The sequence below is a fragment of the Larus michahellis genome, chromosome 6 (assembly GCF_964199755.1).
Source record: "Larus michahellis chromosome 6, bLarMic1.1, whole genome shotgun sequence".
Taxonomy (NCBI): domain Eukaryota; kingdom Metazoa; phylum Chordata; class Aves; order Charadriiformes; family Laridae; genus Larus; species Larus michahellis.
In genome coordinates, this window is record NC_133901.1 from 66,902,880 (window position 1) to 67,024,775 (window position 121,896).

General features: G+C 43.4%; 5 protein-coding genes, 1 long non-coding RNA gene and 1 other non-coding gene across 11 annotated transcripts; 3 read left to right on the forward strand and 4 right to left on the reverse strand.

The window, feature by feature from the left end:
* Window positions 1-39,248: 39,248 nt before the first annotated feature.
* On the forward strand, window positions 39,249-40,419 carry NANOS1 (nanos C2HC-type zinc finger 1). Its single transcript, XM_074591374.1, has one exon. The coding sequence runs from the start codon at window positions 39,320-39,322 to the stop codon at window positions 40,097-40,099; it is 780 nt and encodes a 259-aa protein (XP_074447475.1). The 5' UTR covers window positions 39,249-39,319; the 3' UTR covers window positions 40,100-40,419.
* A 6,459-nt stretch (window positions 40,420-46,878) lies between these two features.
* Window positions 46,879-81,353, reverse strand: EIF3A (eukaryotic translation initiation factor 3 subunit A). Of its 2 annotated transcripts, XM_074593013.1 has the most exons (23): window positions 81,185-81,353; window positions 77,198-77,388; window positions 76,865-77,001; window positions 74,352-74,515; window positions 72,823-73,022; window positions 71,600-71,808; window positions 70,436-70,607; window positions 69,536-69,640; window positions 68,637-68,735; window positions 67,830-67,946; window positions 66,620-66,805; window positions 63,509-63,856; window positions 62,861-62,965; window positions 61,006-61,119; window positions 60,598-60,720; window positions 59,480-59,633; window positions 58,272-58,456; window positions 56,438-56,526; window positions 52,170-52,601; window positions 51,679-52,109; window positions 50,142-50,316; window positions 49,526-49,695; window positions 46,879-48,168 (listed from the first exon to the last, which is right to left on the reverse strand). In XM_074593013.1, the coding sequence occupies exons 1-23, from the start codon at window positions 81,231-81,233 to the stop codon at window positions 47,927-47,929; spliced, it is 4,197 nt and encodes a 1,398-aa protein (XP_074449114.1). In that variant the 5' UTR covers window positions 81,234-81,353; the 3' UTR covers window positions 46,879-47,926. The 2 variants fall into 2 exon arrangements, with proteins under 2 accessions (XP_074449114.1, XP_074449113.1); XM_074593012.1 differs by having other exon boundaries at window positions 51,679-52,601.
* LOC141745905 (small nucleolar RNA SNORA19) lies at window positions 68,154-68,286 on the reverse strand. The gene has a single exon (XR_012588160.1). It is a non-coding gene; the product is annotated as a small nucleolar RNA SNORA19 (small nucleolar RNA).
* A 2,663-nt stretch (window positions 81,354-84,016) lies between the features above and the next one.
* On the forward strand, window positions 84,017-94,087 carry DENND10 (DENN domain containing 10). 4 transcript variants are annotated; one of them, XM_074593145.1, is made up of 9 exons: window positions 84,021-84,102; window positions 84,694-84,890; window positions 85,974-86,053; window positions 87,611-87,759; window positions 87,955-88,066; window positions 88,431-88,531; window positions 89,710-89,817; window positions 90,412-90,506; window positions 91,201-94,087. In XM_074593145.1, the coding sequence occupies exons 1-9, from the start codon at window positions 84,057-84,059 to the stop codon at window positions 91,375-91,377; spliced, it is 1,065 nt and encodes a 354-aa protein (XP_074449246.1). In that variant the 5' UTR covers window positions 84,021-84,056; the 3' UTR covers window positions 91,378-94,087. The 4 variants fall into 4 exon arrangements, with proteins under 4 accessions (XP_074449248.1, XP_074449246.1, XP_074449247.1 ...); XM_074593147.1 differs by lacking the exon at window positions 87,611-87,759 and having other exon boundaries at window positions 84,017-84,102; window positions 84,615-84,890; window positions 91,201-93,620; XM_074593146.1 differs by lacking the exon at window positions 87,611-87,759 and having other exon boundaries at window positions 84,027-84,102; window positions 84,674-84,890; window positions 91,201-93,620.
* Window positions 94,088-98,482: 4,395 nt separating this feature from the next.
* On the reverse strand, window positions 98,483-110,623 carry SFXN4 (sideroflexin 4). The gene is made up of 14 exons (XM_074593150.1): window positions 110,345-110,623; window positions 110,196-110,261; window positions 108,684-108,758; window positions 107,886-107,912; window positions 107,742-107,796; window positions 106,915-106,940; window positions 105,498-105,548; window positions 105,347-105,412; window positions 105,163-105,231; window positions 103,784-103,874; window positions 102,033-102,148; window positions 100,959-101,044; window positions 99,781-99,895; window positions 98,483-98,640 (listed from the first exon to the last, which is right to left on the reverse strand). The coding sequence occupies exons 1-14, from the start codon at window positions 110,381-110,383 to the stop codon at window positions 98,563-98,565; spliced, it is 960 nt and encodes a 319-aa protein (XP_074449251.1). The 5' UTR covers window positions 110,384-110,623; the 3' UTR covers window positions 98,483-98,562.
* LOC141745424 (uncharacterized) lies at window positions 98,542-100,324 on the forward strand. The gene is made up of 2 exons (XR_012587747.1): window positions 98,542-98,682; window positions 100,106-100,324. It is a non-coding gene; the product is annotated as an uncharacterized LOC141745424 (long non-coding RNA).
* Window positions 110,624-112,042: 1,419 nt separating the features above from the next.
* PRDX3 (peroxiredoxin 3) lies at window positions 112,043-117,197 on the reverse strand. Its single transcript, XM_074593149.1, has 7 exons — window positions 117,115-117,197; window positions 116,964-117,039; window positions 116,692-116,833; window positions 115,835-115,970; window positions 113,946-114,049; window positions 112,766-112,931; window positions 112,043-112,241 (listed from the first exon to the last, which is right to left on the reverse strand). Exons 1-7 carry the CDS (start codon window positions 117,148-117,150, stop codon window positions 112,188-112,190), a joined length of 714 nt encoding a protein of 237 aa, XP_074449250.1. The 5' UTR covers window positions 117,151-117,197; the 3' UTR covers window positions 112,043-112,187.
* Between the last annotated feature and the right edge of the window lie 4,699 nt (window positions 117,198-121,896).

A 121,896-nucleotide genomic window follows, 5' to 3' on the forward strand; every position in this document is an offset into this window, starting at 1 on the left:
TAAATGAGTCAAGAATGACCAATACATAAAAAATCTGCAGTAGGCGAAGACTTCTGCATTTTCCCTCAGAAAAAAATGGAGAAGATCTCAGAGCACAGAGAAACTAATGGAGTGCATGGAGCGGGAAGGGAGGGTCTGACATCGTGCCCTCAGAGCTGTGGCTCAGACTAATGAATTATCTCTGCTTGGTTAAATCTCTGGCATTACTAATCAGACAAGAAGCATAAAACGGAAAGTTCATTAGCAAGATCATAAAAGAGTCATACTGACAAAGATCATTCGACTTGGCGGTAGGAAGGTCAGTTACAGGAATTGGGAAATCACTTTGTTTAAGGAAAACAGGGTAGACCAAAAGTAACTCAGAGTCCAGAAAAGACCTGCACTGGAGTTGTGTGCAATATTCTGCTTTATTTTTGGAACTTAAGCAGGGAAACATTTCCTTTGACAGTGGATAAACTAGACTTTCTTTAATCAACATCATCCCGGGCTGGGGTAAGCTGGACAATATCAGCTTTCCCCCACGGCTGATTCACTTACCTCCACCCAGACCCAGCCAGCCCACAGCTCCTCTGTAGCAAACGCTTTCAGCACAAGTCACAAGACGGTCTCAGAAGCAGAATTTGCTAATTGTGTCAAACTACGTGTGAAGGGTTTACAATATGGATCACTGCCCACTTGGGATTTAAAAGAGATCACTAAAGTAATTTGAAGACTTCAAGATAATTCAGAAACCCCATTCCCAGGAGTTACTAAATGCTTTGTCCCCTTATTACTACTCCAACCAGGCTACTGGGGGTTGGATTTTTTCTTCATGGGTAGGAGGGAGAGGAGGGGAAGTGGTGGTGGGGTTTTTATTAGAATAATTAGGAAGAAAAAAAGCAGAATGTGTATATTCTCCATCTTCAGTCTATTTTCCTAAAGAAATAAGGAATAATAACATTTTATATGCATCTTTTTCACTTTTGAGGTCACTAGCCTATTTCAACCACATTTGGGAGAGAGGGCAATGGCAAAGAGATTCCTACACATCTCACGAACATGAATTAAGCAGCTAGAAAGGAGGCAAGAAATTATTGCTGCCTCTCAGGAAAACAATACAACCTGTGCTCAGTCATGAATGGACACCGGAGAGAGCTCTGTTAGGAATGCTGCAAAACCAGGAAAAATTACATCTGTGCCTTTTTAAGCCTTGAATAACCCCCACAAAAGACACAGACCTGCAGGAAATTCAGTTGCAGTCCTGATGCATGCAAACAACTTCTAATCTGACACCTCTACCTGGAGATGCTCAGTCAGCTGAAGCAGCCAACTCCCAGTAAGCATTTTTCTTTCCAAAGGAAATGTGCCAGCCAAAATGGACTGAGGCATAGAGGAAATTAAGATGTTTGTGTTTGTTTGTTTCTATACAAGCCAGCAATCAAGAAAAAGCCACTAGCCAAGGTTTTTCTGCTTTATCTTTTCTGCTTCAGCCCCAACACTTTGCTGCTGCTTGGTGGGATAAGGCAAGCCGCGTCCTCACCAAGGGCACAGCTGCATCCTGGCAGCCCCAAGCACTGATCTCCCACACAACAGGAGCTCCTGCACCCCAAAAAACTGTCAATGGGAAACAGAAGAATCTCACCCCCCAAAAAAAGATATTTTGTCCCATTCTGCAATGAAGCCAGCAAGAAAACATTTAAAACACGCAAACACACAACTGTCACTGTAGCCAGGCAAAGGTAAGACATCAAGCACCTTGCCAGATGCCACTCTCCCTATGTGACTGAACAGTGTCCAGTGCCTCTTTTTTTTTCCCCTCAAAAAACCAGCACCCTCCCTACCTTATAAGCAATTGTCATGATCCACATCGTGAAGAAAATAATAAATAAACGTGAACGGTTTCTAAGCACCTTGCTCCATGCAGAATTAACCTGTACAAGATACATTTCGGAGAATGGTCCTGTATGTTTATCCGCATCCAATCTAAATTGCAGTGGGGAAAAGTATCCTGACCACAAAAGAGCTAGACAGTTTTACAGCCTAGGACACATAACACAATAACCATTTAGCCAGATTAAAGCATACTGAGAGCTGCATCAAATATTGTTTAGAGCACATAAAAACTGCTTTAATATTTAAATGTATCCCATGGCTGGGCTCTTTAGATTTGCTAGATTCACTGGGGCTGCACAGCTATTAGCTTCTACATTTCATCTTCAATTCCTCTTCACAGTAGGAGAAACATAAAAATGAGGGTCACTGCTTGGTCATTTCATTACCCCTGGCAGAGAAATGTGCTTTGCACAAATGAGGAAATATTTCAGATGTAGATTGTTGTAATGTTGGTGTGACAAAATAAAACCAGAGTTAAAAAATAATAACGATATTATAATGGTTATTTTGTAGAATAACATTAAAATAATATGCAATGTAGCAACGGTCCCCTTATCAAAGGACCTGGTGTATTTCATTGTCATCATTTAAAAGGTCCATTAGCAAGAGCCCTCGAAATGTATGGCTCAAGGTCACAACCAAACTAAATGAGACTGAGCAGTAGTAATTCAAAAACATTAAACTGTTTATGGTTAGAAGTCCAATAAATAAATCCTCAATGCACACACACACACACAAATCTTAGCGGCAAACTCCTCTACGGATCTCCTTTTATTTCTCCGAAAAGAGAAACTCAGTGAAAGAAATTGATAATCTGCTTAAACCCAGAAATGGATTAGATGAAATGTCACTTTGGGAGATGTGTGACTTCCTGACGCAGACATGGATTAGGCTGCACAAGCTGTTTGGCAATGGGCGCCTTTGCGAGCCAAGCACAAACAGTGCGTTCACCCAAGTCCAGAGGCCCCGACAGACGAAGGGATGGGCAAGACCCAGGCAGCAAACATGGGGTAACACAGGCATGGAGCCCTCTGCTGTCACATTGCCTGGGGACGGCTCATGTTGGGCAAGGGGAGAAGATCAATACAAGTCTCGAGGAGGAGATTAAGTGCAAAAGAAACACAACACAATGTTATTTATTAATCATGACGTATGAGAAGAAAACCAATCATCTTCCTAACCCTTAGCTCTATTTGCACTATCTAAAGCATGACATTTAACCCATATTCTATGTATCTCAATAAAAGGGACTTGATGTTCAGTCATACTCTTCTCCTCCCCAAAAAAAGTCAGGGGAAGGTATGTGCCTCTGCTTTACCAACTGTGAATGAAGATGAGAATATGTTACCACTTTGCAATGACAACACCCAGGAGAATCACTTCTGGCACTGAATGAGAAGTTTTGCTGAAATGAGAAACTTAGCATCACTTACTGCTAGGCTATTCCTCTGCAGACTCTCTGCTCTGGCCCTGAGCTCGTTCTTAGATCCGCACACTGGTCGTTTCACTGGTCTTGGAGGACAAGGACATATGACTTTTGAGGATCATGCCAGGAATTTCTGTGTATAAGAATCACAGAAGTTGGGCATATTCAGTGCAAAGTCACAGAAGTGTGGGAAAAGTCATTTAGGTGGTTTTGATGAGAAATATTTTGGTATATTTAGACACATATACCAAAAGACTCTCCTATGAGCAACAACCTCCGTAATAGTCTCCAACGCAGAGTAGCAGGACCTAAAGACCCAAGCCCAGCTGAATATTAACAAACACAGGAAATCTTTTCCAGTCTTATTGTTTCTGCTGAAAACCATTGTCCTAAATCTCCCAGTTTAACAACTCTCACTTTCATAAGCCTTATAAAAATGCCAGAAATGGAAACAAGATTCACATAACACAAACACAAACACAATCAATCACAGAAACTGATTCTTGAGGAAAAAATGCATAAAGTAGACTCCACTGCCACCTGTAAATGGAATTCAGCTTACAGGTAAGTCACACGTCTTGCTGACAGCATGTTTTATTGATGTCACCATGATCTTGTATTTCATTTCCTAGCTGAGTGTGGATGCGAGAGAAACGGCCTTTGCAAGCAATTGTGTTAACGCTTTGCATCTGTCTGTGCTCAACAGACATTTGAAGGCTGTAAGTGCCTGGAGAGCAGTGGCACACCTCTCTGGAAGTTTAATCCATGACAGGAGCTGAATGCACATCCAACAAATTATAAGTTACATATGAGGAAAAATATTATTCTGTTAGCAGTTAAGTCACAGCCCTGCAATAAGTAAATTGCAAAGAAATACAGCTTTGTCTAATGACTATCAGTTGGCCAAAAAGAGCTCAGGGGTATGTAACACAGGCAGAAATAAAACCCCATGCATCTTGATTTAGATACGTTGAAAGCATTTCCTCTAATATGGCTTTGTAGTTTCCCTAAAATCTTTCATCACGGCAGCCGTCAGCTCCCATGCTTGCAGTAGCACAGCTACCACAGACAAACCCCCTCTGCCTGGTGGGTCACTTAATCGGGGCTCACGTCTTCCCCGAGTACAGGATATGACTCAAAAGTGACATAATGCACATTCATCCCAATTTCACAATAATCCCCTTTCACCACTTGTGGAAATGCTTGGTCAATAAAACGTAATGACATTATTGCAGTAAAGTCATTTTCAAGTTAAGTGCCTGGCTCTCTGTCTCTGGGACCCCACCAATAGTTAGGCTCCATCGTGGCAAATAAACAAAGGCTTCAATTTTGCCTCATGTTTGATTAAAACAGGGATAAAAGCTGGGTTTAATGATCTCATTTACTGAGGACCAATCCAGATTCCATTTAAATCAATGTGAGTTTGTTGCCTCTAAAGGCAGTTAGACTGGACTGGACTCCACAAACCTCTCCTTTCACACACGCTTCTTAAACCCTTCTTTACAGGATTTTTCAAGTCCCTCATGGTGGCAATTTCTCCTTGTGTCCTACACACAACCTACAAGGTTGGTCTCTAAGCAATGCCTGACACCATCTTTTTTTGATGCCTGCTGCATCCTCACTGAGGAAAAGTAAGCTAGCAACTAAATAACAAGCTTTTAAACTAAAAGATTTCTAGGTTGGGATCTGACAGGGCTTCCTGGAGTAAGAGAGGGAAGCACTACTATTTATATTGACGGTCATCAATGTTACTGTCAAAAGCACCAAGCGCCTTTTCATTCCTTACAAAATCTCTGCTACTCATGGCTGGAAGACATCCCTGTGGAATTCCCTCCCCTGTAAAGAAAGAAATAATGCTGAAAATTAATAACCAAGTCCTATCTTGTTGATAGGACTTCACCAAGAAAGGAGGGGAGCAGCAGGAGGTGGTTGCAGGGGAATGAATTCTGCCTTGTCCCAAGGCAGGTTGCTCTGGAAACAGGAAAGAAGTCCCTACTCTCTCAGACAGAGTCCCCAGAACCTCTTACAAGTAACCTTCCAGAAACTTTAACTAAGACTAGATGCAGCACCAGCCCTGGCATGGCCCCAGCCTTTCCATTTCATCCACCCAAATTCACAACCCCTTCAGCAGCCCGAGCAAGCCAGAGATGCCTGAAAGGAAAAAAAGGTAACTGGAGACTCCCATCAACACTCTACATGCATCTGCAAGTTCCAGCTGAGATGTTTAGCAGACACCAACATTCAGTGCTTAAATTGCACTGTGCCACCACAGGCTGCTCACAGTGTGAAAAGACCTAGCACAAGTCTCACAGTATCTAGAGAGCAAGCCATGGACCAGGGCTCCACTTTGCCAGGCACACAAATTTCATGGATATTTCAGGTATTTCTAATATCTCCTGTTCCGTAGGACCAGGTCTCCGTGTTCTTGAAGGATCATTTCTCCCAACACATACACTCCCTTACAGGCAGGGAAAAAAAAAAGGAAAAAATATATATATCATTCTTCATTTATTCTTCTCTCCTCTCTTCAATCCTAACCGCAATAGTGTTGCTCAGATTTGGAAACTTGAGGGGCCCCCATGGAGACAAGGCAATCATTTTTCCATTACGGCAGTGCCAAGCAGCCATCCCGCAGAGCAAGCCGTCCCCTTGCACACCCTGCCCCGCGACCCATGGGGAGACAGGGAACACCACTGAACTTTCCGCTTAACTTTCTGCAATTTATGAAGAGCCCCGAAAGGAGCTCCCAGAGCAGAGCCTCAGGCTGGAACAGAGACAGGTTCTAAAACCCCAGAGCAGGGATGCAGTGACTTAATGACAGTTCAGCCCGTGAATCTAGAATAGCAACTCGTTTATTGTCTGAAGCTGGAATCCACTTTGTGTGATGACAGATAGCTTAGGAGAAGCAGACCTTGCCTGCCAAGTGAACTTCAAAAAGGACAGGGGGAAAGCAAAAATCTGGCTAGAAACCAAATGCTTTGCTAAACCTAGATAACACGCTGTTTACCAACAGCAAACTAGATTAGGAAAAAAAAAAGGGGTTATGCAAATGTTCTTAATTTAATAACTGTGATCAGATATGGCTTTGTTTCTTCCATGTAATTTGTGTAATACAAATATAGTACAAGGGTTCTTTTCCACTATAGGAAATGAGAATTATTAAACATTGCACTGAAAAGCAAAGGAATGTGTTTATTGACATGAAAAATGATCCTGCGGATACAAAAGCTTTTGTATGTTAATTGTTAAATGTCAATGCAATTTAGAAAGTGGTTGCAGAAGGAAAGAATTCCTTTCCAAAACAGAAGTGGCTTTTCCTCATCTACCAGTCTGATTCAAGACTGCATCTTGAAAGTATTTATGGCTGCGTTTTAATCGGTGACACTGGGTCAGTACCCAAAAACATCCTCACTTCATATTGATGTGGTTACTTGCTAGGAGGCATAAAGGAAGTGAAGGATTTCCTCCCAGTTTTATTACTGAATGCTCAAAATGTTTCCTGGGGTAAACAACACTAAAGCCATCTGTTTTTTCCTTTTCTTTTTGGAAACAAAAGGAGAACAACAGTAGCAACCAGTGAATGGAAAACTACAGGTCTAGAGCCACGCAATGAAAAAGACCTTGCTTTGAAAGCGCGGGGGGGGACAACCACACATGTCTTTGGCTGATATATAAATTCAGGAACGTTGGAAATCTTTGAACATGGTGTCACTCGTCTTCTGTCCCACTCCATAAAGGGGAAGAAAAATATAAAATGTGTGATTCAGCTGCCAGCTAGTTAGAAATGCTTCAGTAAATTAAATTTTGGACTGGCAAATGAAGGAGCTTCTTAAATTCTTTAATCACAGCCTGTTGATTTACTTCTCCGGGAGAGAAGAGAAGAGAAGAGAAGAGAAGAGAAGAGAAGAGAAGAGAAGAGAAGAGAAGAGAAGAGAAGAGAAGAGAAGAGAAGAGAAGAGAAGAGAAGAGAAGAGAAGAGAAGAGAAGAGAAGAGAAGAGAAGAGAAGAGAAGAGAAGAGAAGAGAAGAGAAGAGAAGAGAAGAGAAGAGAAGAGAAGAGAAGAGAAGAGAAGAGAAGAGAAGAGAAGAGAAGAGAAGAGAAGAGAAGAGAAGAGAAGAGAAGAGAAGAGAAGAGAAGAGAAGAGAAGAGGAGAACCAAACTTTTGTGGCCCTGATGGAGAAAGACAATTGAAGAAAACTTATCACACAAACATGAGCATATTTGCAGAAGAAAGTGAATACATTTTATCCCAAACCTCTTCTGTGAGGCACGCAAACCCTGCTAGAGAGCAGCCACCAGCAGAGCTAGATTCACTAAATCAAAATAGAGGCCATGTTTCACCAGGACAAAACAGCAGAGCTTGCAGAGCACACTGTGGGGCTCTTTCTCATCGAGCACCACCCAGAGAACCTCTGGTTGTAAAACCTCAAGACAGTTTAACTAATACAAAGGAAAGGTTGATGTGTCATGGGATGACTGCCAAGCTCTCCCTTCCACGTCCAACACCTTTCTCTGCCAAACCATATCCAGCCGTGCTCATGGAGATCTCTCCCTTCCTAAATTCTCTTCTTAAAAGACACCATTTCCACAGCTCTGCAAAACTGGTCCTCGTAGCTATGGACAATCCATGGCTTTCCCAGGAGTATGGTCAGAAGCAGCTCATCTTCATCAGCCCTTATCTAGAAAATCTAAACATAGGATTGACACGGAGGGAGACAAATATAATGAAACCCAACAGGAAAAGGACTCCAGAAAGTAGAAGTGAAACCTAATGGCTAAGTAGAACAGTTTGCTGCCCCACTCCTGCCTGGAGAAACACAGGAAATCATACAGTTAAACCACTCATCTGGCAAGCTGGGCTCATTAATAATGCTTTTATTACAGTTATACAGCAAGGGACAGGGAATGCAGCCTTGCAAGTCTACATGGGAACAAAATGCCTCTCCTGGCACCTCTGCAGTTGTAACCACACAGCTCAGCATACATGTTCCCCTGGCACTGCTGTGGGGCTGCAGTTGCGTTTCTCCGTAAAGCATGGTGAAATTAATGCAGAAAGACCATGCACAACTCTGGCATCTGTACTGTCCTAGAAGAAATTGAAAAACTTGAGAGTATGAAGAAACCTGCCACCAAAATAATTTAAAGGCTGGGGAGGAGGAATTGCTCCAAGTGAGAAATTTGACGGGCAGGATTTGTTTAGCTTATCAAAGAGAAGACTAAGGGTGACTTGATTACAGGGTATTAAGCACCTCCATGGAGAGAAAATACCACTGGCAAAGGGCTTTTTAATTTAGCAGAGAAAGGCTTAACAAGAACCCATGGCTGGAAGCTAAAGCCAGACAACTTCAAATAGAAAATACAGTTCAGATTTTAAACAGTAAGAGCAAACTGGCAAAGGATGTGGTGGATTCCTCAGTCCATCTTGAAAAATGCTGCACAGCTGCCACCATTCATAGCAAGGGCCAGCCCTGCAAGGAGCACTGCTGACACCCTTCCCCTCCACACACAGCAGAGCTCCAGCCGCAGGAGACGCTGTTAAAGAGGGACTTGACCTCCCACACCCGCCTTGCGAAAGAGCCCCTGGCTGTAGCTGTGCTCCCTTCAGTGCAGGGTATCTCGATGAGATATATGGAGCGTGGAATAGTTCCTTCTACAGAAGAGGAAAAAATTGATCGCAACTATTTCATAGATAAATTTGAAGGTCAGCATTCATTAAAGAGAATACAAATTTACTGCAAATGATTTTGACTTTCCACCTGCAGACCAAGATTCAAAGATGATTTAAAGACAGGTTTTTGGCTACTGTTTTGTAAAGCATTTGGTATCCTAGTAATGTTTGGGATTCTTCCTCCTGTCTGACTAATTACTTCTATTTCCTGTTTTCTTTGGAATTGCTACTATGTTCTGCATTGCTGGAATCTGAAATATTGTTTCATGGAACATTATTGTATTTATGCATACCACAAAATCCAGAGATGCTGAATTCCTTTTGGTTCTACTGCTCCAGCTTTTGAAAAGCTATTTCCCATCTCCAACAAATATTAACGGCCTCCCCCCCAAAAAAAAAAAGTAAAAGCATCAAATCTGTACAAAAATGTTTAACCACTAAAACACTACCTATTTTCATTTAAAGCTAAAAGAAAAAAAACAAGTGGCTTCAGTTTTCAAACACAAAATAACATGTTGTTGACAGTATTGAAAAGACCCATTTTGTCACAAAACCAGTTTCTGTTCAATAAACAGTGATGAAAAATTATATTTCTCTACTCACGCTAGCTGCGTCCCTAATTCTGTGCTCCAGCAATTTGGTGAAAAAAAAGCTTTGATGGCCAGTTCACGCGTTCATTTCCTTCAGCTGAAAGAAAAGCTTTGGACTTAAAGCAAAGAACTGGGAAACTACAGTTTTTTCCTAACTCTGCCACAGATCAAAAGACAGGTCCGTTATCACACACGCAATTTCTCTCATACTGAAAAAAATATAATATTCCGTTTCAGGAAATACTGCTTTTTGCTTTAGTGCTTTCATATCTGTAAAGGGAGGCAGGGTCAGCTGATGGGAAGCTAAATGTATTTCAGGTCTTCATTATGTTCTCTCATACAGTAGCTTAAAGACACACAGTTTTTGTGTATAAAAATCTGTGATTCTGCAAGTAAGCTCCCTTGGAAATTCCACTTTTTAGGCACCTCCTTCTCCCCAACCAGTGTCACGCTGTAACCTGCACACATGTGTTTTATAGTCTTTGTCTCCACCTCATATTCAGGAAGGTTCTCTGTTGTCTTGCTTTTGTGTCCTTTTCCCCACACACCACTCCTATTCTCATCGTTAATGGTTGATAAATAGCTAATGAGTGAATTGGACATTAGGACCTCCCTTTCCATCTGGGCTGCACGCTATTTTACAGGCCCTGCTAAATCTTTATTAGATTTGGGTGCAGATTATTGATTTAGGTAGATGAGGTCGTTGTAACCTCATCTTCAAGAGAAAGGAAGCAGGAGAAGCCAAATGTAATTCAGCTGTTATTTTCTGTAGCAGTGCAAGTCAATGGGAGGGAAAAAGTCAAAGCAAAATGAAAAAGCATCCATTAAAAAATGTCATAACTGGACCTTATACCAAATGCAATGCTCTTACAGGCACTTGAAAGCAAAAGACGTGAGACAGGGTATAAGAGTTAAGAGCTTTTCCCAGTTTAGCACTACAGAATAGGTGGTAGGTGCTAGTAAAGAGACAATGTTAATAAAATGCCAGGATGTTTCTAGGGCAAAGTGACATCTATTTATAGAATAAGAACACTTTACCCAAGATATAGTGATGGCTTAATAAAGGACATCTTTTGCTTAAGTTATTTTTACTCCTGTTAAAAGGCTATATGAGCACCTGCAGATATAAAAGCAGAGCTCAGACTTCGTACTAAGCACTTTTGAGCATCCTGTCAGAGGTAACTTAAGCACAGAAATCTCCCAGGAAGTCTGGAATTCAGGGATAGTCCCTCTAAAGACTTCAGCACACTGTCACCACTTATAATCCCATGGATGTGAGCACCAAGAGCATACAGGGGTTCAAAAAGAGACTGCATAAACACATGGAAAAGAAACCTGGAGAGACCTTAGGAGATGAATCGTTGCATAGGTAGGTACAACAGTTGTGTGTTCATCTCTACCTGAAGCCCAGTCCACGCACAGGGAAGCGTGAGCCCAGGTGGAGGATAGCACTAACACAGCTGCTGTGATCCTGGCAATTCAATAGCAGCCATGTGCCTCTTCCTCCTTCTCTTCTCATAGTGATCTCAGGCCAGTCCTGTCCTTCCCAGCTCCACCAGACAGCTCACAGCTGTAAATTCAAAACAGATGTGATTCCAAACTGAGCACCTGCCTCTGAGATAGAGGTGCCAACTGCAGTTCAGCTCCCCCTTGCCCACCCCCACCTGCCTCTTTAGCCCCACCAGCGCCTCTCATCATTCTCTGTTTTGGGGAATGTAACCCAGGGTGGCATATTCCACCAGGCTGCAGAGAATTTAGTCAAGCTCACAAAGGACTTGTGTATTGTGTGCCTAATCTTTGGGCATTTGGGGATTCCCATCCAAAAACCACATACCAAATCACACAAAAGCCATTTTCACCTGGACACAGGGTTGTTGTTCACTCCTAATGCACCGTGACAGGCTGCTGGCTGTTTCCAAATCACAGCTCTTTGATCTCCTCATTCTAAAGGAATATGAAATTCAAGACTGCCAGTTGTATCCAGGGGCTGTCAAGTCGCACCAAGCTCCCTCCCGTTCACATGACACCCAGCTGGTGTTTACCTCTGTAGCCACATTCTGGTGTGAAATTCCAAAATCACCAAGTGCGAGAGCTGCGGGGAGGAGGCTTGTGTTGCTCATGCACGCTGAACTCCAGAAAGACTTTGTCCAGCTTATGGCTGAATCTGCACAAGTCACTCTGTCCAATTTAGCAGATGAATTTGGTTACCTGGAAGAATGCCAGGCTGGCAGCACAGCCCTCTCCCTGCAATGCCACAGCAAAGGCCAACAGGGAGACCTGGCAACTCAGCAGTGCCAGATCCAAATGATTTATTCCTGTGCTTTACCTCATATGACCAAGGGTGTTGTGAGTACCTGTTTACCTCTTGTCCACAAATGACCAGCATTAAACGCTCAACTCATCAGTATGTGATAATAGTCACACAGGATACTCTCTCTCTCTCTGTTTTTGGTAAGAAAAACCATCAGAGAGAACAACATATTCTGTTTTACTGCACCTGCAACCAGCTCCCAACCAGATACTGCAACCTCACAGCCCCCCAGGCACAGGTGCACCTCCGACCCATCTTGTTTTACACCAGCCAGAGAGTCAACAGCCGGGAGACTGATGTGATGCCTGAGGCACCGGAGAAGAACTAGGACAGTCTTCAAATTGTACACATCTCCGGGCACTTTTGCAGTGGATGCGGAGTGCACCCAGACTGGTCTGTTTTGAAACTCACACCAAAAGATCCAAACTATGCTGCAGTCCGCAGCAGAGCAGTAGATGTAATCCTCGCACCCTGGTGCTGAGGGGCCAAAAGTTGGGTATGCTATGGTGCATGTCCTGCCTCAGGGAATCATTCTCCAACAGTGAAATCTGGGACACTCAAAAGAAAATTTGACCGTATTTGTCCAAAATGCAATTAAAAAACTACTGCCACAGGGGCAGAGCATCTCAGCCTTCATTTATGATTTTGTGATTTCACAATTCACTAAAAGGGTCAAGACATCTCTTCACAAAACGGGTTTGAGTGAAAAATTAAGTATTTCTACCTGGTGTGTTTGATGACTAGCCTGTCTCAAGCTCCTACCAGGTGTGAAATAAGAGTATGATTTCTAGTCTTCCTCATCTTCAGAAGACTAGAAAGGTCCTTGAATCAAAACTACAACAGATTATAGCAGTCACCTTTAACACAGCTCAATGTGCATGCCATCCATGCGGCGGGTGCGTGTGAGTTGTATGCCCATATGAATGTTCATTTTCTAGGTAAGAAGATGGGGAGAAGCTGTAAACTGAAAGGTTTTATGTTTGACCCAGTACGGGTTTTTCTGCAAGCTCCAGTCCCCTGCCCAAGCTTAAGCCCAATTCTCTCTCATTGGACTTCGCTGCTGCTACAGCCAGAAATTCCTTTTTGCCTCATTAGCCAGAGCAGTAGCTTGATGTTTTCAGGCTTTGCTAACACTTCCTTCCTTCTCCCCATCCATAATGCTCCATCAGACATCATCATGCTCCAGTGAGAAAATAATGAAGAAAAATGTACATTCAACAGAGTTTTCTGAGACCACTTACTTTCCTAGTCTCTATTTCGCTCTTTGTTAATTCCTGAAACATTTCTGGCAGGCAATATCTACTCTGCAGCATGAAGTAACAGTATTAATATACACTACCCAGATTCCCTGTTTCCTCCTCACCTTGGGATGACAAATATCCTTCCCCGCAACTGATTGGAGGTTACCCATCTTTTCCTTGGCAAAACAAACACTGAGATTTTCCTCACTTTTGTATTTTGCAAATTCTTTGAGAAAGAAATCCTTGCAGATGTTTGCAGAAAAGTTAAGGACCCATAAGAACTAGCACAGTGAGTAGGACACTGTAAGGGCCATGAGAGCATCCTCCCCTCTCCTGGAGGTCTGGCTGCTGACTCAGCGTCAAACAGGTCTGATCCTGATCCTGACCCACCGGCTGACATCCCAGCCTGGCTTCAGGCCATCCCTGTCCCCACAGAGGCGCTGGTGCTCTGGTTTGGGGGCTGTCCCTGGGTGCCCTGCACCCCCAGCCTGCCCTGCTCCCTGGCGGGGGGCAGTGGGACGGATCCTGCCCTGCCCGCTCGGGAAATCCCCACAGCTCCTGGCCCCCAGACAGCTACTAGCCTGCACACTTACCTATAGCTCCTGAGCTCCCACCTCTTCCTTGCTGCTGGAGAGACCTTTGGGGATCTCAGCACCTCAATCCCACCCACTTACATCTGTTTTTACATCTGCTTTTACATCTGGGTCCGAGTCCTGTTCCCCAATTCTTCCCCAGGACAACAGCAGCACTTTCCTGTCTCATGGCACCAAGAGGTTCAACACCGACGTGCTGAGGCACTACTAAGAGAGGGCCCTGCCTCAGACTGTAGTTCTGGTCATGACTCCAGGACCATTTGCACAGACTGAATGGTCTCATTTCCTGTATGTATCACGGTCTCCATAAGTGGTCTCTGTTCAGCTGATTCCATGCTGGTAGCACAGCAAGCACACACCAGAATTGCACTACTAGTAACAACTTCCCATGGAAGGTGCAAAGCTACAGCAATTGCATTAGACATTAGAATACCAACTAAGAACGCAAAGCATGGACACCACCACCAAATCCCAAGTGACACAGATCTGAAAAACCAGTGAGCATACAAGTCAGCAAAAGCTTGAGCCAGGAGCACTTCCTTGTGTGACCAGGCTCCCACAAACATGACCTATGGGAATGCCCTGCAGAGACTTCTCTGGAGCCAACCAGCGCTCCTCAGCAAGCTCATTCAAAGGTAACACTCCTGTCCACAATTGTGCTGATGAATGGTTGCGACGGCTCTTCATGTCCACCTTAAGATGGACTTCCTCTTCAGGATGTCTGGGCCCTCTGTACACTTGGGTGCTTACTTAGCATTATAGCTTTACTTATTTCTCAGAGATTCACCAATAACAGCTTTAGCATCAGTAAATGCCTCTCCCTAGATTGCACAGATGAATCACTAAGAAACCATAAGAAGCCGTCATTGCTAATCCCATGAATTGTTCAGTAATCTTAAGGATTGCTCAAGCCTTCGGTACCATAATCACAAAAAAAAAAGAGACCAGCCTCTCCTCTTGTGTTCCATCTTTTTTTCTCTTCATTTTACCAAGATTTCCCTGTTCCTGGATGGGCAAGCTACAGTGCTCTTTGCAAGTCCCATCCAGTACAAACATACTATAGGACAAAAAAAACTATTTCTAAGAAAAGAAGAAAACCCAATGTCTGTGTCTGCAGAGCAGAAAAAGGAAACGCTGTCCTGGTCCTTGGTGCTCACACTGGCACGTCCCTGCTTCATACGGATACACCTGAACATGTGCATGAACACGGAGCTAAGGGCTCCTCAGGCACTTACCAGCATCCGTGGCAGGGAGCAGCAAGCTACAGAAAGAGACAGAAATTGGTACATCTGACATGCTTGGGAAGATATACACAGTGCAGTTAACCATCAACGTACACAGCTTATTCCCTCCCCAGCACCATTCATCCAGAGAAATCTTTGAGTCACTGCTGCCAAGAAAGCAGTGACATTTCAAAGTAGCCACACACACATTAACCAGCATTTATGTTGGCTCCAAAAGAGTCAACACAAGCTGATCTTACAGCCCCAGACACACCAGGCCTCCTGCTGCCATTTATTTGGCAACAAACAGAGATCAGAGTCTCATGTTCTCATTCCTCACCATTAGGTACCTCAGGTTGGCTCACTGCTTGGCTCAGGCTCAAAACCAATGTCATCTGCAGCAAACATAGAGCTAAATAGTACTTGTGGCCACCTGGTCTGTGGATGCATTATTGGCTCTCGCTCAGAACACAGTGTTTCCTAAAGATTTACAAGCTGGGGTAAATGAGAGGGATTACCACATAACAAACACCAGTAGGTCCTCCTTAATTCAGAAACTGTGCTCTATATTCCTAACCATCAACATCAGACACCTTATCCTTCAACATATAGATAGTTTCCAACCTGTGGCCCAAGGACACCTGGGAATCCTAGGATGATTCTGCAAAGGGTAATTAAGAAAAGTGAGTCTATTGTTAATGGGCTTAAATTAGCTCTATGGGGATCCACATACTCACTGAAAAGTTCTTTAATATGAAAAAGAAAAAGGGCTTATACTGATATTCACTGCACAAGAGAGTTCATTCTCCAAGAAGGACAGAAGTCAGCTAGAGACACCTTCTTGGCCCTAAGCCCCTTTCCCGCAAACAGCACACCCTCCATGTATTGCATCTGTACCCATGCACACTGACCAGCTTAGTATCTGATGACCTCCCGTTATGCTGACCTACCAGATTTTCAGCCTTTTTCTGATGGATCCTTGACCTTTGCCAAAAAACAGAGCACTGAGTTCTGAGTCTGACCCTTAACCCCCATAGCTACACACAGAGCATGCCAACAGAGATGGAAAGACCATCACAGCTGCAGAAATGCCTTTTATGGACCAAGCAGTTGAGCTCTGATGCAACTAGACTGACATGACGCAGAGAGAAGGTCTCCAGGTGTCATCATGCTGGAGGTTGCAGACGGCTAGCACAACACTTCTTCAGGTCCTCAACTCTATATTTGTTTCTTCCTTTACCACACCCAGCTTCACATTGTGTTTTAAACACAATCCCACTTCACCCCTGTCCAAGGGGTCTTCGGCAGCCAAGGGTTGTATTTAACATTTTAGAAGTTCCAAATCCCAACCACAAACTCCTGGAACAAGCTGAGGGACATACTTCCAAGATTGTTTGTACCCAAACACCTACACAATCACCTAGATCCCTGTGGCAATCCTGCTGTCTTTATTACTAGCAGAACAAACCAAAACATCTGTAAGGTGAAATTCTCTTGCACTTTTGACAGCACTGGATATAAGCAGTCCACACGGAGCTGCAGCTGTTATAAAGTAGATGATGACAAGCCTACAGCTCAAATTTGCTGCTGTATTTGTGTAAACAGCAGGGCCCTGGGACCCCGATTCTCTGCAATCTGAATTCCCATCTGAGGCAGGATCTGACCCTGACAGGTGCCCTTTTCCTCCCTGAGCTCCTGGAGTGACTCATTTTCCACTGCTTCACCAGTAACTCTTCCTTTGTGTTTCCCTCTCTGCTGGATCCTGGAGACCATACTCTATCTCCTGATTTACACAAAGAATCCCCGGGTTAAAGTTGCTTTGGGATCCAAGCCACTTTATTCTTTATGTTTAAGAGTGGCAACCATAATGTTGACTGAAGATGAACAGTTTTTAATCAGCAGCATCAATACCTAAAACCGTTAGAAGTCTTCCTATATAAACTCAACCCAAAAGAACTACAAGTAAACAGCAAAAAGTCACTGGACTTAGAAGTAAACAGGAGAAAACTTGTTTTCTAAAAACAATGTTCATAAAATTGAAAACAAACTAACATGGAGACAGCTCCTGTAATACAGTATCACTAATGAAATGCTACAAGGCATTCACTTTGAAGCAAACGCGCATGTCTTCCCACATGCATCCGGTCCCTTCTAAACTTCATTAAAGTCTGGTAAAAAATAAATAAGATAAATATCATTTGCATTTATTATACGAATTAGAAGAGCTTGCCAGATGGGGAGCTCTCCTCCAGCAGGGCTGTTGTTTTCAAAGAGAGAAAAGCACTAGCACTACCCAGCTGTTTGGGGCCTGTGATGTTCCCACTCTTAGAAAACCATCGCCCCTGGCTTCTCCCTGTAATTAGTTAGTGCTAATACCCTTGGTTAGTCTGTGGAAAAGTCACATTCTGAAAGATCACCCTTGCGAACAGCTGTACTCATGAGACAAAACGTCACCACTCCAAGCTGTCAGCCAATTCATCTCCAGCGAAAGTCAACGGGGCCATAAATTGGGAGTTCTTTATCTCAGGACAGCAGACCGAGCGGGGTTTAATTGCTGAGCTATGCTAATGAGCCTTGTTTGTGACACAAGGTGCTTCATGGTGGCTCTGTTTGAAAACATGGCATTGTAACCCCCCTGAGGGCACACACAATCAGCTTAAAAACACAGCCGTCTGGATACAGAAAAGAAATCATGTAACGGACCCTTCAGCATGGCACATTATCAAAGGCATCATTAACAGCTGCTTCATGGAGTGGCAGGAGGCTCTCCTGGGTCAGCTTAGTTCAGTTCGCTCCTATTCTTTCCCCCCTTCTCGTTTTTTTCTAAATCATGAGTTCTGTAAACATCACTGTCAAATCATCTGCAGGGGAACAAAAAGATACTGAGAATTAAGTCTTTCCTAGCAGATAAGGGCTGTGTCTGTTTTTAAAAGGAGCTAAAAAAAAAGGCAAAACAAAACAAAACATGCCCAGGGAAAAGCAAACAGACAAAAGAATAGTGGCAAAAGTCTTTCTTGCTGACTTGTTGAGACAAAACGTACTGCAGCCCAGATTTCACATTTTTCCTTTTGGATTAGGGGCTGCATCAGTGAAGGCAGTATTTTAACATTCACATTTAGGAAAAGAATAGCCCAGGTGGACACAAGGCTACTGGTTTCCTTGTCCTGATATCGGATGCTGTTTCTTTTGCACCATTAACTATGAGGCTTGACACAGAAAGCCCAAGTCACATTTCTGTGGGGAAGGCCAGGGCTCAGCATCTTTAAAAATCAGTAGTACTTAAATGTGGCATTATTATTCTTACCATATTACCCAGAGACGCATGACAGGCATCGCAGACCCCATGTGCTAGACACTCTACAGATATCTATTTCCCCAGTCTCTGCAATCTTTTAACCTGAGGGCCCGACCTTGCATATGCTTACACACTCGAGTAACTACCAGCATCGCATGGCCCTACTGAAATCAACAAAACTGATGAATGGAATGAAATCAGTAATTACCCATGTGCTTAATTATTTGCAGAACTGGGGGCTAAGTGCTTCATTTTTAGCTTTTCACTTGAAAATATTAGTTCTAATCTAGTGTGCCTCGCTTTGCGCTCAATCCCACAAGGAACAGCATGGTCTGGCCTAATTAAGCAAAAGCACTTAGCAAAGTGTTTAACTTTAAGCACATGATCAAACCCATTGACTAAACGTTGTGTTGTTTGGGTTAGCATGCCTGGCCCTTTGCAGGATTGGGACCCTTAAACCCAAGTATTAGGGATAACAACTGCGAGCAGGGACCAGGACAGAACCCTGGAGCTGCCCGAGGCTGCGTGCGCAGGGTTCTGAGCACCCCAGGGCTTCCCTAGCTGCTGCCCAGCAGTGCAGTGAGTGAGCCAGGAGCCCTGGCAGAGCTGGGGATCCACTGATGGGTCCCCGGTTCCCTTCCTGGATGCCAGTCGAGTTTGCCTGTGGAAGAGGGTGCAGAGAGGCAGCGCTGGCATTTAGAGAAGCTGCAAATGTTCTCTGTAATTAACTGACTGAAAGACTTCACGCTCAAAAGCACATCCCTCATTTAACATTGGCCACAACTCCCACTCTGCAGCCGCAGCGCGGTTCAGGGAAAGCAAAGAGGCAGCCGAGCCCTGCTGCAGCATGGGTGTCCCCAGGGACCGGAGGGGAGTGGACCTCCCTCGCTGCCAGACTGAGAGAAGCACAGGACAGGGATGGGGGCTGCAGACAGGGGCTTGCAGGCAGCGCCTCTCTGCACCTCTGTTTCTCTCTCTTTATTTGCCAGGCTGAGGAATTCCTGGGATAGGGCGTGTACATGAGACCCAGCTCTCCCCAGCCTGGGCTGCCTGGGATGAAGCCTCCAATAGTGGCTTGCTTTCAACAAGCACTAATTTTAGGCCCTTTAGGACGCAAAATAATGATAACACCCTCCCTGGAAAAAAAAAAAATCCCCCTGGGCCTGTGTAAAATTAGCAGTGTGCTGACTGTCCCACTTTCACTCCTGCTATGTGGGGCAGCCTGGCTTATTAATACACTGGACTCATTTCAAGATCCTTTGCTTTCCCCCTTGCAAGGGGAGCCCGGGGGCAGCCAGCCTGCTTCTCCCGGCAGTGCTGAGGATGCCCCTGCTCACCCTGATGGCCAGAGCCTCCTGCACACCACCCTGGGAAGGTAGTAGGGGAGGACAAGCCAAGCTAGGCAGAGGTGGAGGCAAGCTGTAGGCTGCCCTGGCTTGCTGCAGGGGAGGAAGAGAAGGGACGCACCCTTTGTTGGCACAAGAGACCCCCTAGCAATGAGTGCTAGAGGGGGAGGACAGTTTGGACTCTCCAAGGGGAAGAAGGTAAGCCACCGGTGCCCTCCACCCTTTAGAGCCCCTGGGAGCAGCCTGGCAAGGCAGCAGGGACTCCAGTGCCGCTTCCTGAGCAAGGAAGGGGCTGTCCCTCTGTCCTACACACAGAGACACAGACACGTATGCCTGGAAACAAAGCACAGTTTAACAGGAAAACTCCTCGAAAGTGGCATCATTACCATAATCCAATATTAGTATAAAATACGGCCTCTACCCAGGAGCTCAGAGGAGATCGGTCCCTTGAGACCTGTTATCTGCCCAGGTGAAAACCTCCTGTAATGACTCCCCAGGGTGAAGGAATTTCAGAGCCGCTGTGAGATTTCTTCCAGTAGGGAATAAAAACCCTGGCGAACCTGCAATGCCCAAGGAGCAACTTGGGGGGAAAAGAAAAGGGAAGGTGACCCCCAAACACATCTACAAGTGATGTGACTGCAGACGTTAGTGCCATTCAAGGAGAGGAAATCTTGCCTAAAAGAACAAAGACCTCAGAAAGAAGCTTTTTCATAACGTCACATACCCTGTTCTTTCACTCCAAACTACAATCTGCTCCAACATTATTTTATCTCCCACTGTTCACAATGAGTGTTGTAAGATTCTGATCCTGACCCAGCTTCCCTGTTAAATACTGATCTAACCTCATCTCAAACAAAGCCTCAGAAAATTAGTACTAGATTTGACTCCAACATGAAACATAACAATGTATGAAAGATGTCATGTAGCTTAAACAAGAGAGGCTGTTAAACTGCCCTTGCCCTGCACAGCTAAGGCCCGAGAGCTAAGCCTAAGCAACAAATTCATTTTAGTAATCAAAAATCTACCGGAACGGCACTGGTTTTCTCTGTGCAGTTTTTTACCCCCATAGGGACATCAAGTTGTTGTGTTACTTTTTTTTTCCTTTTTTTTTTTCACAAGGCACATTATTACATTTAACTGCTTGTGCATGTTTATTAATAGAGCAAAAATGAGCGAACAATGAGCTACCCCGTGGAGGCTGAAAGCCTGCACTGGAGCAATGAATCAGAGGAGCAAATCCATTTAGCAAAATGCTCATTTTAAGACATGTTCCTTTCACACTTGAGTTATTTTCCTCTACACCCCAAACATAATTAGACTCCTAATGACATGACAGTCCTACACCTGTAGCACCGGCTACATTTGAGCTACCCCAGCCCGCCCTCCCCACCCGCCCCAGGCACACCGACAAACAGGCGGTACCCCGGAGCTATGTCTCCTGATGTTGAGCTGCAAGACAAGCAGAGAGCAACCAACATCAGCTCTGCAACATGTTGGGAAGCAATTATCAGTCACTAGAAACCTCTAGAAAAACATCCCTCATTGCAACAAGGCCTGAGTTGGGCTGCAAATGAACCGATGTAAAACGAGCATCATTCAAAGATATTGCTGCCAAGTAGTAGATGGAAGAGGTGAGATACTGAGATGATTCTGGCCCTCTGTTGTGTACCCTGTAACCACAGGCGAGCCTAAGGGCTGCAAAGACCTCCTGGGCCAATGTGAGACAGTTTACGCCTCCTTGCAACTACTCTACAGAGGCATAGGTTGCTATCACCAGTTACCATTCCACTCTGGAGCAGGGAGGAGGCCCCACTGTGCTCAGTGCTGCTGATAAATCCAGTGGAAAGACAGTTGCTGGCATGAAGAAATACACGCATGAATACAGACACAAATGTGTGCACAATTCCCAATGCAGTGGAAAATCAGGTCCCCACAGCTGGCCTTCAAAGGGGAGTCAGAGGAAAGCGAGGCATACCGTGAAGATGTGCTAGCTCAGGGCACCAGAGAGGGAAAACACACGTTGCTTACTTGTTATTGAAAGGAATTTAGTAACACAAGAAATTTTTCATGACCAGCTCATCACTTATCATACCCCCACAGCTTTGGCAGTCACACCTAAACTCCTGCTACCTGGGGACCACAAAGCTCCCTCAAGATACCAAAGGTCAAATGTATTTTAGTCATTTACTATTTCCAAACGGGATTGTTATTTACCAGCTGTCAGTAGCTGTGCATTCAGCAGTTTCAGCTCTCTCTTGGCTTTGCTTAAATAGTTTCTCAGCCAGTGGGAGGCTGCTGCTGGCTTCAGCAGAGCTGGGACAGTCTCTAACGTGGCCATATCCCCCGGCGTACCCCAAGCACCAAACCCCTCTGTTTACGGTATCACAGTTTCTATGTTCACGCAAACAAGATTAGCTGATTTCAGACAGTGTCTAATGAAAGCTGAGCTTTTCTGTGCCAGCATTCGCCTTTCCAGCCTGCAAACCCAAGGCTGGAAGATCAGCCTGGCATTCAGTCTGCAGCATGTGACCATTTAATGAGGGAAGTCTATGAACTGCAGGACTAATGCACACAGGCACAAAAGCAGCTACCCGATGAGACTTGCTTCACCAGAGTGGAAGGATTTTTTTTGCGATTAAGGCCCACAATGGGGAAACAAACCTATTCCTGGCTCTTTCACAGCCCCAGTAGGTGACTATGAACAAATTCTATAACTGTGTTCTACCTGAGGAGTCCCCCACCATGAAAAAGAGATAAAAATGCCCTTTCTCACAGGAGGATGCGGTGGGTTCAGGTATTAGTGGGATGAATGTCACAGTAATGCTTGCAAAATCTAAAGACTAAAATGGAAAAACCCTTGCAGTGCTAGCTTTAAAAGCCTGCATGGAATTGCTGGATTGCAGTGGTCTTTGGGGTCTCTGAGCAGCACCTGCAGCAAATGCCGTTTCATTGCTTCCCTCCACCCTGCTATCCTACCCAACAGCAGTCTGCCTGGAAAACATCAGGAAGGAAAAGCCAGCAAGAACAGCAGCTCTTACAGGCACAGCATGGCTGGATGGCAATAAGCATTTAGTGCCCACGCAAGGCACCAAGGGACAGGCGTTCCTCGATTCTCACCTTCAGTTCCCGCACTGTCCACTGGACTGCGGCTTCTCGTGCAGAAGAGCAAAGGGCAGCTCGTTCCTGAGCAGCCTGTCCCAGCCGCCCTGCTCAGTCCAGGGGTCCCTTCCAACCACTCGGTGGCTCGCATTTCCTTGTGAACCTTGTTAAGTCACAGCTTACTCCATGAGTCTCCAGCAAGGTTGCTGTCTCGAATGACCATGATGAGAGCAAAACTATAGCCTTGGAAGGAGACAGGACACCACAGAGCTCCATGACTCACCCCAGGCTGAGCAGATCAGACCCGGTTTTAATTCTTCCCTCCATCAGACCTCTTGCAAGCACACGTCCATCTTTGACCTCCTTCGACTGGAGGTAGCCCTGGCTGCAACAGGGATGTCCTTGGGCTCTGGCAGCACGCAGGCAGCTGCCAAACCCTTCCAGTCCCATGGAATGAGCAGTGTCAGGCACCACTCAATCCACCAGGTGCTCCTGACAGTTCGTGTCGCCTTTATCTATTTTGCCTCTGAAAGAAATAGTGAAACAACATTTTGTCTCCGCTGTTGCCAGGAGAAAGTCACAAATAAACAAGAGGAGAAAGTGAGTAACTAACTAGAAATCAGTAAAACCAAGACAGCAATCAGGCTGAGGAGATGGCAGCTGGAGTTTGTTTTTTCTCCTTTCTTTCCCTCCTGGTGAGCCATGGGGCTCGCCTCCAACAGCAGCAGGTAAAACACTGCTGGGTGCCTTTTTTTTCCCCCTAAAGAATTTGTCAGCCTTTGACCTCTGCCTTTAGCTGACAGATTTTTGAAAACACACATTTCGGCAATGTCAATATAAAATAAAACAGCAAAGGCCAGGGCTGCCAGGCCTCACTTGGTCCCCACGCTGCCTCACGTTGCCAGGGAAACGGCGAGCGAGTGCGGCCTGCACTGGCCTCAGACATGGCGGCCTCCAGCCCTGCCACCGAACACCCCTGGCTGCCCCACAAACAGCCCCCGCCACCCCACAGACACCCCTGGCCACCATAGCACTGCTAGGAGCCTTCCCACACCGTCCCGCAAAGGCTGCAGGCCATGGCCACCCTGAGGAGATTGGGAGGAGATGCCCTGCCGCAGTGGCCTGGCCTGCCCTGGCCCATGGGTGGACTGCATTACTTCAGTGAAATCAACATAAAATCAGCTTTGTCCAGTCCACATGGTTCCATGATTAGCAGCTCAGCATACCAAGTCTATCCTTTTTTGCAAAAATTTTTGCTGTCCTCCCATCATCCTGATTCTGAAAGATCATCCTGTCTGCTTTGTATTGCTTCAAACTGTATTTATTTTTTCTGGCTTCTTGTCACATCTCTCTTTCCTCCCTTTTTACATGTTATCCCCTGGTTTTCCACAGAACGAGTAAAAGCCAACCCAGATTTTCATATTTCACACACATTTTCTTTTTTCTTTTTTTTTAATGAACCACTGCAGGACTCCCACTCTCCTGGGATTAGCCCTGTTAGATAACTTTTGCTTTTTTTGCAGCCGCAAAACAAAAATATTATGGTTACGTATGAAAATTGGGCTTTCCGTGGGCTGACAGCCACGGGAAGGGAGATGGGCAGAGTCCAGCCATGGTCGCAGCCAGCGCCGCCAATGTGCCAACATGGGCATCCTCTGCATTCTCTGTCTATAGCTACAGCAACTTAATGACAAAGTTATGGTTGCAGAAAATTTGCTTAAATAATGATGGGTTGTTACAGGGTGGCCATCACCTGGAAAGAGCAGAGAGGCACCTGCCCCGGACTGACGTGGTCAGCATGGCTGGACAGGCAGCCAGACCTCACGACTCTGCTCCCGGGCTCGCTTGCAAGGCTCGCCATTCCTCATTCCTAAATGCAGGTTGATTTCTGACCTTAAACTATTTGACGGGCTTCCCTGAAGTATCCATCGTGGTTTCCATGGAATTCTCCTCTTTACAATGAGATAAAAATGTGTCTGATCTCTTCCTAACATGTTAGCAAACAGTGAAGGAAAACAACAGAAGCCTACATGAGAAAATATTTTAGCTGGTTTGCAAAGCCATAATAATCAGTGATACAAAAAAAATCCATATTAAACTTCTTAAAGATCCAACCCACAATCTCTCTTCTCATTATAAAGAATATTTTACAAAGCAAACAACCTCCTTCGAGTAGATGCAGCTATCCGTCACTAGTGAGCAAGGGGTATAAAGCCTGCCCTCAGACAGCATTTCAGGCAGCATTTAATACACTTCCGAAGATTCGTGTGCCATTTGCCACACCATACAGTGAGGATTTCTCCAAAAAGCAGATTAACAATGGGTTGGATTTTTTAAACATCTCTGTCCTGTCTAAAAATCTTGAAATACTGAAAGGATGGTTATATTTTATCTGACGTGAGTCCAAGAGGAATTGGGAAGAGGGGCAGGAATGGAGTGAGACAGTAAGCAACACTGAGGAAACCAATCATCACCACCTGTACAGTCCTGCACAGATTATACAGTTCAATTCTGGATGCATACAGATCCTGAGTGGTGTCACTGGCAAAGTTGGTTCGAGGTAGGTCAAAGACACCATAACTGCATTCACAGGAGTCCCAGAATTTAAGAACAATTAATTCAATTTCTATTTGTTTCATTTCATGTTAACTTTGACCCTCATATATTATTATATTTCAAAGCACGTTGAACATCTTTGAACGCCAATGTTGGGGTGTTTTGTGACATTGCTGAACAACAATACACCAGCTCTGTCTGCTGTCTTTGGTAAAAAAGAAGGGCTCCTGGCACTCGTTAAAACTCGATTAATAAGAAGCAACCCTGTTCTAGGAAGGATTTCACCTCTGTTCTTTGTTTGCAGATGAATGAAAACCTCTCTTATGCCTATTCCCTCTTTTGCAGGCGCTGTCATTTCACCAGCATTCCTCCACAACGCAGCAACGGCCATGATCGAAATAACTATCTAAATGAAACCATCTGGATTCTGCACGGGTGAATTTATGTAGTGAGGTTTTCATGAAAAACAGCACAACATATCTAGAGCCAGGTGAAACTTGGCATGTGTCAGAATAAAATAGTGAATTTTTTAAGATTTCTCACAATATCTGGGAAAAAAAACCCAGAAATATTAAAATGAGCAGTTTTAAATGTTTTATTTCAACAAGACCAAGACAGTCCAGCTTTATAGTTCTGACAGCCATGGTTGCTGAAACAACATCGAGAAGCATTTTGAACTAACCATAAGGTTTTAAAACTGTTGTTCAAATACTGATGAATTCCACGTGTGTGAAACACTTCCATTTCAGTAAAAGCTTACAGGTATACTGTTTTCAAAGGGATTCGCTTTGGTTCCAGTACACATGTAATGTGTATCTAAGCTCTCAGGAGCATCATAAATTTAAAGGAAAATCCAACCAAATCTCAGCACTGTTCATTTTTTATCATCGTTATTTTATAACCTTGCCTAAAATCAGTTCAATAATATTGGCTTTCAGTAGCATGCTCTTTCAATTTTTATAACATCTGGGTGTTAAACTTAGAGGAAAGTTGTTTATTAGTTTAGGAAACAATGGTGTTTATTCACATTATCTTTTTTTTCAAACGGGAAGATCATTCATATTCATCTAGAAAGCTGTAATAATTTAGTACCAGGACAAAGCTGCTGACAAAATCAAGATGATCCCTCTAGAAATTTGAATAGTAGAGGAATCTTCTCACAACTAAACATACTTATGAACAAATATTTTTGCTTTCCTCAGCTGCTCAAACAAAAATCCAAGTGCCCAGAATTGGCGAATTACCAGAAAAATGGTAACAAATGGATAAAATATTTACACAAAAAAGACAAAAAAAAAAAGTAATAAAATACACCTACCTTTCTTACACCAGAGAAATAACGCACAACTAGAGCACGTGGCACACTTCCCTATCGGTGGGAAGTTATGACTGTGATTTTTGCTCTTTTTGCCTGAGTAGTGAGACAAAAAAGTAGAATATGTTGTTGCTATGGCTCTTTGTGTCCAGTTATCTCAATAATTTGATTACGATAAATGAATAAATAAGGATAAAGCTAGCAGGAGTGTTCCCATTAATTTCAGTGGGAGCAGAATGTCATGAGTTTGTCTTTTTAAAGGACTGGGATCCACAGCCATACTGGAAACCTGCATTTACATTTGTGCCTGTGCACTTACATCTGCTAAGTGGCCTATACCATTGATTGTTCTGCCTATTCAGAAAACAGGATTTAAATATTTTAAAATGTGTTTTTCTCCGTGTCTCATCTCTATATTCTTGCCGGCCTCACCTGGCTCTTCTCTTACTTTCAGGTCCTTAACGAAATGGTTTTTCCTGATCTCCTTCCCCAGCAGTACAACAAATTTCCTCATTGCCGGTCTTGCCCGCCGCTAGTATGTCTTTGGTTATCTGCATGCCAGCAACAGCTTGAAACGCAAACATATCCATTTCTCCCTTTGGCACTGACTCTATCTTTGGAAATCTTGCTTTTTCCATGGAGGTTTCATAAACAAAATTCCATGACACGGGATTATACCTTATTTTAGTTAGTCTGCTACTGGAATGGTCCAAAATATCCACCCTTTCATCCTTCCAGCAGCCCGAGGGCTGTAGTGAGGCAACAGTGCCCAAATACAGGGCATGTGTCTACAGCAAGTACATCTTACTGAACGAGCTTGATGTCTTTTAACTGTGAGATGGTGAAGTGTGTTGACTTATGTGCTAACGGTGATGCCACAAAATGCTGCATGACACCCAACCTAGCACACTGCACTGATTGAGAAACTAGAACAGCAGAGAACTAACCTGAGGCACAGCAAGGAACCTGAAAACTGGCTGACAAAGCTCCAAGTGTAACTGTAAACAAGGAATCATCACCCGCTAGTTTCCAAGAAGCTCCACGGTGATCTATTCTCAGCTGTGTAACATCTTTACTGGAAGAAAACATGAAATCATGCTCTAATAAAGTTGCAGATGACACAACGCGGCGGAGTGGTAACGGAGGGGGAGGATTTGTCGCTGCCAGGAGCTGGGCGGTCGCATGGCAGAGGGGAGGCGAGGAAGCCCCATGTGCTTGGTGCGGCCAAGTCAAGTCCCCCCAGCTCCACACTCACAAGAGGCAGGGCTTCATCTTGGGATTCAGAGGGGCTACAACAGATTTGGGGATCACATTGGTTTATCAGCGAAGCACAGGAACAGTCATTACAGATGGGGAGACATTAAGAGCATTGTATTAACGCCTTCCTTGGCACTGTCAGAGCTCCAGCAGCGCCTGGCAGGGCGCCACGTTTGCTCCCGCTGCCTTTCAGGGTGTCAGCCCCTGGCATTGCGGCACAGCCACCAGGCACGAGGGTGGCAGGGCAGCCTCCAGCGAGCCGGCCCTCTGGTGAGCACGGTCCCCGGAGAGCAGGAACGTGCTGTCCCTCCGTCTGGACCGTGGCTCTCGCCCTGCCTTCTCAGGGCCCTGCTGTGATTTAAAAATATCCTTTCCCAGACTCTTAGTAAAGGCACAAATCTTCTGGCTTACAGTTTAACTCCTTGGGCAGCACGTGATACAAATGCCGAAAATGGACCGGCGTAAGAGACCATATAGACACTGAAAACATATAAATACCAAGGGCTTTGCATGGAATTTCAGATCATGTTGTTATTTTAAAAGATAAAGGGAAGGCTGTGCAGGGAAGTATCGCCCTTCGGTATCTACCCACTACAGGCTACTGTCAGGAACAAAATACTGATCTAGATAAACCTTTGGTCTGAACCTATTTTTATGTTCCTACTCAGTCGTACACAGTATGTGAGTGTAGTACTGAAGCAAAGAATGCAAACCTTCCTGTGCTCCTGGCATTACTGGTGTAATTCCTGCTGGAGGGCCGTGTTAAATTTAGAGCTCACAATTCATAAAGGATGTTGACAAGTTGCAGAGAGTTCAGAGAGGAATATGAAGGACAGAAAAACAGCCTTTATAGTTACTGATCCAGGAGCTCAATCTATTCGGTTTACAAAGAGAGGAGGTTACGGTATGGCTTGGCTAAAGTCTATCAATGTTTACAGGGAGAATGAAATTTGGAGATCAGGGTCCTCAATTAGCGTAGGAAAACCTTGACACTGAAAACAGACAAGTTCTGACTGGAAAGATGGGGCACATGTTTAACAGTGCAAATAATGAATTTATTACTGAAGCCAGAGCTGGAGCAGACAGGATGATTCTTCGTTACAGGTTTTTTTGAATAACATTTGGATGTTTTTTTCCTAAAACAACATGCTGAAATTCAAACAAGCACAAACAGAAGCAATCTTGTGACCTGTATCATCACAGGAAACAAACAGTAATGCTCCTTTTTGCTTTTATAACATTGATAGTCTTCTCTCCCTTCTATCAGCAGTCCCGACAGTAATTCCAAGCGTGTAGTGGGTGTGCGTGTAATCCTGATCACAGATCCTCCTGGCAGATCTGGTCTGTGTTTGTGCCAGCACCAAGCAGCTCTCTGGTCTCTCTGCTAATAGTCTCTCACCTGCATGTGCCTCGAACCATAAAATAACATCGTAGTGGTGACACCGGTGCTTCGGCTCCCCACCGCCTGAAGCCAGGAGCAATCGCACCCATGCCACCTCCGCCAGTGCCTCCCTCACCTGTTCCTGGTGCCCGCCAATAGTGGAGAATCCTTTCACGCACCCAGGTCCAAGCAATGTCAACCAGTCCTTAATTATCCGTTCTGTGTTTCCCTAATACCCAACGTCAACCAACCACCCTCACTGTGCTTTAAGCCCATTCCTCTGTGTGCTATCCAACAGGATCATGGAGAACAGATTATTCCCTTCTTTGAAGGCGTTTAAGACCATTTTCATGCCTCACTGCAGTCTCCTCCTGACTCAACAGCACCAATTCTTTCTACCTTTCCTGAGAGGTCACAGCTCTCATTAATTTTGCTGCTGGACTCTCTCCAAGTGCACCTCCTCTTGCTTGATTTGTGACCCCCCCAAACTCGACATGGGGCTGCAGGCGTTACACAAACACACACCAAAATCCCAAGATTCGTCACATGCGTCTGAGAGCAGAACTTCGCCCTCTTTTAATCCCATCTCGTTTATCAGCAATATAACGTTTTGCACATTATCGCCCCAATTATAAAGGCTTGTAGGTGATAATGAGATTCCACTGGATATATTCCAGCAAAGCACATTCTAGGTTTTACTAACTTCATTAACCAAGAAAAGCTGGTTAATGGCTGAAAAGTGCAATGATGCACATAATCATACCAGTTGCTTTGCTACTACAATTATATTATTAAGATGGATCTTTGAGGTACAATTTCCATGTATAATTAGTGGTTTATCCCTTCAGGAAAAAAAAAAAATCAAAAGCACCCAAAGGTTTGAACAAAACAGTTCTTACTGAAAACACAAATGAAGTCATGCTCTCAGGGTCAGGCTCAGAATGGGATTTGTGAGAAAACAGAAGCACAAGAATTTGGAGACTTAACACAGGCTCCCAGGGGACGTGAAATGCCGAAGTGCCAATTGCAATCCACTCACACTGCTGGACACAGAGAGAGACCTGCTCACGGGAGCACCCAATCTCATGTGTCATCCGTGGGCATCCATGCCCACGGCTCCCAGGGGTAAGGAGCACAGGTGGGCAGCAGCCAGCTACACGCCAGCCTCCGTGCAGGAGGGAGCCCATAGTCCAGGGCGTGAGGGAAAGCCTGGGGGGTGGATGGGGTTTGTGTCCCAGCCTAAGCTGTGAGTATGGGCAGGGCATGAGGTGCTGCAATGGGAGAAGGGAGCAGCCGAGGAACGAGGGAGAAGCCCTTTGGAGGCACACGTCATGGTGGAGAGCAGTGAGAGGTGGACGATACCTTCCATGCCTGTGGCCCTAGGCGGGCACTGAGGTAGCTGCCAGTTGCATTGTACATCAAGGGAATCCCCAGCCCCGTGGGACCCTCCTTCTCACCCAACACAAGCCCCAAGCCTCAGAGCAGCAGGACCCAAGAGGCGCAGAGCACTGCAGTCCAAGCCCTGAGCCTCAGAGATCTCCAGGATCCCTCCCCAAACAAAGATGCGCTTGACTTGAGATGTTTACATTGACATTCTGAGGGGCATTCGCCTTCTTGTGCAGCACAAAACACACTGAGAAACAACTCGCTGAGATTGTGTCTCTTTTCCCGTAAGATCAGAGGAGGTCAGGCTCCAAACCCCAATGTCCTCTGTTCAGCAGGAGGATACACCCAATGTCCCCAGACATGTTTGCTGGAAATCTCAGGGTGGAGATGCTGAATCTGTAAGAAGGCCTCCTTTCCCCAAAATCTTAAGTCTTGGAGTTAACAATGACCTCTGAGAAGACAAAAGATCCAAGAATATAGCAGAAGCATAAAACATTTAGATTGATTAAAAAACTGCTCCTGTTGTTTTCGAGTATTCTTCAGTTGTTTCACTATTTTCTCAGTCATCACTGTTCTTCCCAGCAGAGGCAACTTCAATTTCAGATTAAGCAAACAAGCACCGCCAAGCAAGCAGAACAATGAAGAACCCTCTTTTTACTCCTTTTACCAAATAACAAAACAGAAAACAAGAGTGCTGGTTTTCAAGTGCAAGCCTGATTTTTTCGTTTGTTTTTCTCTTACAGTTAAATCATACTTATCAGCTTGACAAAAAATGCAATGACTGTTTTCCACTAGGAATTTTCTTACAAATTTAATCAAGTTATCAGGAGAAATACTATTATCCTCACCATGTGAAATTAATATATCAGGAACTTATCTACTGTCTTGCATGTGTGTATGACATTTATATGGATCAACTAATATATATGTCTTCTTCTTGGTAAAATTTCACACAATAAAAAAATCTTCAGCACTGAATTTGCGGTCGTCTTAAAGTCCTTGATATGGCTGGCTCTGCCTAGGAGCTTAGCAGGAGCCTTTGCTAGATTTAATCAGCCAGGCAGACCTCAGAAATTCTGCTGGAATTCCTGTCACTATTAGAAATATGCACCAGCATTTGCTAGTTCGGGTTCAGAACCGATTCAGAAACTAAAAGCAATAAATCCTCATGCAAGTCTCGAGCTCTCTAAAGTATATCCTGGAGCAGTAATTTTTGGAGAGGAGGAATACATAAAGGAATGTGGAGTGTCTAGCCAAAATTTTATTTGAAATACTCTTTTCAATGAATCCAAAACGGAAAGCCTCTGCTTTTTCCCAAATGCATTGCCTTGGCCTTCCACTTCCATGACCTTGCAGAGGAAACAACAAAGCGTGGGCAGCGCGCGATGCAAGCAGTACGTAAGCTTTTGGCCACTACCTTTAAGTAAGCAGGATTTTCATCCTTGACATCAACTGAACAGGATTTTACCCTGCACTGCAGGTCATCGTAACATCTCTGTGTGCTTTAAAAACTCTGACATCTCCTGAAATCTAACAGAAACTGACAACTTTGAGAAAAAATGCAAGTACCGTAGAAAGGTCTGTAATAGTAAGCAGGTACTTAAGTGTTTGCTGAATTGAGTTTTCACTTATTAAAATGGAGTTAAAAGAAAGCGTGAAACAGCATTACATGCAGGCGAAGCCGACCAACACTTCAAATTTAGATGTGTGAAACCTCCGAAATACCAGACCCTCCAAGAGGCACTGACAGCACAAACCTCTGACACCCAGCTGCTGGGGCAGACTCTGACAGAGGGGCACGATCATAAGCTGCCAGCCATGGTAAGCTCCAAAGATGAAACCCCGGCTGCATCGAAGACCAACGAGTCAGGATTTCAACCTCAGCATTTCAAATCACGCCAGGTCGCAGGCTGGTGTCAGTGGACGCAGTCGCATCGGCTGCGGTCAAGCAGCTCAGTGTGGATCAGAGAACAGCCAGTCCCCATCCTGCCTTGGCCGCTTCAACTTGAGTTTGAGATATCCAGTAATAAAAAAGTCCAAAAATACAGAATTTGATTTCATTTATTGTAAAACTGTAAAATTAACACGTTTTCTGTGCTATTTCAGGTTCACAGGATCTTTACAGAAGAACCTGATTTTCAGTTTCAATGACAGTCTGATTTGCTGGAAGAGGGAAACCTCATTTGACATTTAGAAACAGAAAAGCTTATAGCATTTATTATGCTTCCCTGATGTATTTATAAAACACATAAACACAAATTTTTCTTAAACAAAAAGCCCTTTCACTTTTCATAAAAACTGTTTGATTTTCTCATAAACAGTATATGTGAATTTCTATGCTACTCTGACATTCTTCAACCGTGAGATATTAATGTGAGTGACTGTATCCTCAGGAAAAATATGCTTCTGCTGATAAACATTTGCTTCTTGGCTTGTATTTGTGTTCTGCAGTAGTTTGGATGAGCAAGTCAAAACCCTGGCTGGTCGTCTACGACCTTTGCATTCTCCTTTAAATTCCAGGCATTTGCAAAAGATGATGGAAGAGCTGATAGTGTCTACTGTTTATCAGCCATGATAATTAGAGTGGATACATTTATGACTGTAGAAATAGTCTTGCAATGGATTTTTTTTTTTTAACAGCTACTATTTCCAACACTTTCAGCAGTGCTCTGAATATGAAGATTTAAAAAGGTCTGTGTCCAGAAAACACTTTGCCTCCTGCAAACTAGCTCAGCTTCAGCTGACAAACTCTTCTGGGAGAGAGAAAAATCAGTTTCTCTCCTCTCTGCACTGTCAGCCCCCAAAACACGAAGTCTCTTCTCCTCCTGTTTGCTGTCAGGCCTGGAGAAGACTCAGCTGTCACCTCAGCAGCCCCCATGCATGTCCCCGTGCACGTCTACCACTACGGCCACAGCCAGGCTGATGCTGCCAGACTGCAGTTCAGGCTCTGCTGAAGGCTCAGGTTCCAACCATATGGGATGCAGAAGATGCCATTGGTAGGGATAAAATGAAACAGGGAAAAGGATGACATTTTGCTGGAAAATCAAGCACTCAGTCAAACAGAGCCATATTTCGGTTGCCCATATAACTTTCTGCTGTGATGCACATTACCTATATGATCACTGCTTGGATTCTCCATGCCACCCAAAGCCCAGTTGTACAGTGCCCAGGTTATGAGCTAGCTCTTCGATATTCTACTCCAGGTCTTTCAACTGGGGGCATTTGTCAAAGTCTGCGGTTAAATTGGATTATTCGTTTCTGCAGGGTTTTGTAGGAGCTGGTCTGGGATCACAGTTCCAGTTCTTGCAGCCCAGCTCCTCACTGGAACCTTCAACAGACACTGGAATCTTGAACAGTCATGGAGAACTGGGGAGGTTTTACTGGGTGCCGAGACCTGGGAGCCACCAGTCTCGTTCTGCTTTACTGGGGACCTACAACTGCTTCCTCTGGTTTCACACCCGTGAAATGGGGACCCACATTGTGCCATCTCTTCACCAGGCAATGATGTACTTTCGGAAGCACCTTTATTTTTTCCCCTCAGCTCTTTCCAGTTGTCTGCATCCAAAGAGGCAGAGCAGCAGTTCTTAGAGAGCTGGCTGTGTGCTGCTCTGCACTTTCAATGGCTGAATCAAATTAAAAGACAGCTAAAAATACATGATGTTCCCCACCAGCTCTGTTTGCCCGGGTAAACATTTGCTGGAGTTGCCAGAGGAATGTCATGTAACTCCAAAATGGCCAAAGACAACAGATCCAAACAGTCACTTCTGCCTCCAGCACAGCGAGTGAAAGTTGTGGTCTACACCACGAGAAGTTTGGTACCCTGGTACAGAAACACCTAACGTGTCTGGTTTTGCAGAAATAGCCTGCTGGGCTCAGCACAGATCAGAGGAAGGTGAGACCACCACTGCCTCCTCTGCAATCAAACAGATCTCCAACTCCTTGAAGGATCAGCTGCTTCCACACAACAAAAGCACAAGCACATCTTCAAACAAAGATTCCCAAAACCCAAGTCGTATTTCATGGCTGGCTTTTACTGCCCTAATCCTCCATCCCAGTGTATTTTTTCCAGTAAAAAGGGCTAGAGTCATTTCATTACATTTCTTACCATCCCCCCCTGTGCCAGCTCAAGCCCTCCTTTCCCAAAGCCCGGGACCCACCATGCCCAGAGCCCCCCTGCCTTCCCCACACTAGGGATGTGGAGCAGGGCCTTCCTCCCCAGAGCCCCCCACCAGCATAGCTGCCCCACATGCACGTACAGCACAAGCCCTCGTGCACCTCTCCCTTTCTAAAAGAGACAAACTGGGGAAAGCGGTTAGCCCATGGGCGCATTGAACATCGGTGCTGGAGCCTCTGAGCAGGCTCCAAGCTGGAGCTCTGCTCTCATGACTTGTGTTTGCATCCTCCGCTGAAACCTAACTCGCCCGTGTTAGTCCCACCAGCTGCTTCCAATCTTCTGAACAGAAGGATCGCTCAGTGCTATAAACTTCAGCTTTCCAAACACAAGCATCATCTGTTAAGCCAAAAGCTTTAGATAGGATCCCCAAACACTAGGCTGGGAGTCCAACTAGCACAGGGCATATCTTTCCCATGTCAGCAGACACCTAATGTATTTTTAGTGCTGTCAGAAACAAACCACTCCTTGATATTCCAGAGGGGGGGAAAAAATCATCTAAAAGTGGCGGCGAAGCTAATATTTTAAAAGACCCTTTCGAGAACTCGCCAGCCTCCTGGGGGAGCTTGTCAACATCTCCCACGTTAAATAAAAGTCACTTTAACATCCACAGGGGTTTTAAAGAAAAGCTGGAACATATCAAAGCTGCTGGGATGGCAAGCTTCATAACGTGCACAATACATCAACACTTAACAGACACTAAATCCTCCCCAGCCTCAAGGGAGCTAACAGACCCCGGAGTAAGCTCTTTTTCCTAATGTATCTCTCAAATGAACTGCTAATCTCCTCTCTAAACGTGACAGCTGTCCTGCACGCACTCAAAACCCCCTGTGCTTAAATCCTTGTATCGTTCTTGTTAAACGACTTGTTAAATCATTTTTCCTATAATATGAAGAAAGAAATCTTTCCTACGACCCGATACAAAGACTTCACTGACCCGCTGCTGGCGTGCGCAAGAGCAGGACCACGTTGCTTTGGCCCCATGGGTTTTGGAGGCTTCCTGGGGAGGCAGTGATGCCCAGGGACACGGCACCCGTGGCACGCAGGGGAACGCTGCCCAGACAGGCTCTCCTGGTGGCAGTCAGCAGCCAGACGTGGTTTGGTGACCCCAAGCACCACGGCTCCATCCCTCAGGATCAGGGTGACACGTACACTGGTGTCCACTACCGGGGCTCTATGGCTCCATAGTTTTCATATATAGAGAAATATATAAAGATTCTCAACAAACTCCTGTGGCCCATGGGTGATCCCATACCGGTTCCCCCGAGCAGATTACTTACTCCTGGCAGATCCAGTGGCTTCCTGCGCTTAGATCGCTTAAATCTGTGCCACGGCTTCTCGCTGCTCTGAGGGACTGCAGAAAACTTTCCCCTTCGCTGGGCAGAGTTTGGCCCGTGGTGTTGAATTCACGGTGCCAACAGCTATTTGTCACTTCAGCTCCAGCCGATAGTTCTCCAGGGTTGATGTGCAGCCTTGCCGTGAAAACTCACATAAGACACCACCAAGACACTGTCAAAGTCCTTGCAAGGGTTGCCAAAAGGGTAGTTTGGGATAGAGTCAGAAATAGTCACAACCTCCAGTTGAGGACAAAGCAGTAGTTTTTCATGCAGTTATCAACATTTCAAAGAAAAACATTTTCTAAGAACACCAAAACGCCAATGCTGCATCCTCCCTAGAAGCAGCTGCTTCTCCATTAGCTGTTCAAGACCATATTTTTTGTTTACTGTTTGAAACTGTCTCATGAAAGTCTTTCACTGAGATGTTGACTTGTTCCAATGTCAACAGCAGCGTTCCCTACTCTTGCACTGTGACAAGCCACCCAGCGAGCAAGGTCTGTCGAATTCTGATGCTGCTTGACAGCTCTGCAGAGACCCAACCCCTGAGTCGAGCTGTTGAGTTTTTGCTCAACACCTGGAACGTGAGGAGCCATTTGCAAAAGCCTGGACAGGGAAAGAGGCACAATAAGTTTTGCAGCACACCTTGTACGCTTGGATTGCCGGCGCACGCGAGCTCTGCCAGAGCTGTCGGTCAAGCAGAGGGTGCTGTTACTGCAGTGCTGCTGACAGGTACCTATCCTTCATGGTTTTTTTATAGTGCGGGTATTTTTTATGCTGCTCCATGTTCTTCACCAATCCCTGCATTAGCAGTGAGGGGAACAGGACTGTGTTCCCCTCTGCCTGTGCTACTTTACACTGCTACAGCATGGAGTGATGTGAAATCATTCACTCTCCAAGATATCTAGAGAAGAAGATGAGCCACAACAATTGCCCCAGGATGCGATGCCCCACCACTCTGACTGACCGCCCTGCACCATTCGCCCGTCTGTTACCTCTGCCATTCCCCGCTGGCTCCAGCGCAACCTGCCACACGCACCCCTCCTGAAAATCGGGCCTTCCACCTGTGTTCAGAGAGACGACGTCCCTGTGCCTTACTGGACAGACCCCAAAACGTTCCACTGAAGAGAGAAAGGGCCTGCCACTTAACTGTATCTTGGAGAAGGGCTCTAGGCTGAGCCTGATGCCACACAGCTGTGACACGTTCCATGGTCAGCTGGTGCAGAGCTGTGTCCCACCACAAGCGTGACTCCAGACCAGAATTTCTTTTGCAAATGTTTTCAGTACTGAAAGGAGCCCTGTTTCCAACCAGAGCATTCACACTCTGAAACGCTCTTTCCAGCCAGCTCCGCTCCCTGCAGCCATCCACATTGTTCCTTAGTCCCTGCTACACCCACTTCCCAGCCACTTCACGCCTCTGCAGAAGCGTATCAAGGCCTTGCGGCGCGGGGAGCCGGCCCCTCCGGAGGTATTTCCGATACCTGAGCTTATGAAACCTGCTGATTTCAGCTGCAAACAAACCACATTGCAAAGCTGCTTTACCTGCCAGAGGAGCCCCTGTCAGACCTACAAATCAAGGCCCTGCACAGGGGAGACAGATTTACTACTGACAAAACTCCACCCACCGTGCTCAGCCCAGCAGCTCTTACCAGGGGCTGGAAATTAATAGGATTTTTAATTGCAGCTGCATTTTTCACTCCTCTTGCCCAAATGGAAGAGCATGCATGCGATGCTTCCCGGAGGAGGATCTGGTTTCTAGGGGCAGGAAGGAGGACCTGTGTCTCCCCACCATGGCCCCACATCCTCAACGTGGCAGCTGCTCTGCAAGCACCAGTCAGAGGGGCAAGAGCTGGGCCACCGAAACCTGGACTGATCAGACTCGCCGGGTGGGGGCTGCGGGACACCCGTGCCCATCCTGCTGTGAGGGGTCCCTCGCGTGGCATCCTCCACATGCACCCACCGTACACGATGCGCTCACAGCCAGAGCGTAGGTCAGCCCCCTCCCTTTCTAGGGTTGAGTCTGCCAGAGCGGTTCCACACACACGAGCAGCATTCCGGTGAGCGCACGTACCTCATCTGAGGCCCGATCCAAAACTTTCATTAGCTTTAGATGACAATAACCAAACCCACTTCTTAAGAGGGGTCCAAAGAAGAAATCACCTCTGCCCCATGGAACTTACTAGCACCTATGGGAAGGCACCTGTTGCCCTTAATGAGCTTACTAGGTGCTAATTGCTTTCCATTTTAGGTTGCATATTAGCAAACCTGTTTTAGCCTTGCATGGCTCTGCTGAAGATGGATCTCTGGTGAGAACCCCACCTGCAGGGCTGTATCCAGCTCTGGAGCCCTCAGCACAGGAGAGACATTGACCTGTTGGACGGGTCCAGAGGGGACACAAAGATGATCCGAGGGCTGGAGCAGCTCTGCCGTGAGGACAGGCTGAGAGAGCTGGGGTTGTTCAGCCTGGAGAAGAGAAGGCTCCAGGAAGACCTTATTGCAGCCTTCCAGTACTTACAGATAGCATACAGGAAAAGTGCGGACAGGCTTTTTAGCAGCCCTGTTGTGATAGGACAAGGGATAATGGCTTTAAACTAAAAGAGGGCAGATTTAGACTAGATATAAGGAAGAAATTTTTTACCCTGAGGGTGGTGAAACACTGGCCCAGGTTGCCCAGAGAGGTGGTCGATGCCCCATCCCTGGAAACATTCCAGGTCAGGTTGGACGGGGCTCTGAGCAACCTGATCTAGTTGAAGATGTTCCTGCTCATCGCCGGGGGGGGGGGGGGGGGGGGTTGGACTAGGTGGCCTTTAAAGGTCCCTTCCCACCAAACTACTCTATGGTTCTATGAAGACCCGTCCCAGCCGACGCTTTGCCCGCTCCGAGCGGCACCGCTCGGACCCAGCGGACCTGGGCTGTCCCTCCTCGTGTCCCCCCGGCCCGCTCCGCGTCCCCTCGCCGCTCCCGCTCCCCCCGTCCCCGCACGCTGCGGGGGCTCCGCGGGCCTCGCCCGCCCCCGCCCCTCCTGTCCCGCCCCTCCCGCCAGCCAATGAGCGGCAGGGGGCTCCGGCCGGCGGCCAATGGCAGCGCGGCGGCTCCCCCCCCGCTTCCCGCCACCGCCCCCTATTTGAGGCGCGGCGCGGGGCCGCGCGCGGGCAGAGGCGGGCGCAGCGCGGAGGGAGGGTGGGAGGGGGCGGCTGGCGCAGCCCCGCACCGCACCCGGCGGGGAGCGGGGCGCTCCCGGGCGGCGGCACCCCCATGGAGGCTTTTCCCGGCGGCAAGCTGGAGCAGCACCGGCACCTGCCGGCCGTGGAGTGCCTGCCGGGCGCCCGCTACGGCGGCCGGAGTCACAGCGCCTGCGGGAACGTCTTCAACTCCTGGAACGACTACCTGGGGCTGGCCACCCTCATCACTAAGGCCGTGCGCCCCGGCAAGGGCTTCGGCGCCGAGCCCCCCTCGGTGGTGGTGGCGGCGGCCGTGCCGCCGGCCGAGGAGGAGGAGGAGGAAGAGGAGGAGGAGGAAGAGGCGGCGGGGCCGTACTTCGAGGGCGCGCTGGACTTGCAGGACCTGGACCTGTGCGGGCATCACCACCACCACCACCATCACGGCGAGGGCCTGCTGGAGGAGCGCTTCGCCGACTTCAGCCCGTTCCCCGGGCGCGGCGGTCCCGCCGCCGTGGTCTTCGACTGCTCGGGGGATCACCCGGGCCGGGAGGGCTCGCCCCACGCCTGGGGCGGCGTGGTGGTGGCCGGGCGGCTGCCGACCCACCCGCGGGCCGCCTCCCGCCTGCTCAAACCCGAGCTGCAGGTTTGCGTCTTCTGCCGGAACAACAAGGAGGCGGTGGCCCTCTACACCACCCACATCCTCAAGGGACCCGACGGCCGCGTCCTCTGCCCGGTGCTGCGGCGCTACACCTGCCCCCTCTGCGGTGCCAGCGGCGACAATGCCCACACCATCAAGTACTGTCCCCTCTCCAAAATGCAGGCGGCCAAACAGCTCAAACACGCCCGGACGGCGCTGGGCAAGAAGGGCCGTTAGGCGCCGGGACCCCGGGGGGGCGGCCCCGGCCCCCTCCCGTCTCTTTCCTTTGGGTTTTTGTCTTTGAAGCGGATGGCGGTTGTTTTGTTGTTTTTTTGTTTGTTTGTTTTGGGGTTTTTTGTTGTTCTTTCACACATTAATATATATATATCAAAGGCGGTGACTGGCGAGCGGGAGCGCCGGGCCGGCGGTCGCGCCGCCGATGGCGCCTGGTGCGCGCTGGCCCGCGCGGAGCCCGGCGCCGGGCCGCGGGAATTGCGCAGCTCAGATGCACTGTATTTGTTTATTGTAAGGAAAAAAAAAAAACACCAACAAATATATATATATATGTGATTTTTACGGAAACGGATTTACGGTCGGGGTCTAACCGGGGGGGGATGGGGGGGTTAAAGCAAGCGGCGGGCAGAGAGCGGGGCAGGGGGGTGGCTGGCGGGGGTCCCCGGTGCTGGCAGCGGGGCAGCGCCGCCCGCTCCCGGCTCTGCCTCCCCCCGCGGCGGGGGGGCCGGCTGTGTTGTTCAGCTTGATGCTGCACCGTTGGGGGGGTGCGGGGGGGTGGCGGAGCTGGGCGGGAGTGCTGTCGTCTTGCCTGTTAATAGCACGATGTTTAATTAGCGCACAACACTCCGCGTGTCAGGTCTTAAAGTAAACATCCGAGCAATTTTCTTTGCCCATCTTAAAACGGGGAAGCAAATCGTCATCAAACTTGCACTCGGTTACTGGCTTGGTAATGAACATCTCCTCCCCGAAATCGCAGCATCCTCCCTGGCATGATGGACCAGAGGTGCCGTGCCCCACCGTCACCCTTGAACAATTCCACCAGTGAGCGTGGACGGTCTCGCAGGTCTCCGTGCCTGAGACGCAGGTTTAATACACGGTCTGAGAGGAGAAAGCGTCAATGTGCTTGCTTGAAAACGTAATAATGACCCGGGGGCTGAGGCGCAAACTGAGCCCTCTCTGCTGAAGGAAAGGCAGTAAGTATGGCAGAGAATAAGCTGTGAATGCAGTTTGTGTTTGTGGTGGAGAATGGGGAGGTGATGGGAAGCCTTTGCAGACAAGAGACCTGGGCAAAGCAGAAAGCTGTAATGGTAGCAGAAGAGTGGAAGGGGAGGTGGCATATTTTTAAGAGTTGAGAGAATGTGGCCATAACCCGTTGCAAGATGGGGGGGATCTACCCATGTGGCTAACAAATATCCTTAATAGATTGTAAGATTGATGCTGAAGACCTGAAGCGTAGGTGATGGCAGTTCCTTGGTACCGAGTATCAGTCAGGGCTGATTAGATTGCGTCTAATCCTTAAGAGATCAGGAATCGCTTTTATTGTGACTCAGAGGCAGGACAAGGAACAGCAGCAGGTCTGTAGTTTGCTCTGGAGCTGAAAGGCAGGTGCCCAAGTCCTCGGTGCAGAGAGGGTTACGCTGTAGATGGCTTTACCGACACCTGGGACGTAGAGGGGTGCTCAGTCTGCAAGGGTGGCCCTGCCAAAACCGGGGAGGTGTTGGGAGCCTTGTGCAGGAACTGCTGGGGCATCACTAGGAGGATGAGAAAGGAGATGGGTCCCAGCAGAAAAAGGGAGCTAGGAAAGTGAGGGGTGACGCCTGCTTGCATGGATTCCCTTTGAACAGGGTGGGAGAGGGGGCAGGAGAGCAGGACAGTGGAGAATGGAGTCAAAAGGTGCATGGGGGGAGCTGGGGAGGAGGGCCCAGGGTTGGTTATTCATTGCTGCTGTTGGCTCACAGCTGCAGCAATTAGGAGGGAGAAACTGATTTTGTGTGGAAGTGTTCTCTTAAATCTTCATCACAAGGCTCCAAAGATGATGTCGGGTCTAATTACCAAGTGCAGTGGGGCTTGCATTAAATAACACTTCATAGTGGCTGCTATCCTCGCTCTCCTCATGCTAAGTATCGGTTGCATATTGTCTGTCATTCTGTGGGGCTTGCAGCATGAGCTCCGCTAAGCTCTTAGAGGTTCCACGTGTTTGGTTTTGGGATGCCTGGTCCATGTAGGTTTAGTCTGTATCCACCACACATGAGAATCCAGCTCGAGTGCGATGCCGTGGGAAAAGTTTTCTTCTGTACTTTTGTTACCTCCTTGTGGGAAGTCTGAGGATCAGTACGTACGTTAATGCAGTTGATGGTTGCTGGGCAAGCGAGACAAAAGCAAGATCTTTCTCAGGTGTTTTCCGAGGGGTAATTCTGTCAGGGCTGGCTGCGAGGCGCTCCTGGCAGCGTTTGCGGCGTGCCCACCCCTCCTCCCTCGTCTGTACACGGAGTTACTGTGTAGCCCCAGCCCTATCGCAGCACCTGGAAGCTCATCAAGACGCCAGAAGGTGCCCTGCCTGGCATGGCGCTGACCTTTTGTAGCGCCCGTTCCTTCCCTCTCCCCAGACAAGAGGAAAAGTGCTGCATCCGCGGCCTCTGCTGCTGCCCGTCGCTCCCGGCTCCCCTCTCCTCCTACCCCCGTGCCGGCAGCCTTGCTGAGGAAGGGCCGGGAGCTGCCTGTCGTGGCCACCACACAGCATTAGGCACCTGATGAAAGGCTGGGCAGGTCAGGCGGCGGAACAACAGCTTCAAAAGACCAGTTGGGGTGGGAAAAAGAAACCCCCAAACTATTCCAGAGAGGAGATGAGAAGATTGAGAATCAACGAAAGGCAGCCTGAGAGCAAGGCTCTTCAGTTACTTCACATCATCGTCGAACGGGACAACGTGCCCTTTAAACATTTGCAAGTCAGTGTCTTGCAAAGGCTGAACTTTAAAGGACGTTTTGGGGGGTTTTTTTGAAGCAAGCTGCTGTGATTTCTCGTGCACCAGCACACTCCTTGTGGCACTGAGTAAGCAGAAACGTGCTCATTCTTGGTCACTCTGAAAAGCTTATTACAATAGATGGTGCTTATAGTGTTACTTTGATTCCTAAAATTACTGGAAGCAATTTACATTAGTAGCTTAAATCCTAGGAAGAGCAAATAGCTTAATCTGAAAGCAGCCCAGGTTGGAAGCTGTTACGTGCTCCTCAGAAGAGGTCTAAGAAAAGCCTGATATTATTTTCGTTTATTCTACAGGCATCTGCAAATCAAAAGACTACGGCCACTCATTTAAACTAAATATTTTAGCTTCAGAGAATCACTTTATTTCAGGGAAATATTCCTAAGGATGTAAGTGGTGGAATCTTTTCCACAGTGGTATTTCGGTAAAAGGAATGAACGCGGAGGGGTGGATAGCCTATAGTCATCCTCAGTTGATACTGGACTTGTCAAAAAGCAAACTACTTGTAATTAAAAACTACTTTGAGGTGCATAAATAACTTGATCCGTCTGAAGTCAGGTACGTCTGTTCCCATCCATAGTGAAAGTCCGGTCTGGACAGAGTTTGCTCAGTCACTGCCGAGCAGTGCCGCAGGTAGCTGCTGTTGGACTATAGAATGGCTATAAAATGCCTTTACTTCCCCTAGATGTGCCAGTTTGACCCACCAAATGTATAGGATAATAGATACCGGAGATAGTCTGTTAAGAGTCACGTGGGGAGGAAGATAATTACTTCTAATATGCCTGTAGTCTGGGCAAAGCAGAAGAGTGAGACGCTAAACTTTCAAATGTGGAAAAAGAGGTAGCAAAGCCAGTAAGTTGTCCTCCTGCCCGAGAGTGAGAGCAGTAACAAAGCTTCAATTGCAGCAGGGGAGAATTTGATTAGCAAAAAGCAGTGGAACGGCTTGTAGAATCTCTATCCTACCATAATTAAATGCATTAATAATTTTTGTTAAGAGTGGGGCCAGACAAAGGGTAGAGCGTTTCAGTTCTGGCTGGTCCTGCCGTGGCCAAGCGGGCAGGCTCGGGTGCTCCTGTTCTGCCGCTCGGGTGCTTATTGCAGTCCTGCAGGAAACTACAGGGGACGGGCGCTAGTGCCTGAGTAACAGGTACGCTTCCAATCTTGCGTTTCATCGACCTTCGTTTTGTGGGCTTACGCAGTTTAACAGTACCTTTTAGTTACAGAAGGAAAACTTGCTTAAATGTTAGCCGTACCTGTCAATGCCTGCAGCCCATGGATATTAAAACGTCAAAAATACATTTCATGTACAGCAAGACAAGAGTTCCAGCGCTCCTCCTGTCTGAGATTGCCTCCTGGCTGGCCAGCAGTCCACCTGTAGCTCCCCAACGTGCTCCTGACGGCAGGGATGTCCATCTAACCAAGGCCGTGACGTGTCCCGCGATGCAGTTGTGGCTGTGCCCAGCCTGGAGAGGCACCGCTTTGTTCACTGCCCCTGCCCTGGTCTGCCACCTCTCCTAAAATACTGATTCGATTTTATTTTTTAGAACAAAGGCACTTTAGAGAAGGTATAACGGAAATATCTATACCCTACTTCTGTTGGGCAGCCTGGTGGTCCTCAGCCCTGCCCACCAGCTGGGGACCAGTCTCTGGGCTGCTCCTGGAGCAGGAATCAAACCGGACTGTTCACACCTGATCACCCGCCTCGCCCTGCTCCTGGGGGTTTGTTTTAATTGAGCAACATTTGCATCCATTTAACCAGCGGCAGCCTCAAGTTCTGCCTTCCACGCACAGCATGGGACAGCTTGTATTCTTCTGAGGTTCACTGAGAAGTTTAGATGTTGAAGTGAACGTGAATCAATCAAACAGCAAAGCTTGAGAAAGAAGCCATTTGCCTTCATCGAGGCAATGTACCTGAGGTCACCAACCGTCAGGTGACATGTAGATCAAATGTACATCAGGTAACCAAACGTCGTGCTGATGGAGGTTGTAGCTGTTGGATGTGGTCAGGAGTGGGTTTTGTGTTCCGTCTAAAATGATCGAGCAGTAAAATAAACACACGGGCATGTCTATAAATCTCACATCTCACGGATCTTTTCTCAAGCTGCCCAGTCCTGAGAATTTTACGTGTGTTTCTAACATTATCACAGTCTCAAATAATGGAAGTTTTGGGAATAGCTTTAGCTGGTGCAATGATCACTAACATTTATCCCCATATAAAAATGGCTTTGTTTGGATAAAATTAAAAATAAGCAACTGGAAGTATAACCACTCTTTACATCTCTGTGATGACTGGAGAAAGGCAAATGTTGCACCCATCTTCAGAAAAGGCCCGAAGGACCATCTGAGAAGCTACAGACCAGATGGTGTCATTCAGTCCCCTGGCAAATCATGGCGGAAGTCTTCTCAGAGCATGTTTTTAGGCACACGCAGGACAAGGTGATGGGGAACAGTCAGCATGGATTTACTGAGGGTAAGTTGTGCCTTAACTCACCTGCCTTCTACCGCAAAGTAACTTTGTGGACAAGGGAAGGAGTGGTGGGTGTTCTTCATCTCAACTTTAGCAAGGCTTTCAACACTGTCTCACACGCTCTTCTTGTGCCCAAGTGACCAGGCGGGCAGAAAAAGTGGTTGGATGTTCAGGCTCAGCATCAGGGTCAATGGGCTGGGCTGCTCCTGGAGTGGGCTATCACAGGGGGCTGTCCCGTGACCTGCCCTGACATCTGTCTCAAGGACCTGGAGGCAGCAGGAGAGCGTCCCAGCAGCAGGTTTGTGGATGACACCGAACTGGGAGGACCAGTCGCTACACTTGGGGCAGGGCTGCAATCCAGAGGGACCAAGGCAGGCTGGGCAGGACCTTGATGAAGAGTCCTGTGCTGCCAAGGCAGAGGCCCTCGCAATGACAGGCTGGGGCTGGCTCAGATGCCTCCAGGGCCCTGGCCAGCATAAAGCTGAGCACGAGCCATCAGGTCTGAGGCTGTTTGAACAGGACCACAGCCTGTAGATGGGAGAAGACAGCATCCCCTTCCACTCAGCAGACCTCATCTTGACTACTGCGTACGGTTCTGGGCCCCATCTCAGCCCCCTACAATATTGCCACACTGGAGCAAGTTCAGCAGAGGGCCAATGAGATGGTCAGGGGCTGGAGCACCCACCTGGGAGGAAGGGCTGAGGGAACAATGCTTGTTCAGCCTGGAGAACAGAAGGCTTTGGGGAGACCAACAGCACCAAACCAGAAGTTATCAGGAAAACAAGTCAGGCTTTCCACAGCGGCACGTGAGCAGGAGGATGAGAGACAACAGGTAGAAACCCAAAAAAGAGAGAGGGTTACACTTTTTCGCTGTGGGAGCAGTCAAGCATTGGAAGAGGTTGCCCAGAAAGGTTGTGCAGGCTCCATCCTCGGAGGTTTTCAAGACCACGCTGAGGAAACATGGTTCTGAGGAACGCAGTCTGACCTCACTTGGTGAGCTCTGGGGCTCTCTTTTAGCAGGAACGATCCTGTAATCCTGTGACACAGAATGGAAGGACAGCAGCTGAACAGCAGCAGCGCCCACTGCCCCAAACCCAGAAGGTGCTCTCTGGTATTAGGTAGCTGCCATGCTCTAGTTTCACCCTTTAGAGGACTGTACGAGGCACAAAGAAATGGTTTTGTTTGTTTAGAAAACGCTACTGTTCCCAAGGAATTCTGTAACTCAACAAGCAATGAAGTGACTCCAAGAGGCTCCAAAGGCACAAAGATCCGGCCCTCAGCAGACGTGTACAAGAGCAAGTTTTTCCTGAGAAGTGAACAGGACCTGGGAAGCTCAAAAGAGGACAGGAAAAGGCCAAGAGGAGTATTACAGCTTTTGTTCTCACATGTTAAAATTAAACCCAGGTTCTCAGGAAGAAGCCATCCCAGGTGTCCTCACATTCTCCTTCAGCTGGTACAGAAAGAGGTATGTATCAGAAGAGAGTCGTTCAGCAGCTGCTCTGCATTCGCCTACATTGTGGGAAGTTACTAAAAAGTCACGACACCGTAGCAGCTAATTCCTTAAGTTGTTTATTTATCATTGAAGAAACACACAGCAGCAAGTTCTGCGTTGGCTTCAGTATGACCAGATAGTTAAGCGTTGTTACCGCACCCCAAAATTGAAGCCAACACAGCCATTACTACAAATCACTTTTTTTGGAAAGGGAAAGAATTGACCCTGAAGACAAAGAATTGGGGGAAGATTCAACAATTTCTCCAAAACCACACATTTTAAATATGACAATATTTATAAATCCTTGAAAGGCATGAATTATCCAGTAATGGAAAAAGCGGTTGTGATATTGGCAACAGAAAATACATAGCCATATGCTTACCAAAACACTTAAGTTGTAAAAGCTTGAAGTTTTGTGGTGGTACACCGCAGCAGTATACATTACTGGAACAATGACTGCAAAATGGCCTCCTAGGCGTTACGTATTCAAGTAAATCTACAGAAAATATCCCAGTGTAGCTAGTGCTCATAATGTTTATTGTATTTAATTCAAATTTAAACAACTTACTGAATTTAGATAGTGATAAAATACGTCTCTCAGAAACCGCCTGCCCTCAAAGATACCTATGTGAAAGAGGGCTTTTATATTTTTCTATTTTTTTTTTGGCTAATTATGGAAATTGATGTAGCTCTGCTTTTTCAATAATTCCACTCTGTGAACAGAAGTGTTTTCAAATGCACGTTCTGTAACAATAATACCCCATTCCAAATTAAGAAAGACTAAAAATAAAAAGGTCAGCCTGTTTTGGTGCGAGATAGAAGCATTACTCAAGACAGCTGTTGGGCTCGCTTCTTTTTATTTTAGCAACAAATGACCCATGAAATAAGCATCATTTGAAATTTCAAAAACTGGCATTCAATTTCCAACCTTCTGCTGTGAGTTTTGTGCATGATCAATCTATATGAGTAAGTAATTCAAGCTCATGCTTTCATGTTACCTCAAAACATTTGTTAAAGAATTCCAATTCAGAATGTTTATAAGCACAAATATAATCCGTGGTTTCAATCAAATCAAAGCTAAAACATTGGTTAAACTCTGTGATTTTCACTTAACGTCGTACAGTGGTCCACCCTTCCTCATCTGTCTCATTTTTTGTACGGCGAATGGGCTCACGCTCCTTTTCTGTTTTCCAGGAACCCTTCTCCTTCTCCCCATCTCTCTCTCGATCTTTTGATGCTGGTGGGGGAGCAGAAGCTGGAGAAGCAGCAGGAGCAGGAGCCGATCGCCGAACTGTTTCACGTTCTTCTCCGCGTTCTTCTCTCCTATCATCGGCACGCCGCCATGAGCTTGCTACAAATACAGAAAGACAATAAAACCACTTTTGTCATGCTCCACCAGCAGCCTGCAAGAGTTTAAACACATACGCCTGGCACCGACAGTCCGATTTACTGATTCTCAATCTCGCCAAGAGGTAATACGATGATGACGGCCAAACCCACAGCTTAATTTTATAGTGAAGTAATGGACAGGAACTACTCAAGCCTCTTCTCAGAGTCAGGACCATTGTGAGCAACAAGTGTCATCTTTAAAACACAGTAACTGTAATAAGAATGTTCTATTGATGTACGTGGGTTTATGATGTAAAATACATTCTTATATTATTATCAGAATTAAAAGCACAAAAGGGTCTCCTCAGAAATGACTGAACTCTGAAAAAAGAAAAATCCTAACTTAAAAACATTTGTGGAAAACGTTTAGGTGTTCATTGTCTGAAAAGACAGCAGATTACTCTTCGGCCTACTGAAATCAGAGGCATAAATGGCACTGGATTACACGATTCCACTGGTAACAGCACTCGCCATCCTTTACTACGTGAAAAATTGTTCATTTCCCCCAAAAGGATGTTAAGAATTCTACCCCAGCTGTGAGCAAACAAAGCCATGTCAGATACCAAACCAGACACTCAAACATGAAAAGTTCTTCATGTATTAAAAATGTTAAATCTTCGCATTGAGAGCTCTCAGCGTTCCCACCAACTAAGTCCCGTATGAGGCATTCCGTTCCAGTCTGCTGTGGGGACACCCCCCGACAGCACACTCCCGTCTTCAGGGAGCCCCCACACTCGGGGCAGGGACCAAACGGGATTCTGAACTGGAAGACGTGGTATCTCAGGCTAAACTATTTGCCATGACTGTATTTTTAGAACACGGCAAAGGATTAATAAAGGTACATAATTAAAACAGGGTAAGGTATGTAATTAAAATAGGTTATTCATCAAAATCAGTACCATTAATAGCATGAAACCCACAAGGCCTTGTTTGGAAACATTTCCCTCACATTTTAATGGTTTTAAGAAGTGAGCCAGAAATTACTTTCTGGGACATCTATGCCTTGATTAATTTAAGTACAAGAATTTCATTCACCCTGAACATAATCCTACTACGAAAACTGCATACTTAAAATGTTATCCTTCTGCTGCTGATGTGCAATGCCACTGACAGCAAAGAGTACAACTAAAAAAAGGTAAGATTCAAGGGAAAATTCTCAATTACACTAAAGTTTCTTTCTATTACTTGGTTTACGCCAAGGTAGTTTAAGTGGCTGAAAATAAAACTTATTCCCATTTTGTCACATCCTAGCACTGTCAAGAGCAACTTGAAGGCCCTATAATGAATGTAAGCCTTACAGAACACTAAAATAAACCTACGTTCTTCCCGGTCAGATCTGAGTGGTGGTCCTCTTCTGGGGGGTGGATCTCTGTCATCAGCACGCCGATCTCTCATGTCGCGACCACCTCTGTCCCATTCTTCACGACGACTTGAATCTCTCCAGCTAGAAGTCTCCTCAGCTGGCCCTCTTCTCCAACCAGCATCATCCCTTTTGCCATTCAAAACATAAAAAAAAAAAAGACTAAACGTTAAGATTTTACCTTTACTATTTAAAAAAACAACAATAAATCACAACACAGATATTTTCAGGCCCAGCAGGTCTCTATTTAACATACTGACATGCTTCCAAACATTTTCTGTTCTTCTGGAGCCTAACATGAAATTCTCTTGATAACAGGTTAAAAAAAGATAAATTCAAAGCAGTAAAGCATTTTGGGCTTTCTTCTGTAAACAGTTAATGCCATCTTAAAATAACAAACCAAAAAGCCCCCCAAATGCCACTACCCATTTGCTGCCTTGAAGTGCTTTACTTCATATGAACCAACCGCTGTTCCTTTCACTAGGCGATGTCACGTTCTGTCTTTATCAGCAAGGCACCCTTTTTTTAAAAAACTCCAGAAACATTCTAGAAGTATTTAAACAGAGAAGTCAAACCTGGGACGCCTGAAACGATCATCTCGATCAAAATCTCTATCTCTGTCAAATTCACGGTCTTTCTCATTTTCATCACGATCTTTGTCTCTATCCCATTCGCGGTCTGCTGGAGGCCTGGAGTCTCGGGGAGGCCCCCAGCTGTCTTCACGAGCCTTTTCTCTTTCTCTCCATCCCCCTATAAGTAAGAAACAGAGTCAAAAGAATTTGTGACTGACCTCTGATCTCTCTGTGTCCACAAAGAATCCTTTACTTCCCTCACAGAAACTGGTTCTTCAAGTTTTGATCCCTGAGGACCGTAACTCAAGATGCTTGTAAAAAGTGCACACTGAGTGGGAGCCATAGACAAAACGCTGTAGAAACTGCTTAATATGAAGACAGTAACATACATCTCATATATGGGGACTGCCTGCCTGGGACACTCAGCCGAGCTGATTATACCCTGCAGTTTTCAGTCAGAAACCATGAACTCCTCGAAGTCTTGTGCAAAACAAGTGCAGGAAAAGGTGAAGGGGGTAGCTCAGACAGCAGACTCCTCTGGGAAAAATCTACAAGCGAGGAAGCTTTAGGCAAATTTCTATGAACGTACTGCTTTTTAAATCACTACTTTAAAATACAACTGTCATTCACAGTGCATCCTGCAGTATTGTTCAGTTATTTATGGATGGGAGTTCTTTATTATGCAGCCCACTTTTTCTTTACATAGGAAAAAGCTGAAACTTTATTGGAGTGCAAGTATCAAGATTTATGACAACTTTGCTACAGGCTTGGATTACGGAATTGGTGCCTACTTTATCAAGTTGATGTGGCACATAAATCTCAGTAAAAAGAACAGGAAATCAAAATCATATCTAACATTTAAGTGCTTTCAACAGTTCCGAAAAGAATCAGAAACAGTTGTAGTAGTGACCATCAACAGGGCTTAAGATTAGAAACAAACTATACAAGAATAGGGTAATTCCAATTTTAAGAGACCTCAGAAGGTTATCTGTCCAAGTTCCTGCTCAAAGCAGGATTTTCAAGAAAGGCAGACACAAAAGCAAAAGAGGAACGGTAAAAACAGGTGTATCTTATATACCATATATATATATATATAACAGCTGTATCGCATAAAAAAAAGCTTATCAAAATTGACCCACTTGAATGATGTGCCAAAATCCTCCTTTGAAGGAGGTCCATTTCAGACATATTGAGGGGGCAGGGAACAAGACCAAGGTGTGCTGATCTAGTGAGGATGTTTTTCTCCATCAGAGCATTCGACTTGTCTGTTTTGTTTCAGCACATAGGTAAATTAACAGCATTACTATGTGACCTTTAGGTATCTTCCAGGCAAGCAATAGACACTGCTGCATTTTTAATATTTTTTTTAGCTGAACCAAATTAAAAGGTTTAATTTTACTACGTAGAAGAGTGTCCACATTAGCCAAATTAATCCAGATGTTTTCAGAGTTGATTCTCCCATCTCTAGCACCGTTACATCTGTTATGTACTAGGTTAACACACGCTCTGGAGGTTAGATTATTATGTTATTATATTTTACCTGGTTTACCAAATGGTCTCCAAGGACCTGGCCTTGAATCGTCACTGCTACGCCACGGACCCCTGTCATCATCTCGTCTGGAGAGCCTGTCGTCATCTGCACTACGCCATGGTCCCCTGTCATCATCACGCCTTGACATCCTGTCATCATCCATCCCGCGCCTGGGACCTCTGTCGTCATCCATCCCACGCCTGGGACCTCTGTCGTCATCTGCGGCACGCCAGCTGCCCCGGTCATCATCCAACCCACGCCTGGGCGGCCTGTCATCATCCAAAGCCCGTCTGGGCGGCCTGTCGTCGTCCAATGCACGTCTGGGCGGCCTATCGTCATCCAGTGCACGTCTGGGCGGCCTATCGTCATCCAACGCACGTCTGGGCGGCCTATCGTCATCCAACGCACGTCTGGGCGGCCTGTCGTCATCCATTCCACGCCTGGGACCCCTGTCGTCATCTGCTGCACGCCAACTGCCTCTGTCATCGTCCAAGCCGCGCCTGGGTGGCCTGTCATCATCCAACACACGTCTGGGCGGCCTGTCGTCATCCAACGCACGTCTGGGCGGCCTGTCGTCATCCATTCCACGCCTGGGACCCCTGTCGTCATCTGCAGCCCGCCAGCTCCCTCTGTCATCATCCAAACCACGCCTGGGCGGCCGGTCATCATCCAATCCACGTCTGGGCGGCCTGTCCTCGTCCCCTTCACGCCTAGGCGGCCTGTCCTCATCTCCTTCACGCCTAGGCGGCCTGTCCTCTGTTGATTCCACAGAAGGACGTTCCTTTTCTTCTGCAGCACCACGTCGCGGCAGATCGTCCCCTCGTCGGGGCAGATCATCCCCTCGCCGGGGTAAATCATCCCCTCGCCGGGGCAAATCATCTCCTCGTCGGAAAGGTCTTTCATCATCTCTTGCTTCTCCTCGACGCCAATCTCTATAAAACCACAAGGAATGAGCAAAAAGTAGAAGCTAACATCCAGGAAAGCTTTACATATCAGATCAACAGTATCAAACCCGTCAAGGCCACTTCTGAATGTATCCACTTGATGCGTTGTTGCAAACACATTTTACAGAGCTTGTGGCTCTCAAATGCACACATTCTAATTGCCTTCATTGCTATGGAAAATTGGTATGTCACCAGCCCTACAGCTTCCGTAAAGACTGAACACTTTATCTCCTTAAAAACTATAGTTCGAAGGGGGTAACTAAGTCCCTTGTTAGTTATCTGCTGCAATGCAACATAGGAGAGGTTCTACACCAAGCCCCATCTGACAAACTTGAGCTAGGTCTCAAAGAACCAGTATTAAAAAACACCCCACAACCATCAAATAGGTATCCCCCTTCTTCAGGCACATGCCAATCCTACAGGCCAATCCCGGTTTTCATACGCTTTGACAGTTTCAGCCCAACAGATTGGCAATACTTTCACTGACATCCATCCGCAACTGGACACAGCAGGACAACGTAGTAAACTCATGACTCAATCCACTGCTACTCCCTGAGGGCAAGCAGGGTGCACCGGGCTCTGACGGGCCGTCAGTGCTTGCTTGGACTTTCCTTACTAAGATGGATGTGGGAAGTAAAGAATTGGTGAGAATTTTCCCTGGGCTATTGAGCCATCAGTTCATCTTTGAAATAAGTCTGGATTTGTAACACTGAAAAGATCAGACACTACTATGCAAAGGTTAGAGCCTTCCACTCCTGTCACTTCTCTGGACACACCATGTAATTTAATGTCTACAGGATTTTACACATATTTTTAGACCATAAACCTTGGCTTTGCCACCAGGTTAATTTCTTTGTTCAGGAAATTAACCTTCCTAAGCTAGTTCCTCAGCATTAAAAAGAAACAAGCAAAAGTACATCGCAGAGACGTACTGGTACCTGCATCTTGGCAAGAGAAGGGCAACTGCACTGGAGTTCAATCTCATGGATAAAAAAAAAAAAAAAAACAAAAAAAACCCCCCAAACAACAAAAAAACCAAACAACAAACCAAACAAAAATCCCCCACCAGTTTAGAAATCCACTATGCTACTGAAATGTAAACAAAAGAACAACGACAACTTGCTACAAAACAACAGATGTAGGACTCCAAGAGGTGAGAACAAAGAGGCAACAGTTTCTGACAACTCTGCATTGCAAGAATTTCGAGGAATTGTGAGCAGCATATTTCCAAGTTTTAGAATAATAAGGGAGAATGTAATTACCATTGAGCTGTGAGATAAAAACAAGACATGGAGACTGTTAACTTTCATTTAGACTCAAATTGGATAATCTTCTCCTTTGAAAAATCTGACTGTTTTGACGTAACAGACATGTAGAGAGAAATGCTTATGAAGTTCATCAAATGAGCAAGTATTTCATTCATTCATACCTAGGTAGTGTTTCAGGGTTTTAGGATTTTTAAATCTATTTTTAAACTATTACTCGCAGGTGAAATTATGCCTCTTTTTTACATTTTTTTCTCATTTGACAACTTCAGCGCTCATATTTCAGCTTTTGTCCTTTCCCTTGTAGAAATTCTAACTCCCGTGTTAAAAGTTTACTGAAATTAAGAGTCAAATAGCATCTGACAATTGAGTAAGAACAGAGGAATGCAGGAATATTAAGAATACTAGCAAATGGCAGTCACTGGTAGTAATGCAACCCAGTTTCTATTATATAATCCATTTTTCAATGCCCTCTAAAAACCCTACGCACAGATCTCCAAGAGCTGAAAGCATGCAGATTGCTTTACCAAATAAAGCAGAAATTTACTGGCAAAGTTCACACTACAGCGTCTACCACTGTTACAGGTTTATAACTTTTTTTTTCCTCATCTTTTAACTCAGGCACAAACAACAGAGACGTAAAATAGAGGTCAACTCCCCTTTTCTATACACTTTGCCTTTTTAATATTTCTTGACCAGAAGCACGCAAGCATTTCTTGATCCTTTGGGACAGCACTCTGTGGCAGTAATAACTCTAATGAGCTGTGCTAAGTACGACAGCCTGCAGCACTGCCCTGTCACTTTTAATGAATACCAGAGGTTTATATTGCTTGTCATTTCATTGTTTCAATGAGCAAGTGTCTAGTTCAACACATTTGTATCCAACACATTTTCCCTTTAGGGTTAAAAACCAACTGAAGGCAGACTAGGGGGTACTAAAGAACGCAGAATTACACTTCTTCTGCAATTATGTTTGAGCATCGTCATTTTTACTTTGTTATTTCTTAAGTTCAGCAAAAAGAAAGTAACTGAAACACTGCTTTACTTAAAATTCCACAGAAATATTAATTTTGACTGCTATCAATATTTCCTTTTAGTATTCCTCAGTATATTCCTTTTACTAAAAGACAGAACGGAAGTTTTACCAAACATGCTATATAATAATCCAAAGGATGCTGTCCTGACAAGTAAAATTACTGAAAAGAAAATTGGTTCTGTTCTACCTCAAACCAGGACAGATGCCCAATTTTAACTCCTCAGTAGTCACTTGGCTCAGTTTCTACAAAAGTTGAATGAGAAATGACTAAGACAACACTTATTCATAAAAACTCTATGCTATAGTGATTCAAAAATGAATATGGGTCATCTGTATCATTCTGTTGTGGAAAAAAAATATCCCATTGAAGCACATTAAACACTCCTGCAATATGTTAATAGTTAAAGGCTTCACCCGGGAGTTTCAGCCAATTTTTGATTTTGCAGTTCACAAAAAAGTGCATCACCACCAAGAATGGCAATGCAGCTTTTAAGGAAAGACTGAAAGACTATTTTGTTTATCAAAAGATCATACTCTTCAAATATGTTAGAAGAAATTACTAGAGAAAAAAATATTAAATTAATTTGCTTCCACTGGAGTCAGAGTAAGCTGTAATGGATTTAAATTGCTGCACTGGAAATTAAGGTTAGACATTTATAAAAATCTATCTACATGGAAGGCTAATTAAGCAATAGAACATATTGCCAACTGGAACAAGCAGTGGCATCTCCATCAGCACAGGCTTTTAAGAACAGCTAGACGTGCACTATCAGAAATATTTTAGATACAGCTCATCCTGTTATGGAGCAGAGGGATGGACAGATGTTAAAGATCTTATTTTCTATGACTGTAGAAACTAAAATTTTGTTATTAGTGAACATATCCAAAACCCCTGAAATATATAGATGTGAACAAGCTGCCCTTTAAAAAAAATAATAAAATTGCGAAGTACCTTCAGAATACTCTTCCTTCAGAAATCCTTCCTTCACTGTTCACTACAGTCTGTCAGAACTCTGTTTTAGTTTATGGCACATGTTTTCTGCTCTGTGACCCACTCTGGACCTTGAAGAGTTTAAGACTCTGAGTTTTGACTTTAATCTTCCGATATATTACTGTCAGTTTTCTAAATGAAAAATCTCAAGAGTTACCTCATCTAGGAACCCTGCATTTGATTGTCATCCTCCCCCATTCTGTACTTATACAACTGACACCAATGTTTGAGTAGGACAGAAATTTTTAATTTAAAAAAGAAACCAAGTAAGGAACTTGTTTATCCTATACAGGTGTCTGGTAGCTTTCACATATCCAGGCTAAACAAAACAGGAACACTATCTGAATGTAGTTCCAAAATAAAACTTCTCTCTCATTCTGAGATCCTTACAAAGCAATTTTTTAATAGAAGGTAACTTTCAGAGATGTAAAGGCATGAGGTATCATTCAATGCAGCTTTAGCAGTAGCAATAAAAAGGGATCCTACACTTTTTAAGCCCAATACAACTGGTGCTCAATAGGTCAATGATTACCTTTCCACTGGTGCTCGTCGCCATTCAGATTCTGTCTCACCACCTCTTCTCCAGGAGCTTTCAGACTCCCTATCACCCCAACGAGATTCCTGTATGTCAAAAGAAATTAGGAACATTCTTTCTGAATACTTTAAAATGAAGATTTTCAACTCTTTTCAGAGCATACTATGTCATTAAAAACTCATTTGTTACACTGTAGAGAATACTGAACTATCAGGAATTTAAATAACTTAAGTATGGTTTTAACTAACTAACTTTATTGCTTCTGGCAGAGTTTAAAAAAACAATATGGTTCCCCTCGTGCCATGTACTTTACTAGTAGGGTAGGATATATGCAAGTCCACTAAAAAGTTTATGAACAAGTGTATGAACAATAGCTACACTGAGCCATAGCTACCACCTGTTAACATAAAAAAAAAGTTCTAATAGTTTCACTTTCCTGCTGCTTCACGACAATAGGAATGAATTAAAAAACTCAGTTTTTGTGCTTTCTAATCAGATCAGAAAATGTAACCGAATAAACTGAAAGCTCTCTGTAGCAGAGACCATTTTGTTCTGGGGACCTCAACGCACAGAACAGGTGAGATATTTGTGATTCACACAGGTTGCTTAGATGCAGGGCAGAGCAATAATATTTATTTTTTTTTTAATAAAAGTAAAATGTCTCTCCCCGTTGCTGGACAAAGACAAACATTTGAACTATTTCTAACACGGTTGTTTATTCCTTTATTCCACCACAAGACGCAAATTAGGTAAACCTTATAAAGTACCTGATTTCACATAATCACACAACCTCTTTATAAAACGGTATTCCGGTTTTAAACTGCTCCTTGAAAAGTGTTTTTATTTGTCAAAGTCTGCACTTCAATACGGGGAAATATACAGGCTGAGCAAGATCTTGTATATCCACTACTCCACAAGCGTCTACTTTAATGCTTTTGAAATGACCCCAACAAACAAGGGGGAGCAAAGAAAGAATCCCCAAACTGCAAACGTCATTTTTCAAGTGGTACAGATCTCTCAGAGCCCGAGTCAGCTTCTCCATATAATCAGGTGCCCACGGCTAGGAAGGATCACCTCTTATGTGAAAAATACCGATGATGATCATTTTCCTGACAGACTATCAAAACTGTTTATACAAGCTCCAATTGTTTATCTTCATAGTGTTACTCAATGAAGTCTGCAATGAATAAAGACAATGGCTACGGTGGATGAAATTTAAAACTCTTATTGATAAGTTCTGAAAAAGTGTGAGCATAGGTTTGTGCTACTCAGTTACATTCTTTTGAATCATTAAATATTTATTTGCAAATACCTTTCACTTTGTTTCCTGTTGGATTAGGACAATGATTTTCCCCAATACTTATATTTGTAAACAGGAAGTTGCACACACCCCTTGTTTTTATGTTTTATGTTATTGCGTATTTCTTATAGAACTATGCTTTTATGTTTAGTCCGGGATTTTCCTTCAGTATCTACTCTAATTCCTGACTTTGGTATGAGTCACTACATTTGCTTCCAGTATAGCTTCTCTTGTTTCGTGTTAAAGCAAATTTTATTCAATATTCTTTTTAGTTTTTATTTGTTTAGTTTTTAAACAGCTTGGAGATCTTAGTAGTTTCTTTGTTTCACTTTATTACTAAACTACAGATTCCAGATCCTGATAGTGAGCTGAAACTAAGTGACAATGACTTAACTACTAAATTAGCCATTTATGTCACAACTTAAAAAAAGAAAAAAAAAACAACCTACGATTTTCAATGCTACCATTTTCTTCCAAATAATCTACAGAAGAAGCAGTCAAAAAGAAAACCAACCTACAAATATTACCTACCTTTCTTGAAAATGGGTCATCCAGACCTCTCCTTTCTTCTTCTCGACGACGCTCTCTTTCTTCTATCTCCATTTCTCTTTGACGTTTTTTCTTCTCCAGTTCTTCTAGTTTTTTGACACGCTCCTGGTATTCACGCTGTTCCTGCTCACGTTTCTCACGCTCAATGCGCTCCTTTTCCTCACGCTCTAGTGTTGCAAACGTAAACAAAGGTATTACCAATATAAATTCCGTTGCTTTGCTGTATCCACAAAAGGGTAACAAAATACAATCTCTCCCCTTTGACTCCTTATTAAAAAAAAAAATATCCAAACATTTCACAGGATGCATTTAACTAACCATAGAATCTGTTTTCTGGAAGCATATCCCAACTCAAAAGCAATAGGAAAAGCAACTCTGAAATATCCATTAATGTGACATTTTGAATAACAGCTAGCAAGAAAGGAAAGAAAATGTTCCAATACTTGTATATTAATTCAATGTACAGACCACAAATGTGCCAGCTAAAATATCGGTAACTACCTCAGCATAGTAGAGGATCCCTTCCTTACAAAAGGTCAAACCAAAAGATCAGCTATCTGTGTCAGAAATCTGATATTCAGGACTGCTTGGGTTTTGTATGTTTGGGTTTTAAATATGGTGTGATTATGAACTCCAATACACAAAATCTTCATCCACCAAGTGACAAGCAGAACAGAAAGTGACCTTACAGGATGCCTATCATCTCTTCTCAAGCCTCGAAACAGGCTACCAGACAAATCAATTCACAAAGAAAGGTACGTGAGTCACAACTCTTGAGCTCTTGATCTGACACCAACGTTCCCTTTCTGTTCTCTTTAAGATGTGCACAAACAAGTGGACAGAACTCAAACTAAACAAAAAGTTGAGACTTTGATTTTAGTCATTAGCCTCTCTTACTTTATCTCCTCCTCTATTCATGTGTGGGAGAAGGGGAGGGCAGTAAACCTTCACTTGCTTTCATTTGCCTTTCCTCCTATGAAGCTTTATCTTCATCTCTATGCTGTACACGTAAGCATTCAGAAGGTGCATTAGGTAAAATGTAAATTGTCTAATAGCAACAAACACAGTCTTCACCGCTGACTGAAAGTGAAAAGACTTCCTCCAATATTGTGAAACAGGGAAACCTCTGTGCAGACATCTGGAATGGGTCAAGGATGCAAAGGATAAAATAATCATGTTCTCAATTATACCTTTAAGCAGCTGTTCTTCTCGTAATCTTTGTTCTTCCTCTTCCTTTTCTCTGTAATAAGTAATGCGTCGCTCTTCTTTGCGTTGTTTCTTGCGTTCCTCCAAACGATTACGCCTCTCTTCTGCTAACCGCTCCTGGAACTGCTTGAGTTTATCCTGAAATACATAGAATACACATGAAAACACCAGAACTACTTAAAAAAATAAAGCTAAATAAAGCTGCACAGCAACACAAGCCAACTGCAACATATTAACTTTGCTCCACTGAAAAACAACTACCTGTTTGCCATTTCAGCCTTTTCCGCAATAAATTTCACATGAGGGAATATACTCCTACTTAGAAGAAAGACAATCAGAATGCAAAATTTTAGTCCTTCATCTGCTTTTTCAGGAAACCAATTACCTGAATAATAATTTACCTAAACTACATTACCTAAAATTACCTATGTTGTTGCAAAGAATCATATGCAGTTACTCAATTTAACATAATACCTCTTTTGCCTTTTTTTTTTTAAATCAGTTCTTACTGCAACATAGCCAAATAATCAAAGCTATAAACAGCCTCACCAAATGCAGAATTTTAAAAATGTGGAGCAAGAAACAAAGGCACAGTTCTTCCCCTGCCCTCATGGTCTAATTTGTTATTAGATCTTGCAAACATGTAACGTGAAGTTCCAAATACTCAGACTATCAAAGTAATTTCCAGATTCAAACAAAAAGATTAAGAAAAACAGTAGACAAGTATTTCTGTCTATTTCTCGGCTTCAGTATTATTCCATCACCACAGTAAGTCGAAGTACTTGTACAGATACAGCTGGCTGCTCACACGCTACTCAATGATCTCTTACCAATAGCTGCATTGAAATAAATAGTTTACCTATCTTTAATTTTCCATATAAGCTATTACAGAAGTTGTCAAAAATAGTAAGTGATAATATCTAGGGATGGGTGCAAGAATATTTTATTTTAAATTTTTTTTAGTCAAAGCAGAAAATAATTCCACAACTCTGAGCCATTCTAGAAACTAATTTGTTCCTAGATTTCATGAGGAATCACTGGGTCACAAGTTTAGTTCCTCACTTTAGGGGAATATTTTATTACAATACCGTATCTTGCGTACCTCATAAACTGTTCGTCGTGATGCTTTGAGCCTGGCTTCAAATAAATCTCTATCCTCCAACATCCTTGAGAGTCTGTTCTTATGCTCAAGGGCCTTCTCGCGCTCCAACTGCAAAGTGGTGATCTAAAAATAGATAATAGAAAATGTATTACAAAGTAAAATCTTACTGTATATTTGCATTCAATCTACCTCAGCCACTCGAAAGAGAATTATCTTTTCCTCTTTCAGATCCTAGACCGAAGATACTGCTGTCCACTAGCACAATGAAATTGCAAAGCTAACACTTCATTCGTCATATCAACTTTTTCCCTTCTTTTCCTGGATTGAGCTGGGGAAAAAAGACAGTGCAAACCCACTACTTTTCATTCATTGTTCAGATGATAAAATCCATTAGCAAAAAATCCTTACCCTTTCTTCTTCCTGTTGCTCCCACAGCTCCATATCATGCACTCTTTGCTCCTCGTATGCAGTCTTTATTAAAGGAATTTCTTCTAAGCGCTTCGCTCTTTCGAAATAGTCAATCTAAACAAAGATAACATAATTTGAGCATGTCAATGCAAAGACCAAATCTGGAAGACTCAGTCTTCAGCATCCCCCAAAGAAAACCCCGATACCTGGAGACTTGCCCAATAGATCTGATATATTATTGTTACATAAGAACAACCACGTTGGACCACATCAAAGGTCCACCTAACCAAGAACCTGCCTCTACCGCTGGCAACTAAGTGGACTCCCAGGCAAGGATGCAAGAATAGAGGCAGGCATATATACAGTACTCTCTCAGCATCAATTTTCAGCTCCTGGCATTTCCGGTGTTGGAAGTTTTTTTTGTATTTAGTAAGCATTGGTGGACTTCTCTTGTCCTTTTGAACTCAAAGAAGTTTTTCTTATACAACAACGTACTTTGGAAAGAGCTCCTGTGTGTCTACGGCTCTGAATAGGGCTCCTACTAGCTTCATTTGATGTTGCCTAGTTCACCATCCCTTGCAGTCCAAGAACAACTGCTCCCCATAATCAGCTGTTACAACAGGTAGAGTCTTACCGACCCCTACCACATCCTCTCTCCATAAGTCTTTTGGACATAGGGGTACTAATTCACATAAACATTGCTCACAGAGAAGCCAATCCACATCATTCTTGTTGACCTCCTCTCAAACTCCCAGTTCAACCGCATCCTTTTGGAGATGAGAGACTAGACTGTACACAGTGCTCAAGATGCAGAACCACCAAGTTCTCATTGCTGACTAATAATGTTCAGTTTGGAGTCCATCATTTAATATGTAAAGCTAAAGATTGGGGGATCTTTTTTTTCCTGCTTTCGCTACACAAAGTATTTTCTATCTATGTAAACTGAACTTCATTCAAAGACACTTCCTTTTACCCCACAGCTAAGTTTTCTTTGGTGAAGAACTTTCTGTAAAAAGCTTTTTGGAAAATCCAACTTAGTTACAACAACCAGACCACCCTTACTCATATGTTTGTTTTGACAGCTTCAGACAACTCCAAGAGGAAGCCCCAGCTTACAATTCTTCTATAGAAGTTGTGCTGACCTCTCTGGGTAGATCATATTTACACAGGTGACTACTAATTCTACTGTTTTATTTTCTGCTACTTTGCCCAGTATGAGCATCAGGCTTAGAAACCTGCAGCATAAAAGATCCTCACTGAAACCTTTTCATGTAACTTGCCAATTTCTACTATCAAGTCAGTTTTAACTGACTTGAATTGCCAACCGAATCACATAACCTCTGTTTCACTCTTGAGTACTGTCGGAAGTCCTAGGTGAGTTTCACTTTGCCCAGGTTATATATTTCTATCTATATTTCTATTTACTATGACAACATGTTCCTCACACTTTTATAGTCACCCAAGTTTCAGGCAGATCCTATTCTGCCACCTAGAAGGGCTCTAACAGTGGAATTTCCTGTTTCAGTGAGGACTCATACAACTAATTAAATTTAGCTTCTCTGTAATGGCCTCACCTCTGTGAACATTTAATCTTCTCTGAACATTTTCCAATTACAAGTCTTTCAAACTAAGACTCAGTTCACAAACCTTAAGGATCCATTTTCGAATCAACTCCATTAATTAGAACAGATTTGTGCACTGATACTAGAATCTCAGTTGGATTTTGACCCATTTACCTTTTTTTAGTTTCATACAATGACATTTTCAACATCAATATTATATAAGTATATAGGAATTCACAATCACTAACTAAAGCATTGTATAGACATGGTTTTGTACCCTTCCTACTTTGTACCTTTTTCTCCTGATTCTTCAGACGTTCCTGAAGTTCTTTCTTTTCTTTTTCAAGCTGTTCAACTTGTTTAGCCATAATGAAGTCAGGATCCAATTCTTCAAGATCCTACAACCAAGTAGAGTTATCAATACCAAAAAAAGCAAACATTTTTTCTACTACAAATGTGATTTGTTTATTGATTTATTTAAGCTTCTTTGCAGTTTTCCCATTAACTTTTAAATTAATTTGCTTCAGAAACATTCTCAATTTCTTTTCCTTTTTTCTGGGTAACTTGTATTTTATTTTTAAAAAACTCTTTAAAGCATTCGTATGTTGATTTTCAATTGAGTCACGGTCCAGGTACTAAAAAATCGGATTTGCAGGTCTATTTTGTATTTCAGATACTGTTCAAGCAACAAGAAAGGCGGGCGTGGGGAACGACACCAAACAGCTGGACTTAATTCCTGCAGGTAAAAAAGATCCTATCCAAACTCAGAATTAAAGTTTACTTATACTGTTGAGCACATTAAATATTTAAGTGTCAAACTGTCTCATTTTTAAGAGAGGCTGTTTATAAGACGAGTAAAGAACATGAAATTCAGGCAGCCTAGCAATGTAATACCAAAGGCATAAAAAAATAACTCAAAACTTCAAAAATAAGTTGCCTACCTCAATATCAATATCTTTAAATGCTTTGGCTCCCAGTTCAGTCTTCTTAATCTGCTCCAAGCGCTCACGAACGGTCTTCTTTTTGATTTGTTCATGCTCTTGCAGGATACGCTCCTTCTCTCTTTCCTTTGCCTCCTGGCGCAATCTCTCTTCTTCCGCTTTCCGGACTTTTTGTAATTCTGCTTCACGTTGTTCTAGCTCTTCTTTTTCACGCTGAATGTTTAAGCTTTCAAGACGTTCTTTTCTTTCCTCTATAGTTTGGCGACGTGCAAGAATACGCTGGTGCTCCTTCCTTGAATTTTTAAGGAAGGCAGTGACTGCCAGCTGATGTTGTTCTTCCTTTTCTTGCTGAATTTAAATTAAGGATAAGACAATGATGTAAGTAGCATCTCTTTAAAAAGGCAGAAAACATAGCAAATGCTTCTCAAAGAAAACTCAACGTTAGTTTTATTCTCCAAACTTGCCAACTGCATGGAAATACAACTGTAGTGGCAAACCTAATCACTTATCCAAGCCTCATAACAAGGCAGTATCAACTGACTAGAGCCACGTGCAAATGGAGAAAGTTGTCTGTTATCAGACAATATTCTATGACACATCTTAGGTATGATATTTTCACACTTTTCCGTCCAAAAATATTGCACAACCGCATGCTAGTGATATTTAAGAATCTAACTGAAAGAGGGGTGGGGGGTCAATCTTGTTTACCTCTACATGTGTTAGCAAGTATAGCACCACCTATACTGTGTTTCACCAAAGCTCTCTTGTTTTTAAAGTTTTTTTTTCCAAACACACTAACATAAGAGAAAAATATCCTAACTGACATAAAGCACTATCTATGAGATTACAAAAACCTCATAATTGCCTCTCAACAATGTAGGTATAAACTTTGGATGTAAAACCATTTTAATTAAATAACAAAAAGGACTAGATTTCTAGACACTAGCATATAGACTATTCTCCAAGATTCTTTAAGCATCCTTCTAACCACCCCACTGCTTTCCTCCAGTGTACCTATACAGTTCTTTGTACAGATTCATGCTGCACACATGAAGAGGTATAATTGTGCCGGCTCAGGGAGCTGCCTGTTTTAATCAGTCCAGCAAGCAGCAAAACACTGCAGCCCAATCAGCTCACTACACTCCCTCAAGTCGTGCTGCTCTTGAAATGTGAGCTGGTTCTGAGGTATTTTTAGTAATGTGCCACTTCTAGGGCACTCAACAAAAACACTGGAACTTCCATTCTTTGCTGCAGGTCTGCAAGCACTTAAAGATAAATGGAGGTGCCAAAAACACAAAAATGAAAAGCTTTAGATGAATTTAACAATTTTGTGACTTACAACAAGTTTGTCAGAAATTAAGTTTTTATGCACCTGAAAAAGCGAGAAGTTTTGATCTGAATAGTAAAGGAAAAAAGGACATCGACTTGTTTTGTAGCTCCTCTAACCACACAGGTCGATATTAACCTTGATACTGTACTCCAATTTTACAAGCATAATTACTAGCATTTATGTGTTATTCAGCTAATTGTACTAACATGTTAAGTATAAGACTATTTGTCATTTCTATCTATGAATGTACAAATAAAGCATGTTTTTTCTTTCAAACCAACAATCTATCTGTCTAATACCAATCACTAATAAAATCTTTTTAGGGGAAAGCATAAATGGAAATATTTTCATCTTCAACGCTATAAAACAGCTAACACACGTTTAGGCTAAGATAAATAAGCTAGCATTAGGTGTCAGGATACAGTCCTACTTTGTGTGTGTATTTTAAGAACATTACTTAGTATTTCAACCCATATAAAGAACCCAACACGGACATCTTGCTATCAGCCTTTTTTCCCATATGGAAAAATTATTTGATATGTTTGCTACGAAATCTTTCATAAACGTAAAGCAAAAGAAAAAATTACCACTGCTCTTTTAAGAGAAGTGAAGGTTTAACTTGCCACAACCGAGGCATGCTGGAAATCCGAGACTGATTTACACCTTGCACCTACAGGGCTCTGGAGAACCTGAAATGTGAGCTCATCGGTGAGTCCAACCTTGAAGCCAACAGCCCCAGTAAGGAGGACAGGGAGTGACAAGGACAGGTCACTTCTTGAGTTGTGGGATCTTTTTTTCGTGTTTTTAGATTCCGCTATGAAGTTACATTCCAGGTTCTTCACAACAGCAGTTTCTCCAGGAAGAATAAAGAAAGCAGGCTCTTGGATTTTCAAAAATGCATGCAAATTTTTAAACAAATCCTAGCTCTGTAGGCCAACCTATGGGTAAGTTATTATTTAGTACATTCTAAACAAGATATATGCAAGAATGGCAATTTAAACTCAGGCCTCTTGTGTACATTTTGACAGTTTAGTTATGACCAAACACTAATTAGTTGGATGTATTAAGAATGATTTCTTCTTCTTCACAAGCACAAATAGCTGACTACCACCAGCCTGAAAAAAATTAAATTAAGAGATACATCTCATCTGAAGAAACACATTTGTGAAAATAAAAGCTTCAGTATAAAGTGTTATTACTTTACATTTCTACTTAATCCACAAGCATATAAATGCAGCCCATCACTACCGTCAAATTAGATCAGAGATTGTTACTACGATGCTCTGAAAAAACAAGCAACACACTTCTGAAAATAAACAAATGTACAAAAACACCAATCACTACATACTCAAATCCTTGCAATGTCAAGTTAAAAGTCATTAGATAGCTCACTGCCTTTCCTATGTCAAGGAAAGGTAAAGCAAGGAACTCCTTCGAGTATGATCTCACAACTTCAAAACAAGCTTGTCTTGCTAAACCAGAAAATTTAGATCTATTACAACAAGTGAGTACGTAACAGATGCAGAAGGACACTTTGTCATTAATAAATACATTAATGCTACACTACATTTGTATATATTAACACTTCAAGGATCAATTATTCGTTCTGAAGGGAGGGGACAGCAGTAACAATATCGATTACTACTTAGAACAGACGAGTTGATTAGACAAGCGAAAAAATAACAAAAGGCTGCATAAGGGCAACAGATAAATATCTTACAACATACATGGAGGATATGTCAGAATTTGTCAACATTTTCAGAAGATTTAAAATGACTTACCAGTAGGTGAGGAGGCTTAATGACTGCAAGAGCCTTAGCCAGAGCTGAGGACATAGCAGTCAACTGATTTCTAATTTGCTCGGAGGGCATGCTTTGTAGTTGAGGGCCTAGCGGAGCATCTTCTCTAGTACTGTAATTCAAATCTGAGCCAAAACTCAGTGTCCGGGTAGTATGATCAAGACGAACCTTTGGGGGAAAAAAAAAGGAAGAAAAATAAAATTATAAATAATTTCTTCATTGCTCTGCCTCTGACCAATATGAGTCAACAGAAGCTCTGAACAGAAATTACTTTAAAAAAAAAAAAGTTTTAGCTATACCAGACTGTGAGAAATGCCAAATTAGTAGAACAATAATAGCACTGCAAATAAAAGTTTGATTGATTTCCAGGGTTTAAACAAAACAAACAAAAAAGCCCCAAAACAAAACCCAAAACCCAAACAAACACAATCACTGGAAGAGGCTGAACTGTCAATGATTCTGTGAAATGAGCACTGCAAGACAAGTCATTCTTGCCTCTTCCTCCACATTAGCAATAAGCAAAATAAGAATCCTGACTTTAACGCAGACAATTTCAGCGCATCTAAAACATAAGCTAAAGCTGTGTGTTAAACTAGTGAACTAACTCAGCTTTATCTAAAAACCTAAATGGATAATTACTAAGCAACCTCAACTAAAAAACTACTTGTATCTCATCACCAGCTTAAACATTTCATTACAGGCTGTCATTCTTTCAATACAGACAACTTTACCAAGGATGCAGCGTTCAACAACAGCTGAAACACCTCAGACACTGGCACCCATCTCAGACATTTCTGTTTTAGTTCAATCACTTGGTTAGACAAAACCCAACATCAGCGACTGTGAGGCTCTTCACTCTCCCACAACTAACTCAGCATAGTCAGAAATCCGCATCCCTGCTTGTTAGACTTGCTTCAGGATGTTCTGGACTAAATGACTGGGGCTCACAGAGCAAGTTTCAGCAAATTTTACTTCTACTGGACTTACATTAATGGGTGTTGACCTAAATCAAAAATATACACCAGAATGCAAATAATCATCAGCTCTTTATATACTGTCACAGGCATCTTTTACTCTAGTTTATCTCCATCTATCAGAATCCATTTTCTTCCTTGGGTTCAATGTAAACCCGTCAGTTTTCATCCACATGAATCCATACATCATTTCACAGAAGTCTTTTTACAGCACTTACTTGTAAATCACAATGTCTGGCTGCATCAACGATATTACGTTCCAGCTGGAAAGCATCAACAAAAGGAACAAGGCTAACCAGACGAGAAAATTCAATGCTTTGATAAATCTGGGCCACCTGTATGTGAACAGAAACATTAGGTATTTTTCCTCATTAAAAAGAGATCAGAAATAAAAGTTGTTGTATGGGCTATAAAGCTAACTTTTTTAATTGTCAACAAACGAAAGTATACATATTAATACAATTGCAAATACTCTATCAGGATTTTATTTCTGTACCATATTCAAACTTAACCTAAGATAAAATGCCATTTCTGAATGGCTTCTTTGTATGAAGGAGACTGGCAGCAGTAACTACATACAGCTATGCTGCTAATTAGCCTTCAACTACTTCTTTAGCACATCAGAAATAACACTGCTCGTCACTTGTAACGAAAGCAGGTCAATGAAATGTGCATTTTATAAAACACCTAAACACAAAAAAACAAACCATCCCACCCACACCTTGCTCCAAAAGATGTTTTAAGCAGCAATGAGTTACCTGAAATAAGACATCATAGATCCGTAATGAAAATCTAGGTAAGAGATTAGGCCACTGTACGCAGACACTATTAAGTATAGCTACTATGGCTGTACCTAAATGATGTACAAATCTGAAGACATAGGTTATATATTGGAAAAAAGTATTTCAAAATCCTAAGTTGATGGAGAAAAAACTACTTCAGCATGGCAGTTTCCAACTTAACGTTCTTCCAGAGCATTTTCTAACTTGGGTATACTTATGAACATACATTCTCTTTACTCATACCTGCTGCAGAAGACGAAGAATGGTATTGTTTTGCAGGTGAGGAATATACAGCTGCAGTTCAGGTTCCTTTTCAGCTTGGTCTTTCACCCAGTTCAGAACCTATCAAAATTCTGAAGAGTTACTCTTATCTGCGCCAACCCTTGAAAACTTCAGAATTAAAAGTACCAAGCATGTTTCTTAAATATTTCCAATTTACAGCTCATGAAAAAACAGCACTTCCGTCCAGACACTATGTTGTTTTACTGAAGTGTATCTTTCAGATACTTTAATCTATAATGGATAGCTAACATTTTTGTATGAAGGCGACTGACAGTAGTGGCAACGTTTACCACTCTGCTAATTTACCTTCAAGTCTCTTTTAGCACCTCAAATATCTTTGTTCCCACTATCAAAGAAAAAGAACATGATGTGCTTCATCAATTGCAGAATTTACATTAACCTCATCAACATCTCTCACGCTATTTTATCTCCAATACTCTACACTTGAATAGTAAAAACAGTCATTGGTATGTTTTACCACTTCCCACACAACCCACTCGGATGCATGTGCACTTGTGCGCACAAAGTTTTCTCATTTCTGCATCTTCAAACAAAATTTAATTCTGTATCATCTCCACCAAGACATTCTGATACGTTCCCAAAACTCTGCACCTTTATAGGGGCCCTCTGAATAACACCCTAGAGACCCGAATGGATTTTCATTCTACTTCAATAATCTGGTGCGCTATGTATATCAGATGTTACACACATGTCATTGTAATGGAATCTGACCAAATAAAGCCTGCCATTGAAAATTCTGGCAATTGAAAAAGCTAGTTGGTATTTACCACAAATCAATATTCAAATAATAGACTATTAGACAAGACCAATTACTATATACACAGAGCTACAAAACTTACCTTGCTGACACGGCCACATAACTTGAGGGGGTGGAAGTCTACTTCAAGCCAGTTGTAAAGTTCTTTCACTTCTGGAACAACATATTGCACTACGTTGAACCTTACCTGCAGTCAACAAAAAAAAGATCCAAAGATCTCAAAATAAATGCAATATTAACAAATAGCTATCCTTTAAGAATTTTATATTCAAGAAGTTAAACAGACACCACATGTACCTTTTAACACAAGAGACTACTTATTTTTTACTGCAGCAATTTTTAATTGCAGCAAATTACTGCAGCAATTTTTAATTGCAGTGACAATAAGACTACACAACTGTATTTAAAAATGGAAAAGTAGACAAAAACCATACAAGATAAATATTTAGACTAGAGTATGACCTCTCAACTTTTTAGCCATTTCTAAGACAAACGTCCTACTAGGCCCACATCCAAACCAAAGCCACACATCTCAGTTCATGATTAAACTTATGGTCTACTGTTTGATATTTGACCTGTGCTTATACAAAATACATTTAAAACAGAAAAATAAACACTTGGTTCAGTTAATTACACACGTTTAGAGTAGGGGGAAAAGCCTGAAGTTCTAGCTTACAACTGTTTTCAGACCCCTCAGAGTTTCAAAATTACATTGGTTGCTCAGGTGACATAAAGGACAATATTGAATCCGACTCTTTAGCGCACACAAGGATTAAGGCCTCCCGTTATTGCTGCCATTTCCAAACAGTCCTTCTTGTGAAACTGAAATTTTAACACTATATTGTAAGTCATACAATTAACCATACAGCTGTTTTAACTTTTAAACTGCTGTCCCATAACTAAGCACAGTGCTCTAGAAGGAAAACAGTCCAAAATTAGGACTCAGTGTTTAAAAGCTGCTCATCTGAGCACCACTACCTACCATATCATTAATGAGACTGCCACGTGTAGGTGGGGCCTGAAGACCCAACAGGGTTGCCAGCCGTCGCTGTTTCTCAACAATGATGCCATCCATATCCAGAAGGCGAGCAATATCAGTTCTCTCAGGAGTTATAGGAATTGACAGAGTAGCCAAAAGGACTCGAGTAGACATCCTGTTGAGAAAGTATAACCGCAAAAGATGAACTGCAAGAGAACACTAATCAATTCCTTTTCATATACATGCCAATTCAAAAGTAGGAATGAGTAGCATTCATGATGGAAAACTGTAAAAATATCAAGAATTAACAAAAAAAACGCCAACTGCACAACAACAGTACAGAATGCAGCGTTCCTCACTAACCACAGGCAAGATTTTTGACATCTTTTCATTACTTACATATGTATGTATATACATATGTATATATAAAGGAAAATGATAAAGACATTTAAGCCGCCTGTGTAAATATCAAAATACTATAAAATAATGAAAAGAGCAGAAAGCACCACCTTTAAAAACTTATTTTAGCTGCAAATCCACACCAGTCATTTTAATTGCATTGATTTTAAAAATTTACTGGGCAAGCCAGGTGTACCTTTTGATGTAATGATACAAATGACATTAAATATTTAAATTCTGACCTTAGTACCCCGGTGAAAAGGAATATAAGAATACGTATTCCTACTATGTTCTGATTCTATAAAGGCCCGTACATGAACTTCAGAGGTTAAGGCAGTCAATGATTCTGCATGCCTCAAAAGCTTTTCCAGTATCATACTTGCTACCAAAAAATTAAAGGCCATTTGGCCATACAGACTTCTACATATTCAGGAAAAGTTTATACAAGTTATAATGAAGTCTTGTGAAGTAAATACCACTACTCAGAAGAGAAAAAGGAAGTAAACCTTAGATTAATTAGCTTGCTTAGCTTCCCAGTCACTAACAGAGAAGGAAGCTTGGCTTAGGTGATGCTGACGTTTACATTACTCACACTGCAGCTTTGTAAAATATCCTTCTTGCTCTAGGTTTCTTTTGAGGCAATTAGTACTGGCACTGTAAACTCACAGCCATACATGTCATCTGCTTTGTTTGGGGTACAATTTAGTTTACTTTTGAACCTATGTGGTTAAAACAGAAACTAAGATCACATTAAATATCTTTCCCTACCTCTGCATCTCCTCTTGCGTAAGATTCTTTCGCATTTCTCTTGATAAATGATAAAGTCGGTGAAGTGTAGATGCATGAAAAAGAGCATTTCCTGATTTCCAGAAGACAGTTGAAACTTTGTGATAGTAATTTGCCATCAGCTGTGGCTTGGGTGGTTTCTTAGACAATGCAAATAGCCCATGAATATCCTCCACTGCTTTAAAAGCTTCCTAAAACAAAAAAAAAAAAAAAAAAATTACACTACTTTTAGGAAGTTTTTCGCAACACCCAAAAAAGGGAAAAATATACATTCACTAGAGGCTGTAAGACTATAATATATTTAATAGCACTGAAAGCTGTGATATTAAGTTTTGGCAACTACATGAAATGAAATACTTCTTTCCTAATAAAGACATTATTTGGACATACTGCAAATCCATTAACTATCTGCTTAGAATTTGATACTTAACAATTAGTTCGCGCAATTTTTAAAAAATTGGTTTCTGACAGATTTTCAGGCTACAAACCAGAAAAACAAAAATTCTACTATTTTACTATTATGGCAATTCTACTGTTTACAGTTTTACCATTTTTCATAAAAATAATTTTTGTGATCAGAAATGGGTATAGTTTCCCTAATAATACATATAATCTTGGAAATGCCTTACATGCAATTACTTACATGCCTAAAATGGAAACAACAAAACAGAGAACACTCTCCAAATTCACAAAACCAAAAAACAACCACCTAGGCTTTTTAAGGAATTTGACATTAGAAAGGCTGGAAAAGCAAAGCACCTCTGAAAAATTTGTTTTGATAATGCCCTCACTGGCTAGACACTAACATAATTCAATCAGCGATGCCAGGGCCCCAGCCTAATAGCAGGCTTTAACGTTTATCAACCGCTTCCCAGTGATCTAGTTCACGAGAATTCAACATGGCAGAGGTGAAGGTGTCATTGTCAACATCTCATTTTCACAACTCAAAACTACTTCAGTCACTTTACTATTAACTACCACCAGCAGAAGCTTGGTTTGAAATGCTCTATGAAAACAGCAATCCCAGGAACATCAGACTAAGTATTCAATAGGCACGTAATACCACATTCTAGATATTAAAACTTTATTCTTTAGCTATTATCCTGGCTTTACCTTGGAGCATATACCATGAAACATGATCTGTGTGGCAGAGATTCTGGAAAGGCTGAAGACTAGAGTGTGATTACAGGAGCCCTGCTGCATACCTGCCACAGCTCCATGCTAATAGCACTGTCAAGCTGCACAAGCCTGGTCTCCAGGTGCATGGACTGACTGTCAGGATTGTTGAGGTTGATTGCTGTGCTTTGGTTGTGATGACGCTGGATCTGCCCCAAATGCATTCGCAGATTATCACAGAGCTTACGGAACTCAGCTTTACGCGTGTACTGCAGGCAGAACTTAAAAGCTGCAAAAATGAACAATATAAATTAAGAATGCGCATTAACGGTGACTTCACAGTAGTTCTAAACGGGATTCAAATATGTCAATCAGTACGTTTAGAGAATCTTCATTTACAGTCCAAAAGCACATCAAACAAGATGCAATCTAACTGTCACGCATAACAAACAAGTGACAATGCAGAGCACTTCCATCTTGACCTCAAAAAATGAAGATGCTCCTAAATAATTAAGCTTAAGGAGCAAAGGGAGTACTTTGACTCTCTTTAAAAATGTTCTAATTTAAGCAGTGATGCTAGCTTTTATTTTGAACTAAGTGCAAATAAAATTTTGTCAATGGCATGAATTCAGGTTTCGGCTTTGTAACACGTAGGAAAAAATTCTCAAGTCATCTAAATATAATGAAGTTAAATGAAGCTTTCAAATGACTGGAAACGACACAGGAAAAAATTGTCTTTGCTCTTGTAGTTCCTCTCAAAAATCTGTTTTTGATTTGCCACTGTCCTTCTGAAAATTCTAAAGCATCTCTACCAGAAACAGGCAAAAAAGGAAGTCTTGACACTGTAGCACAAAGACTTAAATGCACTAAAGCACCTAGAACTCATCTGACAACCATCTTTCCTAATGTACTTGCACAATTTGGATCCAGAGCTAAAAATCTAACAGACTCTTTTTTCAAAAATACAGGGCCCTGAGTTATAAATATAAAGGAAAACATTTTTCCACTTATCTCTCACCCTTAAGAGAAGGCTAACATGTAAGTATTCATTCTTATAAATTCAACTTTTGCAGAATGACAGAAAGAATCAGACTAGACTTTTCCTATTACCTTACGCATAATACTTTGCTAAAGTTACATCTGTGTCAAAATTGATAGTGCATCACAATTTTACAGTACCCTTCTGCGTACATCAGTTTTTAAAGTTAGCTGACACAGAATGTGTTAATGGAAGACATATTTTCCATTCTGGATAACAAAGTGAAAACATGAGTAATTTTAATCAAGCTAGAAAAGTTAGAAAGTTAGAAGTTAGAAAAAATAAAGAGACAGACGCAGTAATTCTTGTATTTTCAGTATGTGCAGGAAAAAAAATAACTTTTTCCTTGCAGGTTCTGTTACAAGAAAAGATCAATGCCCAGAAACCTCAGTAATTTTAAGGAACCTCTGTAATTTTAAGAAAAAGATGCGTATACATACATATGCTTAAGAGATTAAGGTATTTCCAACTCTGAAGCAATATCCAAACAGAAATAACCTTTAATTTTCCAGTTTTGCAGGATGTAATATAGCAGTCCTAGATCCCATTATACTTTAAGTTTCCATCTTTTCGACTTACCTTGCTGTGCAATATCATGGTATAGGCGTTCCACTCGAGAATTATTTCGGAGAAGATCCAAACATTGTCTATATGATTCCCATAGAAATTTAACCCAGGGTGTCAAAAGCAGTCGGTCAGTACGATCCTGAGTGTCTTCTCCACTCACAGCACTCAAAAGCACACTACAGTTGAGGCAGGAGGAAAGAAAAAAAAAAAAAAAAGTGTTTTATTCCCCACAATTCCCACTGATTTTTCTTATCAAGATCTAAGATGAGACTGGACAAATCTGAACAGCTAATTTCTGCTGAACAGTCTATTGCTTGTTTTCAAATTGGTCCCTCAGATTTTTCCCTTTTTCTTTAAAGGCTTTAGATAACTTTTCTTGCTGTTAGTTTTCAAAATTTAGCCTCTGCATATATGATTGACATGTACAAGCTCCAGAGGTAAGAGATGTCAGGAGCTTTTATATCCTTCACATGACTAAGTCAAAGAAAACTAATTCCAGGATTGTCACCTTCCCTCTTCTACCAGGGAGCTGCACACTGTACCTCTGTTCGGTTCAGATATCAGTCTACTCAGATACTTTCCTACTTGCTGAAACTTCCTTTTTAGTCACCAGCAATGCTGGCAGAGAGGGCTCACTTCTTGTTGACATATGACACAGAAGCAATGCGTGCCTCACGATCCGCAGACATCGAAAACTGGAATACCTACATTAAAGTACCAAATCCTTCAAAAATTCTGACATGAAAAAGATGCTTAAAGACATCAGAGGTAAGATATGATAAGGAACTACATTCCTTCATTCACAGGAGTACAAGACTGGAAAGCATTCCCGAAACACTGAGACAAATTCAGTGCTATGGCCTACATGATCCCTTTCTGCTAAAGAGTCCACTCAGCATGACGAGCTTACAAAAAATCTTCCCTAAGCCTTCATTTTTAGAATCCTTTTTGAACTACGCTTCTAATATGAATTCTCAACTCTTGTAACTCTCTTCTACTACACTGCTTCCAGTTCTAATTTACTTCCTTGAGTGCTAGTACTACATAAAATATTAAAGATAACATTTCACCAGTGCCTTCTCCAACAGATCCAGCAGTGAATCCAGCAAAAAAAGTACTAGAAGCCTAGAAAACAGGACCTAAAAACCACTAAAGACACTGTGGTTGTTCAGATAAAGAAGTGTCACTGAAAAGACACATTTTCTAGTCCTCATTTATATAAAAGAGAACAAGGAAAAGAGTGGTCAGTCAATCTTTAATGTCTAACTATTAGTGGGATTCCTCTGTTAACAAAGCCTATTTCAGGCACTGGCAGTAACAAGAATGGCACTGCCATCCTGGAACAGCTGTTGAAGACAGGTCTGTAATCTTTTCATTTTCTGCAACCAAGGAGTTCCCAGCTTCTGCCAGAGCGCCTTGCTGTTAACATGTAAATAAATTCAGAGCCTTCTACTCCATGTCTTTGTGAGTTTTATTTGACTGCTATAACTCTGTTCCTCACAGTCACCTACACAAGACAAAACGTCCTCTACTTACCAAATTTCTTCCAATTTTCTATCATCAGTAAATACAACACTGACTTCTTTACTTTCTGTGACAATTTTAGTTGAAAGAATTGCCGCTAACTTCACTCTTGCTTCATATCTCCTTTCGCCATTACATGTCGTCAGTTTTTCACTGGGCAACATCTTAGTCCCCTTCAAAATTAACTGCAAATATCCCTTCTGGTATGGTATCAACAGCTTTACTTTGCCCCAGGTTAGATCCCTGGCATTTCTTGAATCTAAAAAACTAAATTACCAAATAAAATTCTAACACAACCAGACATCATCTACCTTTTTAATTTGGTTTGACTTATGGAAATTTGAATTTATTCCCTACGCTTTTTGATTTTTTTTAAAGGATATGGACATATGGCCTCTTCTAAATTCACCTGGAATGGTTTAAAACATATCTTCACCCCTCTTCCATAGACGTCACCACATACATAGCATCAGAGTTAATGTGAGAACTGAATCTTTTTCCATTCCTTCTACATTCTTGTTATCCATCCAACTAATTATAACACTATGAATTTACTTTTCATGCCCTTTATTCTATTATTTCTTCAGTTACCCAAGCAAGTATAAAGTAATATTATATTTTGTTTGTACATGCACAATGTGGTCAGAAAGATTGAAGGTTATCACATACAGGAATTAAACTGGCTTCACATAATTAACAGTATTTGTACATCAACTGATAATGAGACCCTAGAATGCGGTGACCCAACTCCCAGAAGCCCTACTACTCTATCTGCGTTTTCTATTCTTTACTACTTACTTTAGTTTTCTTTACTCAGAATTTTGTTCAATGCAAAATACCATGCATATTTTTTTTACTACCTTTAGAACCTCTAGAACACCACTAGTATTCCATTTCAAATCCACCATCTTTATATCTGAGTTCTCTGAATTGCCAATGTCCTTCATGAAAATAAGGATACTTTGCAGTGAAGTGCTACATTTTAAAGACAGGCCACCTACCTTTCTGGAGTTTGAATATTATCTAAGTCTTCTATGTCCAGTACCATCTGCTGGGATTCTTCCTTGGCTGCTTCTGTTTTTTCTTCAGCTAATTTTAAATAGGCTCGAACAACATCTTCCAAAGATTTGATGTTCACCTACATCAAAGGCAAAAAATGGGAAGATGTTTCCACTCACAGTAGGCAGCAAATATGTAAAACATAAATACTAAAAATCTAGGAACATCTAAAAGGCAAATTAATTCTAAGTCAAGACCGATCAGTTACTCTTAGACTGTATCAGCTGACATATACCATGCTTGCTACAAATAAATAAAAAAATTCAAAGCCACACCTGCTGGCAAATATTCTTGTACTGGTACAGTCCTTCTTTTGCCAGATGACTCTTGCGAAGATCCACACAGAGTTCCAGGTACTTCAGCATAATCGGCTCGTGGATTTTCTGCCATGTTCGGTGTTTTTTACTTTTCATAACATCATAGAGAACATCAAGGGCAGGCTGCTTTTTGCCGACCTCAAGGAATTCTGAAAGTAAAATCCAATAAGCAAAAGATTTGCAAACCAGAAGATGCATGTTTTTATGCTTAACACCGTAAATTTTTAGAATTTAATCAACTCTAACCAATGCTCATTGAAGGTTTGATTTAACTGGCCGTATCAAAACGCTGGCAGATGCAACTGCAGGGGCAGTCTTTCAATGATATAACTGGGCAATGAACGCAGACCTTTCCATTAAAATAAAAATTTCAGGATGGCAGAGATGTCTCTCCATCTATCAAGGCACAATTGGGTGCTTCATACATATTAATAGAATATACACATTCAGTTTTAAAGCTAGTTTCATCAAGAAGGACAACGAACACATACCACAAGGCTTGTACTACAGCACCTACCGATGTCATTCAACAAGATGCAAACCATGCAGTGAATCTGACTTAACAAAAAGTCCTGCCCTCAAGCCAAGAAAGAAAGAAACTTCACTCAGCAAAGATGTTTGGATATTCTTTTTTTTTAAACTCAGAGTGGCCTAGAGATTCAGTTTATAGAACAGCTACACTAAAAGCTGCTACAGTCCAACTGAAAGGTCAGACACTTTTTAAACCAGTCTTGCTGCTGAAAAACCAGTGTCCCGCTTATTATTCCCTAAGCAGCTGCTGTTACTAACTCTCAGCATCACAGCAACTCCCATCTATGATACACCACACGTTCTGCTCAGTACAAAATACAGCAAACTATCCACCAGCAAATATCGAAGCAGCACTGCCAACTACCAGCATACACACAGGCCCTACAATACAGGCACTCCTAACTGCAGAAAAGCCAGACAAATGAACATTGAGAATGGAAAGCAAACAGGTTTAAAAGATAAAGAGAAGTTGAGTATAGATAAAAGGAAACATGTGAATTCTTCAAGGATGAGGGGTGGAGTCAGTACTTCCCATAAAGTACTTTGGAAATCACTACATTCCTAAAGAAAAAATGGCAGAAAGGATTAAAGTAGGGGCCTGCTCAGGTGCTCAGACATCAGACAGAGGTTCTAAGTTTTGGAATCTTAGAATCAAAGTTGAACATGGCTAAAAGACATATTTTGAAAGCAGCAGTGCATTTTTAATTTAACAATCACAGTAGCATGTATATGGGCCTTAGTTTATGTAAATAATGAGCTTGCATAAGAGGAGCAAGTTCCTTGAGCAAAGGATAAGCAAAAAAAAAAAGTGTTACATTTAAAGATAATTAAGGTTACAGTGTGACAGTAGTCAGCAATATTTTTTTACTCACCAAGGGAATTTTAATAAAGCTATCCTCCATCCCTTAATTTACACTGTTATTCTAATTTAATGCTGCTTTTGAGGCAACTGCTGCTCAGCTTTACAATTTTTTATTTATGAAAATAAACCTGAAAGGCAAGTTTAATCTTGCAACAATGCCAGGCCATTCCAACCACAACTCTCAGTGGTCGATAAGCAACTGGACAAAGCACAACATTAATTCATATTGTTTTGAAACTTTTAATTAACTCTGGTTAAGCAAGTTCTTACCAGTAAGTCAAATAATTAAGGCTAATTTAACAGTCACTGTAGTAAAAGCACACACAAAGTGAATCTGAAGAGTCAAATACAGCATACATCACCATGCCTTGCAGTAGAAACTTTAAGATACTGAAACTAGGATTTGTAACAGACAAAACATAAAGCCTTAGCCACTGAATAGCTGTACATTTTTTTCTATTTTTTTTCTGTTATACCACTTAAAATGCTAAAAGGCATCCAAGACAGCAACTGAAGCTCCGAGAGGACGTGAACTAGCTGATACACATTGACAACTCACCTCCTGCCAACCCAAAATCCTGAATTAAGCTAAGGTTTTGATCTGAGAAAACGTATGTCATTACAGAAGGTGACAAAGATGACGTGTTATCTCTCTAATAGAGAGTAAACCCAGTATCTGCAAGAGTAAAACACTCCAAAAAGTTGCATTACATCCTTGACTATAAAGCAAGGCCAGATATTAACAATAGCTAACGGTTGGCTTTGACCTACATTTATCATTTATAAGGAAAAACAGCCTTACATATCTGTACATATTTACAATCACTGAAGCTCTTATTTCCAAACATCTTCTATGTATGTTGAGGTGAGTGAGAACCTGAAGCATAAAGTGCTCCTAAATGCCCACTTAAGCCTTACATATAAAAAGCAAACACTGAAACTCCCTAAACTGCACTGAACATTCCAACTTGAAACATCAGTTTAACATTAAACTGCTTCCTGTGACATACAACCTGCCACAGGTACAACTTCCCACCCTTTATTATACTTGGACATGGTGAGATTGAGCTCCTGCAGTCTGCAAGACTTGACATTGCTTGTCATGTTTTCCAGTCTACCAAGACTCAGTATTGCTAGCATTTGTCTAGAGAACACTCCCTTCAGTGTTCTCTAGTGTTACCTCTACTTCAGCTGGTTAGAATTTAGTAAACTTGCAGCAGTGTAAGAGATGTGAATTTAGAGCTGCTCTTCAATACCAGGAAAGAAAGCAACAATAAAATGTCACATTTAAACAGTTTCAGGTCAATATTCCAGCAATGTGACTTGCTTACCAAGTACGTACAACTCACTCTACCTAGGAATTTTATATACTATAGTATGTACGTATTTTCCAGTAAAAGGACTGCTAAAATATAACTTCATCTTTGGAAGTTGACTGAAGTTGATTTTATCTTTCATCTTTTTGTCTTTTATCTTCGTGGGAATGGTTTTTACAATGAATTTTACACTAGAAATCTTGAGAACATGCAGTACTTTAATTAACATTTTCTTGTTAAAACACCAAGTACTTGAATTATGTGTAGTCCCCAGACTACACAGCCTCTTCAGCTGTCACTTCAAGACCCATACATCATCGGCAATTTTTGGCTGTCTTTAAGTGTCATCCGGCAATCATCCCTGTGACAATGAAGGGTCTAAATGGTCTTCCTATGTGCTTAAAATAGGATACTATAAAAAAAGAAGCCTGAAAGAAGACAGCTGATAAATACAACCAGTCCGGCTTTATATGTGGCAGGCAGGGAGAGACAGCTACAGCGCAGACTTCCTTGGTTTCTATTACAGGGGCAAACTTATGCATCAGCCTGTGCGACATTTAAGGAGTTTAATCATTTGCATTCTCACCAGAGTCACATGAAGGATGCGACTACTAAATACGAAGCCCACATGGAAAATCCGGCCCCGGGATCAGGCCGGGTTTGAAATCACCCCGGGGCGGGTGAGAGATCCGGGACGGACACCTCAGGCCAAGGCCCAGGTCAGCGGAGAGCCCACTCCGGTCAGCGGGCACGACGGCGGCTTTGCCGCGGCTCCCACGGGTGCAGGGCGGAAGGCCGAGGCGCGGCGGGGCCCGGGCCGCGCCGCCCTCGGCAGAACAGGCCCCCGCCGCCGACATCCCCCCCTTCGCCCAGAACCTGCCCACCGCCTCCGCCCGCGGACAGGGGCCCCGCCGGGGAGAAGGAGGCGGAGCCGAGCCAAGACGGGCCCGCTCTCCGCCGCCGCCCGGGCCTCGCCTCCGCCATGCGGCGCGGCCGACGCCGGCAGGCCTCGGCCATTTCCTCGCGGCAAGGCGGCGCCGCGCCGCTCCCGGGCGGCCTCTCCGCAGCGACAGGGAGGCGCCAGCCGAGTCCCCGCGCCGAGAGGCCGGCTGAGGGGCTCTCGGGGCGGGCACGGCCCGGGGGGGAGAGGAGAGGAGCGGCGCACGCTGCCCGCCGCGGCGGGGGGAGCGGGAGGCGAAGCGGCGGGGGGTGGGGGGGGGGCGGCCCAACACTGACCGTTCGCCCGCTTCAGGGCATTCTCGGGCCGCTGGAAGTACACCGGCATGATGGCGGCGACCTCTCCTCACAGGGCGGCGACGGCGGCTCGCTCCGTGCTCCAGCCAGGCAGCCTGCGAGGCCGGAAAGGGAGGGCGGCCCCGCACCCGCGCGCGCTGACGTCGACGGAAGCGGAAACCCCTCCCGGCGCGCGGGCGGGAGGGCCGGCGGCGGCGCTGGCGCCGTGAGGCGATGAATCGATCGTGAGGCGGCTGGTGGAGGGTCAGGGACTCGAGGGGTTTCGCTGCAGGCAGCCGGCTCGGTTTGTCCCAGGGGCCGGTGGCAGCGGGCTGTCCGGGAGTGGGTGTCGCCAGCCCCGCGTCAGTGCAGGGCAGACCTCGGCTGGATCAGGCCCTCAGCGGTGGCCGCAGCCCTCCGAATTGGGGAGCTTGTGGAGCTCCAGGAAGCCGTTTGGCTAATTTAGCCTTAAACTTTTGGATTAACTAAATAATTCAGTGCAGGAGAACATTTTGGCAAAGAAGTCACCGTATATGTTGAGCCGTTGCGCTTCACAACTCGTTCATCCAGTTCAGAAATTGTACACCGGGGCAGTTAAGAACTTGCAGAAAGACCCTTCTGTGTACACGTAGTCATCATGACCTGCAGATTTCGTCCCTAATCTTAAAAATTTGGGAAACTTGCAGAGGAACTCAGCTGTTCCTCTTAAGGACAATAGTAATATTCTTATGAGTCTACATGTGATAACTACTAGTGCCCGTGTGTATTTTTCAAAAGTACTGATGTGAAAACTTCAATTGGCATATGTAGAGACAATGGGCCTTGAGAGCTGTCTGTGGTTTATACACAAGTCCTAGAACAGCAAGTAGATGTGTGACTAATGGGCTATTTTGGATGAGTAAACAGGGGAATAGCGCGTCTCCACGTAAGGCACTGAACACACTATGTTTGCAGTCTGGCGGCAGAAAGGCGCACCTCTGCAGCTACATCATTGATGACTGTGGCTGTGACCCTCTGCAGACCCAGCTGTCTCACACTGGTTTCTTAAGTATATCTAAGTATAATTTTTCAAAAAATACATGGGTAGATGGAGAGGAAATCTGTTCATGGTGACCGTCAGTTCTTGTCTGTTTCGGTGCATTTCTTTCTGCATACTTGTTGCTTGGTTTCTTTTTGCATACTGTTCACAGTAACCATCTTGTGTGGCCACCAGAAAATTTCACAACTGTTATGCAACACGCTTAAAAATTCACTTTTAAGGTTGGTTCGTAGTCACGGTTTATTGCTGATCAGAAAAATTGTTAAAACTAAGATCAAAAAAGACACAGTCACTGTATGGAACCTTTAGCACCGTCAGTGTATGCATGTAACACTGATCCCTTTTTACTCTAGTGCACAAGCCTCCATTCTACAGTAAAAAAAAAGGGAAAAAAAAAAGGAAAAAAAAGCAACTTTGCTTTCTCAGGCCCTCTTCACTCGGGAGCTTCTCCATGTCCTTGTGTCCTTGGTACCTCTTTGAGATCCGGTGACCAGTATTGTACACAGTGTTCTCCATCAGGCCACACTATTGATTTATACAACAGTATTTTAATACGGCCTGCATTGTGAAATGTCTCTGGCAGCCTAGATGTTTCTGTTTCAAACCACAGTTATACATTCAGTAGAGTCTTCATTAAGCTATTTATAGTGCTGAACAAGTCCTTTTCTTGTCTTCATAAAATTAATTTAAAAGTCTGTCGGATGAGTGCCAGAGGTGCTGCCCAGCACCCACAGGCTGCTGTGTCGCCAGAGCCAGTGCCTCTGCTGAGGCCTCGCAGCCTTCTCTGGGGAGCATCCGTTCATTGCTGTTTTATAGCAGCATTTGCTGTCCGGGAGCGCACTCCGCTTCGAGTCTCTCTAAAGTTCCCGAAAGCCAGGATCGAATCAGATGATTTTGTGTCAGGAGTAGCTTTTATGGCCTGACTTGTCATGTCTCTTTCGACATGGTGCCTAAGTATATTAAATATGTGTGCTTTAACTTTATGCCTTTGTGAAAATCATATGATAGGCTACCCTTCGGTGCGTTCCCCAGCCAGACGTGATCCTTGACCGGCCTGGCCTCTCTCCCAGGACTGCGCATTTTCTTCAGCAGCTTCTGGTGCTCCTGTAGTGATCATGGGTATTTTGGAAGTTTCTTCTCCCCAGTCCGTGGCAGCTCTGTGCTATTGGCAGAGTTTGTGCGCTATGGCTTCCATATGTGTATTGGGGTACCATTGTTCATCCAAATTTGAAAATGAGATCTTTTAATTCTCAAATAAACATGTTGATGCATGGAGTTATTCAGGAATAGCTGTTACGTCTCTGAGGAGACCTTATCACCATTTCCAGTACCTACAGGAAAGAAAGCTGGGGAGGGACTCTTTATCAGGGAGTGGAGCAATAGGATGAGGGGTAGCGGTTTTAAACTGGAAGAGGGGAGATTTAGATGAGATATCAGGAAGAAATTCTTTGCTGTGGGGATGGTGAGCCCCTGGCCCAGGTTGCCCAGAGAAGCTGTGGCTGCCCCATCCCTGGTTCAAGGCCAGGCTGGACGGGGCTTGGAGCAACCTGGTGTGGTGGGAGGTGTCCCTGCCCAGGGCAGGGGGTGGAACGAGATGATCTTGAAGGTCCTCATTGTATAATGCAGGCAACGAAAAAAACATATTTTTCCAAAAGCCTTCCCTGCCCCCAGGTTACCGCTGGGGTGCGAGAGCGGCGGCTGCGAGCCCCGGCACACAGTAAATGGCGGCGGGGCTGAGGGGACGCAGCGCGGCGGGCGGGGCGGGGCGGGGCGGGGCGGGGCCGGGGCCGGGGCCGGGCCGCGGCGGGCGGAAGGCGGCGGGGCCGGGCGGGGAAGATGGCAGAGCCGGAGGCGCAGCTACTGCTGGCCGTGGGGCTGATCGGTGAGGGCCCTCCCGGGCCTGGGGAAGGGATGGGTGTGGGGGGGACTGCTGGGGGGGCCGGGCCGGGGCTCGGGGCCGGCGCGGGGGTGGCCGGGCCGCGGCGCCCCGCCGAGCTGCGGCCGCGGGGCCTGTCCCGGCCGAGCGCTTGCCAGCCGGCCGTTGTGCTGGGGGGTGTCTCGATCTGCCTGTGACAGAGCTAAACCGCGCACAACTCGGTTAAAATGTCTCAAATTCATGGCTTCTGAGGTTTCCGTTATGAAATCAGAAATAGGAAAAGCAGGGGTTATCATAAATAATGGTCTGGGTGCTTGTTGGTCGATACCTTCTTCATTTTAATGTGCATTCAAACTCCTAGTACTTTTTTGACCTCATGAAACAGGTCCAGAGTGGATATTTATTAACATTTAATAAAAATAAAGCCTATAGCACAAGTGCTGCCCTACAATTTAAACCACAGAGGCGGAACTGGGTGTCTAGGGTCAGAGTAAGGTGGAATTTTAATCTGATTCCAGGAAACAAACCTGATTAACCCATCGATTTACCTCCTTGCTGCTGTTTGGCATTCTCACAGTGAACATCTTTCCACCATAGAAAAAGACACCAATGGAGATGCTTTGTGGGTTTGGTGTTATCCATCCGTAACAGCTGAACTGAGGAGTCTATTGCTGCGAAAGTGCTGCCTTACAGATGAAAATAAACTGCTTCACACATTTGTGTTTGGCCAGTATAAAAGGTCGTGGTTTTACATCACAACTGTGGAAGTTCAAGATTCTCCAGCCTTGAAAAAGGTAGGACTTGGCCTATTGGGTTCTGGTAGAGTGCAGGGAAGGCTTCTGCGCAGCTTCCTCTGGCAGCTGAAGTGGTGTTTTCCCCGTGTGTGCTGTGAGAAAGGGAAGGGATTCGAGGTTTTGCATGCTCACAAATGCAGCGCTTCCCAGCTGTCTTAACCGGTGCACAGGTTCTGGTTTTCACCAAGGTGTGTATTGGATGGAGGTGTAGAGAGATTAAGATACTTATTACACAGTTTAGATTTCTATGTATTAAAACGGAGATGCTATTTCATGCCATTTCTAGTTTGCATTTCAAGTTCAGCAATTACAGAATCACAATTTTTTTCTCTCTTTTTTTTTTTTTTTTTTTTTGGTCAAAAAAGCTCTTCATAGCGTCCAAAATCTTGTTTGTGTAGAACTTAATGCTTTTTTAAGTAGAAAGATAACGTCATAATTTTGCGTTCCCGCAGCAGAATTTTGCTTGCCTTTCCTCGCTTCCATCTCCTATGAAACTTACAGGTGTAAAAAAATGAATAAATAAAAAATATAATGTGTCCCAGTGCTGTCTCTGACAGTGGCAGTGGGAGTTACTATTTAAGGAAGACATGTGAGCCTGGTCATTGTCTGCAGACTTTTAGCCTCATACTGGCACAGCACACAATCATTCGGTTAAGGAAGTTAAAGAGTATTTCTGTTTGTGGGCCTGCTATCTGTGAATTTTTTTCCGGTCTCTTTCAAAATACATTGATGCTGTCGGCCTCCACAGGCTGCTTTGGCAACAAATCCTGAAAGTTTCCTGCCTGCTGTGGGGAAGAAAAATGCCTTTCTTTTAAAATAATCTCATGCGATTAAAGGAAAGCAACTCCTATAGAGTAGGTTAAGCAAAAGACAGTATGTACTAGATCTGGAAGAGTCACATCAGAAATCCGTTGACCAGGCCTTTCCTGCGGTTAGTAAGTTGGATCTGCTGCTGCCACTCACTGTTTTTTTTTAATTGAAACACCTTGTCAGAGTACTGCAGTAAGTTCAATAATGTGAAAAGGACTGTTCATATGGGGTCACTAAATAAGCTGTGTGCTTTTCTGTGTGTGTCTTACCCAGGTGACACACTTCTCCGTTGTTCTGACGGCCAAAGACTTCAACCCAGAGAAATATGCAGCCTTCACTAGGATACTGTGTAGGTCTGTATAAAAGCTGTTTTGAGGTGCTGCTGTGTGCATGTTTAGATCTTGCCAAGGCAAAAGATTACGTTTCGTTGTGTTTGCATTTAGTCTAACAGTCTGCTGGAAACTCAGTCCTATAAACTGTGAATCAGATTATATAAATCCTTGATTTGAGGTTATCTTGAATTCATGCAATAACCGTTGGGTGAGTGTCAGATGCCCACTAGGTTTTAATGTGTCTTCTCCAGACGCACACCACCACCCACCCACACACTCATTTTCTCTAAGAACGTATTTCCGCAAAGTATAAACATTTGGGAAGATGTCAGTGCTGTGTAGTCAAAGGTCACCATGTGTATGGTGGACATCTTGCATCCCTCCACAACATCTCTACTACAGACACTTCCTGGAGCACCTCTGAACTAGGCACAGCACTCAGGGACCTAGGGAAATGAAAGGCCTCTGCTTCTCAAGGTCTGTGGCTCTGTCTTCTCCACTCCCAGACTACCATCTTCTCCTTCCCTTTTCGTGTTCGCTCACTTTCCTTCATGTCCCCATTCTCATGATCTCTCTCTACATCTTTCTTTGCTTTTACTTCAGTTCCCAAGTTAGTTGGGTCATGGTTCTTGATACCAAGAATATTCCAAGGTTTTGCAGCTAATTTGATGCAATTGTGAGGTTATTGTATTGCAGACTTGGGAATGCCGTCAGGCTTACCAGTTCTGCAGGGTATTGAAAAACTGAGATTGCTCTTTGACTGATATATGAAATATTTAGATTCACTGTGGATCACATTAATGCTAATTTATCAGCTAATACTTCTCTCCAAATCCAGGATGGATTCCTCTAAACATGATAATTGGGTTTGAAACGTGACATAGCTTTGTGCTATAGCTAATATGGAAAACAGAGAGTTGAGAGATTCAGTGCTATGCCTGAAGTACTTCAGCCTGTGAAATAGGTTATGGTGGTAAAATAGGTTATGGTGTCTCTCTGCTTTCTGGAAGACAGCTAGAAGTGTATGGGTTTTATTGATGTATGGTTGTTTTGTGTTGGTTTTTTTTGGTTTTTTTTTCTTAATGATTATCAAGGACATATGTTTATATTTTTCTTTTATCATTTAACAAAGAGTACAGAAGAATGATAATACTTGGGTAAAAAATGAAAAACTAACTAGTCACATGGTGTGCATGTGATAACAGGAGTTGCTGTAGTACCTGCTTTTTCATAAAGCAGGTACCTTCCAAGTCTGCAAAGAACCCTTAGTCTGGACACTTGCTTATACCTTTGTGCTTTGTTTCTATGTTGGTAAATGTTGGTTCTTTTATAAAATAGGAAACTGAAATAAGAATACAAGGTAGCGTTTTCTTTTATCCTAAAAACAGATTTGGTTTTTTGTGCACGACGAAAGATTTTTAGTTTAGTATTTAAAACCTCAACCAGGTGTCCAAAATAAGAATTCCTGCCAATAGTATTGCTATTTGCGATACTGTGATTTTTTTTTTTATTTTTTTTTTTATATGTCTGCTGGTACTGATTGTAGTCAAAATACCAGACTCTCTTCTTTTTATACAGAATCTACTTAAAGCATGGAAGTCCAGTTAAAATGATGGAGAGTTACATTGCAGTCCTTACAAAGGGGATCTGCCAAAGCGAAGAGAATGGGTCTTTCCTCAGCAAGGATTTTGATGCTCGGAAGGCTTATCTTGCTGGTTCCATCAAAGGTTAATTTTAATACCAGAAGTCTCTATTCTGATTTCTTTTGTGCAATATAAAATACAATCCAGTTTTCATGTGTACTTCAAGGAAATAGTGTTAATAGTATTATCTCTGCTGTTAATTTATTAAGCTTCTTCAACAAATAAATTATAATATCAGCATGTGTATCTTCTATAAAATAATTTTCCCCTCTTTTCTAGATATAGTATCTCAGTTTGGAATGGAAACGGTTATCTTATATACGGCGCTGATGTTAAAGAAGAGAATTGTAGTGTACCATCCTAGAATAGAAGCTATCCAGGAGTTTACCAGGTACTTTGTCAATCCCTACCTCCCCACCCACCCCCAGAAGTCCAACAAATTTTGAACCTTCATTGAGAGAAATGCCTATAATTTAGGGAAAAAAAAAAATCTCTTAAACCTGTTTATTGAAATCCTGCTAAACCCCTCTTAAGGCTTTAGCCACGTGTTACATCAACTCACAAATTTAACTGTAGAATGAGTGATAAACTCTGCTTGTACTTATAGCAGCAATCTCTGTAGTTCACGTATATGCATGCCAAATGAGATCTGGTCATTACTAGTTCTTTCGTATGACATGCATTTCATACTGTGAAACTTTAATTAGTACAGGTAAAAATCTACTGTGTGTCAAATACTGATCTCATTTCCCTAGGACTTTGCCTGCTTTAGTGTGGCATCGGCAAGACTGGTCAATTCTTCATTCATATGTACATCTAAATGAGGACGAAGTGGAAGCCTTAAAAGCCTGCACAGGTAGTGATAATTTGTTAATAAAAAATATAAAGAAAATTTAATTTCAGTTTCTATTGCTGCAAGGTCTTGCACCAGTGCTCTTTGGGTGAAAATAATAGTTACTTTGCTATTAATGCTATTGTTCAAAGTTAAACAGCATCATTTTCTTTAGAAAAGGCAAATCAACTAAACAAATATGTCAGAAGATAACTACTTACTGTGGTGTTTCTGGGTGCTTTTGCATCAGTCTACCCCTAATTGCAGATGCAAAACAGCTTTGAGACTTGATACTGTGATCAGAGGCATTGAAAGTCTTCCTGTTGTACAGGGGAGCTCATTTTAGATAAGCTACTTTTTTTTCCTAGCTTCTACACATAGTTAGTAACTGAACTTTTAGGATTTTTTTTTTTTTTTCCAGTTCCTAACTCTGAGGTTCCAAATTTTTGTTCTGACTGCTGCCAGTGAAGTCTCTGGCTCCTAATCGCAAGTAGACTTTACCAGCTATGTAGGATTTTGATCTGTGTGACACATTGCTGTGTATGCATAGTACTTAACACATAATCCAGGAAGAGGCCCTTGGTTTATGCAAAGGTTAGCGTGACACATCATGTGGCAGTTGAGAGGCTTCCCTGTATGGCATAATGAGCAAGAAGACTGCTCATCTTCAGTATTTCTACTGCATTACCGACAGTGCTTGTTTTAGCTCACTAAACATCTTCCGCAGAGAAAAGCTGCTCCGAGTTTGCTCACCTGGCACACTATAAATAATATAATCTGCTGGTTTTATTCCTCTGTTCCAATATAATACTGACTTAGACAGTGCCAAGGGTCTCCTGAGTGGAGATTCTTTTAAAAAGGAAGTTCAGTGTTTTTTGATTTCATCAAATGAATAATTTTAGTAGCAAGGTAGAATTTAAAATTTCAAATTGATAACCCTTTTGTATCGCCTGTTGTGTTAGGGGTTCATCCATGATCAAGGAAATTTTAGAAACTGTTTTTTAAGCTCATCAGAAGTGAAGCATTCTGCTGGACACACTCATCAAATGACTGACAATGTCAAGAGAGCAACCTCTTGGATCCAATGAGTATTGTCAAGTACTCTTAGAACAGAGACTTCAGGACTGATTTTCTGCAATATGTTGGTTTTGTTTTGGTTTCGTTTATGAAGATGCTAATCTTGCCAGCGTTCTGCTCTCTAGGTTACATTGCTGGATTTACAGATTCTGAAGTGAGCAGTAGACCAGACCTCTACGATGTGTATGTGAATTTGGCAGATAGTGAGATCACTATTTCCCCTGTAGTAAAAGGTTGGTTGCTTTTTATATTTTGGATTTAGAGGCCATGTATTTGAGAGTTGAAAGTAATTGCTGAAACCTCGCTGTATGTCAAGCAGTCTTGATCCTTCTTTCATCCAGGTTCTGAAAAGTCGATATGTAAGCATTTGTGTTTAGATTTTACTGAGACCCTGGAAGGCTGGTGAAAGTTGGAATTTGGAAAGACATGCTTCATCTGCTGACAAATGTACAATTGAGATTTCAAAACATCCATGTTAGACAATTGCATGGAAGAGATGTTCATCTGAATGCAGAGATACCACATGGGTCTTTAGAAAAACATTGCTCTAAATACTTGGGAGATTGGCGACTACTTGAAAGAAAAGCTTTTACGTTGCTTGTCGTCTTACTGCTCCTTGTCATCTGCTTAGGGCCACTTAGGGGTAGCCAGTTTGCCTGTGCTAGCGTGGCTGTTGATACGTGAAGTTACTGCCTTTACCGATGGATTCCCCATGGCAGTCGTGAAGGGCACTCCTTGTTTTGGTTGTTACTCATGTGCATTTCTAGATATCACAGAAATGGTCATTTTATGTGAATGTGTGCTTTTTCTTTTTTTCTGTCACTCAGAGGCAATGACAATGGGAAAACTTCACAAAGAAATTGGACAACTAATTGTTCAATCTGCAGAAGATCCAGATAAATCAGACAGCCAAGTCATTAAGGTTAATATTTTATTTTTAAATCTAGTTGAATTACTTCTATTGCTAAATCTTAGCAGAAGGGCTGGAGTAGGAGGAAGATTGTTGCTGAGAATCAGTCAATCTCTTTACCCTCTACCTCTTTACAAATGAGCATTTTTATTCTTCATACAGTTTTTTAAGGATCACATAGTTTATATTATCTTTTGGGTAACCACATTGCTGAAGAAACTTCAGAAATTGTATTGATTATAAGACTTCAGTAAAATTCGTTTCCCAGTTTTATTCTATGAACCATGTATTTTGCTCAATAACTTCTCAATAGTATTGTCAGTACCTTTGAAAAAGTCCTACCGAGATACGGTTTCTCGGCTATAAATCCTGATTTTCATGATGATGTTTTTTTCACGTCCTCCCCTATCTAATAGACTATTAGACATTTCACAACTGAGTGACTTAGTGAAAAGAGCTGAGATAGGCCAGCGAGAGGAGCCTGTGTTGCGGCTGTGCTCCCTTTATGCAACATCGCACAAGAGCAGGCTGAAGAGCTGTTGCAAGTCTGCCTTAAAATAAATGAGGTCCTTATTTAAAATGAATGATTGATTTATCATTATTTTCTTTTTGTTCTGTATTGATGGGTTTTTTTAATAAGTGTATGTTAAAATATTATAATACCTAATACCATACTCACGGTTGCTTGTTTTTTCTGTTCTTCAAGGATATTTCTCTGAAGACAAAAGAAATCTTGGCTACTTTAGCCTCACTTACTGAAGTTTCCGACGGCAATGAAAAACCAACCCTTAACTCTGAGGCCCTGAAACAAAAGCGGTTTCCACCAGCTACGGAAAACTTTCTTTTTCATTTAGCAGCCGCTGAACAAATGCTCAAAATCTGATTTTGGTGTGCTGCAGTGTTATGGACCAATACAAAAATACTGTCTTTGCCATACAGATAGGAATACCTGATATTTTATATGGAAAAATTAAAGGTATAAGAGTGAATGTCAGATTTACCGTGATAGAATACAGAATATCAGAGCTTGACCTGGAACATATGGAGGTAATATTTGGGAACATTCCTGGTGTCATTATCTTCCCCAACTATAACTTTGTATACGTGTCTCACGTATTTCCTATCACAATGTGGCTACACATGCAGGTAGCATGGGCCTATGTGTCCAGGCTGTGCCAGACATCACTATGGTGGCCATTTGTCCTGCAGGTTTCAGATGTTGTCCAGCTCTGTTCTTGTTCTGACTTGTCTTCCTAGGGTATGGAACACAGGCTGCAGCACATTTGCTGTAAAACCAACGGGGTTTGGATCTGTGAGTCTCTGCACAGGGCTGCACTGAACACGCGGTGGGTCTGAGTGCTCATTCTGGGCTTCCAGGTATCTCAGCCGGTCAGATACTGCTCTTGCTCTGGATTGCCTGATACCTGGAAATCCCAAATAAATGGACAAGTTCTCTACTTTCTACTTGAAAGTGTCTAGGCGTTAAAAAGGATGACTGGGAAAATCTGAAGTGGTAGCCTTACTATATAAAGGAAGAGGTATTTTCATGCTCAAGTGGGAGTTGAGCACCTCTTTTGGACTCTTGCCTTAGAGGTTTTCCCCCTTTCACTCCGTCCCATGCCTCTGATGGAGGGAAAAGAGGATAGGATTGCTATATTTCAAATGCGGCTTCCTAGAAGGGATCACAGACAAGTGCTGCTTTACAGCTGGAGTCTTAAGTAGTTGTTAGGGTTCTCCGCTGTCCTGGGCATTCATCCCTGGTCCATTTGACAGAAATCAGATGAGTTAAAGCCTAATGGATCAGAAGTGTTCAGATGGCCAGGTACCACAGGTAGAGCCCCAACCGCTTAAACTGCTTGAGCTGTAACACAGGTACTATCTGATGGTGCTCTGTGGAAACTAAAGGTAGGTGGAAACTTTTGAAGTAATAGTGAAAACTGGGAAATAGTTCAGAGAAGATGAAAATTTGCCTACTTGTTTGGTTGCATAGCCATAACTCAAGAGATTTTTTTTTTTTTTTTTTTATTGAGCAACCTGAAACTAACTGCTTTATAATCTTCTGAGAAGAACTTAGCTTCTTTGTAGGGAAATACTCTGAGCCAAATGATCTGCATTTCTTCAGAAATGTCCACAGCGAATCAGTCAATTCTGCAGTAGCACTTTGTTATAAGAAAAAATAACCTTTTTCCTGGCCTTTGTACAGATAGACTATAGCATGTGGTTTTACATAGAGAATTTATACTTATGATTAAAACTTTAGTAATCAATATTTATACTGTTAAATAATTGGATGTTTGCTATTCTGAAACTGGTAGAGCTCATCAATAACTATGGGCAAGCAATACTGGTTGGAAAAGGGGTTGTCCTGTTGCTATGTATCATACGTTAAGGAAATCTATTTTCAAATGTGGATAAGGAATGTGGGTATCTGTGTATAAAATGGCTAGTTATTACAGTCAGTAAATGAAAGTGCTTCAGAATAATCCCCTATTTTCAGGGGTGTAAAATTCTACTTTAAATTCTGAACACAGAAGCATGTGCTGCTTTTTTTTTTTTTTAACTTCTGAGAAAAATACTGCAATTGCCTTTGTTTACCTGTAAGTGCTCTGCAGCTTTTTTTTCCCCCCCATTTGCCCATTAATGTTTTTTCTTAATGGTTCTTTAGTATCGCTGCTTCAGTTTTGGGACTTGTATAACAGCCGGAATAGCACAACTGCAAAATTATGCTGAAAATTCCATTTGGGACCTACTTTAAAGTCCACTGAAACTAAAGTCTTTCACCAAGAAAAACCTGAACGTGCTTTGTCAGCTGTCTTAACACCACATTGTAACTGTGAAGAAATTCACATAGTTTCTTATTAACTAAAAGCCTTAAGGTGTATTATTAAGGTAGTATGGGTGTTAGGGACAACCACAAAAAGCAGAGAAGCTCAGTTACAAACTAAATATTGAATGCTTACTTTGCTTTCTCTTTTGGAAGGGTTTTAAGTTGAAAATCTTGGTGTTGTGTTAGGTCTTGTATTCTGACGTTTGTGCGAAACAAATGAAATATAATTTTGCACTTAAGGAACTGGACTCATAGCATGTTTCTGTCTATTAAAAAAAATCCTGAACAGTCTAGCCTTTAATTTATGTAAATGCATTCTTGAATAGTTGTGACCACTGAGTCACAGGCGTTGGCTCTTAGTTTCGCAATACTGTGATTAAGCTACAGCTTGATGTTTAGGTCAGAAATTAATTCAAACAGTTTTGTCATCTGTGCTGTTTTTTCTGTCAGTGCTGAGAAAGATGTATTGGCCTCTCTCAGCTTCAGTACTTTCAAAAGATTGTCCTAATGTTCTTGCATTTTCCTAATGACTTTTGCCACTGTTTCCTCTTAAAAAGGTTTAGAATAAAATAGAAAAATCTGCAAGGTCAGGACAGGGAAAGATTTCTGCTTGCTTCTCGCTTCCCTTTCCCCAGGATGCGTACAGTCAGATGACATCCTTTCTTCTTCCTCCTAGAAGCAAAGACCGTGTAAAATGAAATTTTCATTCATACCTTCTCATCTTACTGCCTTTGTGTTCTTGGATAAATACAAAATGGTGAATGATGGTTCCTGTCGACCTGTTAAGGGACATGACATGCCCCGAGAAGGCATGCAGCATGTGGAATAATTGAAAGCTAAGAATTTAAGTGAAAATTGTAGCGCTGCTCCTTGCTCAGTTGAGGCACCAGGCGTTCCCTGAGCACTCCGCCTTGCTCAGTGCCCAGGTGAACCGGTTAGTGTGGTGGTAGCTGTAGCGCATCTGCGCTACCTTTGCAGATACTGGAAGGTAGGTAGGGAACAGAGCAAAGGGGAGCGGGATGAACAGTCAATCCCTTCAGTTGTGATTCTGCTGAGTAAATTAGACTAGTCCCTTAAGGCTAACTCTGTTTTTAATGCTGTCGTCCCTGGGGTTTTAGTCCCTGGTAGAAGCTGGCTTGCCTTGTTTCCTCCACAGGAGAGTCAGGGGGGAGTGTTCCGAGTGAGAGCAACACAAGCTGTGTAACCTGGAAAAAACTGACGTGGGACATTTGACAGCATCCATTGTAAAACTACAGGCTGCTTCTGACTTCAGCCACCGACTGCTTCAGTTCCCTGGCTACGGAAAGGGCTAATGCGGATTTGTGAATAGTGTGATGTGAGATGTCATTTGAATCAGCTAAATTTCTAGATAAAAAGGAAGTTCGCAGCTGCCTCGTGCTGCCTTATGCCCTTCCCCGGGCAGCTCTGGCTGGAGTCTAGCCAGAGGCATCTTTGGTCAGGTGAGGTCATTCCTCGTAGCTGCCAAATGATGTGAGACTTGTGTGGAGACTCCAAATACCAGGCAACAGCTCCTTCCTGAGCATGTGCACATGGCCCAGCACTGGGTGTCTGACGGCGCAGGAGCCGCAGTGCAGGGCTCCCTCCCTGCCTGCATCCTTCCTTCTCCACCCCTGTGGCCTGCGGGGAACAAGCGTGGCTGTGTTACAGGCCAGGGGGAACACAGGGACACCAGCTCCAGCTGGGGAAATGCTTTGATCTCACCATTCCCTAACATGGGAGTGGCCGATTCATTTAATTTTTTATTTATTTTTTTTTAGCTACATGAAAGGGACATGGAAGCCTCATTGCATATTCTTAAATTTCAAGATGACAAGCTGGGTAGGCGGAGAACTGCTACTGAATTGTGCTGTACTGAGACTTACATTTTCCTCGAAGCCGAAAGCTTCCATCTATTGTAGTTTACCACACCTTAAACTGGTTCCACTACTCATGGCCGGTGCTAAAGGCAAGAGACAGACCTGCCTTGGGCTGGTATGTTGTTAATCTATTCCGAGTTATGAAGGGGAAGGTTTTCCTGTAGGTGCGGAATGTCCGCTCAAGTCCTTCAAACACGATGCTTTTCTGCTTGTCCCAGTCTTGTTCCCCTCACTTATCCCTCTGGAGTACCAGGGGTCTGGTCCTGGCAGTTCTAGTTCTAGTCTCATAACAACTTTATTTCAAGACCAAGGATGCCGAGGCCTTTTTAGCAACGTATTTTTCCTGCCCTGATTCGGGAAGCAGCTGAATCACCCAGGATGACAATTTATATGGCAGGTGCCTGCCCTCCTCTTCTGGAAAATTCTGGTTAGAGCAATGGAAACCTTGCTGAGAATGGGGGAAAGGAAAGAGGTATTTAATAACCCTGAGGGGGCTGTGTTTAATACGGCAAATTTCAACTTGAGTATTCAGTAAGAAGGTGTTAGAGTTTGATAATGGGCAGCTGTAGTAACAGAGACTATTATCGGCCCTATTCCATACGCCTTACTCACAGAGTTGTAATGACATCAATTTGCTTAAAACATCCAAGTGTGGTGCCAGAGAATTTATAGCTTGTCTAGTTACCATGACAATTCAAAGTTTGTGAATGTGTTATCTTCAATTTTTGTTGTGTTTTTTTTTTTCCTCCTCTTTGTTTCCACTGTGGTTCACCTAACTGGCATTTACTTTAGCCATTCTTAAATTATGTTTAAAAAGGAGTGGGGAGAGGGGTGGGTCTTCATTGTACTGCCAATTAATGTTTATTGAGAGTGGAATTAGACCCCATCTGAGTTGCCTTTGGTCTGTTATTGAAATAGGATTAATAGAGAAACAGGGGTTTAGAGAATTTAACCGTGGAATGTTAGCTGTGCTACTAAAGGTTTGGAAAGAGACAAACACCTCCTTGAGAGAGGCAGGCTGAGACTGTGAGCCTCTTCCACCCAATCCTGTGGTACCCAAGGAGAAAAAAGCTTCCTTCTCCCTACTGGTCCTCCCAGCTCAGGAGAGCTGAGCCTGATGTGATCTTTTCTTCTTGTGCCTCCTTTTGGCTGCCGTTGGAGATGACATTTGGCTAGGCCGACCTTTGGTCTGTCCCAGCTTTTATGTTGTTGACCCTGATAGGATTTTACTATGTAGTTAAGAACATGACTCACAAAGGCAAGGCCAAGTGACCCCTGTTGAGTTCAGAAGTGTAAATGATCCTTTACCTTTAGAAATTCACACCAGTCCTCCACTGGAGTGGTGCAAACTCTTTGCCACTCTTAAGTTTGTCAGCTTACAGACAGTATCCATGCTGTCTTCCTGGACAGCCTTACAGCGTGCTCCCCTCGAGGTACAGATCTTTCGGATGGGCCGCTACTCCCCTGTCCTCTCTCCTCGTCTGACCCTTCCCTGCAGCAAGTTGTTAGGGGAAGGCTTAAAAAAGGCAGAACTCAAACAAGAAACTAAACTCAACCCCCTATTTCCTGCTTTTGTTCAGTGCCAAAAGCACAGCAGGAACTGTCTTCCTGCAAAAGACCAGGCCAGCTATTTTTCCTTAGTTTGCTCTACGCTGCTGTCTTCTTGCAGGGATGGAGTAGAACTGGGAACCCTTTGGTTCCCTCACACTGTGAGATCTCATTCTCTAGCAACAGGAGAGCAGCGACCTGGGTATTGCACTCTGAGGAATTTAAATTATGGCAGTCTTCAGAGGCTGTACTTGTAAAATTACTTCTGTGGAAGTGATTATTACATTATTTAGTGCATATTTATCCTTGTCACACGCAGCCTTAGCAGCGCCTCACATAACATCTTCAGTGACCTTAGAGCCATCTCTCCCATGACCCCTGCCTAGAGTTATCGTAACCACAGGGTCTCCTACCACACTTGTGGAGCTTCTTGCTACCTTGTCCCCCCAGGGGAAGGTCTGATCTTGATTGTGTGGCAGGTCAGCAAGCCATATGAAAGCACCTGTACTGGGCCAGACCAAAGATCTATTCAGCTAAATGTCGTATCCCAGTGGCTGTGAAAAGGCAGACATGAGAGTGAGAGCAGGCAGATAAACTATTTACCCCTTCCAGTAGTATGGAACTGCTGAACTTTTTTTGTTGGTGTAGTTTCCATGAGTTTGGTATCCTTCGATGCATTCCCTGTGATGGAAATGCCTGTTCTCCTCTTAAATTCACATCATTTGTTTGGTATCCATAATGCCACTTGGTAAGAACTTCAAAGTTCAACTGCATGTTGAGCTTCTGCCACTACCCTAAATCCACTCCTAGTGTTAACTGTCAGCTCAGAGCCCAGCCATGAAGCTGGACTGTCCCCTCTGCCAAGCTCATTACTGCTCGCTTATCTGTTTGGTATTTCACCTGAATTTACATCTGGTACCGTAAGCTCCTTCTGCAGCTCTTCACAGACAGCCCTGGTCCCCTGAATAACTTCCTATGATCAACAAAACTTATCACCGCACTGATCAGCAGGCTAACCCTTATGCCACATCTCAGAAGACAGCTTTTTTGTTTGGATAAACACCGTCAGCCTGCAAAAGTGGGAATTCCTCGTTGTCCACCACAAGGTCAGAAAGCCACAGGATCTCCCAGTGGCTTCGGTGTTAAAAAAACCCCAAGTTCTAAAGCTCAAAAGGCATCAGGCCTCACAACTCTTCCAAGGATGTCAAGAAAGCCAGGAGTTGGTTTGTAGCCAAGTTTGACACCCGGTTCCTGAACTTAAAACAACTAAATTTAACCAATATTATATTGCTGTCAGGGTTGCTTTGTCTAGTATCACTTTAATGGCTACTTCACTTGTGTCTCGTCCTTGAAATGTGTGTTACTAAATACTATGAAACATACAAAGTAAGTATTCTGAGAAGAACCAGCTTGACTTCACCCAGAGGACTACTGATGTTAATGCCTCTGCCAGCTGTGTTCCTGGAAAGCAGCATGTCAAAAGCTGCAGCAACAGCAGAACAAACTTTTGTATTCAATAGTCTTTTAATTAAGAAATCAATCACACGAGGAAGCATACAGAACACAGTTTGTGACAAAACCTGTGTTACAGCGCTTTCTGGTACAAATGTCACTGACAGCATTAAGTTATGGGCACATACCTGCCTGCGGGCCAGGGCTTGCAAAATCATTTTGCAAAGTCCACCTCTTTTCCAGACCACACCAAATCTGGTACATACGCCACTGTAAACTCATGATTCAGTCACATACGCCAATTTAATTTGTTGATACATTCAGAATTCAATCAGAGCACACATTTATATATAAAAGCCAATCTCTAAATTCCCCTATTGTAGAATAACTCTGTTTCTTCTGTAGATGACAGAATTTCGGGTTCGAGGTCTGTTCGCTTTATCTGCAACATATAGAAAAAGGGAATCAACATCACCATATCCTGGTAAGTATGTTAAGTTCTCTTTACTGCATTGAACTTTGCACAAATTGAAATACTGTATTCAGAAGCAAGACTATGGGATTTGGGCTTCTTTGTTTATTTGGGGGTTTGAGGGATTTTTTTTGGTTTGGGCCTTTTTTTTTTCCCTTTGACATTTTCAACATGCACACACAAAGGAGAAGAAACACATTTAATTTAAAATTAGAGGTACTCCAGAGATCTAAGCAGAGCATTAGTGACATTATCTCCATTCCCTATAGAATCATTTAGGTTGGAAGAGACCTTTAAGATCATGGAGTCCAACTGTAAATATATTTGGGTGACCCACCCAGGAGAACTTCTGCTGTGGGCTGAGCAATTAGAAAGCTTAAAGGGGACTAACCAGCCATACTCTCAGAACATAATTTCTCACAAGTCCCTTCATTTATGTTCAGTTAATCTCTTACGGCATCAAGGGTAAAGAAATCTAAAAAAGAGATATTACAATGCCAGAAAGTTTGGGCAAATAAAAGAAGCCTCTGAAAATTGGGAGAGCCCAGTCTGTGATTTTCAAGAATATTCACACAATACTGATAAGGGAGAGGAAATAAATGCAGAAAGGAGCCCCAGGCTCCCTTCTCCAAAGCCCAAGGTTCAAGGGCTACATCCTCCATTTAAAACCTGCCAGGAAGGTGTACGTTCCCAGGGAAGAGTACGCTTCACCGTGCAGTAAGGCAGGGTGAAGAGATGTCGCATGTGAGTTGGTTTACCTCTCTGATGAGCTCACACTGACTTTGCACGAAAGAAAAAATTTCCATCTACATCCTTCCTTTCTCCAGCAGGACTGAAAACAGTGCTGGAAAAGCCTTTATCTTTGTTTTTATCAGCTCTCCTGACCTTGCTTGCTTCAGACTGCTGTGAAAATCTGATACATCTACACTGAAAAGCATAAATATAAATAACACACACTGGAACTTAGACCTAGCAAGTCCTGTAAGCCTCTGCACAACAAGATTAATCCTATTGATTTATTCTACATGGCCTTAAGACTGCTGGCCATAGTTACAGAATGACTATTTAATATAAAAATAATCCTAAATCAATTCCTATGAAAGGACTTACCTCCCCACACTGCGGGAACATGCTAAGTGAGACTGGTAGCATCCCTGCCAGTACTGATGTAATCATAAGCATTCTCACTGAAGCCAAAGCACGTGGAGTTTTTGCAAATTTTGCTCTGTTCAAGACATGGAAAAGTAAGTATGTCAGTTTTGGCTCAAAAAATAATCAGTCAGCAAGACAAAGAGCATTAGCTACTATTTTAGTGGTTGGAATTGCACTGAAATTAGTAATAACCTTAGCTTACAAATGCTAAAGATGCTTCATTACTTTATTTCCTATGTTCTTACTCCTCATTTCCTGTTCTTTCCCTTTGTTTTGTATTTAGCTGCAGCATTTTCCAGGCTGTCAATACAAGATCAAGAAAATAAGCAGCAAGATCAAAATAACAAGAGAAGGGGCATTAGTGCTTTAAAGCGTCTCAGGCCTTTGACTAAGATTTTTCTTGCGTTACCCTCTTTCCTTTCAGATTTACTTCCTCTTGTCAGTCCTACTTCCCCGTGGGCAAAACTTATTACTCAATGTATTTATTAAATTTTATCTTACATCTGCTTGTATGTATTCTAGTAACAGGAATCCCTTAAGCTAACAAAGTGGGATAGGGAATTGATTTAGGCAATACCAAATTACCTGTATTATTTACAAGACAAAAGCTCAGGGCAGGGTAAGAATTCTCTATAAAGCATACAATGAATTATTCTTATGATACAAGGTCTCTAAATGTTGCAAAAGCAACAAAATGTTTTGCAAGATATGGAAAGCTATTTGGAAGTTGAGATCCAGTTTTAGTTGCAAGATGAAGTACCATATTATCTCTTCAGAAATAACAAATCTAAGCTAAATGCTGTGAATGACCTTGACACCAGACACTGGGGAACACAGGTGCTGGAAAACAGCCTGTCAGGAGAGCAAAAACATGTTTCCTGCATGGGAGCAGAGGGGAAACCCTCATAGTTTTACACAGCCTCCTGCAAACCCTCAAAGCATGGATGTGGACATAACCGGATTCATTTACTTATCTAAATGAATCACAGTAGCTGAACAGAAACTTCCCAGATAATCACTTTAACAAGGCAAGTAATACCACAAATCCAAGAAAAAATTGCCAGTGGTAACAGCCAGGCTGAAAACAAGAATACGCACTGACCAGGCGCCCCCAGCCCTTTTGCAGTACCTCCTACCTTTCCACAAAGTATGTAAGCAGAGCTGGCAGGAAGAACGTTGTCCCAAACAAGACTGCTCTCGACAATGCTGTTTCTTTAACGGCCTCCAGGGAGAGAGAAAAGTAAGTGTTGTTAAAGCAGTGCTCTGTGCAGCTTCAAATACCGCATGCGTCTGTGAGCAGTTTGTCTAATACTCTGGAGTTTCAAGTAACAGGTAAATGAAAGATAAAAGTATTTGTTAGAGGAAATCTTTTTTAAGTGGAAACTAAACTCCTACAAGTAGCAAATATTCCACTTGTGACCAAGAAATACTTTAAAAGGGAGGTGAAACTCCTGATGCCATATTGAGTTTTCCTACCATGGTAATAATTCTGCTGAGGCTGGCTTTTTTTAAGCTGTCCTGAACTACTTCCAAATCATTAAGCCTTCTGGGCATCTTAACTATCCTGTGTCGAATTTGAAGTTCTCTCTCCAGCTGCTCACAAATCCTTATGCTTATCTAGCTGTTTCCTCCCCTCTGGACAGCAGCACAGAAAGGGAGGATCACTGATAGCACATAAAATATGACTCCTTGCTCTAGTTCCTGTGCCAGGCGCTACCGAGGAGATAGATGAGCAAGGCAAGGAGCAAATACAGAGACAGCTTGGTCAGCAACTGGAGCCCAAGGATAAAATGCGCTAGCACACCGTAGATCAGGGCATTACCCTTTGGGAGGCACAGCCTTTAAATAATATTCCCACTATAGAAGGTGCATGTGACATGTACAATACAGGGCTTTTCTCTGAGGTGTCCCATCCGAAGAAGGTCCAAGAGTCTTGTCTTCTGAGGTGACCAGGAAAGCAGAAATGCCTGAGTCTCTGTGGCTCACCTCTGGCACTCGGTATACTGGTCTGGGGAGGCTGCCAACCCTTGAGGACACAAGGGTTATGGAACCTGCTTCCAGAGACGTAGTTCAAGCCTACCCAAAGATCCAGCACCTGATCTCTGATTCCTCATTTCGATATATCCAACTCTATCTACTCCCAGCATCACATTCAGCTCTTAGCAGGGAATGAAAGGCAAATCAAGAGAGGCCTCCAACCCCTCGCCTACCTTCTCACCAGCCTTCTGTGACACTCCTACAACTTTGCCATTCCTGTCCATCACTTCAATTCCATTCTCAAATTCTGGGCTTCTCACCACCGCCACAGTGAATGCACTCATCAAACCTGCAGAATTAAAGAGGATTTTGCTTTAAAAGATCCGAAAGGACTATCTCAATAGTAACATTCGTAACTATGTGCATTTTGCATTTCCGGTTCAACAGTTCACAAGTGAATAACCCGGTAGCTTAAGAAAAGACTGCCCCAGAAAAATCTGCTTGGGATCTTAATTTTTGTTTTCAGAAGCTTGAGCAAGATTTTAAAGGCTCAATCCTAAAAGGTGCTTTATCATTATGGACTCAGAGCTTTCAATCACTGCCATCCAACTCAAACCAAGAGTACCTTGTTCTTAAGAGAAAGGGGAGGGGTTTGTGTTGTGAGTAGGTTTTTTTACTGGTCAGTGCAAAATCCAGCACAGAAAAGAAGACCCTGAAGGGAACAGACTTGAAGTAAAGGCTGCATCCCTGATTTGAAAGGGGGACACCAGCTCTAATACGTGCCATTATGGCACTTCTCTGCACAGCTGGTGTCTGCCACAAGTGGCTGTGCTTCAGCTGGATCCTAGACAAGAATGTTTCAGTCTCCTCCAAATCCAGCTTTACAACATACCTGAAAACATCCATCCTGCAGCCAGTGACTGAAAGCACAAGCATAAACCACTGGCACTTATAAAGGCCGTATCAAGCAGGAGTTAGTCATCTAGCTGCTTTTCTCTCTTCTCTGTTCTAGACCAAAGTCTAGGCATAACAGGGCATAGTCTGGCAAACTGACCTTGCTTGAAATAGTAGATTTCTCTTTATTTATTTTTGGCAGGGCTGTTCAATAAAGACATCAGCGTAACAGATGGCACTTTTCAAATGCTGGACTAATACTAATCAATTACCCTCAGGTTTCTCTCTAAGTTTAAGAAAATGGAAGCACATTTTAACACCTGCTCCAAGGGAAACAAGCCAGAAAGCTCTTAGATAAATCCTCAGAAAGACTGGGGTAGCCATCTCGCATAACTTGGAACAAAGGAGATGACATTTGTTTTAATTTTACCCGTTTCCCCCTAGGAAAGGCCAAAAATGTCTTTGATGGCACTAGAGAAACAGTTAATGACATCAAATAGTTAAATTTGTCCTGGTGCAACTTCACCGTGTCAGTAGATTTGTTTCAGTAATAAACTGAGTCCCGTTACCTTGCAAGGTTAATAATATTCTGTTGTAACAACTCCCACTTTCTACACTGTCAGCAGTTAGGTAGCCAGCAAGGTAGCCAGCAGCAGCCCCAACCTGAGTAAGGAACTACGCCAGCGCACACCTAGAGCTGTGTCGCACTCTGGTGTCATGTATGTGCCACACCAGGTAGTGCCAGTTCGAGTGCTACTGCCCTCCTGATCCTTTCAGGTAAAATGTCCAAGCCGAAGAAAAATGCCAGCTGCATGCCTGGGTATCTTTGGAGAAACAGTTGTATGTCACGCATACAAAGGCTAGAAGGCAATAAAACTAAAAACCAGCAAGCATCAAATAAAGGTCAGCTACACTGATCAGGGAGCGTTAACTCTCACACAGAAAGGACAGTACCCAGCAAAGGCAGTCAGAGAGGAAGACTTGGAAACAGCCAGACCACATCTGTGCAAGCCCAAGAAAATTCTAGTCAGATGGGGGCAGCAAAAGGCCCTCTGACCAGCTGCATGACGGACAGTTTCTTTACACTCACCAAGAAGAGGAGCAGGTAGAAGTTTTTTGACAACCAGTTGTGTCACTGAACTCTTCAAAGTGTATCGATTCATGAAGAGAAGAGGAAGAGCCTAAGGCATTGGGAGGAAACAGGCACCTTCTATTAAAAAAATGTGCAGTATTTCAGCACGTGCAACAGTTTAGGAAAATAAATCTGTGACTTAGTACATAGTTACCATCTATAAAAATAAACAATGCCTTGGTTTAACATTCCAAAAAAAACCTATGTTCTCTAGTCACTGAAGGTATTTGTAATCACTCTCTTAGACAAGAATACTAAATATTATGATTAAAAAAAAGCATTAAACATTATTATGTATAGGACAATAGCAGTATGAATGCAAAGAGAGAAAAAGGAAAACAATTACCTCTGACTAATATTCCTTGGACATCTGTCCAACTGCCTTGTGACACACGCTGCTCTCTCCCCCAAACAGGACACCTGGCGCACTTGTGCATTTGTTCCTGATTCTCTGCAGTTTCTATGTTCCCATAATACACTTGCAGGAAGTTTCATTTAGGAATAAATGGCCAGGACACCAGCTAGCGCTCAGAGTCTCCCTTAGGTCAAAGGGGAAGAATGCCCACGGTCACCCATGGCCATAGCTGCCTCCTCAGACCTCTGAAAGTCCTGAGCACTGCTGGCCCAACTGTTTTGCTTAGCGGGCAGAGGTGAAAGTCCATCTAATAGAAGCAGGAACAGCCATAATTTTCTGCCAGAAGGCTTGTAAAAGTCACTGTTTAGTGTGGATAGTGAGGAAATGCGTTATAGGGGCATCTACATTCCCAATAAATGTCATGAGGATACCAGAGCTCATTCTGATACCGCAAACTCTGGAAGCCACAAATTCTTATTCCAGCACAGCACAGAGCTAGCTAGGTAGCCCTCAGCTAACGAGCCCTCCTGGAAGGCTAATTAACCTGCATTCAGTGCAATATTTTCATCGCTATGCTGCTTCTGGGATCTGAGCTAACTCTATCCAGTACAGGTGCCTGCAGATTTCACTACTTTTTTAGAGCTAGACAGATCTCTTCCACAGCACCGCATCAAAAAATCAACCATAGAAACCCAGTGAGTTATTCTGTGTTTGTAAACCCTGGGCATTTCCTCTCACCACCCATTTTCTAAGTTTGCAGAATAATAAAGAAAAGGACAGAAAAGGAAGTATCAGAGGAAGCCAAGCAAGGTATTGGCTGACAGATGGTCAGGAAAATTCTTATTCTTAACAGTTTTGGGGTAAGACAGCAGAGTACAGTATTAAAGCACAATTCTGAAGGAATCTGGCACTGTGATTATCTCAGCACCTAGTCCTTCTCAGGAGAGCTTATTAGGAAAGCAGTCATTGAGCAAATACATACACCAATACATGCTGCATAGGAAATGGCTCCCAAGCCGTAGAAGATCTGCTGTTGTTGAAGTGGGTACTCCTAAGAAGGACAGAAGAAACATACTCCATAAGTGCATTTGTAAAACACTCATAAATTATGTTCAAAATGGTCTTGTACAACGCAGATGATTTAAAAAATAAAAATTGACACGTACTTCAACCTTAACAGTACCATTTCCATTGAATAGGGTGAATCCTGTGGTATATGCGTGAAACACGAACTGCAGAAAGGAGAGATTATAAGCAAAAATGAATTTGGGATTGAGACTAGAAGACTTGTAAACGTAGAAAGGGAGAGGTAATTACCTGAGAAAAAAAAGTTTGCTTTGCCTGGAGCTGAAGAGATGAAGCAATAACCTAAGAGAAATAACCCCACAAGAAAATTAGGTTTGATGAGTCTAGAAGTTTTTGGTGAGCATGAAGAGAACTGCTATGTTACTACTTGCAGCAGCGTCAAAGGCTCGTCAGCACCCGAAGCCACTTGCCTTGATTCTAGGCGAACATACTTTCTTGCCACAGATGTGACATACTCACTTTTTCTATCCAATATAAAACACAGAGACACAGCGATTGAAACACTGTGTGCAAGAATATTTGGGCAAGATGCTTTCTTACCCAAAATAAAAAATGCATTTGTACCTGTGAAGCTTAAATAGATACAAATAAAATAACTAACGTAATAAAAATGTAATTAAAGTAGTTAATGAGAAAGGGTGAGATTGTTTTGGCTAGTGGGGATATAAATACTAAATCTGCCTGATCAAAGATTCTAGGACTTACTTCCCAAGTCACACAGTGAATAAGAACTTCAGTTTTAATAAATCACAGCCTTTCTTAAGGTCTGGCCCACCAAGTGTGGAACACTCTCAAAGAAGAGAGTCAATCAAGATAAGGCGAATATTGAATAAAAGGAGGGCAGGGAATGCTCAAAGCTTCAGATAAGGATCAATAATTCATTTAACGTTAGTGGATCCACTACCTTTATTGACAGCGCTGAATCTAACCACATCTATGAAAAAGCATTAAGCTGTAAATACCAAAAAGAAATATTTCTGTTAATTCTATTACTGTTCTTAATGAGTTTAACAGCCATTAAGACTTCCATTACACATTCTAGTAGTGCCATGTAAATTCATGCTGTAATCTCTGTATGGAATGACATACATCAGTATGTTTACTCTTATGTCAAAACCAAAGGCAAATACAGCTAAATGAATAAGCGTGCATATAATTACAGCCACAAATTTTATGAAACAAAACGGTGCTATTTTGAGCACTGTAACAAGAGTTTATTTTTATATGTTTTCTAATTTCTTGACAACACCATTTCTTACTTGTAAATGCACGATCTACATAAGAAAAAAAAAATCATATTCTGGGTCAGATTCCTACTGCAGTTCCATTTTTTTGGGGTAAACCAGACCAAAACCAGGTCTTTTGCTTAGCAAGTTTCACCTTGCATCAGAGAGCTGACCTTCACACACGAACAATCTCTTTGAATACTGCTGTAGGAAGGCAGCAAATAGGTTTGGACTTCCAGTGAGATTCCCTAAGGGCTTAATGTCTAGATTACTCAGCAGTTCCCATAAAATAGACGTCTTTTAAAAAGCTTGTGCTGAAAATACAACTAAGAAGCCCAAAACCTTCTATTCCCTCCCTTCAACTCCTGGCTTTGGAAAAGTGTGAGCCCTGTGGTACACTAGCATCTTTCATCATTACTTACCAATGGAAGACATATGGGCAGGAAGGCTAAAAAGAAAGAAAACTTCATTTCAGTAAAAATAACTTCTGAGTCCAGATTTTGAGCAGAAAATTCCCCTAACTTCCCCCTTCTAGTTTCATCTCTAAATAAAACATTAGCTGACAAAAAACCCACCATCACCATGGACTTAGAATCTAACCTTTGTCTCTCATTTCTTGTTCAAGAAGCCAGAATACCCAGCCACAGCTTATAGCCAAAAGGAGCCCTTGTGAACTCCACTCAACGTGGCTACTCAGAAACTATATAACTGAGTTTTGAACAGAAATTGCTTCTCCTCCCTCTGTTAAAAAAGAGATAGGTGTCAACAAAGGCTGTCACAGCTGTGAGTGGTTATACGAGGTAATCAGCAAATAGCCTAAGTATGGTTATATCTGATTAACAGCCCGTGGTGTCTTGGCTCCCTAAACATCATCCCAAGCAGACTTTATCTGCCACCACAAGTAAACTCAAACAGTAGCCACATCCACCAAGTGAGAACTTAGTTTACAGTAGACTGTTTCACATGTGGAGAGATTTGGGAACTCATTCTGTAGTTACAAAAAACAGAAACTGGTCAGACTGTTTCCACCTAGCTCAGCAGATGAACTGTGGGAAAAATTCCTCAAGAGGACCATAGGAATAAGTAAATCTTCAACAGATGTGACAATGCAACTAACAGAAGTAAGAGTCTACTTGTTTTTCTGTAAGGAGAAGAGTATCGCTGTACTATCACAGTGGCTATTTACTATAAGCTATTCCCCTTTGATGCTTCAGTCACATACACAAAACTTCTCTTAAAGGGAACTTACCTGGAGGCCTAAACAAAACGGGAATTATCTTGTCTGTATCAGGATGTACACTGGACTTCAAAGAAAAAAGTCAAATTAGACCACTTTTGCCATACTTGAATAAGAAAGAAAAAAAAAATATTTCTAAATATTTTGTAAACTTACCAGGCTTAGCAGGAAGGCTCGTTTTGTCTAAACAATTTGACAATTAGGTTAGTAATCAAGTTTCAGAAGACAGTGGGTAAAATATTCATTTATTATATCTTCTTTTCCCAATAGCTTACTTTTACGAGGAATGCCATATATATATATATATACACACATCCCTTTAATAATTTTTCCCTAAAATTTCTCTCCATTTACTCCTTGTTGAATATAGCCTACATTCCATGTGCTGTGTAACAATACCAAAGCATACATTATGGCAGAACAGAAACTTAATTTCAAAAAGCTAAGCTAGTAAGCATTTTAAAACAGAAAACAACAATTCTTAAATATGGCTAAATGCCTAAACACTTAGGTTAAGACTCAAGCTTTTCTGGAATCATAGAAGTTTTTATTTCTCCTTTCAGACTTGGACACACAAAATACTAAATGCCACATGAGAAGAGACAATCCCACAGTGAATAAAAAGACAGACTCCTCCTAACAAAGCAAGGGCTCAGCACTACTTTCCAGCAATTCCATAAGTAGGTTTCCAAGAGTGTCTTTTTAAACTTAGCTATATGATACACAACCTTGCATTCTTCTGGATGATAATACTGCAAGTTGGCATCAGTAGTCATCCAAAGAAATTCCTACCAGATTCACAGATTAGAAAAATCTCTGTAATGATGAGTTTTTCTTGTGTTATCCCTTGTATTTGAATCTCTGTATCTTGTCTGCTAGATCTTATACTAATAGCAACTATTTCGGCCATGAAAAGAGACACCTCTTATTTCAATAAACTGTGCTCCAAAATACCTGATCATTTTGTATGGGCTCACTTAGCGTCTTTCCACTGTTTTGTAATAATAACCTGGTTCTTCTTATTTCATCCTGTATTTGAGAAAAAAACCAAACCAGTCAGAAAACAATAACTCAGATTTCAATATTCAATATTCTACAATATTCTATTCAGTATTCTACAGATTTCAATAACTCAATATTTCAATATTCAATATTCTACAGTCACATATAAGACACATATATATACGTATTTACATATATGTATGGTACATTTACTAAATTATATTATTTGTACATGATACAGAGATACGTATTCATACCATACATACACATCTATAGAGACAGATGAATAGATACTAACTCTGTAAATGACAAGGAAATACCTCATGTACACACATTTTGGCAGTGTTCTTTTGCTTTAATGGGGTTTTCCCTTAAAAAAAAAGTTGATAAACAAAAATTCCTTTAGCACATTAAGCAACCAGCCAACTCTCATACAATGCACTGTGCGTTTTCCTCTGTCACCCCTGACAAAACTACACAGAGGTGGATCAACAGAAAAACACATCTTCGTTTGTTTTGATTGCTTATAGAACACTTCCAACACCCTGTTAATTTGGTAGAAACTCATCACTTCACACCAGCGTGAAATTTCGGTGCAGCTTTCGTGAGTGATTTTGTGTCCGAGATACACATTCCAATATTACCTGCACCAAAATGTTTAGGACCTTATTTTGAACTGTAATAATAATTTTATAATCATTCTGCTTTAGGATGTCCTACCCTAAATATTTAAATATTGAAAGGAGGCCACGATAGAAAGAGGGAAATAAGATTATTATAAGGTTGGACCAGATGATCCTTGCGGTCCCTTCCAACCTGGTATGGTATGATTCTAGGATTTGACAGAAGTTTGTTGTCACAACAGTTCCTGAAATGTAGAAGCTAGACTTTACGGCCCACAATGTGTTTAGTATCACACTTTTCATAATTATTGTTAAAATTGTAGTCATCATTCTCTGGTATAAGAAGGCCTTACAAGTCAGATGGACTCCCCCTTAGGGTTCATAATTACTGTTAAAATTGTAATAATCATTTTCTGTTATAAAAAGGCCTTACAAATCATGTGTGCTCCCTCTTAGGGAGGGATTCCTTTCCATATAGCCACCTGGAGGAGAATCAAAGAGCTTCATGACCTTCAGATGAAGCTGCACCACACAGACGGGTACGTAGACTGGCCTGCAAAGATTGTGGGTGCCTGTGCTGCAGTTCAGCAAACCCGTCTTCCGCGACAGCTCCGCATCTCCACTCCTTCAGCAGTAGGTTATTTAAGAACAGCCTCGCCAGCGGCTCACTTCTTCTCTCTCTCTTGTCTTTGTGGGGTTTCCCGATTCTTAATCGGGCTAATTCAACTGTTGGCACAGCAGCCACGGCCTACAAAGGGCTGCTGCAACGGCTGTGCCTAGAACTGACCTGTGTTTTATGCAATTACGTATAGAAAAGCCAGACGACGAGGCCAGTACTCACGGAGGATTTCAGGAGCAGCAGGGGATCCAAGACGTCCGCCCAGAGAAGAAACCTCTGGAAAAAAGACTGAGGGAGACACGTTAGAGGGAGACGAGGCGTTATTTCTGAGGGAGGGAAGCAGCCCGCCCCGGCCCCCCTCAGCCCCTCACCTGTCCCTCCGCTCTCCAGAACCGCAGGTTGGCGTCCATGGAGCCGCGGCACCGGAAAAGCGCCGCCGGGGAGCGGTCCGGCAGCTGCACCCTCCGCCCGGGCCCCGCACCGCCGCCGCGGGATCCGGGCCGGGCCGGCCCTCCTACGAGGTGGGGGCCTGGGGCCCGCGCCGCCTTCCCGCCCTCGGGCGCGGGCCGGGCTCTGAGGCGCCGCGGAGCAGGGAGGGAGGCGGCGGGGTTCCGCGGCCCGGGAGCACCCTCAGGGCAGGCCCCGGAGCGAGGAGGGGATTAGGAAAGGTCCGATCGGCTTTTCCCCTTCCAGCAGTGTCCCCCAGCGCCACCCGGGGAGGCAGAGACGAGGAGCAGGGCTGCAGAGAACCCCCCCCAGTCCTCCGCACTGACTGAAAATAGCTGAGGTAAGGGCTGGATTCAGCCAGGTAACAGATCAGTGCGGTTTTACAGGTTCAAACAGCTGCCACCAACACCACCAGCGTGTTATTTTGCATTACTGAGCTGCACAGGGGTTTAACTTCACAGGCTGTAGGTCCAGGAGATCACATTTATTGGAAAAAGCGCGTGGATACTTCTGGATTTCCACAAAACTGAAGTAAAACACGGCGACTGAGAACAGATTTGCAAATAGCGAAACCTGGAGCATCACTAGGCACCATGCAACACCAGGCTGTTTTTCATCCTTACATTGCAGTGTTGATAGCTGTGGTAAAGCTAGTTTAGGACACACTTTGCCAAGGTGGTTCCCTCATGCTTCTGTTTATCTTAAGTCCTTTCCCTGGCTCAAAAAGGCAGAAGGTGAAAAATACAAACCTATTTGGCATTATTTAATTCAGCCCCTCAGCAGCAGCAGAGCCGCTATGTACTGTCTACGGCCAACTCACCACATACACACGTAAAGGCAGCGCCAGCTGTTAACTTCTTGCTGGGAACAAGGGTATAAAAGATGGTTTCTAAGGCAGTGCAACTTACACAACTTCTTCAAAATAGAGAAACAAGATTCTTTGGGGGGAAAAAGTGAAAGAAAAGCAAAGCAACACACCTGCTGCTAGTCAATGTTAAGATTTATTATTATGGCTAGAGATATGCTACATTGTTTTCAAGCAGTACAACGTTTCACATTGAAGTTTTTCCTGGAGACAGGTTCAAGCAAATAAGCAATACTTTAAATGACACAAGACTGTCATTAAGCTCCAGTAAGTACATTACTTCAAGTTGCTATTATCTCCCAAGCAGAATGCAAGTTCTTCATGCTTGTTAATGCTTCTGTGCAGCTGCACTGCATCTTTAACTATATGCAGGATTAAAATGGCACATATTTACATTCACTTCCAGTTTTAGTGCATTTACACACCAAAACAGGGTTGTTTTTTTTAATTTTTTACTTGTTACATTCATCTCTTCCTCTGCAACATTCATTAAAAACAAATCACATAACAAAATTCTGTTTTCAGTCTTGTCCCCATCGTTTCAAACTTGTTACAGAATTTAATTTTTCATGTGAGAAAAGAAAACATGGGGACACTTGCTAAGGAAAGTTAAGGAAAGAGGAAAAACCCAGTGGTAAACAACTTAATTTTGTGTACTTGTATTCAGGAAGAATTCTAAAATTCATGAAACTGAAGTTACAAAAAGGCAGGGGGAAGCCTTAGTTTTTACCCTTCTTTTTAAAGCAAGACAAGGGAGTCGAGTAAATATTTGAGCATTTAATTTCTTCTTAAACATAAGAAAATGAAAACTTTGATTTATTTTTTTTTTAATACAATCACAGCTGCTTTTCTAATGTCTTCCATTTATGGTAACTAGGAGTTTTGTCCGTATATTTGAGTGTTTATGTATGCACTTTCTCAAAATATTCTTTAGAACCTTCTGGGCTTGGTTTGATCTGTAAAGACAAGAAAGTTTAGTTATTATATGCTATAACTGAGGTTAAAAAAAATAATACAGATTTGACACTTTATCCAGGAAAATCCATGCACACTTTATAAAAACAACAGGTTATTTCTGTTTCTGCACTTGGTTGAAAGATGAAAGCCTAAATCATGTACAGGAATCTACTTGCAAATTTTAAGTATATAGCACATTTTTCCTGCTAAATATCAAGCAGGGCAATAAAGTAAAAAATCTGAAGACAACTGGTGGAGAGTGCAAGTCAAGTTTAGAGTTTTAAATGCAATTTGTATCTTCTAAAAGAAAATCGGTGACTTTCTTCACAGAAATCACACATTTAGTTAGTATCATACAAATAGAGTGAATTGGTCTAACCGGTAAAAGCCTCAAACCATTCTATGATTTAAACAGGCAGAGACTGAGTCAAGCACCTCACGTTAAAGTGGTTCTCAGCCCTTCAGACACGCAAAAATATGCCAGTGTCTATATTTAGAAAAGTGATATTTAGCAGACGCTTACTGTAGGGGAGTCTGGAGTCCAGTTTGCTGGGCAAACCTCTCCATGTGTTTCCACGTATTGGAATGCTTTCACCAAGCGGAGGGTCTCTTCCACGCTACGACCAACTGGGAGATCATTGATACTTAGATGCTTGATGACCCCATTTGGATCAATGATGAAGAGACCTCTGTAATTAAGCAAGAATTTAGGGAATGCAAATCATGTTCCAAGACCAAACACAAGAAACTGGATGAACTATTTCAGGAAGGCAGTTATTCTTAGATGCACGTCTCAGAGTTAGGAGTAGCAATACAGTATTTGATAAATTGTTTGTTAGTGCCAACTGGTATGGTATTGTGAAATTACAAAGTATGCATAAAGACTATTAAATTGAGACAGATGTATAACAAAGGTAGAACTTCTAATTCCACCTATATTTCAAACTTGATAGCTGGCATCCTCATGTCTTTTTGATATGAAAATCTAAAAGGTATTGAGTGAAGAGTTGATTTCTCATTAAGCTACTAAATTAAATCCTTTTGCATATAAACATTTGTGAAAACCAAAGTCCCAGCCTTACCATATTAATTAACTTAATTTGTCAACAAATGTCAGAAGTTCCTCATCCAAAGAGATCAGGAATCAAAGGTCCCCAGAAGACTCCTACCCAATCCAATGGATCTCAGCGACCACTATTTGTTTTTAATAGGTATTCCCATGGTGGAGAAGGACATGTCAGTTTTTTTATTCTAATTATAGGATTAACTGTAGTGGCCTCTAGGACTGCTGCTTTAGAAAGTTCTTACACAGAAGTTAAGGCAGTCTCCTCTCCCTTCAGAAGGAAAAAAAAAAAAAGGAGAAAAAAAGAAAGGGACAGACCTGAATTGTAGAAAAAATGTAAAAAATTGTAAAATGCTGTTCTAGCCTAGCCTTGTTTTCCTTAGTGACATGGAGTTCTCCCACTAACAGAATAGCTGGCATTCCCCTGCATGCATTCTCAGAGGCCTAGAACCATTCTCAACACCTATAATGGCCACGTGCCCTTTTCCTAGTGTGGGACCCAGAAGTTCTGCAGAAAAAGTAGTATCTTACAGTCTTCATTTGATCCTTGTGCAGTTTCCCCTGCAGGAGGGGACAGTACAGCTCACATTGTTTTAGACTGGGTTGTGTCATAACCGAGTTATCAGCAATCATGCAGTACCTTAGTGCTATGCCAGGTCCTTCTAGCAGCACACCATAATCACGGGAGATTTGTTTTGTGAGGTCCGACAGAACTGGAATATTCATTTTGCCCAACCCGCCGCTCTAGAGAAGAGAGTAAGATTCCATTTTGTTACAAAATGCTTTTTAGGATTATCCTTCTTGGGTTGCTGTGTTCAGTGCTCTTGAAGGTATAATAACAACAAAACACATTCATGCCATGTGCTGTGTGAAAGGAACCATCGAGGCGTGAGGTGTCAGTTGTTTGGTTTGGTGGTGTTTTTTTTAAAGTGGTCAGGAACATCTGGTTTTTTTGAAACATGAAAACTTCTTTTGCACCAAGCATTTTAGCTTATTTTGGAGGTAAAAGGCTATCTATGACAACAGTCCTAAATTTTCAGAAAGATTTCCCTTGTACTCTGTTCAGGAGCTTTGAATACAAAAATTTCTACTGCAGATTTAAGTGTTCAAAATTAAAGAAGATGAACATGGTGGGGAGGGAAGGGAAAACAAACCCGCGTACTATGAACAGACAAAAGAGAAGGCTTCTAACAGCCATGCTAGGGATGTCAGAGTTCTCCTGCTTTCTCTAGTGCATGTATTTTTATTTTTTTTTCCTCCCACAAATCAATTTAAATACTATTTGGGGAGTCAACCAAAATTTCTTTCAGTTTTGCAACACACTGGAACTGCAAGAGAGATAAACTCTCTATCCTTGAAACAAGCCCAGAGTTTGTTAGCTTTTCTATTCCTGGTATCACCAGTGAATCATTGTGTAATCTCAGTCACTCAGACCCCGATCCTGCAAATGCCTGTCTGCAATGGAGTTCTCATATGCAGAGTTTTGAACGCAGGTGTCAGAGAAACCAAGGCCTTAAGCTTCTCCGGGTGTCAGTTTCCCAGCAGCACCACCATGGAATTCTTTCCACCCTTCGCAGAGCGTTTTGCACCGAGCAGTGCCCGGTTGGCATACACTGAACAGCTTCTGCATGAAGCGGTGAAGTCAGTCCATAATCACGTTTTAGAGCTTTAAACAAAGCATGCAGAAAATTAAGTACTCTCAACAGGTTCAGCCAAGCCGTATTAAATCTGGCAAACTCCCCTCCTCCCTCCCCTCTATGTTACAAGGGCAGAGCTGCGCACCTGGAGGCACCCAGTCTGCCAGCACCGCTGCGGGCTGCTCTTCACCCAACCACACGGGTAATGACCGATGGCCCAGGAGCTTCTCTGCCTTCCTGTGACACTTCTGATTCTCTACAACTAACCAAACCAGGCCAGTGCTTGATGGGATCAAAAGTGGGCATTTTTATATACATCTGGAAGAGGCTCCTCTCCAGTAAAAGACCATCTTTATCACTTTCCTTCCCTGAAGAAAGCTCAGGACCTCCATTTGTATTGCAGAAGTGGAACTATTTCAGCAAGTTAGAGCTAATAATGCAAGCGCTCCAATAATCTCGTCGTTCTTCTGCTTCCATTCCGAAGCGAGCACTGATTTGTACTGGTTAACAATAAGGACTAAACAGCTGCTGTTCATTTTCTGTGAGGGTGCACACAAAGCATCAGCTGTAACAAGCAGCTTAGGACAGTGACATGTATACTGAATACTCTTTTGAGATAATCGTGTAAGGATATGATGTAACCTACAAGACTATCATGAGAGAAAAAAAAAAAGAAAAAAACCCAAAATTACTAAGGAAAAGAGCAAGAAAATAAAGACCGAGGTCAGAATTACATCATCAAATGTAGAAGTTAATCACTTCACATGTTGTTTTAGGCAGTCTCTCGAAATCGGTGTTTGCACAATCATTTATTCAACTCTTCTTCTCAGGATCTCTTCTGAAAAGAAAACAAACCAACAGAGAAAGCCCCAAACAGCTGCCCAATTCGTACCTTTCGTGGCGTATTTATCCAGGCCAGATGGCAAAAATGAGAATCCACGGAAACTGCCACCACTTCACAGTTCACATCACGAAATTCATTTGCTTTGTTGCTGAAAGCCACAATTTCTGTGGGGCAGACAAAGGTGCTGGGTGGGAAGAGAGAACAGGCTGTAATGATTCTGCAATCTTTTGAGAGACTTTTTTTAGAAAACACTTCTAGGCACTAATGCAGCAGCATGTTTTCTTTAGCCTGATAATTTTAACCATGTTTCCTGCTCTAGATTAGCTTCGTCCAGTCTCAAAGTGGCAGCCGTAGCCACCTGGCTGGCACACCAGTTTTCAACGCTCAGTTCAAGACAGATGTTTTGCAGAGATGGAGAAACCATCTCTGCGAGACGCTCCTTAGACAGAGAGGTTTTGCAAACTATAAAAGGACTGACAGGTAAATCATCCCCCACGTGCCCACATACACCAGGATGCTCCTGAAGACTTCTGGACAGGCTCAGCCCCATCTGTCCACCTTTTGCTCTGGAGTCGTCCTACAGCAGTTCTGCTGGCCCTGCTGTCTCCAACATGACCCTGAACTGCAAGGCAAAGCCCTCACCCCTGAGATCTGACTGTGAGAGGAACGACCTCGAGGAACCACCTCAAGGCCACGTCCACCTCCTGCAGCAGGCCTGGCAGCTGGAAGATGCTCTCCAGACGCCGGATCCATTGCTCTAGTGCACAATGGCCATTTACCCTCAGGTCTTATCACTCGGGCTCTAGAAACAGACACGTCTGCCTTGCCAGACTACCCTGGATAAGGGAAAATTGTGACCTTCAGCAAGGCAGGAGGCCCATCTGAAGGGAGAGGCCAGCACTCACAAGTCCAGGGGGTAGAAGAAGAGGACCAGATACTTCCCCTTGAAATCATCCAGGCTCAGCTCCTTGAACTCTCCGTTAACCACGGCCGTCCCTTTGAAGAACGGGGCGTGCTGTGTCACCGCTGGTGCCAACCGCCAGGAGCCTGCGGGGGAGAGAACGCAGCTACGGGCCCGACCTCGGCCTCCTCCTGTCGGGCGCCGCCGCAGGGGCCGTTCCCGCCGCCGCGCCCGGGAGGGGTGTGCGTGTGTCCCGGCCGCGCTTCCCGCACTTACCGAGGCTGAACTGGCGGCGGGCGCAGGGCGGGGGCCGGGCCGTCAGCCTCCTCCCGGCGGCGGCGGCGGCGGGCACCTGCGGGGGGAGAGGGAAGGTCAGCGGCGGGGGGGCCGGGGCGCGAGGGCGGCCGGGCGAGGGTCACCCACTCACCGCGGTGCGAAGGAGCCTCCCCAGCGCGGCGGCCATGTTGAGCGGGCGGAGCGGGCCCGGCGGCGCGGGACGGACGGGGCGGGCAGGGGAGGGGAGGGGCCTTGAGCTCACAAACCTTCCGGGTGCGGACTTTTCCAGCGCAGTCGGCCCTGGCTTTGGTGGAATTCGGTCAGGTTATAGTTGTTTAATCATAATTAAACAGTTACAGCGCGATCTCCTCATAAGGAAAAGGCTGTGAATATTGTCTACCTAGACTTTAGTAAAGCCTTTGACACCGTTTCCCTCAGCCTTCTCCTGGAGAAACTGGCTGCTCGTGGCTTGGAGTGTGCACTTTGCTGGGTAAAAAACTGGCTGGATGTCCAGGCCCAAAGAGTTGTGGTGAATGGAGTTAAGTCCAGTTGTAAGCCGGTGACAAGTGGTGTTCCCCAGGGCTCAGTACTGGGGCCCATTCTGTTTAATATTGTTATTAATGATCTCGACAAGGGGATCGAGTGCGTCCTCAGTCAGTTTGCAGGTGACACTAAGTTGGGAGGGAGCATTGATCTGCACCAGGGCAGGAAGGCTCTATAGAGGGATCTGGAGAGGCTGGATCAATGGGCTGAGGCCACTGGTATGAGGTTCTACAAGGCCAAGTGCCGGGTCCTGCTCTTGGGTCGCAACAACCCTGTTCAGCGCTACAGGCTTGGGGAAGAGTGGCTGGAAAGCTGCCTGGTGGAAAAGGACCTGGGGATGTTGGTCAACAGCCAGCTGAATATGACCCAGCAGTGGGGCCAAGGCGGCCAACAGCCTGTATCAGGAACAGTGCGGCCAGCAGGACTAGAGAAGTGACTGTCCCCCTGTACTCAGCACTGGTGAGGCCCCACCTTGAGTGCAGTGTCCAGTTTTGGGCCCCTCACTACAAGACAGTCATTGAAGTGCTGGAGCAGGTCCAGAGAAGGGCAATGAAGCTGGTGAGGGGTCTGGAGCACAAGTCTTATGAGAAGCAGCTGAGGGAACTGGAGTTGTTTAGCCTGGAGAAAAGGAGGCTGAGGGGAGACCTTACCGCTCTCTACAACTCCCTGAAAGGAGGGTGTAGAGAGGTGGGGGTTGGACTCTTCTTCCAAGTAACAAGTGATAGGACAAGAGGAAACTGCATCAAGTTGCACGAGGGCGGGTTTAGGATGGATATTAGGAAAAATTTCGACACATAACAGTGATCAAACATTGGAACAGGCTGTCCAGGGAAGTGGTTGAATCACCATTCCTGGAGGTATTTAAAAGACCTGTAGATGTGGTGCTGAGGGACATGGTTTAGTGGTGGTTTTGTCAGTGTTAGATTAATGGTTGGACTCAATGATCTTAAAGGTCTTTTCCAACCTAAACAATTCTATTATTCTATAGCCGTGTGCCTGCTTAGCTCCTCTCAGCTGTGAGCTGATGCAAACCAAAGTCATTACCTGATTTCCCACACAGGCACTTATTGCTGCTAATGGGCTGCACTGCATTAAGCTGAATGTGTGTCTGTGGCTTCCGCCTGCCCTGGAGGTTTGTGCCAGTGCTGTTCACTGGGAAAGAACACTGGTTCTTTCCCCTAGGGAAAGAGCGGTTGAGGTGTGCATTATCTCTGGGGGAGGTAAGAGAGATGTAAAACCCTGTCACAGGCCTCCTATCTCCTGCCAGATGAAAACAGGGCAAGAAGGGTTTAAAAGGCGTACAGCTTGTAGAAGGGACCACACCTTCATAAGTCTATGGAGCCTGACAAGATGCATACAGAATCCTGAGGGAGTCGGCTGACGTAGTTGCCAAGCCACTCTCCGTGATATTTGAAAAGTCATGGCAGTCAGGTGAAGTCCATGGTCACTGGAAAAAGGGAAACATTGCACCCCTTTTTAAAAAGGGTAGAAAGGAGGACCCTGGGAACTTCCGGACCTGTCAGCCTCACCTCTGTGCCTGGGAAGATCATGGAACAGACCCTCCTAGGAGCTCTGCTAAGGCACATTGAGGACAGGGAGGTGATTTGAGACAGCCAGCATGGCTTCACCAAGGGCTTCCTGCCTGACCAACCTAGTGGCCTTCAGTGATGGAGTGACTACATCAGTGGACGAGGGAAGAGCTACGGATGTCATCTATCTGGACTGATGGGAACAAATGTTTTAGGAAGGCCTGTTGCAATAGGACAAGGGATAGATTTAGACTAGATATAAGGAAGACATTTTTTATGCTGAGGGTAGTGAAACACTGGACCAGGTTGCCCATCCCTGGAAGCGTTCAAGGTCAGGTTGGATGGGGCTCTGGGCAACCTGGTGTAGTTGAAGATGTCCCTGCTTACTGAAGGGGGATTGGACTAGGTGACCTTTAAAGGTCCCTTCCAACCCAAACTATCCTACGATTGTATGACACCTGATCCATACAAACCTGTTTCCCTGATGTTGGGGCATTCAGAGAGTCTGCTGTTGAAGCCCAAGCCCCCACAACTCAAGCTAAAGGAGTTACTTTAACAGTCATTCGAGCAGTACAAGGTTTTCTCAGGCTAATTTTGCTAAATATCTGATGGTGGCAGCAACAGAGACCACCTTTACCAAGAAGCCACCAGCTGCCCGCCCTGTTTTAGGCCACATGCTTTGGAGCAGCACAAGCAGCATGCACAATCCAGAGTACTGAAAATCAGTCACTTTCTAAAAGTCCATTTTTACTTTCTTAGCTTCTTTTTGTGTGTTTCTTCATCTTAAGTAGTCAAATCGAGTTGAACCCAGTTTCACTTCTGGGTTTTGGTAATTTCTGTTTTAATATTCATATCTATAAATATCCACAGCCTTTTACGAAGGGGAGATTCCACCTTGTGAACTAGAGAGAAGTCTGGCTCCACTGGTGGGATAAGCTCAGCCATCAGCATCTGAGGCTGAAGCCAAAGGCAGCCAGAGCACTGTCAGCTACATCCCAGCCCCCTGGGAAGAGCTCAACAGATACTGCACCTATACTTCTGAAGAAATTAGCAAACTTATTTCTGGTACTGATCCAGCTGGCATGGTCTGGTCACCTCTGTAACAGTAAGCTCTCTGAGCCTTCAAAAAAGTGAGGTTGTGTGCAACTGCCTGTTAGGGTTGGTCATTAGCTGGTAATTAACTCTCTAAAATGCCCAGGAACTGTTTGGGGCAGTGTAAATTGGTGTTGTCCAAAAGCACGCTGAGACCTATCTGAGCATTTAATATCATCAGCAGTTTCACTTTCTGTGGCACTCCTGAATTTATTAATCCAGATGTAGCCAATGACAGCTGGGAATGTGTCTCTGATAATCGTCTTGAAAACTGTAGTGCTCAGTAGTGCTGCCAGAATAACATCATATACTCATACGTGCACAGAGATACTGGGTGTCTGGCTGGGCTTGTGATGAAGATGGAGGTGCCCAAAAGGAGGTGATGAAGATGGAGGTGTCCTGCACAAGGGTGCAGGGGCAAACTTCCTATAGCCATAGAAAGACGAGGGGGAAGAAGACATGAACACTAAAGGATACGGATACTCTAGTATGACAGGGTCTGCCAGCGTAGTAGTCTGACTGCTTCCTGCATCCCTTAATTTCCTTGAATTCAAATAGACATCACTATTGCTTTTGAAGCTGTTCCTGTCAGGTGTAAAACCTTCTAACAAGCTCTGCACGTGCATTTGAGCATGTGTATGTGGTTGCTTGTGCACAAGCGTAGTGCTTGGTCACTGACCTGGCAGACTTGGAGCTAAGGAACCTTACATACCCTTTGCTTCTTATTAGCGCTTCGTTAAGGGAAACCTGAACGTGCGTGAGAGAGAAGTTGAGTTTTGACTCTTGCTGGTGAACCAGGGCTGCTTGAAAGTGCCAGCTGGACGGGGACTCTGCTGGGAATGTCACTGGCTGCGCGAGGGGGGCTGGCTGGCTGAGCTACTCAGCTTATTTGCATGTCTGATACCTAAAAGTTGGGGGCATTCTTGGTTAAAAAACACTCAAAGCCTAAAAATGGAAGTGAGAGAACTATTTGTGTGGTAGAAAATATATCAGATACAGCATGGATGAGCTGTGCTGTAGCCTGCAGAGCTGGGAGGTGGAGAGGGAAGGAGTGGTTGTTGAGAGCTGTGTCTGCAGTAGAGGTTTGGGAGGTCTTCGTGCCACTGCTGAGAGCTGCCAGCAGAGCAGTGGGCAGCAGACCTGAGCCCGGGACACCTGCAGAGCAGTGACTGTTGGTGGAGAGTAGCAAAGAAACATTAGCCATTACCTGGGCCGATTCCATGAATAGCAGTGCAGAATGGCATGTCTGCGTTCACGTCTGCTGGCCTGGCACAGCCCCTCGCAGAGAGAGACCTGCTTGCCTAGCCGAGTCCCTCGTGGCTGGGCAGCAAACTGTGTGTGCCTGGGGACGGCTGGGCCACAGCGGTTCCTTTCCCCCAGCTGCGGGAGCTGTATTGTGGCAGCAGAAAAAGGGCTATTGCTAGGATTTCCTGAGGATGGTTGTTTCACCCACAGATGATTATTCACAACTTATAAGTTGATGTATTCTAAAATGGCGTCCTTCCCCCTTCCCCGGAAAGTTATATTTGTTTAAAACTCTTTGTTTAAACACTTGGCTTGCAGGTGGGGAAATATTGCTCATGCTTTGTTATGAAGGCAGCATAATTCAGCTTCTCAGACTTCTGGGCAAGAGCTTGAACTACTGCCATTTAACAGGGGGTTTATTTTCCATTTCGCTTTTTACTGGGCGTCCCTACAATTTGAAGATGGACCTTGTCACTGCCAAAGTGCACCTGGCAAAAGAGTTGTTCCTTTTTTGTCAGCTCTGG

Bases quoted from the DNA above. Each gene is read 5' to 3' on its own strand.
- NANOS1 (XM_074591374.1), top strand. From the start codon at position 39,320: ATGGAGGCTTTTCCCGGCGGCAAGCTGGAGCAGCACCGGCACCTGCCG.
- EIF3A (XM_074593012.1), bottom strand. From the start codon at position 81,233: ATGCCGGTGTACTTCCAGCGGCCCGAGAATGCCCTGAAGCGGGCGAAC. The intron at 63,857-66,619 runs GTAAGTCATTTT...ATTTAAATTCAG, and splicing joins TTAAGCCTCCTCACCTACTG to CAAGAAAAGGAAGAACAACA. The intron at 58,457-59,479 runs GTATAATTGAGA...TTGCAACACTAG, and splicing joins AGAAGAACAGCTGCTTAAAG to AGCGTGAGGAAAAGGAGCGC.
- DENND10 (XM_074593145.1), top strand. From the start codon at position 84,057: ATGGCAGAGCCGGAGGCGCAGCTACTGCTGGCCGTGGGGCTGATCG. The intron at 87,760-87,954 runs GTTAATTTTAAT...CCTCTTTTCTAG, and splicing joins TCTTGCTGGTTCCATCAAAG to ATATAGTATCTCAGTTTGGA. The intron at 88,067-88,430 runs GTACTTTGTCAA...TCATTTCCCTAG, and splicing joins GCTATCCAGGAGTTTACCAG to GACTTTGCCTGCTTTAGTGT.
- SFXN4 (XM_074593150.1), bottom strand. From the start codon at position 110,383: ATGGACGCCAACCTGCGGTTCTGGAGAGCGGAGGGACAG. The intron at 102,149-103,783 runs GTGAGTGTAAAG...TTAATTCTGCAG, and splicing joins TCTACCTGCTCCTCTTCTTG to GTTTGATGAGTGCATTCACT. The intron at 99,896-100,958 runs GTAGGAGGTACT...TGTCTTGAACAG, and splicing joins CTTACATACTTTGTGGAAAG to AGCAAAATTTGCAAAAACTC.
- PRDX3 (XM_074593149.1), bottom strand. From the start codon at position 117,150: ATGGCCGCCGCGCTGGGGAGGCTCCTTCGCACCGCG. The intron at 112,932-113,945 runs GTACTGCATGAT...GCTTAATTACAG, and splicing joins GGACCTGGCATAGCACTAAG to AGGTCTCTTCATCATTGATC. The intron at 112,242-112,765 runs GTAAGCGTCTGC...TTGTCTTTACAG, and splicing joins GGACTCCAGACTCCCCTACA to ATCAAACCAAGCCCAGAAGG.